This window comes from Chiloscyllium plagiosum, unplaced genomic scaffold, assembly GCF_037043375.1.
Source record: "Chiloscyllium plagiosum isolate Xiang-an unplaced genomic scaffold, Cpla_swu_hap1 HiC_scaffold_9, whole genome shotgun sequence".
In the NCBI taxonomy this organism is placed as follows: domain Eukaryota; kingdom Metazoa; phylum Chordata; class Chondrichthyes; order Orectolobiformes; family Hemiscylliidae; genus Chiloscyllium; species Chiloscyllium plagiosum.
The window spans coordinates 23918037-24047056 of NW_028270147.1; the positions used below are offsets into that span (position 1 = coordinate 23918037).

General features: G+C 43.1%; 1 protein-coding gene and 1 long non-coding RNA gene across 2 annotated transcripts; one reads left to right on the top strand and one right to left on the bottom strand.

Annotated features, from left to right (window-relative positions):
- Positions 1–345: 345 nt before the first annotated feature.
- On the bottom strand, positions 346–109921 carry alg14 (ALG14 UDP-N-acetylglucosaminyltransferase subunit). Its single transcript, XM_043698853.2, has 4 exons — positions 109707–109921; positions 103828–103979; positions 66278–66400; positions 346–3508 (listed from the first exon to the last, which is right to left on the bottom strand). Exons 1-4 carry the CDS (start codon positions 109849–109851, stop codon positions 3278–3280), a joined length of 651 nt encoding a protein of 216 aa, XP_043554788.2. The 5' UTR covers positions 109852–109921; the 3' UTR covers positions 346–3277.
- On the top strand, positions 25777–39675 carry LOC122554203 (uncharacterized). Its single transcript, XR_015758114.1, has 3 exons — positions 25777–25877; positions 28667–28869; positions 39344–39675. It is a non-coding gene; the product is annotated as an uncharacterized LOC122554203 (long non-coding RNA).
- Positions 109922–129020: the final 19099 nt, after the last annotated feature.

Here is a 129020-nt window from a genome sequence, read left to right on the forward strand (position 1 = left end):
AAACGGATGCTACTTCACGGAACACTGCTTTGTAGGCATGACAGAGTACAAGATGTCATATTTTCCAATCAGCAAAGTTCTCACGATTACCTAATGCGTTCATATTTCAGTACCCTCTGCTATTTTTAAGTAGGCGTTGATGTATTCAATAGAATCTCACAGCCAAGTGTTGCACTTTTACAGAAATTTTGCTGATCAGAGAATTTGTTCTGAAACATTAATACAAACTACATAATTATTTTCAACAGAATTAACTTTTCAACAGGTGCTCCCTTGCAGTTTTTCCCTTCTTCACTCTGGTCAGTCATACAATTTTTAAGGTATAAATTCCAATCATTCACCATGGAATCACAAACAATTTATTGAAGGCATTATTACTGTTGCAACTTCACAATGGAGCTATTATTTCAACATCAATCAAATGCTTTTTCTCCATCTTTCTCAATATTTCTTCTTCTCATTATCTGTTTTTTTTCTTCATCTCGAATGGCCCACTGTGGTTTCACCTTGCCTTCAAAGTAAGCTTTTCCACCTGGCATAGTGGGAAGATTTATAACCTCATACTCAATGTTTATGCAATGTTACAAATGGATCCTCTCTTGCTAAGACGTCCTGGTGTGCGACTCAAGTCCAGATTTTCAGATGCCACCATTGTGACACAAGATTTAATAACTCAGGAAGCCCACCTCGGAAGGAACATTATTTATTGTTGAACACCAAAATAGAGCTGCTACTCATGGCACACTCAAACTGGTCTCAGCCCAGGACAGACAGATCTGCAGGCACATCCTGGACTCTGCTTTATAGTCGTTTTTTAAAATCTGTATTTCTAATCATCCAGTTGAGGCTTTGTTAACACCTCTGAAGTACGTGGGACTTGAACCTGGGCCTCCTGGTCCAGGAGAAAGTGAGGAGTGCAGATGCTGGAGATCAGAGCTGAAAATGTGTTGCTGGAAAAGCACAGCAGGTCAGGGAGCATCCAAGGAGCAGGAGAATCGACGTTTCGGGCATGAGCCTGAAGGCGGCTGAAGAAGAAGGACTCATGCCCGAAACGTCGATTCTCCTGCTGCTTGGATGCTGCCTGACCTGCTCCTGGTCCAGGGATAGGGACATGCCGACTGAGTTACAAATGGGCCCCTAAAGGATCTAGGTGATCAGTTCGAGTTGGATAGGCGATTTCCTGTTACAAGGGAACTCATAATAAACAAGCTTGACAGGTAGATTAATTCGTGATTCCCATAAGCCTTATAGGTGTTATCACATCCCTTCCTTTCAAAGTCCAAGAAGCTCCCCCTCGCTCTGTAATGATGGGGGCCTCCTGTGTTAGCTAGTACATGGACCCATTCTTGGCGCTTTCCAAATCTGGTTAATGGGCATATAATAAATAGGCAAATGTCTCTTCAGTGAAGACTGAAGAGTCACTGCAGGGGGTTTGTCCTTGGTGGCGTGTGTATCGAAACAATTGCTTCTGTGGAGGGTAGATTGCAGATGCAATGGGCATAAATCAGGATTCATGAGACAAATTGCTTTTGCAATGTTCCAGCTCAAAGGACCCATCCTTATATTCTCATCCGAGGTAAAATCAATTCAGAATGCAAATAAATGCAATGTATATTTTACAGAAAGTAAACATGACACATTGAGGTCAGGGTAGGAATCTACACATCAATTAATTTAAAAAACCATTACAGTAACTAGACAGCAATATAAAAGAGACTGGCCTGCATTGGAATTATTGTTGCATTTCTACACATTGACATTTTGGTATTTGACTTGCTGCCAAGTCTTAGACAAATTTCTTAACCAAGAGAACTGTAGTATGTTGGTTAGTCTAGCTTTGGAATAAATGAGTTGTTGGTATGTTCAAGCAACAACTAGTTTATTATAAATTGTAGGAACTGTATACAGTTCACATGAATAGGTTTTACACTGTTGAAACCTGAGCATTCTTCCTCTAAGTCTTCCATTCATCAGTTCTCTTACATCATCCTTATAACAGGTACTATTTACACAGTTCCAAGTATTAACTCTCAAATTTTAATGCTACGGAATCTGAATTAACTTTAGCACTAGACTTTGTTTTATATTTCATATTTTTAAAGAAAGAACAATTCTCTCCTTGAAGTGGCTTCCTATTCTTTCTCCCAGATTACTAAGCTGCAGTCTGAATCAGAGACAATCAAATATTCGATCACCCAGGACTGATTCCTTGCTTTCCTGACTACATTTGAAAAGTAGTTCATTGGTGACAAAGCATACTATATTAACAGAATCCTTTCACTCTTTTGACACCAGAACTTCAATTATTTGCCATTACAGGGACTTGTCCCCACATTGTCAAACTAGTGTTCAATAATTGGGAATTAACCTATTGTCTTTTAACAGGTGCAGTGGCAGAAATGAGGATCAAAAGCACGAGTAGATGACAATTATAAAGCTCAGGAGGAAACAAAGGAGTAGGAAAGAAGGAAGGAAATACAGGAATGGCCAGAATCCATAAAAGGAAACTAATGAAGATTAAGAAATAATGGCAGAGTAAACAATTCTAAATATCATTATAATACTTCAAATAAAATTGATGTATGTATGCCAACATTTCTACTACTGTTGATTTTAATTTTAGAATTTGGAAAACATTGTAGGAAGAAAGACTACAATCATGAAAAGTGGCTCACATGAACACTTGACAACTTAAGAAGTAAAAAATGTTCTTCAAATAAGGTGAGTTCAAATGAATTCTGGCTGGGAATCAATAGCACTGCTACACTAACCTTTGATGTGCAAAATATTTGTAGGGATGAAGTATAATGTAAAGTAAATACACTTATTTTTAGTGTACAGTACCATTCAAGAACAGAGCTAAGCATAAGAAAGGAGTAATCAATTAAATTGGGGGCTAATGGCTTTCTCCTATTGTTAAAAGTTAGTTAACTGGCAAAATAGTGAAACAAAATGAGTCCAAATATGTGAGGCAGCCAACAGTTATAATAACCTTAAGATTGTTTATATAGGATTTGATTCCCTCATACTGTACATGGCTAATACTTCATTCTCTGACCTAGCAGCAGTCCCAAGATCTCAAATTTATATTCAGTAGATTATCCCCAACACCGTAAGCTAATCTAGAACTTTTCCTTTCAGTATACATGCTCCCTTACAGAGATTAAACCCAACAAACAATATCTGGAATGTATATTTATTCTGCATCACTGCTGCTTCCTGACATCTGGGCACAAATGCTCTCCACACAATCTTTGTTTCAGCCCCCACGGGATGTTCAAACTAGTCGTCCAAGGTAGATTGCTTTGGGATATTTCCTCTGTAGCACTGACCACTGAACAAAAAAGTAATCTGACAAATTGTAGAGTATCTTCCCTGAAAGAGATAAGGTTTCAACTCGGCAGATGCTCTCTACGTAGATAATCAACACTTTCTTCATTCCAAGGATTCCGAGCAGCAGAGCAGATACACAAAGGGGCACACATGTTCCTGGACCATTACACAGCACCTGCACAGGAAAAAAAAGAGAAGGAAGGTCATTTGCATGAATGACAGGTCTTTGAGAGTTTAGTGTAGCCAGTGTGCATCATTAAATCTCTGCCCTTCTCGTGTTGGTCCAGGTATGAAATATGCCTTTCAATGGTTTATCTGAAACTATGAGGGAAAGAGGGAGAGGATGTGAAAGGTGGAAAGGGAGGGGGAGGAGGAGGTGTCAAGCAAGTTGGGGGAGGGAAGGTGTCGAGCGAGGGGGTGCAGGTGACACAGTCGAGGATTTGGTGGAGAGGTGCAAGGGAGTGAGAGTTGGGAGAATCGAGAACAAGGAGTCATTGTTTAAAAATAAGATGTCACCCATTTAAAACAGAGATGAGGAAACATTTTTTTCTCTCAGTGGGTTGAGAGCCTTTAGAGTTCCTGTCCTCAAAAAGCAGTGGATGTAGAATATTTAAACATTTCTAATGTAGAGGTACTTCGATTCTTGATGACCAAGAGGTGAAAGAATATGGGGAGTATGAACTAATGTAGAGTTGAGGTCTAAATCAAACCAGCCAGGATGTTATTTAATGGGAGGGCAGGCTCAAAGGGCTGAGTGGTCTACTGTTGTTCTGTGGGGATTCACGTGTTTGAGAAAGAGATAGGAGGGAGGTGTAGCGTGACTGAGAGAGTGAGCGGAAGGAACTGTGGACTGAGACAGAGAGGAGGGAGGTGTAAAGTGAGAGCAAGCAAGGAGAGAGGTATGGAGGAAGAGCTAGAGAGGAGGGTAGTGTAGAGCAAGAGCAAAGGAGGAGAGATGTAGAGTGAGAGCATGAAAGGAGGGAGATGTAGAGCGAGATAGATAGTGAAGGGAAATCGAGAGAGGGAAAGAGAGGAGGGAGCAGTGGAATGAAAGAGCGAGAGGAGGGAGGTGTAAAGTGAGAAAAAGCAGAGCAAGAAAGAGAGGGAGGATATGTAGAGTGAGCGAAGTGTGGGTGAGAGACCGATGGAGGCAGAGAAGTAGAGGGATGGGGCATGCAAGGAGCGCCAGACAATGCAGGGGCAAGAGAGGAAAGAAAGAGAGAAGCTTAAATTTTGTGCCAATATTTTAGTACACAGAATTTAGCAGACAGTCATGATTGAAAAGATTAGCTTCACCATGACAATAAGCCACCCAGTTACTTGATGTCATCCCCAGGTCTATGCCACAATATGGTGGGACTTTAAGAAGAAAAGAAATTCTGCCAGGATTTCCACTCCAGTGATCTTTGGTGGAAGTTCACAAACGTGGAGGTCTGGAATGGGCACAAACAGCTCAGCTGTGATGCCTGCTCCAACCCACCCAACCGAAAATGCTGCTGTTTAGGCTCAGACATGAAGACAGACAGGTCTGAAATTCCAGCACTTATGAAACCACAGCCAGACACAAGTTACTGGCTTTAAGAGACGAAAAAAGCGACAGAAGATCCAAAAGATTATTAAATATTAAATTAAATTACATACTAAAATAACTTCACTAAAGCTAACAGCGTGAACATAGCAGGCAATGATCTAATTCAACTCTGCCAGCCAAGAATAAACCCCTAACTAAGGAAAACATTTTGTTACATTCCACATGCACACTGTAAATCATAAATGCTACATTGTAAAAGGCTGATTGAGTTTCATTGATGTGTTAAATGAAGTAATGGTGTGAAATTAGATATCCACAATTACTTGACATCACTCAAGATAAATAGCAGTAACAACAGCCCTCAAAATTAAAAGATTAATTATCTTTTAAATTTGAAAACAATATAGTACTAAAAATGACTGCAATTCGTATTTCTCCTCTCAGTCCAGATTATTTGTCCCCTCTCACCAGCTAGATCTTGCTCTGTTGTCCCATAAGTGCTGTCTCTCAATTTAGAAAGCATAAATAGCACTACAAATCCCCTCCTCACTTGCCCTTCCCTCAAGCTCACATATGTCAATTACAACAATGCAAAGCCTTCCTTTGCTCACTACCCCAGCTTAACATCCTCAAATTTACTCTCTAAATCTCTTCTCCCTAATCACAGTCTCATTCTCTCCTCATTAACCAAAAGTCTCAGACCCAACTTTACCTGGCGTCTTTCTCCAATCAGTGGCCCTGCTCCAACCCCCTCACTCTGCTGGTAGCTTTCGACCTCTCTGCACCTTTACCCTTATCCAGCCTGGAGCTCATCTCTTGCCTTCTCTGCTCTCCCTTCACCTTCTAGTTTCAAAAATATCCTCCCTCAATCCTGGTCTAATTATTCTCGCTGTGCATAGCTATGTTCATCCTAAAAAGCAAAGATAGTCTCCATTCCCCCAAGTGAAAAAGGAAATTACTTGGATTTATCTTGACTGTTATGATCCCTTATGGTTGCAAGATGCTTTCCAATCAACCAAGAATCTTTTGAAATAGACAATAGGGGCAGGAGTAGGCTATTCTGCCCTTCGGGCCTGCACGACCATTCAATATGATCACGGCTGATCATCCTTAATCACTATCCTGTTCCTGCCTTATCTCCATAACTCTTGATTCCACAATCCTTGTGAGCTCTATCCAACTCTTTCTTAAATGAATCCAGAGACTGGGCCTCCACTGCCCTCTGGGGCAGAGCATTCCACACACCCACCACTCTCTGGGTGAAGAAGTTTCTCCTCATCTCTGTCCTAAATGGTCTACCCCGTATTTTTAAGCTGTGTCCTCTGGTTCGGCACTCACCCATCAGCGGAAACATGTTTCCTGCTGCCAGAGTGTCCAATCCTTTGATAATCTTATAGGTCTCAATCAGATCCCCTCTCAGTCTTCTAAACTCAAGGGTATACAAGCCCAGTCGCTTCAGTCTTTCAGTGTAAGGTAATCCCGCCATTCCAGGAATTGACCTTGTGAACCTACGCTGCACTCCCTCAATAGCCAGAATGTCTTTCCTCAAATTTGGAGACCAGAACTGCACACAGTACTCCAGGTGTGGTCTCACCAGGGCCCTGTACAGCTGCAGAAGAACCTCTTTGCTTCTATACTCAATCCCTCTTGTTATGAAGGCCAGCATGCTATTAGCCTTCTTCACTACTTGCTGTACCTGCATGCTTGCCTTCATTGACTGGTGTACAAGAACACCCAGATCTCTCTGTACTGCCCCTTTACATAAATTGATTCCATTGAGGTAGTAGTCTGCCTTCCTGTTCTTGCCAGCAAAATGGATAACCATACATTTATCCACATTAAACTGCATCTGCCATGCATCTGACCACTCACCTAACTTGTCCAGGTCACCCTGTAATCTCCTAACATCCTCATCACATTTTACCCTGCCACCCAGCTTAGTATCATCAGCAAATTTGCTAATGTTATTACTAATACCATCTTTATATCATTAACATATATTGTAAAAAGCTGCGGTCCCAGTACTGATCCCTGCGGTACCCCACTGGTCACTGCCTGCCATTCTGAAATGGAGCCGTTTATCACTACCCTTTGTTTCCTATCAGCCAACCAACTTTCAATCCAAGTTAGTACTTTGCCCCCAATACCATGCGCCCTAATTTTACTCACTAACCTCCTGTGTGGGACTTCATCAAAAGCTTTCTGAAAGTCCAGGTACACTACATCTACTGGATCTCCCTCATCCATCTTCAGAGTTACATGCTCAAAAAATTCAAGAAGATTAGTCAAGCATGATTTCCCCTTCATAAATCCATGCTGACTCTGACCTATCCTGTTACTACTATCCAGATGTGTCATAATTTCATCCTTTATAATAGACTCCAGCATCTTTCCCACCACTGAGGTCAGACTAACTGGTCGAAAATTTCCTGTTTTCTCTCTCCCACCTTTCTTAAAAAGTGGTACAACATTAGCCATCCTCCAATCTGCAGGAACTGATCCTGAATCTATCGAACTCTCCTAGTTACTGTCCTAATGAACAAAATGCTACAATCAACTTACACACTTAGTTAGACACAAAATGACGTTTGGTCTTACCGATATAGAAGAGACCACCGATCTCCATCTCGCTGAATTAGTCCTCACCCTCAATAACTCTTCCCATTTCCTCCAAATCCAGTGAGTGGCCATGGACACTTGCATGGGCCCTAGCTACGTCTGCCTCTTTGTTGGCCACATCAATAAGTCCCTCTTGAGTGCAAACACAGGTACTATTCCCTAACTTGTCTGCCGTTACATCGATGACTGCGTCAGGGGTGCCTCCTGCACCCAGGCTGAACTGCAACAGTTCATCATCATTGCCAAAAACGTCCATCCTGCCCTTAAATTCACTTGGTCTATCTCAGATACCTCAATCCTCTTCCTTGACCTCTCAGTTTCCATCTCCTGCGACAATTTATGGACCAACATTTACTACAAACCTATAGACTCCCATAACTACCTGCACTACACCTTCTCCCACCCCGTATCCTGCAAACACTCCATCCCACTTTCCCAATTCCTCCATCTCAGTCATATCTCCTCTGATGAGGTGACGTTCCACTCCCAAGCATCCAGATGTTTACTTATTTTAAACAACGTGCTTTCCACACCTTTGTCATCCAGACCGCCCTCCACCATACCTCCTCCAAATTCCCCACTTCACTACTCTAAATCTTCCCCCCTCCAAACATAATAAAGGCAGGGTTCCCCTAAACATTACTTTAGGGTGGCACAGTGGCTCAGTGATTAGCACTGCTGTCTCACAGCACCAAGGACCTGGGTTCGATTCCTGCCTCAGACGACTGTCTGTGTGAAGTTTGCACATTCTCCCAATGCCTGCATGGGTTTCCTCTGGGGACTCTAGTTTCCTTCCACAATCCAAAGATTTGCAGGTCAGATGAAGTGTCCGTGATAAATTGCCTGTTGTGTTAGGTGCATTAGTCAGTGATAAATATAGGTTTGGGGAATGGGTCTGGGTGGGTTACCCTTCAGAGGGTCAGTGTGAACTTGTTGGGCCGAAGGGCCTGTTTCCATAGTGTAGGGAATCTAATCTAATCACTTTCCGCCCCACTAGCCTCCGCATCCAACACATCATCCTTAAACACTTCTGGCAACTACAACTAGATCCCACCAACAAAAGCATCTTCTCCTCCCCACCCAGCTCTGCCTTCCGCAAGGACCATTCCCTTCGCCACTCCTTGCTTTGCGCCATCCTCCTCACCCACCCTTCCCCTCCCCCAACCGTAAAAGATGCAAAACCTGCCAACACACCACCTCCCTCACCTCCATCCAGGGCCTCAAACAGTCCTTAAGGTGAGAGAGGTTTACCTGCCTCTCCTCCAACCCAGTTTACTGTACCCAGTGCTCCCAATATGGTCTTCTCTACATCGGGGAGACCAAATGTAACCTAAGGGTATGTTTTGCTGAACACCAAAGCTGGGCACGTAAGGGCGAGCCTGACCTCCCAGTCACCATCCATTTCAATTTTCCTTCCCACTCCTTCTCTGACATGACCATCCTTGGTCTCCTCCATTGCCACAATGAATCAGAGCGCAAGTTGGAGGAACAACACATCTTCTGCCTGGGCAGCCTACAGCCTGGAAGACTTAACATTGGGTTCCCCAATTTCACATAACCTTTCCACCTGTTCCCCAGAGTCCCTTTCCAGCCCCACCTCCTTCCCTCCAACCAACCCTTCCCTCCAGCTACCAACCAGGTCGTACCCACCACATGCATCCACCTATCACTACCTCACCACTCTCCCAACCCAAAACCATTTTGCTCCACCCCTCCCACACCTTTGTCTGCAGCTCCCCCTACCCTCACCCCTATTCCTTCTCCACCTCCTGATGCTGCCTGGCTTACTGTGTTCTTCCACCCTCCTGCTTGTCCAATTTGAATTCCATAATCTGCAGTTTTTTTGGTCTGCAATATGAATTGATTCTATCTGTTTATAAATAACAATTTTTTATCAATTTCAGTACAGGTCAAATCCTTAGCCTTTGCAGTGCAAAAATGCCCTGTGCATGATATGTCTTTCATACGGTGTTCAGAATTTAGCTGGCAGGAAGCAAGTGCCTGCCTAGGGAAGCACGACTATTGTGTTGAGCACTGGGGGGTGGGGGGGAGGGGGGGAAACGTATCTGGAGGGCATCCAGATCATAACACAGCCCTTCAGCTTTAAATAGCTGCATTGAGGTTTCCCCAATGTAAACCATTTTAGCCAACAAATTTGATCCAAACTGCCTTATCTTTTTTTTAAATGGCATATAATATGGAAACTGATACCAATTATAGTGGATGTAATAATTCCTCCAAAAACATCACTTAAGCAAGGATGTTATCTTCACAAGATAGGTTTGAAGATGGACTTTGGCTTACTTGATTAACATCTTCCAAAACATGGCCATTTCATACAATCCATTTCAGCTGCTGATCCCACTGTGCATAAAGCAATGCCTCTTTCTGCATTTGGAGCATACCTTTCACAACACTGATTATTGTGCTGTGCTACTGAGACATGTATTGCAACTGTATCCTGGATTGACTTTCTGTCTGCCATTAATTATGTTATAACCTTCTGTAAGAGTCACCTCTTCTCAGATTGAAGACTCTTATGCTGTTCATCTTTGCATGCTTCTGGTACCTTGCCCAAGTTACATTCTTCACACATGAGCTCATTGAAAGCAGTTTGTGCTCATTGTGAGGCTGAAATATTTATACAGATCATTTTCAACAAGTAAAGTCAAATATCTTAAAGAACTAATTTTGAATTAGGATCTTTAAAACAAAAATGAAGAGAATGATTTATATGAAACAATACAGAACTGAAACACTCCTGGTAAATGCTTAACTGTATCAAAAGTAATGCCTTCAAATGAGCCTCATGATGAAATGTTGTAAATCATCACTTGCTCCCATCTCTTGGAGGCTATCAATTCTACATGAGTGAAGAGGTACATCACCAAATCCAATGTGTTAGTTCAGCCTATGATAAATTATATCCTTGAGTTTCAGAATTGTTATATCAGACCCAACACTAAACTCAAAAGTCTATTGGGCAACGGTTCTCCCCATGCTTCTTCACTGTAAAACTTGAATAACGTGGAGATGCCATTTCAAGACCCTAGGATATCAATATCAAAGGTTATCTTAAAAGAATCATGTGGGAAGCCACCAGAACAAACATAAGTGTCCTTACGTTAAGTATAGAGATTATGATAACCTCATATTAGTGGAGAGGAACAGGACATATCGGTAGAATGCCCAACCGAATGAAATGCTCTCCTCAGAGTTGAGCCAGAGATCTATCTCACATGGAAGGCCAAAGGAAATATTCCAAAGCCGCTATGGAGAACTGCTCTGTTGTCAATGCAAATGGGAAACCCACACCCAAATGCAAGCAAAATGCCAATTTCATAATCAAAAATAGTGTCATGATCTTCCAATCAATAGAACAGTCACAGAGAGGGAACAGTGAGAAAAATGGAGGGGAGGGGGTGGTTGGGTTGGTTCTTAAAATTGTTGGTAGCTGGTCAAGCCAACAATCCACCATCACTTCTAAGGATGGCCGATCTCGTCATAGTGGAAGAGCCTGTTCAACCAGGATAGGCCCATAAACCAATTACAAAACCATGGCCAAGTGACATCTCATTCCCATCCACAGAAGAAATTACCCTCAACATGAGGATCTGCCAACAGAATGGGACAAAGATTGAAGGCTAAAATATTCATTAGTAATTCCTCTCAGAAGTACTCCCTCAATAAGGGGGAAAATATATCATCAGCAAATTTATTTCCAAATGAAGCATGTCTAGTGGAGGCCCACCCTTCCTAAATCCTTGATCTGCTCTGGTGACTATAACAGCAGCTTGGCTGACTTAAAGGGAACAGAAGTTTCAGATGGTCTAGCAGCCACTTCAAAGAATTTCAGGGGTGACAAGGTTTCACTTCATATTTTTGGGCAGATTTGGGCCACTTTCTGAACCAAACCAATTCATACTGGCTTTGGAGCCAAGGATATCCAGTATTGCAGTAAATTTTGCCAGTACCTTTCCCATCACAAATTGCAGAAGTTAGTTATTCAGAAAGTAGTTGACATTCCTTGTTCAAATTCAGCATCATAATATTTTGGAAGAGGAAGACCATTATCTTTGTCCAATGCTGCAGAATGTGGATATATACATTCACATTAAAACTACTTCTATTAATACATTGGTAATTACAGTACATTGACATCTAAGTATTACCACCAATGGAAATTTGATAAGATTGTTTTTTTAACCTATGTACAAACTTAACTACTACCCTTTTGCAAATTGCCGTTTAACACTGACCTACCTAAAGATCTTTATTGAAACTTCTATAAGGACTTTTGAAAAATCCATTCTGAAATGTAACTGGAACATTCTTGAAAGATGCAGGTCTTTTGTAGTCTTTAATCTTTAGCTTATATTTAAATTTCACTGCAATTATTCAGCCACATCTTCTGTAAATTACTCCTCATCTTACACACTCATTGCAATTAAAGGAAATTGCAGAAAGCATAAGTCACCCCTCCCCAACTTCCTGGCTCAACTTTCTGCTTGATTGACTGTGGAGATTTTCAGCAAAATATTTCCATCATTCAAAGACACGCACAGTTTTAGTCAGATAGGTGATTCTTTGAAATTAATTTCAAACCTTTTCAAATGTTTATTTTGCAAACACTACATCCCTCTTATAGATTGTTATAATAATGTAATGGATTTAGCTGCCACGGTCACTCTTGGTAAATTGTTATACTTTGATTGCCAAAATAACTGCATGCATAAATTTACTTTCTATGTCCAAGCATTATTCTGAACAAAAACAAAACACTCTTTGAAACTCAGTCTTATTTTTAAAAAATGATAATCTTAACAATCATCACAAAACACCAAAATCTTCTAGTTCCACGTCCCACCTTCACCGTGCAAATAATCTGCTGGTGAAACAATCTTTAATGCCTTTTCTGTCCCTAAAATTACCAGTAAATGATCCAATGCTTTCCTTGGCAGTGTCCAATCTTGTAGCCTCCATAAACCTGAGCTCATACAAAACTCTGAGCCATATTGGGATTCCTGGTCCATGAATCACAAAAAAAGCTGGCATCCCAAGTTCAGCGGATAATAGTAAAAGCAAATGGAATGTTGGCCTTTACCTCAAAAAAGAATGGAATCTAAAAGTAAGGAGTTTTGCTAAAACTGTACAATGCAACACAACTGAAATACAATTTGGGTCCCTTGTCAAAGGAAAGATATATTAACATAAAAGGCAGATCAGTGGAGATTCACCAGCTTGACACCGTTATGGAGGGACTGTCTGATGGGGACTGCTTCCATAAGTTGGGCCTGAACTGGTTGGAGATGACCTTATTACAATGTACAAGATTCTTAGGTTACTTGGCAGGGCAGTTGAGGAGTCTACCCTAGTAGGAGAGTCAAGGAACCAATGGGTGTAACCTCAGAATTAGGGGCCGCACATTTAAGACAAAATTGAGGAGGAATTTCTTTTCTCAGCAGGTAGTTAATCTATGGAATTATTTACCGCAGAGAGCTATTGAGGTTGGATTGCTAAGTATATTCAAATGAATCATGAGAAAAGGAAAGGCAGCAAAGTAGAGTTGAGTAGAATAGTGGACACAATTGGCTTAATGGACTATATCTGCTCCTCCATCTTATGGTCTTAAGCGCCAACCAGTTTATCCATTACCTTGATGTTCACTGACCTCATTGGCTCTGGTTCATGAAAATCTTAAATTTTAAAATTCTCATTCTGGTGTTCAAAAGTGTCATAGTCTTACTCATCTAGCTCTGTGACCTGCTGCAGGCCTACATTCCTTCAACAGCTCCAATTACGCTATCTTCATCCTATTATTTGTGGCCATGCCTACAGCCATCATTACATGTTTTTAAGTCTCATAGACCAGCAGAACTATCATTAGAAAGCAGTGTTTCCACTGGTTTGTCATTTAGCAACACATTAGTAGTTAAAAGTCCCTCTGAAAACATTTTGTTCAGTTACTATGATTACTTGATGTGGCGTAGTACTTTCAAGGGGCTCAGTGATACATGACCTCCACTCACTTTTTAAAATAAAGCTATTGTTGTTACAATCTATGGCAAACCATTTGATAACACACCACAGATCCTCCTGAATGTGGACCTCTGGAGCTAAACTACCTAACAATCACAGAAACCAAAAGTTATTGGGTGGAAGCATTTCCTTATTTGACTTCATAAAAAGTAATACAGATTCAGTTATGGAAAACTGAATTGAAAGCTCTGGCCCCGTAGAATCAGATGGGCGAGCAGATTGTACTTTCATGTACTGGGAATAGTTACAAATTAACATGCTTGGCTCTGGCCAAACTTTGATGCAATACAAAATGCAACATTCATATCTCCAAAGCCAAGTCTACATCCTTTAGCAGATAATGCTGAAGTGGGTTGTTTTATTTAGATGCAGTGGTTAGTAGCTCAGTGAAACGCTGCTTCAACAGATGCAATTTGGTTTGCACGAACAAGTTAAAGGAAGAGATTTTCATGGATCATCTAGTGAAAAATGAAGCAGTGTCACGGGAGACTGAAGTAGTCAGGGGATGCGTCCTGGAATAAGAGAAACTACCAAATCCTTTGGTACAGTGTATGACCTGCCAATTACTACAGAGCAAACACAGACATTAATGCACTTACCACACTAAGTTTTTATAAAATTTAATGGGGAACCTGTCTGTCACTGATTCATAAACAGCTCTAGAAGTGGCAATGCCAAATTCTTGAAGGACAGATAAAGAGTTGAACTGAACTTGCCCTTTTAATTAACAAGGCAGGACTGTAATTCTGTGTAAAACAAGCAAAGGCTTGGCTGAACTATCACTGCACTTAGGATAGTGTCCTTGGTATCTAAACAATTTAGACAAAGCATTCATTTTGTTGTTTCCATAAAGGATATCCCCCTTTATTTGTGTTAATTATAAACTGAGGCTGTGTTTCAATAAATCTGCTATTTCGTGATTAATCTGTTTACTCAGCAAGAACAAGAAATCAAGGCTGTTGTAGAAATAGGTGCAATCTGAGCTCTGCCAAATTATGACCCACCCATTTGATTCAGACTCAAATCAATTTAAATTAAGAATAAGGATTGAGAGAAGTGTCTGTATGGACAGAAAAGGCATTGCAAGGTATACACGAGGGAAGCTACATAGATAAACAAGGAAATAGTACAGGTTAGCACTACAAGTAATAGTGATCAGAATGTGAAAGGAAGAGACAAGCCACATAAGCAAAGAATGCACCCCAGCAAATTTGGTCAGGGCAGGGACGAATGTCTCTAAGGAGAGCCAGTGGACATAATCTATTTAGATTTCCAAAGGGCTATAACAAGGTGCCACACAGGAGGTTGTTCAATAAAATAAGAGGGGCAAGATATTGTCATAGACAGAGGATTGGTTGACTGGCAGAAGGCAGAGAGTAGGGATATAGGGGTCTTTTCCACACGGGTCAGTTTTGGGACCACAACCATTCATGTTATACATTAACAATCTGGATGAAGGAACTGAGGGCACTGTTGCTAAGTTTTCAGAAGACACAAAGATAGGTAGAAGAACAGGTAGTGTTGGCAAAGTCAGGAGGCTGCAGAAGGATTTGGACAGGCTAGGAGAGCAGGCAAAGAGATGGAATACAATGTGGGAAAGTGAGTGGTTATGTAGATTAGATTAGATTCCCTACAGTGTGGAAACAGGCCCATCGGCCCAACAAATCCACACCGACCCGCTGAAGAGTAACCTATCCAGATCCATTTCCTCCTGACTAATGCACCTAACACTGTGGGAAATTTAGCATGGCCAATTCACGTGACTTGCAAATCTTTGGACAAGTCTGGGAGGAATCCAGAGCACCCGGTGGAAACCCAGGGAAACACAGGGAGAATGTGCAAACTCCACACAGACAGTCGCCCGAGGCTGGAATTGAACCTGGGTCCCTGACATTGTGAGGCAACAGTGCTAACCACTGAGCCACCGTGCTGCTGTGAAACTTATAGCACTTTAATAGAAATAATAAGCTACTTTCTAAATGGGAAAAGCTTTGGAAATCTGAAGCACTTGGGAGTCCTAGTTAACATTCAAGTTCAGTTGGTTGTTAGGAAGGCAAATGCAATGTTAGCATTCACTTTGAGAGGTCTAGACGATAAAAGCAGGGATGTGCCACTGAGGCTGTACAAGGTTCTGGTCAGACTACACTTGAAATATCGAGAGTAGTTTTGGGTCTCTTATCTGAGGAAGGGCATGCTGGCCTTGGACCGGATCCAGTGGAAGTTTACAAGCGTGATCCCGGGAATGAATGGCTTGTCAAATGAGTCGTCGTTGAAGGCTTTGGGTCTGTACTCAATGGAGTTTAAGAAGATGAGGGGAGGACCTTACTGAAACTTATAGAATACTGAAAGGCCTAGATAGGGTGGACGTGGAGATGATGTTTAGTAGGAAAAAGGAAGGGCACAGCCTCAGAGTTCTAAAGGGTTGTCCCTTCACTGAGATGAAGAAGAATTTCTTCAGGTAGAGGGTGGCTAATCTGTGGAACTCATTACCATAAGAGGTTATGGAGGCAAAGCCATTGAGTGTATTTAAGAGAGAGATCCATAAGGTTCTTGATCAGTAAGGGAGTCAAGAGTTTATGGGGAAAAGGCAGGAGAATGGGTTGGAGGAACACATCAGCCATGACTGAATGGCACAACAGACCCGCTGGGCCGAGTGGCCTAATTCTGTTCCTGTATATTACAGTCTTAAACTAACAGAGGGGGAGGAAGAGTTTGGTGAAAATAAGACTAATTTACTATGTGAAGAAAGTGCATCTGCAATAAGATAAATGAATCTGTGACACAGAAATAAATGGTTTAGATTGAATCATAATCATAGGAGATGGTTACAATGTGACTAAGATTGATAACTAAATATTCCAGGGTATGCATGGTGGCTCAGTGGTTAGCACTGCTGCCTCATAGCACCGCTGCCTCACAGCACCTGGGACCTGGGTTCAATTCCAGCCTCGGGCGACTGTCTATGTGGAGTTTGTACGTTCTCCCAGTGTCTGCATAGGTTTCCTCCAGGTGCTCTGGTTTCCTCCCACAGTCCAAAGATGAGCAGGTTAGGTTAATTGACTGTGCTAAGTTGCCCATAGTGTTCAGAGATGTGTAGGTTAGGTGCATTAGTCAGGAATAAATATAGGGTAGGGAAATAGGTCTGGGTGAGTTATTCTTCAGAGGCTTAGTCTGGATTTGTTGGGCTGAATGGCCTGTCTCTGTACTGTAGGGATTCTCTTTCAAAAAGATGGCCAGAATGGAGAATTGGTAAAGATAATCTCAGAGAATAGGTAGTCTTTCAAGATCTCTTAGGGGTCATTTAAAAAAAAAAATCAGGGGTGTTTTTAAAACAGATTAGACAATAGCATCTCTTTTTGAGGGTCGTGTTGTTGAAATTCTTCCTGAAAAGGTGGTGGAAGCAGAAATATTTTTCAGACTGAGATAAATAAATTCTTCTTAAGCAGGGGGTGAAAGGTTATGAGGGATAGGCAGGAATTTGAGGTCACAATCAGATCAGCCACAATCTTATTGAATGGCAGAGTTAGCTCGCTAATGGAATGACCTATACCTGCCCTTTTTCACATGTTTGTACGTAACTACAGCCCAGTTAATGACATTAGCCAACAGGAATATGCTAGAATCTATTGTTAAATCCTAACAACACATTTAAGTATAGTATGGTTAGAACAAGTCAACATTGTTTTAAGAAGTAGAAATCCTGTTAGACAGTTTGATTTTTCTGATGATGTAACTAGTAGGTTAGTAAAAGAGGAAGCTGTACAGGCTAGGTTTATAGATAGGCTAAAGACCTGGTGGAGAGACAGCAGATAGAATTTAATCTGGACAAAACGCGAGGTGATGAGTTTTGGAAGGTCTAATGCAGAAGTGAAATATACAGTAAATTGCAGAATTCTTAGAAGCATTAAATAAAAGAGGATCTAATTGTACAGGTCCACAGTTCCCCAAAAATGGCAACATAAGTGGATAAGGTGGTCAAGAAAATATACGGCAAGCTTGCCTTCATTGGTCAGGGCATGAAGTGTAAAAACTGGCAAGTTATGTTGCAGCTGTACAGTACTATAGTAAGGCTTCATTTGAAATACTGTATACAATCCTGGTTACCACTCTACCAGAGGGATGGGGAGACTTTGGTGAGGATACAGAACTGATTTATCAGGACATTTCCTAGTTTCGAGGGTATTAGCTCTGAGGACAGATTGGAAAAACTTGGTTTGTTTTCACTTGACCATCAGAGGCTGGGGGGCAACCTGATAGAAGCTTACAAAATTATGTGAGACATGAATAGAATGGAAAAGCAGAGTCTTTACCCAGGGTAGCAATGTCAATTACTAGGGACATTGGTTTAAGGTAAAAAGGTAAAGTTTAAAAGGAGAATACACAAGGGTGTTTAAACAAAGGGGTGGCAGATACTTAAGAGGCATCTTGACAGATACATGAATAGGCAGGGTATACAGTGATACAGACTGCATAGAGGCACAAGGTTTTTAGTTTCGAAAGGTGTCATGTGTCAGGCTGCAGTCTTGGTGGGCTGAAGGACCTGTTCCTGTTTTGTATATCTGCTGGAGTTTAAAAGAATGATAGGCAATTTGATTGAGACAAGTGATGTAAGTGGAAACTTCCTTTTAACATCCTGGAGAATCAAAAAAATCAGGGTTAATGTTTACAAATTAAGGGATCACCAATTTAATACTGAGATTGAGTGAAATGTTCCATCAGATCATAAGTAATTCTCTTCATGAAAAGTTGGTGGATTTTCTTTAAAGGCAGAATGGACAGATTCTTGCGAAGTAGCCTCATCGAGATGTACAGCATGGAAACAGACACTCTTGTCCAACTCATCCATGCTGACCAGATATCCCAAATTAATCTTGTCCCATTTGCCAGCATTTGGCCCAATTCTCCCTAACATAAAGAGTTCTCAGTGTACGTGGAAATGTTGATTTGACTTTACAATCAGATCAGGCACGTTCCTATTGAATGGCACAGCAGGCTTGAGAAACCAAATGGCCTACTCCTTGTTTGTAAATTTGGGAATTCCAAAAGGAATTCAATAAGGTGCCAATTCAAGTTCTGGAAGTCATTACCACACACAGACCTTGGAGGCCCGTGCAGCTGTAAAGAAAATTAGTGGGAATGCTGAGTAAATCGAAGCATTAGACATAAGATGGATGAGCTTGAGGCTCTTTTGGAAATTGGCAGATACGATATTGTGGGGATAACTGAGACGTGGCTTCAAGTGGACAGGGGCTGGGAAATGAATATTCAAGGATACACGTGCTATCATAAGGACAGACTGACGGGCAGAGGGGGTAGGGTGCCTTGTTGGTAAGGGACGATATTCAGTCCCTTGCGCGGGGGGACCTAGAGTCAGGGGATGTAGAGTCAGTGTGGATAGAGCTGAGAAATACTAAGGGTAAAAAGACCCTCTTGGGAGTCATCTACAGGCCCCCAAACAGTAGTCTGGATGTCGGATGTAAGTTAAATCAGGAGCTGAAATTGGCCTGTCGCAAAGATGTCACTACAGTTGTTATGGGGGATTTTAACATGCAGGTAGACTGGGAGAATCAGGATGGTATTGGACCTCAAGAAAGAGACTTTGTGGAGTGCCTCAGAGATGGATTCTTAGAGCAGCTGGTGCTGGAGCCGACCAGGGAGAAGGCAATTCTGGATCTGGTATTGTGTAACGAACCAGAATTGGTCAGAGACCTCGAAGTGAAGGAGCCATTGGGAAGTAGTGACCATAATACATTAAGCTTCAATCTGCAAATTGAGAGGGAGAGGGTACAGTCGGAAGTGACAGTACTTCTGTTGAATAAAGGGAACTATGGAGCTATGAGGGAGGAGCTGGCCAAAGTTCAATGGTGCAATACCTTAGCAGGGATGACCGTGGAGGAACAATGGTGGATATTTCTATGTAAAATGCAGAAGTTGCAGAATCAGTTCATTCCTAAAAGGAAGAAAGATCCCAGGAGGAGGCATGGGCGGCCGTGGCTGACGAGGGAAGTAAAGAAACATATAAAGTTAAAAGTGAAAAAGTATAACATAGCTAAGATAAGTGGGAAAACTGAGGACTGGGAAGCTTTTAAAGAGCAACAGAGGATTACTAAGAAGGAAATACGCAGAGGAAAAATGAGGTACGAAGGTAAACTGGCCAAGAATATTAAGGAGTATAGTAAAAGCTTTTTCAGGTATGTGCAAGGCAAAAAAATGGTTAGGACAAAAATTGGGTCCTTGAAGACAGAAACAGGGGAATATATTACTAGGAACAAAGAAATGGCAGAGGAATTAAATGGGTACTTCAGATCTGTGTTCACTGGGGAAGACACAAGCAATCTCCCTGAGGTAACAGTGGCTGAAGGACCTGAACTTAAGGGAATTTATATTTGCTAGGATTTGGTGTTGGAGAGACTGTTAGGTCTGAAGGTTGATAAGTCTCCGGGGCCTGATGGTCTGCATCCCAGGGTACTGAAGGAGGTGGCTAGGGAAATCGTGGATGCTTTGGTGATTATTTTCCAGAGTTCAAAAGATTCGGGGTCGGTTCCTGAGGATTGGAGGGTGGCTAATGTTATACCACTTTTTAAGAAAGGTGGGTGAGAGAAAACAGGAAATTATAGACCAGTTAGTCTGACCTCAGTGGTGGAAAAGATGCTGGAGTCTATTATAAAGGATGAAATTACTGCACATCTGGATAGTAGTAACAGGATAAGAGAGAGTCAGCATGGATTTATGAAGGGGAAATCATGCTTGACTAATCTTCTTGAATTTTTTGAGGATGTAACTATGAAGTTGGACGAGGGAAATCCAGTAGATGTAGTGTACCTGGACTTTCAGAAAGCTTTTGATAAAGTCCCACATAGGAGGTTAGTGAGTAAAATTAGGGTGCATGGTATTGGGGGCAAAGTACTAGATTGGATTGAAAATTGGTTGGCTAATAGGAAACAAAGGGTAGTGATAAACGGCTCCATTTCGGAATGGCAGGCAGTGACCAGTGGAGTACCGCAGGGATCCGTGCTGGGACCACAGCTTTTTACAATATATGTTAATGATATAGAAGATGGTATCAGCAATAACATTAGCAAATTTGCTGATGATACTAAGCTGGGTGGCAGGGTGAAATGTGATGAGGATGTTAGGAGATTACAGGGTGACCTGGACAAGTTAGGTGAGTGGGCAGATGCATGGCAGATGCAGTTTAATGTGGATAAATGTATGGTTATCCACTTTGGTAGCAAGAACAGGAAGGCAGACTACTACCTCAATGGAATCAATTTATGTAAAGGGGCAGTACAGAGAGATCTGGGTGTTCTTGTACACCAGTCAATGAAGGCAAGCATGCAGGTACAGCAGGTAAAGAAGGCTAATAGCATGCTGGCTTTCATAACAAGAGGAATTGAGTATAGAAACAAAGAGGTGCTTCTGTAGCTGTACAGGGCCCTGGTGAGACCACACCTGGAGTACTGTGTGCAGTTCTGGTCTCCAAATTTGAGAAAAGACATTCTGGCTATTGAGGGAGTGCAGCGTAGGTTCACGAGGTCAATTCCTGGAATGGCAGGATTACCTTACACTGAAAGACTGAAGCGACTGGGCTTGTATACCCTTGAGTTTTGAAGATTGAGAGGGGATCTGATTGAGACGTATAAGATTATGAAAGGATTGGACACTCTGGCAGTAGGAAACATATTTCCACTGATGGGTGAGTGCCGAACCAGAGGACACAGCTTAAAAATACGGGGTAGACCATTTAGGACAGAGATGAGGAGAAACTTCTTCACCCAGAGAGTGGTGGCTGTGTGGAATGCTCTGCCCCAGAGGGCAGTGGAGGCCCACTCTCTGGATTCATTTAAGAAAGAGTTGGATAGAGCTCTCAAAGATAGTGGAATCAAGGGTTATGGAGATAAGGCAGGAACAGGATCCTGATTAGGAATGATCAGCCATGATTATATTGAATGGCGGTGCAGGCTTTAAAGGCTGAATGGCCTACTCCTGCACCTATTGTCTATTGTCTAAATCAGCTCTATCCCTCTCGAAGTTAGAAGAATGAAATGTGATGTTACTGAAAAAGGCAAGGTTATGGCAGGGCTCTGCAGGTTAAACTTGAGAGGTTGTTTTCCCTGGCTGGAGAATCTAGTGCATGGGACTGATCATTTAGGATTCAGATGAGGAGAAACATCTTCACTCAGAAGGATGTGAATTTTTGAAATTCCCTCCCCAAAGAGGGCTGTGAATACTCCATCACTGAAAATGTTTAACACTGGGATCAAGAGATATTTGGTATCTCAGGGGATTAAGGGATACAGGGAACAGATAGGGAAGTGGGACTGAAGCCCAAGACCAGCCATGGTTACATAAAATGGTGGGGCAGGCACAAAGTACAGAGTCTTCTCTTGTTATCGTTTCTCATGTTCTTAAACTCAGTGATTGGCTGCCAACAAACTTTGATCACTGTAAACGAGACAATAAAACGACTGTTTTTCACTGCCACCTTTTAAAATCCTATTTATGAGTGCAATTTTGTTTTCCCACAGAATTATGGAAATTACAGGTCAGAAGGAGAATAATTGATTCTGTCACCTCTGGAGTTAAGAACTCTCCAGCTGCAGCTAAGAACTCTCCAGCTGCAGCTATTTTCTCTAATCCAATTCCCCTGTATATTTCTAATTTTGTTCTTTTCAAATTCTCATGCGGGTCCTTTCTAATTAATGTTCGTGTCTGCCTTAATAACCACTTTAAAGCATAAATAGCTCATTCCACTTCCCTACTGTGATCCTTCATATTATGCCCCTTGCTACTGAATTATTGATCAGCAAAAGCAACCTATTATTTAAGAGTATTAACTCATACTTAAAATTTCCATTAGCTTTATCTAGATGTCTTTTTTTTTCCATGGGGAAGGGCAACAAAAAAAAACATTTTCCCAACCTTTCTTCATACTATCTGTACTTTTCTCTCGAGCCCTACAACCCTTGGATATAGCTACACTTCTCCAATTCTGGCCTCTTCACCATACCTGGTTTTAATAGTTCCACTAATGGTGGTTATGCTTTCAGATAATTAGACCCTAACCTCAGATACCCTGCCTCAACATCTCTGCCTCTTTACCTCATTTTCCTTCCTTTAAAAGGTATTTCTTAGAATCTATCCCATTGATCAAGCTTTTGGTTATCAGTAGCTTTATGTGGTTCAGTATCAAATTTATAACTATCTTGTGAGGTACCTCAAGACATTTTAAGATTTTTAAAAAGTGCAATCCTAATATACATACATTTTTTGATGGGTTTAAATCTCAACTTACAAGTTGGACCTGGTCCAACACCCTGACATTTGACATGAGCCCACATGCAGCAAACGGTATGTAGAAAAACTGGGATGGGCAGAAACTGCTGTGTCATGCATGCTGCGTAAGTGTGAGATTTATAGCTATTGGACATTGTGGTATGACTATTTGCATATCCTCTTTTTTGTTTCAATCACTAGTCCTAGCTTCTGACCATTTGCAGTCCTACCTTCAATCTGCCACATCTTGGACTTTTAGCCTCAATGTTCTAGTTTTCTGCCCATTCCAAACTCATGATAACATCACAGCCCTGTGAACTTATTGCTTTAGTTTTGATCATCTTGTGTTAATTGAGGGAAGGATGAAAGAAGCAGGATGACAGCCCAGGGCATGTGTGTCTGGTGATGGGGTGGGGACTGGAGATTGGACGGCTACTGTTGTATCACAAAGTTTAAAAGGTACAATTCACATCCCACACCAAGGCATCTAACAGCGTCTAGCTCAGCACAGTGGATGAATTAAACTATATGAAGGGCAAAATCTAGTGCAAGGGAAATCCAGTTAACATCTCTGACTGGTCAATCTTTTCATGGCTTTAATTTCCTAATTTATATATTTGCTCAGGGGTTTTTTCCCCCTATGAACTCTAACTATCTTTGGGGAAATGTGCTATCACACATCATGTGGCTAGAAATATAATTTATTTTTCTAATGTGAAAATCCAATCTTTTGGTCAAAAATGGAGATAGAGGTTGCAGGAGGAAGATCAAATTACTTCAAATCACACATGCAAGTTTGCTTGAAACAACCAATAACCAGACAGTGCTCAAGACAGCAATGCAGTTTGTTCTTCAAAATGCCCCAATCATCCGATATCCTTCAGAGAAAGAAAACTGCTGTTCATACCTGGCTTGTCTGCAAATGAAATGTGGTTGACTCTTAACTACTCTCTGAAATGGAATAAGCAAGTCACTTAATTCAAGGGCAAGTAGACACGAGCAACTAATGCTGGCCTTGCCAGTGATTTCCATATCTCACTAAAGAAAGTAGGACAGATAGCACAGGGAAATTGAAATATTGTACCTTTCTCATGTCACAAGATTAGTCCTTTTGTTTCTAAAAGCTGTTCCTTGGCTCAAGAATACTGTCCTTGATTTTTTTCAGAGGGGCAATAAACCAGGCCAAGCTCTGGTCAGACTGACTTGGCAAAGAGATTAATGGGTATTGAGAGCCCTTTTTGTTGATAGGTAAACAGATGAGACTTCAAACTAAAGTGGTCATGCTTTAGAAGTGACCTGTATAAAGAAAAGGGAGTGGTCAGCTCTCTAGCTGAGCTGAGTAGTTTAGTTCAGTCCAGAACCGGTTGGGAGTTCAACAGTGAGCTGTGTGGAAACTCTCTCTTCTGTCCTTCTAACTTCAACCTGTAAGCATCTGCCCCTTTTTTGTACTGTGTTTTATAGGGGGTTTGCTTATTGGGAATGTTGTGTATATTCGGAACAGCATACTTAAGTCTAGTTTGAATTGACTGAGTTCTGTAGGGGTTCCTTATGCTGTTCCTCATGTTTCATTGTGTAATTTTGTGAATAAATGTTTGCCCCTTTTAAACCCGAGAGTCAAGCTCGCTAACTTAATCCTGATAATTTTCACTGTACACTTACTGAAACAAATTGCAAACTAATGGTCTGGGCTGCCTGCTTAAGAATGTTATGAGTGGTCTGGCCTAGTCCATAACACTGAAATATTCTCATCATGTGAGCAAAGCGCTGGATGTCAAAAGTTTGTAGCCTTCTTGATCCACTCAAATCAAGGTCACAGGAAAGAACTGCACTTACTCATGGGAAAATTGTTGCACCCAGGCACATCTAACCTTAACAGAGCATTGGGAGATTCTATTCTAATGGAAGGTCAAATTATATTTATAATGATTGCCTTTTAAAAAGGAACAGTTCACAAAAGCTAAGAGAGAAAAATACTGTATATTACTCAAAAGAAAAAAGATGAGGTGAGTGGGCAGAGGTGGGATTTAAGTGCAAGCTTTGAAAAGGAGAGCAAAATGTTTCAGGGAGGTCACTCCTAAATGAAGTAGCTGCATTAGTAGTGGAGCAAATGGCTGGATTCAAAGAAACAGCGAGTCCAGCAGACCATGCTTTTCAGGAGAAGATTCAGGATAGGGAGAGGCAAAGATACTATTTTTTTAGAAACTTCAGAATTCTTCCCATAACAATGGTGACTGTATTTCCAAAGTACATGATAGATGATTGAGCAATTCAGGGCATCCTGTGACTATACAAGGCTACTGTTGCGATTCCAGCTAATGGTACTACTGGACAAGTCAGACAAGTTAGAATGCAACCTGATTTGATAGAAAATTAAAATATGATCTTTGTTTACTGTGTTAGTCAATCATGGAAACATATTCATTCACACGAGGCTGCGGGTTTTCTTTAACATCATTACAGAGTCATAGGGTTGTATAGCACGGAAACAGACTCTTCAGAACAACTCATCCATGCCGACGAGATATCCTAAATTAATCTAGTCCCACTTGCCAGCATTTGACCCATATCCCTATAAACCCTTCCCATTCATATACCTATCCAATGTAATGGTGCAATTACATTGTAATGTTGTAATTGTACTAGCCTCCACCACTTCATCTGGCAGCTCATTGCATACACACACCACCCTGTGTGAAAACGTTGTCCATTAAGTCCCTTTTTTATCCTACCCCTATCACCTTAAACCTATGCCCTCTAGTTTTGGAATCCCCCACATACTGGGGAAAAGACTTTGTCTATTTAGCCTATCCATGCCCCCTCATGATTTTAGAGATCTCCATTAGGTCACCCGTCAGCCTCAGATGCCCCAAGGAAAATAGCCCCAACCTATTCAGCCTCTCCCTGTAGCTTAAATTGTCCAACACTGGCAATATTCTTGTAAGTCTTCTCTGAAATCTTTTCATACCATCCTTCCGACAGCAGGGAGACCAGAGTTGCACAAAGTATTCCAAAACTGGGCTACCCGATGTCCTGTCACATGACCTCCCAATGTCTATACTCAACGCACTGACCAATAAAGGTAAGCATACATTATTACACAAATTAAATAATAAAGCTAAATGTATAGTATAGAAAAATATCTAGCATAAACAAAGTTGGCAAGTTATTTTCCAATACCAATTTATAGAAATTCAAATTTAGAATGATTACCCTTGGTATGAAATCTTGAAGTTCTACTTAACTGATTCTTCTCAGTTTCTTTCCTGTGAATGATGGGGTGTTTTTGCATTGAAACAAAAAACAAACTGAACTTAAATTTTATCAGCTTCTAACGTCTTGCAGATTTCTTACCAAACTCTCAGTTTGCAAACAATACAAACTAAACTCTGGCTTATAAAGATAACATTCCCTGAACTGCTCTGAAAAACACCAACTTGCTTCTGACCCTAGTCTAGTTGATTCCAAAAATCTCAAAACTTTTTCATTTTTGGGTTTTCTAAGCTAAAAAAATCAAGCTTCCACATTTACACGATTTACCATTAAACTCCACAATATAAACATCTTTGTGTATACTGTTGCCTGCTTTCTGAAATACACTGGATTGGGTCACTGTTCCAGAAGACCACACTGACCTCTTTAAAAAATATCAAACTGCATTTATGCAATACTTTCTTTGTTTCCAGTAGTTTTGAAAAGTTTCTTGGCGACAAATGTTTGGCTGGTCCAGAAATAAATGTAACAAAATGACTGCCTGTTACTCCAGTTTATTGTGTTCTGCTTTGCTCCCGTTTTCATTACAGCTTCCTTTTTTTCCCAAACAAATCGGTAAAGATGGAACAAAAACAGAAATTGCTAGAGAAATGCAGCATTTGTGGAGAGAAAACAGAGTTAACGTTTCAGGTCCAGTGACCCTTCTCCAGAACAGTTTGGTATCTGATTTCCAGCATTCACAGTTCTTTGATTTTTTTTCGCAGGAAAGACGGAACTGGTAATAAAACAATATCAAGCTCACTGATATGAATTGTGCACTGATAAGGTCAATGTCAGCTCTGGCTTATTTAAAAGCACTTATCTCCAATCAGGATGCTGCATACAAGTTGTTACTCCAATGATGGGTCACTAATTAATGGTTGAAATTCCAGTACAATCCCAAAGGAGTGCTGCACCAGAGGTTCTATCTTTTGAGCCTGCATCTGCTCTCAGGTGGAAATAGAGGATAATGTGGCATTATTTTGAAGAGCAGAGGAATTCTGCTCAGTGCCCTGGCTAATATTTATCTTACATAAAAAAGCACATTAAATGTGCAGTCTCATGTAGACAGGGTGGTGAAGGCGGCATTTGATATACTTGCCTTTATTGCTCAATACATCAAGTATAGGAGTTGGGATGTCATGTTGCAACTGTACAGGACATTGGTTAGGCCACATTTGGAATACTACATTCAATTCTGGTCTCCCTGCTACAGGAAAGTTCGTTGTGAAACTTGAAAAGATTTACAAGGATATTGCCAGGGTTGGAGGGTTTGAGCTCTAAGGAGAGGCTGAATAGGGTGGGACCGTTTTCCCTGGAGCATCTGAAGCTGAGGAGTGACCTTATAGAGGTTTATAAAATCATGAGGGGCATGAATAGAGTGAATAGGATTTTGGTTCAAGATGATTGACACATGTTGGGGGAAAGATTTAAAAAGGGACATAAGGGACAACATTTTCCCCACAGAGGATGGTATGTGAATGGAATGAATTGACAGAGGAATTGGTGAAGGCTGGTACAATTACAACATTTAGAAGGCACCTGGATACATAAATTGGAAAGGTTTGGCGGGATATGGGCCAAATGCTGGCAGTTATGACTAGCTTAATTTAGGATATCTGGTCAGTATGGGCGAGTTGGAATCACTATTTTTGGGAGTTTATTGGAAACAAATTGACTGTAAAACTACTTCAGGGCATCTTGAAGTTGTGAAGGAGGTGATGTAAATAAAAGATGACTTACTATTTTTCTTGAATTTAAATACTCTTGTCCTTGTATCTGGAATCAATCACTCCTTCAATATATTAACACGTGTATACATCAGCAAATATCTTTAACTGTAAGTAGCCCACTTAATGCCTTATACTGTCCAATAAACACTAATGGTTCCAAAACGCAGTTTAATTTGCTCTTTAGCAGCAACAGCCGCCTTCTGCAGTCAGTAGAATGTAGTTTAGAAGACATCAGTACTCTCCAGTTTTTCAGTATACAGGTATCATCTATTTCTTGGTCATCTCCTTCAAATACAAATGTATTTTGATGAAAAGTGATGACATCAGGTTTGTTCATGAAGACATGACTTTCCTACTCTAAAACAAACAGGAAGGTTGAAAGAAAAAAATGTGGCAGTGGTGCAAATTTTTACAATGGAATCAAGATTAGTGTTCACCTCCATTCAACTGCCCGCAGATTTCTGCAATTGTTACAAGGCAAATTTTGCTCTATTTTAGGATCTGATCCAGCATGGTGACCATTTCAGGAGGTCAAAACATCAGTGTTGTGATCAGATCAAGAAACAGGTGGCTCTTCAACCAGAATGAAGAACCTTCACTTAGACATCCAGAATCTAAACCAGGATTTATAAAAGGAAGAAAAGTAAATTTAGATGATGCACAGAAAACAAACTAAAGGCGAGGAAAATACAGACAGGATAAACAAAAAGAGGAAAAAAAAAAGACTGACAGAAGATATTAATTATTAACTTCTAAAGGAATGAGACTCCACATTTGAGAAATTACATTTAGAGGGCTAGAGAGATTATTTAGAAGTATTGATTATTTATTGTTCCATTTAAAAACTCACTCAATCCTAATTACTTGAATCTTAATTTTCTGCTAGCTTTCGTGGAGAACTAAGCCAGTACAACAAGTTTACATCAGTACAGTCAGTTCATTGCTGAATGCTACCAATATGGATTACACCATTGTACTGTACTTTGTGGATGAACAGAAGATTTTTAACAGTAAATTTAGGATTTCTGAGTTAAAGTACCTATCACAGATGCCTGAAGTCACTGGCTGATTTCACCTGAGTGCGTGCTGGTAAGTCACACCTTTGTCTTTATTGCTAAAACCAACCCTGTTTGGTATACTGCATTTGCTGTTAACAATGCTATCTGCTCGACAGCAAGCTAACTAAACACAGGTTAGTAGATTGTTTAGCACAACTTTGTTGAGTCCATTGGAAGGACCCCAAACTTCCAGTTACTGGACATCTTATTTCTGCCGTCCACATACCCTGACCTTCCAGCCTTCAGCCTCCTGCAGCTTTCCAATGAAGCACAGCAAGAGCTCAAGAAACCGCACCTCATCTTGCTATTAGGCATTTTACAATGATCCACACAACACAAGTTCGGATCTGCACCTTTTTTTCCCTAGACAGGGAAAAAAAGACAATATGCGTGACACAAGCAAAGAAACAGCAAAGTGTATTTCATAAGCTGCATTAAGTTTAACAAAAAGTGAGAGAAAAGGGGGAAACATGATCTACAAATGTCATCACAAAGGCTGCAAAAAGAAAATAAGTCAGTCAGCCAGCTCCAAATAGAGGCAAGCAAAGCGAGGAATGAGAGGAGGAGAATTGGCAGAAAGTCAGACAGACAGATAAAATCTGAAGGTTTTGCTTACAGATGACTAAATCCTTCAACTGATTTTATTATATTCTAAATGTTTGCATATTGTGACCATTGCCTCCTTTGCTCAATCATTTAAAGGATTTTTCCTCCCAGTACTGACTCCAGCAAAGGATTTAAATGCACAATGTCAAATTGTCCTCCCTCACTTTTGGATTCTCACAGATCTCGGTGTCCAGTTTGTTTCTGTGTTCTTTTTATGTCTCCTACATCCATATTTTAAAAATTATTTTGCATTTACTACTTTTACATTAAAAAAATGTCACTTCAAAAATACAGTCCTAACAGATTTAAAGCTAGCATCAAAAAGCTTCAACCAATCAAAATGGGGAAAATACTAATTGGAAAACACCAAACTAGAAAACGTCAAGACACAGGTGGATAACGTAAAACTGTACTAAAAGCAGAAGTGGGAGAAATTGTTAAATTTTCAATGCTGCTTCAAGTCAGTTCTGCTGAAAGTTCCAAACCCTAAAGATTCCACCATGACCTTTCGAAGGATGTTTATGTTGCATTTCTGTGATCTCAGCATATTGTAATGTTAGACACTGTCACTACCCCAAGGACAATTAAGCTCCAAGCAGGAAAGCACACACATTTTAGAAAAGTACTTACGATACTCTGAAGCCAAAAGTATTAAACTTTTAAAAACTGCTATGCAGAATTACAGTAACAGGGAACTAACAGAAAGCAACTGAGATATTTGATGTGAGCTTCTGTTCCAAAACTGTTCAGTTGTTATTTTAAGAGTGGAAATTTATTAGTAGTGTTTAAACTCCCAGCGTGTCATGAGCTTTTACTGATGTTTAAAAACATTACTATCAGTGACAAGCCCAAATGTAAAATATTACATCCAGTGTGTTGAAATAGACCAGAGACTATTTATTGTAACACACAGTTTCTATTTTAGTTAATTTGCATGCACTCTCTTTTCCATTGCTTTTTCTATTAACAACAGAGTTAGCCATCTTTTTACCAGACCACGGAGCTGCTCTCTGGGCTCTCTAAAGACAGACAACTGGTGATGGTTTAACCTGGAGGATCACCATACCTCAGGCGGGAAGAGGAGGTTGAGATGGAGAGTAGGAATCTCTTTTGATGTGGGAATTGAACCCACATTAATGGCATCACTCTGCATTACAACCAGACATCCAGCCAACTGACCCCTATCAATAACATATTACTGCAGCAACGACAATGTACCACTAGTGGGGTACACTATATCCTTTGAAACAGTATGCTCCAATATTGACTTTTCTATTGACATTCAAGGTCTTGAATTGAGGACGCATATTCTGTTTCTCACCTTTCCTACTGTCACACATACTTCACGATCATTGGGCCTGGCATTTCTGTCTTGACACGCGACCAAATTGTGTAAGTAGGGTATAAAACTTGTGAGGTAAGGAATTTGGAGGTGAGGGAATGAAGGAGTGAGAGGGTGGGGCTTAAAAATCATCTCCAGAACTGGGCATGTCTCTCAGGAAATGGCAGTGGAACTTCTAACTGTCCCCTTGTTGTAAATCAATGTTCCCAACTCTCTACCATGTCATGAAACCTTAAAACTGCCATCTAACTTCAGGCAAATTAAGGCTCTAATTCCTCTGTGCTAATAAATAAAGGACATTCTCTCATACTGCAAAAGTACATGGCCACACAGATTCAATAAGCCCCTAGGTGATCCACCCTGGTTCAACCAAGTCTAGCTCCCTCCCTTTGATAAAGGCTGTCAAAATCCAGGCCCTGAACTGACCTACAAGACCAACACACCCTACACCTAAATGGCAGCTATCCTCCAACCTGATAACATCTTGATCCTTGGACTTTCCTGTGTATCCTGCCATTTTAGAAGGAAAGATGGAATTTTTAAAAAAGTACAGTAAAGAAAAATACCAGTAATTGACAATTTCAATAATAAAATTGACGTGTAGGGAATTTGATCCTCGAATCAATCTCACACAAGCATGTAATAAAAACTCAGTATGAGTTACTGCAAATGAATATGATCTACTCAGTGTGACGTAACATGCTTATTGTTATTATAGTGTTCAGTGTAGCTCTGTTGTAGTATTTTTGCCAGTGAATCAGAAGGCTCAAGTCCCACTTCTCTTCTTGTCCAATATGTTACAGACTGATATTTCTTTTCAGCCTCCAAACGGCTTCTTCGTCCAAGTTTACTTTCCCATCTAACTTTGCACTGTCAGCAAACTTGGATACATCACACTTGGTAGCCTAATCCACTGCAACAATATTTACATAACACCAATAGAGTGTTAAAATGTCCCAGTGAATATCACAGTGTGTTATGAAGCAAAACTTGATAACAACCCATATGAGGATACGTGAGGACAGATGGCCAAAATCCAAAATAAAGTTTGAGAAGTTAAAGAAGGAAGGATGAGGAAATAGAGGGGGAAAAAAGGTTTAGTGAGGGAATTTCAGAGCTTAGGATAGAAGCAATTTGGAATGTGACCAAGAGATGAAGCAATGAAAAGCAGGCATGCAGAAGAGACGATTAGACAAAGAAATCTTGGATGGTTAATGGGGTAAAGGAGATTATAGAGGGGGCTTGAAAATTATGGATGAGCAATTCAAAATCAAGTCATTGCTTAAAGCCAATGTAGATCATTATGCATTAGGATGATGAGTGAAAGGGACTTGATTCATGCAAGGACATGAGAGCAGAGAGTTTTGGACAACTTCTCGTTCACAGAGAGTACACATTGGGAAGACAGTCATGTGTTGTTGGAATAGTTATCAGGTAAAGAAGGAGTGGGATGAGAGTTTGAACAGATAAGCTGAGAGAGGGTGGAATCAAGATCATTATGGAGGGAGAAACAGGTAACTTTTGTGAAGGTTTAGAGGGGTGATTGGGAGCAAATATGGCAAAAGATGGTGAACATTCTGGTTTTAGTTGTTGTAAGGAATCTATACAGGAGAACAGAAAGCATTGCATTTAGATTTCCTGATAGTTATTTGATGGACATCTCTACTCATCTAATACTGGATGCTGGATAAGCAGTTTGATAATGTACAACAATGACACAGTTCAGAAAAGTGATGAAATAGAAGATCTAAATGCCCTGAGGAAATGTGAATCTGTGTCTTCTATTGCTGAAGGGCAGCATGTAGATGAGCAATAGGAAAGGATCAAGGTTAGGTCCTTGCCGAACAATGGGAGTCATGGTAAAGGAGTGTGAAGAGAAGGCATTGCTGCTAGATTGAAGAAGTTGGCACAGTTCTCCTTGGAGAGAAGGTGGCTGAGAGGAGATTTGATAAGAAGTTTTCAAAATTACAAGCAGGCTGTATAGAGTCTGTACTTGGCAAATGCGATACAATGTAGACAAATACGAGGTTATCTACTCTGGTCGCAAAAACAGGAAGGCAGCTTATTATCTGAATGGTGGCAGTTTAGGAAAAGGTGAGGTATAATGAGATCTGGGTGTCATGGTGGAACAGTCGCTGCAGGTTGGTATGTAGGTGCAGCAGGCAGTGAGGAACGCTAATGGCATGCTGGCCTTCATAGCGAGAGGATTTGAATATCGGAGGAAGGATGTCTTGCTGCAGTTATACAGGGCCTTGGTAAGGCCACACCTTGAGTACTGTGTGCAGTTTTGGTCTCCTAGTCTGAGGAAGGGCATTCTTGCTACTGAGAGAGACCAGACTGATTCCCATAATGGCAGAAGTGACATGTGAGCAAAGACTGGATCGATTGGGCTTGTACTCACTGGAATTTAGAAGATTGAGGGAGAGATCTCATTGAAACTTATAAAACTTACTAGTGGAACTGGACAGGGTAGATGTAGGAAGAATGTTCCCGATGTTGGATAAGTCCAGAAGTAGGGATCACACTCTAAGAATAAGGGGCTGGGATGAGAAAGAATTTCTTTGCTCAGAGTGTTGTGAACCTGTGGAATACTCTCCCACAGAAAGCCATTGGGGCCAGTTCATGAGATATATCCGAGAGAGAGCTGGACATGGCCCTTGCAGCTACAGGGATTAAGGGGTACGGGGAGAAAGTGTGAATGGAGTCCTGAGAATGCATGATTAGCCATGATCATATTTGAATGGTGTTGCAAACTCGAAGGGCCAAATGGCGTACTCCTGTAGCTATTTTCTATGTATCCATATTTCTACATGGAGAAGCTGCTCCCACTCATAACAAGGAAAAGAACAATAGCACATAGATTTAAAAAGTGATGTGCTGTGTAAGCAAGGGAGATGTGATTTCATGTACACATTTCTGTACTGTGGCAGGAGAGGAAAATGAATTGAAAGATTGAAACATGCAAATTAATAATCTAGATTTTAAATATCTACTGGTATGCACGGATCCCTGTAGAATTAAATGACTTTCTCAGTCATCCTCAAAATGATCTGCTTTTTTTTTGTCCATTCACCGATCCTCATTATATTACCACCAAATCAAATGAGCCCAATTATATATAACCGCTCGTCACTGCCTTCCAAAACCTCGAAACATAACAACTGATTTGCTTTCATCTAGTAGGTCAGTTACTCCCTCAAAAAGTTCCAATAGCTCTCAAACGCAATTGCATCTCTTAAAATGGTGTTGACGCTTCCTAAGTATATTAAGAATTCCCAAATACCCTGTTAGCACTTCCTTAAAATAGATTCTAGTTATCCCCAATGGCTGATGTCGGATTAATTTAACTCCCCCAGTGGATTGGCCAATATTTATCCTTTTATTGTCATCACCAATTGGTGATTGGTTGCAAAGCATTTAAGGATATTACAAAAGACAAGAGTTGTTTTGTAAAATCACTCTCCTTCGCACTGTCAAGGTAGATCTACTGGTATACATTTAAAATGTCTACTCCAGAAAGTTGCATTCCTTTATTTCCAACTGCCTGTGAATGATGGATTTAATTTTTCTGCCTTTGATGGCTGCACCTTTAGCTGACTCAACTAAAGCTCTGTATTACCCTCTTCTCACCTTTCTACTGATTTACATTGAATGCTCCTTTACAAAAGACCTACTACTTTGAACAATGTTTTGCATATCCAACTTAATTCCCCTTATATGGCTTGGTGTCATACTTTGTTTTATACTGCTTCTGTCAAACACATTAGGAAGTTTCATAAACTTTATTTGATGCAACTTTCACTAACAACTTAAGTGAACAACTCCAGATCTTCTGCAAGATTTTTTCCGGCAGGCCCTCACTCCACCTGGAATATAAATTTCATTCATGATTCATTCATTTTCATCATTGTCACTACACAACTGCATTCTGATTTCCAACAGTTAGACTCACTTAGAAAGACTGCAATTATTGGCAACGATACTAGATAGCTTCTACTGTTGGTGAAACCTTATTCCACTGTGAGACATCATAGAGTCATACAGATGTACAGCATGGAAACAGACCCTTCGGTCCAACCAGTCCATGCTGACCAGATATCCCAACCCAATCTAGTCCCACCTGCCAGCACCTGGCCCATATCCCTCCAAAACCTTCCTATTCATACACCCATCCAAATGCCTCTTAAATGTTGCAACTGTACCAGCCTCCACCACTTCCTCTGGCAGCTCATTCCATACACGTACCACCCTCTGTGTGAAAAAGTGCCCCTTAGGTCTCTTTTATATCTTTCCCCTCTCACCCCAAACCTATGCCCTCTAGTTCTGGACTCCCTAATCCCAGGGAAAAGACTTTGTCTATTTATCCTGTCCATGACCCTCATAATTTTGTAAACCTCTACAAGGTCACCCCTCAGCCTCCGACGCTCCAGGGAAAACAGCCACAGCCTGTTCAGCCTCTCCCTGTAGCTCAAATCCTCCGACCCTGGCAATATCCTTGTAAATCTTTTCTGAACCCTTCGTGGAAGGGGAGAAAAATTATGGTTTTTGTTCCACTTCAAAGCATTATAGGTTGTTAAAGATTTGGACAATAATGTAAGTCACTTTTCATCACTGCATTTACTGAAGTCATTATCAACCAACCTATAATGTCTTAGTCCTTTAGGATCTCATTTGTGAACTCGAAAAGGCTCATCACCACAAACAATGTCTTACACTATGAAATGTTACGAAGTTCTGTGCTTTGTCAAGCTGTAACTTGTCAATGTTCTCACTTTATGAGCTCCAAGAGAAAAGTAAGATCTTCATTCCATTTGGTGATCTCCCCTCCACTGCCTCCAAGCTCGCAGTCTCTCAAGACCACACAACTCATTTTTACTTCATTCCCAAAATCCACAAACAGGACTGCCTGGGCAGACCCATTGTTTCTGCTTGTTCTTGCCCCATAGAACTCATCTCTTCCCAATCAACTCGGTTTTTTTTCTCCCTTTGTCCAATCCTTTCCCGCTGACAACTGCAGCTCCTCTGACACTTTATGCTTCAGAATTTCTGCTTCAGGGGCATGAGCCGCCTCCTCTTTATCATGGAGGTGCAATCCCTTTAGCCGTCCATCCCCCCCGTCAGGATGATCTCAGGGCCCTCTGCTTCTTCCTGGAAGGCCTGAACCCATCCAGTACTACTCTCCTCTCCCGGCTGAGCTCATCTTCACCCTGAACACCAACTCTTAATTCCTCTCACTTTTTTCAGATCAGAGGGGTGGCCTGGGTATCCACACAGGTCCTAGTTATACCTGTCTCCTTGTGGTGTACGTAGTATATTCCTTCTTCCAGCCTTATTCTCGCTCCCACCCATAACTCTTTCTTTGGTACATCGATGACATCATCAGTGCTGCATCCCCCCTCTCACCTAGATTTAATTAATTTTGCTTCCAATTTCCACCCAGCTCTCACCTTCACCTGGTCCATCTTGGGCTTCTCTCCTCCCTTCCTCGACATCTCTCCTTCCATTTCTGGGGAAGTGGCCACCAATATCCACTACAAATGCACCAACTCCCACAGTTACCTTGACTATACATCCTTACACCCTGCTTCCTGTAAAGATTCTATTCCATTCTCCCAGATTTGGAGATACCGTTGTTGGACTGGGGTGTACAAAGTTAAAAATCACACAACACCAGATCACACCACAAAATTCTGTATATTCTGTATTCTTTGCAATAAATTGTGTCTCACAATTGTGCACTCCATAACCACCTGATGAAGGAGCGGCGCTCCAAAAGCTAGTGCTTCCAATTAAACCTGGTTGGACTATAATCTGGTGTTGTGTGATTTGTAACTTTATTCTACCGGATCTCTATCACATTTGTTCTGATGATGTTCGATAAAAGAGGCATCCACAGCTTCTTCCTAAACTGAGGATTTCCCAGCGCTGTGGTTGACAGGGCCCTCAGCTAAGTCTCCCACACTTGCCCTTCATCACCCCCTCTCTTCCCTCCCATGACAATGATAGGGTTTCCTTTGACCTTATCTACCATCCCACCGGTTTCCACACTCAGAGGATCAACAACTGCCACTTCTTCCACCTCCATGAGATGCCACCACTAGACACACATTCCCCTCCCCTCCCTTGTCAGCCTTCTGCAGAGACTGTTCCTCCAGGAATACTCCCAACATCCCTCCACAGCCCCATTGCAACTTCCCCTGTAATACCTCCCTGTTTACTTCCTCCCTCCTCAGTATCCAAGGGCCCAAACACTTGGTGAAGCAGTGCTTTACCTGCACTTCACTCAATCCAGTCTACGCATTCGCTGCTCACAATGTGGTCTCCTCTACTTTGTGGAAACCAAGTGTAGACTGCGGGGGCTTCATGGAACACCTACATTCTGCCGCAAAAAGAGACCCTGAGCTTACAGATTCCTGAAACTTCAATACACCACCCTGTAGCCTGGGCAACATCTCTGTCTCAGGCTTGCTGCAGTGCTCCAGTGAAGCTCAACGCAAGCTGGAAGAACAGCACCTCATTTTCCGCTTGAAAACCCTGCAGCCTTCTGGACTCAATATCGAGTTCAACAATTTTAAGGTATGAGGCACCTACTTCCATGTTCTTCTCCCAACCCCCCCCACACACCAGACCTTACTATCACTCACTACACATTGTCAGCCACTAATAGACCCCACTGGCAGCCATTCAATGTTGACTGACCTTTTACCACCTCTCTGTCTGTTCGACTGTAATTCTCTCATTTTGGGCTCTTTCTCCACCTGTCATTTACTCTCCCCTCCCCTCCCCACCTCAACTTCTGTATAAAAACTATCCTTTATTATTGTGTGTGGTGCTGGAATAGCACAGCAGGTCAGGCAGCATCCAAGGAGCAAGAGAATCGTCATTTCAAGCATAAGCCCTTCATCAGGAATGAGACTTGTGGGCTGGGGGGCCTGAAAGATAAATGGGGGGGGCGGGGGGCAACCCTTACCACCTCACACCTGGAGGAAGAATGCCTCATATTCTGTCTTGCGATCCTGTAACCACATGGGATAAATGTAGATTTTGTCAATTTCCTTATTTCCCCTCTCCCCACATTATCTCAGTCCCAGGCCTCCAACTCAGCACCATCCTCCTGACCTGTCCATCACCCTTCCCATTTATCTGCTCCACCCTCCTCTCTGACCAATCACCTTCTTCCTCACCTTCATCTACCAGTCGCTTTCTCAGCTACCTTCCCCCCTCAACCCCAGCCCCCTTCCCATTTACCTCTCAGCTCACCCCACCCCAGCCCACAAGCCTCATTCCTGATGAAGGGCTTATGCCCGGAATGTCGATTGTCCTGCTTCTCGGATGCTGCCCGACTTGCTGTGCTTTTCCAGCACCACACTCTGATCTCCAGCTTCTGCAGTCCTCATTTTCTCCCATCCTTTATCATGGCCAGTATGTGCTTTTACCTCATAAGGAAGCACAAACTGTTTTAAAAACAAAGACCCATTTACTTAGCACTAATAACATAGAAACTCTACAATTCAATGACAAGAAATAGATTCATGTCAAGAAGATATTCAGAAGAAGACTGTTAGCTTGATCATGGATGCACTTTAAAGAGAGTCTTAAAACAAAAGATTAGTGGAATAGTTGAAGTATAGGGGTCGACGTAGTTACGTGCACAGCCACCAATGAGGGAAACAAGAGGGAAGGAATGACAAGTGGGGGGTGGCACAGATAGTTATTATAATCATTTTAAATCAGGGTACTGGAGGGCAAGGATAAAACGCAGATCAGGAAGGACAAGCCTGATGGACGTAATCAACACAAGGGTAGCTGAGGTTTTGGATAAGGTGACATTTAAGGAAGGTGGAGGATGGGAGGCCATCCACAGACGTATTGAAATGGACTATTTTGGAGGAATCTAAAGCATGGATGAATTTGGCTGAGATACAGGCAGCAGTGGGTGAACTGACTGTTGTGGAGGTCTTTGTAATGGAGAGGAATGTAGAATTGCAAGCTCATTGCTGTAAGATAACATACCAAGGTGATGAACAATTGTTTTCAGTACTGAAACCAGAGGGGTCTGGTTGCGTGTCCGTGTTCATGTGACAGACACAGAGAGGGGCAAGGATGAAAAGAGGGAGAGAGTGGTGGAGACAGACAGACAATATGGATTAATCGTGGCTCAGTTAGTGGCACTCTTGCCTTAATCAGAAGGTCAAAGGTTCAAGTTCCACTCCAGGGACTTGAGAACCTAAATTTATGTCAAAACTCCAGAACTGATTCAGAGACATGCCCCTCTTTGGAATGAGACGCTAGCTTCACAGGAGCACATTAAACACCCAGTGACACCATTTCTAAGAAAAGAGAGCAAGTTCTTCACAGGGTCCTGGCCAATAATCATCCATTGACTATAATAACTAAAACAGAACTGCCACATTATAACAGCGACTGCACTTCCAATGAACTTCGCTGATTGCGAAGTGCTTTGGACCATTCTGTGGTTATGAAAGAATTTTTATGAATGCATGCTTGCTTTTTTGCTGGATGAGAAGCTAAACTGAAATTCCTTTTGCCTTTTTAGGAAATAAAGATGTATTTGCAGCGCAAGGTCTGATACTGCCGCCAAACATGTTTAATACTCTGCAACAGTGCTCCTTTTAAAAGCAGCATTCAGGCAACTCTAATTTCCCATTTCTCCAGTTAAGGGACAAAGGACAACCCTGGCACCTCCACTTTCCTTCACCCTCAAATTCCAGGAAGTAACAGTGGCCAAGAAGTACATCACTCAAAATCCCACCTGCCTTTCACTCACAGGACAATCAACCTACTCACATCATCTAAACGTTTTTAATTCTTTAAATCAAACTTGCTGTGAAATTAATTTCGAAAACAAAATCAATAAAAGCCTTTCAGGGGTCACAGGAAGTGGTTGACTGGGTTTTGGATACAGCCAATTGCAGAGATGTTGTTTCAACTGTATACTTAAACAAAAACATGAATCATAAATACAAACAACTGTGGATGTTGGAGATCTAAAAGCTGCCGGAAAAACTCAGCAATTTGGGCGGAATCTGTGGAGAGAGATCAGAGTTAATGTTTTGAGTCCAGTGATCCTTCTTCTGAAGTTGACTTGAAATATTAACACACAGACAGACTCCTACAGAATCATACACTCATGCAGACCCTCTCTCATGCACAAGCTCTCTCTCATATGCTCACACATACACTTCCACATTCTCACCCGCATAAACACCCTCTTACAGACTTATACCTCTTTACTCTCACATATACACACACTCTCTCACAGGACACTCATACTCCACCCCTACACACACACACACACACACACAGCACACACACACACGTTTGTGGGGTGAACTTGTACTTGCAGAATTACATTTTATTTTGCTCAAGAACTGCATGAATCCACGTAAGATTCTGTCAATCCCTCTTTCAGAAGTAGAATTAGTCTGAACATTGGGGCACAGACAGTCTCACACAGGGCACCTCACACCTTCAGTGCACCATCTGGGCCAACATGGCCCCTATTGTCAAAGTTCATTTGAGAATGTAACTTTAAAAAAGTTCTGGCACTTACATATGAAAGAACTAAAACCAACAGACCCATTCTAAAAGATGAGAGACTTAAACAATCCAGGTCTTTTTCAATGTATAATTTCAGTTACACCACACTGTAAACTTTTGCTATAAATTCTGTGCCTTACGATCTTATACTCCACAGCCACCTGATGAAGGAGCAGCGCTTCAAAAGCTAGTGCTTCCAAATAAACCTGTTGGACTACAACCTGGTGTTGTGTGAATTTTAACTTTCTCCACCCAATCCAACACCAGCACCTCCAAATCATGAAAGATTAATGGTTTTCTCATCACAGATACTGCCAGAACTACTGAGTTTCTTCAGCAACTTCTGTTTTTGTTTGAAGAACATGAGACATTGTTTGTAGAATTTCAGACACATGAACATACTTGTAGGTTTAAAAAAAACCTGAAAGAACTGCAAATGCTGAAAATCAGAGACAAGAATAGAAATTGCTGCAAAAGCTCAGCAGATCTGGCAGCATCTGTGGAGAGAAATCAGACTTTATATGCAGAAGGTAGGGTGGGGGGTGGCGGGGTGTGGGTAAGGAGTAAACGATAGGTGGGGAATAGACGCCAGAGAGAGAAAAGCAAATGGACACACAAAGGAGTGGATAACAATTTGGCTAGGAAGGTGAATAGCTATTAATTCAGACTGTTAATGGCTAACAATGGGTGGTGTGCAATAGCAGACTATTTGCTTGAGTGTGGGGATTGGGATAAGGATATTAGAGAGATCAAGCCTTAAAGTTATTGAACTCGATTTGGAGTCCAGAAGGCTGCAGGGTCTCCAGGCAGAAAATGAGATGCAGTTCTTCCAGCTTACACTGAGCTTCAGAAGCACTGCAATAAGCCAGAGATTGAGATGTAGGTCCTTGTAGGTTTGTCTCACGTCAATGGCGTGTGCTGCCAATTGCTGTGTTGAGGTGTTGAATAACAATTTTGTGCGGCTAAGTAGTTGTTAATCACAAGACCTTGAAGGAAGAATTTTGCTTCATTATGTTTCTGGACTGCCAGCTTCACCATGATTAACTGCTTTAACATGGAATTAAGATTTACAAGGATGCTACCAAGGTTGGAAGGTTGGAGTTAGAAGGAGAGGTTAGCTAGGTAGGCTGGGACTTTTTTTCCTGGAGCGTAGGAGGCTATAGAAATTTATAAAATCATAAGAGGCATGGATAGGATGAATAGCCAAGGTCTTTCCCCTGTGTGGGGAGTCCAAACCAAGAGGGCACAGGTTTAAGGTGAGGGGGGAAAAGATTAAAAACGGACCTAAGGAACAACTTTATCGCACAGAGGGTGGTGAGTGTACAGAATGAGTTGCCAGAGGAAGTGCTGGAGGCAAATACCATTACGACATTTAAAAGGCATCTGGTTGAGTATATGAATAGGAAGGGTTTAGATGGATATGGGCCAAGTGCTGGCAAATGGGACTAGACTAGATTAAGACTGTTTCCATGCTGTAAGACTATATGGACTTCTATTTATGGAGTACCTTTTACAATTCTGGGCACCACAAAGGGATTTCAAGTCAATAGGTATTTTCAAAACATCATCATGATTATAAGAAATGAGGCATCCAACTTTCACACAGCCATCTCCAGCAAATAGCAATGGCTAAGTAGTCTCAATGTTGATTGAGGGGCGATTCTTGGTCTCGATGCCAATAAGGAAAGAAGTCCCCTGCTCTGCTTTGAAATACCACTGTGAAATCTTCTACATCAGTTTGAGAAAGCAGACAAATGACTATTTCATTCCAAAAATTACCTCATTCCCCCTACTCAAAAATGGCGCAATCCAAGGACAGCACTGCCCTTTGCACAAACATCAATTTACAGCATCTCCTGCATTCCTCAAAACCCAGCCTCCAAGGGCAAGGAATGGATCAACCCATGTGAGGGGGAATTACACAGTGTTTTTAGTAACTCTGAACACAGGATAGAACTGGGAAGAGGATAGAAGGAAAAACTTTTGTCTACATATGCTTTGCTGTAAATATACTTAAAAGCAACAAAATGAGAAGCAACAAAAGCAACTAGAACCAAAGTAACAGAACAAGAGTAAAATCAGAGAGAAAAATACTGCTATTGAAAGATGACAGGTAAGAGAGAAATATACAACAGGAAATAAACAGATAATACTGAACTGATCAAAGGGAAAAAAATTAAATATGGCCATCAAGGTAGATAGCTAACACTACAAACCATCAAACACGGGAGCAATTTAAAAAAACAAATGGAAAGGAGGTTGGACAGAAAAGGAGGGGAAAAAACAGAGAGAGAGAGAGAGAGAGAGAGGGGTTGGAAATCAATTGTTGAGAACATTATATTCAGAGAGAAAAGGGAGGGAGGGAGAGAGAAAGGAAAAGGGGGAAGGTAGAGAGAGGAGAAAAAGAAAAAAGAGAGTACATAAGCAAAGGAAAACCAAACAAAGGAAAAGAAACCTGAGACAGCAGCTTGCCAGTCCAATAAACCTTCGTTTAGAGACTCCAATAAGCTTATCAGCAAAGGCAGTGGTGTCCTCTTACACTGTAACAACACTGCAGATTCTTTGGTTTGCTGTGTTAGATATTCATTGTCTGTATCCCCAGCTGGTTTCAAAACTCTCAAAGGTGCATCTACTCCACAGGAATGCAGTCGACTGCAGGCGTGTCGTTCTCCTGCCGTTGGCTGTGTCTTGACTATAAACAACTCGCCTCACAGGAAACTGGTGGATCGTAGACCCAAAAAAAATTACAAGCCTGCCATTGAATTTAAGGTTCCTGTTGGGGAATGTTAATCTCTGTGAGCCAGTCCCTCAGGTCTTACATCAGACAATCAGGCCTCTGGGGGTCCGTAATCAAAGGAAGGTTGTGGGGGTGGGGGTCTGTAGAGGAAGGAGATTTCCTTCAGGAGAGAAAATAGTACTAAAACCATTTTTAAACAAACTGATGCCTCTCCATCAACATTCCAAAGACCAATGACAAAGAACATACAGTTGCAATAGGTTAATTACTTACTGATAATTTCACAGAGCGCACTTAAACTGCACATGATCTCATTCTACAGAGCTTAGTTCCCCTCACAAACTCTTACAAACATATCACAGTGGATTTTTTTTAATGACAGAATTACTATGAACCAGGACACTAGTGAAATTTGACAATAAGTGCCCATTAAGTTTAAACTCTCAGTGGAAGGAACGACAGCCCTGGAGTTGCATAAAAGATTTTTTGCACCATTCCCTCACATGTACACTGCATAGACAAAGCTATGCATTTGCTGGCAACTGGGATTCTGCTTCTCAGATTATGTCTCAACAAAATTTAAGTGGTTGCAGAATGGAAAAATAGAATTCTGAGCTCAGTCTCTTGACTCAGTCCATCATCCTCCCATTGAGAGGAGAAAATCTGATCCAGTTTCTCTAAAGCTTTCAGACTGGAGACTGGCACTTGGCCAAGAGGTCTGTGAATGCTGCCTGTGAACATAGAACTTCTGTTCTGGTAAAACAGTGCAAATCACTAGGGACCAGTCACAAGCCCTGCTGCAGCTCTAATTCGTTGTCAAGGCTACAGAGAATAGCAATTTCTTTCCAATCGGCTATTGATGTTGTCATACTGAGGTGCAAGAGTCAGAGATCTACAACACAGGAAACGGTCCTTTGGCCCAACAGGCCCATACCAATGAAAAAACAAACACCTAACTGTTCTAATCCCATTTTCTAACACTTCCCATAGTTTCCATTCTGAAGATGGGTCACTGGATCCGAAACATTAACTCTGATTTCTCTCCACAGATACTGCCAGACCTGCTGTGTTTTCCCAGAGATTTCTACTGCAAAAAATACGGAGGTATGGCATTGAGGGTGAGTTGGAGGTTTGGATTAGGAATTGGCTGGCTGGAAGAAGACAGAGGGTAGTAGTTGATGGTAAAGGTTCATCGTGGAGTGCAGTTACTAGCGGTGTTCCGCAAGGATCTGTTTTGGGACCACTGCTGTTTGTCATTTTTATAAATGACCTGGAGGAGGGGCTAGAAGGTTGGGTGAGCAAGTTTGCGGATGATACGAAAGTCGGTGGAGTTGTTGACAGTGAGGAAGGATGTGTCAGGTTACAGCGGGATATAGCTAAGTTGCAGTGCTGGGCAGAAAGGTGGCAAATGGAGTTCAATGTAGGTAAGTGTGAGGTGATTCACTTTGGTAAGAGTAACAAAATGACGGGGTACTGGGCTAATGGTCGGATACTTGGTAGTGTGGATGAGCAGAGGGATCTTGGTGTCCATGTACACAGATCTCTGAAAGTTGCCACCCAGGTAAATAGTGCGGTGAAGAAGGCATATGGCGTACTGGCTTTTATTGGTAGAGGAATTGAGTTCCGGAGTCCTGAGATCATGTTGCAGTTGTATAAGACTCTGGTGCGGCCGCATCTGGAATATTGTGTGCAGTTTTAGTCGCCATACTATAGGAAGGATGTGGAGGCACTGGAACGGGTGCAGAGGAGGTTTACCAGGATGTTGCCTGGTATGGTAGGAAGATCGTATGAGGAAAGGTTGAGGCACTTGGGGTTGTTTTCATTGGAGAAAAGAAGGTTTGGGGTGACTTGATAGAGGTGTACAAGATGATTAGGGGTTTAGCTAGGGTTGACCATGAGAACCTTTTTCCACGTATGGAGTCAGCTATTACGAGGGGGCATAGCTTTAAATTAAGGGGTGGTAGGTATAGGACAGATGTTAGGGGTAGATTCTTTACTCAGCGAGTCGTGAGTTCATGGAATGCCCTGCCAGTAGCAGTGGTGGACTCTCCCTCTTTATGGGCATTTAAACAGGTATTGGACAGCCATATGGAGGATAGTGGGCTAGTGTAGGTTAGGTGGGCTTGGATCTGCGCAACTTCGAGGGCCAAAGGGCCTGTACTGCGCTGTATTCTTCTATGTTCTATTTTTGTTTCTGATTCCCAGCATCCACAGTTCATTGTTTTTTTTCCCATAGGGTTATATATCTTGGCATTGCAAGTGCACATCTAAATGCTTCTTAAATATTATGAGGGTTTCTGCATTTGTACAGATGATAGTCACTTCAAATATCTGTAGACAACCCTTTCTAAAACTGAGCAAATGAACATTTTTCCTCTTCAAATTCCCAAATCTGACTTACGTGTCAGAGATGCCATCTGTCAGAAAAGACCTGAAAGCAAGACCCCATCTGCTCTCAAGGTAGATGCAAAAGATTTGGCAGCTCAATTTCAGATCAGAATAAGGGAGTCCTCTTGGTGTCCTGGCCCAGTGTTCGTTCCTCAGCTGATATCACTGAACACCAGGTTAACAGATCATTTATCTCTCAGCTGTTCATGGGAGCTACATGTACAAATTAGTTGGCAAATTTCCTGAAATATGGCAGTGATTGCACTCCATATAGCGATGTTGTACATCAATGTGAGATGTCCTGCAATCATGGCAATCATAACTAAGTCACATCTTCATTTCTTCTGATGCTATACTTGCCATAGCAAACTTTAACTAGCTACATGGACTTAGCATGATAATACAATTCTTATTTGAAGTATATAGAATATTACAGTGCAGTGCAGGCCCTTTGGCCCTTGATGTTGTGTTGACCTGTGGAACCAATCTGAAACCCATCTAACCTACACTATTTCATTTTCGTCCATATATCCATCCAATGACCATTTAAATGCCCTTAAAAGTTGGTGAGTTTACTATTGTTGCAGGCAGTGCGTTCCACACTCCTACTACTCTGAGTAAAGAAACTACCTCAGCCATCGGTCCTATATCTATATCAAGCTGATTAAAACAGTAGCCAGATAGAATAAAATCAACTTCCAAATAATCTATTTAATGCACAATCAAATAAGATTTAGAGTGACATTAGGTATGTTTCCCCACACTTTCAAAACAAAAAGTGCTGTGTTATGTAATGCATTTCATGGAATGTGGGATCAGTGGCAAAGCCAATATTTGTTGCCGATTAATCATTCTTGAATTGAGTGACTTGCTTAGCCATTTAGAGAGCTGTTAAGAGACAACCACATTGTTATGGTCCCAGAGCCACTGTAGGTTAAACCAGGAATGACATTGATAGACTAGGTGGGCTTTTATGTCAATTTACACTTGTTACATGGTCATTGTTAGAGGCTGGCTTTAAAGTTAGAGATATTAATCAGTTTAATTTAAACTCCACCAGTTGCCAGAGTGAGATGTTACAACTGAAGCTGAAACTCTCCACTGTAGCTGTTGTCCCATTAATCCACAGGTGACAACCTAAACTAAAAATACCTTTTCTAGTTACCTCAGTAATATCTGAAAATCGGGTTGGAAAAATACACTGTGTTTTTTAAGAAACAGAATTGAATTTACTATCAAAGCAAAACAAAATCTTTTAACTTTACTGAGTAAGTTCACGTACAACTATTCAGTAATACAGAAACACAAATATGAGGAGTTTGTGCATTCTCCCAGTGTCTGCGTCGGTTTCCTCCGGATGTTCCAGTTCCCTACCACAGTCCAAAGATGTGCAGATCAGGTGAATTGGTCATGCTAAATTGCCCATAGTGTTAGGTGCATTAGTCAGAGGGAAATGGGTCTGGGTGGGTTACTCTTCAGAAGGTCAGTGTGGACTTGTTGGGCCAAAGGGCATGTTTCCATACTGTCTGGAATCTAATCTAATCTTATCCCACTCTGTCTCAAAAACCTTAATAAGCTAACAGACACATTCTCTTCAGGGCAAAAAAAAAGACATTTCTTTGCAAAGGTTAGCTTTTTGAAAAAAAAACTATCATTTTGCTTTCTAGAATAACACAATGGTCAAAGTGAGGAGATATTCTGGCATCTCTTGTTCGGACTTGTGTGGTCAAATCATGCACAGTTGTCTCAGACGTCTTGCGCATACAGCTTGCCCAGTAGAAGCAAAACCTCGAGATGGTTTTCAAACACACTTTCAAAAAAGGATAAATAGGTTTCACCCTGAACTGCACAAGAGGGTTTTCAATTCAGGCATGGGAGAGATCAGAGTAGCTTGCTCGCTGCAAGCTTTCAGCCAACTCATCTTGTTCTTAACAGGTTTTCCTCCAGCTCAGCCAGACAAAATGAGCCAGTCACCAGTCAAAAAAAAAACCAGTCCCAACATGTCCAATGCAAAGTAAAGCAGTTAGAACCAGTAAGATGATGCCTAGAATTAAACACACTGATCAGAACTTTGGATCCAGTCCTTCAGAGTTCCCTATGCGCCCTCATCCCACGTACTTCTCGTGTAGGCGACTTCTACTGCCTTCCAAAGGTACACAAAGCCAACACATCATGTCGGGCAATGGGACCCTATGTGAGAATCTCTCCGGCTATGTGGAAGGCATCTTGAAACCTATTTGTACAGGGATCTCCAGCTTCTGTCACGACACTACGGATTTCTTACAGAAACTCAGCACCCATGGACCAGTCGAAACGGGAACATTCCTCGTCACAATGGACATTTCCGCACTCTACACCAGCATCCCCCACAATGATGGCATCGCGGCAACAGCCTCAGTACTCAACACCAACAACTGCCAATCTCCAAACACCATCCTACAACTCATCCGCTTTATCCTTGATCACAATGTCTTAATCTTTGACAACCAGTTCTTCATCCAGACACACGGAACAGCCATGGGGACCAAATTTGCACCCCAATATGCCAACATTTTTATGCACAGGTTCGAACAACACTTCTTCTCTATGCAGGATCTCCAACCAACACTGTACACCAGGTACATTGACGACATTTTCTTCCTCTGGACCCATGGCGAGGAGTCACTGATAAAACTACACAGTGACATCAACAAGTTTCATCCCACCATCAAACTCACCAGGGACTACTCTCGACTATCTGTCTCATTCTTGGACACATGCGTCTCCATCAAAGATGGACACCTCAGCACCACACTCTACCGCAAACCCACAGACAACCTCACAATGCTACACTTCTCCAGCTTCCACCCAAAACATATTAAAACAGCCATCCCCTATGGACAAGCCCTACGCATACACCGGATCTGCTCAGATGAGGAGGAACATGACGGACACCTGGAAGTACTCAAGGATGCCCTCACAAGAACGGGGTATGATGCTCAACTCATCGACCGTCAGTTCCGACGTGCCACAGCAAGGAACCGTAATGACTTCCTCAGGAGACAGACACGGTACAGGTACCCTTTGTTGTCCAGTGCTTTCCAGGAGCTGAAAAATTACGCCATGTTCTTCATGACCTGCAACACATTATCAATGAGGATGAGCACTTCACCAAGACCTTCCCCACACCTCCACTACTTGCCTTTAAACAACCGCCAAACCTCAAACAGATCATTGTTCGTAGCAAACTGCCCGGCTCTCAGGACAACTCCATACAACCCTGTCATGGTGGATGCTGCAAGACATGTCAGATTGTGGTCATAGATACCACTATTACGCGTGGGAACACCTCCCACTGTGTACATGGCAGGTACTCATGTGACTCAGCCAACATTGTCTATCTTATACATTGCAGGCAGGGATGCCCGGAGGCATGGTACATTGGGGAAACCGAGCAAAGGCTATGACAACGGATGAATGGGCACTGCACAACAATCAACAGACAGGAGGGCTCCCTCCCAGTTGGGGAACACTTCAATGGTCCAGGACATTCAGCCTCAGACCTTCGGGTGACCATCTTCCAAGGTGGACTTTGGGACAGGCAGCAGAGAAAAGTGGGCGAGCAGAGGCTGATAGCTAATAGGGAGGACCTTGGGTTCATGTCACATTACAGGCGGTCACCATTGCACTACACACACACACACACACACACAGATATTCCTACACACACACACACACACGTACACACAGACACCCACACGTACCCTTTCAGACACACATACTCCCACACGCACCCCCTCAAAGACTTAAGACACTCTGCACTCACTACACACACACACACTATCACTGTATTCTAACAGATTAATTGATTGGCTTAACAGACAATCAATTTTTCAATGTATAATTTCAGTTACATCACACTAAATTTTTGCTATAAATTCTGTGTTAGGATTGAGCCCTCCACAATCACCTGCTGAAGAAGTGTCACTCCGAAAGCTAGTGCTTCCAATTAAACCTGTTGGACTATAACCTGGTGTTGTGTGATTTTTAAATTAGTTTATTACTTCATATTCCTTAACAGCTTTGACCAACGTGAACCAATCATTTTCAGTTTTAAATGTAACAATTAGTTAATGGGAATTCCATACTTTTAACATACTGAGTGTGGAAATATTTCGTAATGTCATTCCTAAAAGGTCTGCCTTTAAATTTTCCTCCTTGGTCCAAGACTTCCACATTCTTGAGACTTTATTTTTTAATTTTTTGTTTACTTACCTGCTTTGCTTACTTCATAAATTTAAAACTTGGATCAATTCTTCCTGTATCCTTCTAAATTACAGCAATACAACCCCCATAGTTCATGTCAACTTTCCTTGAAATTTAACTCCAGGTAACATTCCGGTAAACCGACCCTGCACTCCCTCCAAGGCCAGTACATCTTACCTAAAGTGCCCAGAACCGCTTTCAGTACCTCAGGGCACGCTGCAACCCAGGCCTTGTATATTTGTTGCACATCTTCTACTTCCTTGCATTCTGTTCAGCATTCCACTACTTATTGATTAAAATATTATGATATAATGCAGAAAACAGCATCTGAAATTGTACCTGAAAATCCAATTCTCTATGGAACTCCATTGTTTCTAGCTTTCCTCCCTTTATAAAATACTTGATTTACTCCTTTTTTTTAGATCCATTTGATTTTGCATTTGCTTACATTGAAATTTGTCAATTCACTATCTATTTCTACTTCCATTATCATTGCATACCATGCCTGTCCTCATGTTGTTAACAAGCGTGGATATTTGGCTAAGTTGTGGATAAATATGGCGAATTGTTCCAACACCAGTCACATCCTGTCAGTCGGAATGCCAGCTCATTATCCCCAAGTCTCCTGTCACTCAACCAATTTCCTAATGAGGTCAATAATTTGACTTCAATTCCATGAATTTCAACTTTAGCTAAAAATGTATGTGAAGGAAATTTGGCAAGTGCCTCAGGAAGTCCATATAAATAATATTTAGTCACCTCCTTTTAAAACAAATTGCTAATAATTACCCTTTTCGTCCTAAATGAATTGTAAACATGTGTTGACTTTGATATTCTGGCCAGTACATTTTGATTCTCATTTTGCTTTGTCACTTCTGATACTTTTTCCATTTTTCTCATTCTGCTGGATTTGTGCTATTTTTGACTTCTTCAATGTTTTATATTTGTTACATGTCATCTCATTTCATTAGAGCTGAAAATGTGTTGCTGGAAAAGCGCAGCAGGTCAGGCAGCATCCAAGGAACAGGGGAATCGACATTTCGGGCATGAGCCCTTCCTCATTTCATTAGCCATTCATGGCTATATAATTGCCCCTTACAGCCATAAAATAGTTCTGCATCTTATTAGACTTGAACACTTCCAATTTATCTACACACAACCAAGAAAAACAGTAGGCCACTCAGCCCTTCAAAGCTTATTCCACCATTCAGAAAGATCAAAGCTGATCGAATTTTTGTTAAAAATCACACAGCATTGGGTAATAGCTCAACAGATTTATTTGGAGGCACTAGCTTTCAGAGCGCTGCTTCTTTGTGAGGTGGTTGATGAAGAAGCAGTGCTTTGCAAGCTAGTGCCTCCAAATAAACCTGTTGGACTATAACCCAGTGTTGTGTGATTTTTCACTTTGTCCACCCCAGTCCAACACCAAATCACAATCTGATTTTAACCTGCATATCTCCTTAGTAATCAATAATCTACCTCCCTTGGCCTTAAAATATTTTAAAATTCTGCATCCACGGCCTTTGAAGAAGGGAATTCCAAAAGAATATCCACACTCAGGGGGAAAAAAGTACCTCATCTGTCTTAAATGGTTAACCCCTCATTTTTAAAACCATGACCCCTCCTTCTAGATTCTCCCATAAGAGGAAATATCCTTTCAACATTCATCCAGTCGACTCCTCTCAGGATACTATACGTTTCAATTAAGATACCCCCGTCTTTTCTGAACTCCAGAGAATACAAACCTAGCCTGTCTAGTCTTTGCTAATAAGACAATCTGCTCATACCCATTGTTAGTCTAGTACACCTTCTCTGAACTGCTTTCAACACATTAATAAAAGTGCGTACAGTGACCAATGCTGTACGCAGTACTCCAGATGCAGTCTCATCAAAGCCTGGATGTCTGAAGCATAAACTCCCTTCTCTTGCACTCAATTCCCCTAGCAATAAAACATAATATTCTTATGTTTTCCTGATTTACTGTATCTCCATACATACATCTTTCGTCAGACATCTTCAGTAAAAGATTTAATAATTTGGAAAACAGTGACAAGATTGGACAGAGTCAGAAATTTATGAAAGGAAAATCATGCTTGATAAACTTATTGGAATTTTTCAAAAACTTGTAGGGAAGAATCAGTGGATGTAATGTACTTGGACTTTCAAAAGACATTCTATAAGATCCTACAGAAGAGATTAGTGTGTAAATTAAAGAGCATGGGATGGGGGTACTCTACTTACGTGGATAGAGGTTAGAAACATAGAATCTCTACACTGTGGAAGCAGGCCTCTTAGCCCATTGAGACCACACTAACGTTCCAAAGAGCAATCCACTCAATCCCTGTAACCCTGCATTTCCCACAACCAATCCATCTAACCTGCTCATCTTAGGATTCGGGAGGAAACCCAAGCAGACTCAAGGAGATTCTGCAAACTCCACACACATTGAGGCTGGAATCAAACCCAGTTCCCGACCACCGTGAGTCACCATGCCACTAGGTTGACAGAAACGAAACAAAGTGTAAGAACAAACAGGTCATTTTCTGAGTGGCAGATGCTACCTAGTGGGGTATCACAGGGATTAGATCTTGTACCCCAGATATTCATAATAATTATTAATGATTTAGATTAGGGAACTAGATGTAATATCTCCAGGTTTGCGGACAACACAAAGCTGGGTGGGAGGGCGAACTTTGAGGAGGATGTACAGATGCTGCAGTGTGATTTGGTCATATTGAGTGAATGGACAATTGCATGGCAGATGCAGTAAAATGTGGATGAATGAGAGTTTATTCACTTTGATAGTAACAACAGGAAGGCAGATTATCTGAATAGTGATGCCATGGGAAAAGGGGAGGCACAACAAGGTCTGGATGTCCTTGTATCCAGTCGCTAAAAGTAAACATACAGGTCCAGGGGGTTGTGAAGGCAGCAAATGCTATGATGGTCTTCATAGCAAGAGAATTGGAGTACAGGAGCAGTGATGTCTTGTTGCATCATACAGGGCCTTAGTGATACCATACCAGAAAGATACTGTGGTCTCCTTATCAGAGGTAGAATGTTCTGGCTACAGCGATAATGCAATAAACGTTTACCAGACTGATTCCAGAGATGGCAGGCCTGATGTATGAAGAGAGACTGGATCAGTGTGGATTGTACTCAATGGAGTTTAAAGGAATGAGGGAGGATCTCATAGAACCTATAAAGTTCTAATAGGACTAGACAGAGTAAATGCAAGTAGGATATTCCTGGTGACCGGGAGTCCAGAACTAGGAGTCTCAGTCTCAGGATACAAGGTAGCCCATTTACGACTGAGATGAGGAGAAATTTGGGCAGCACGGTGGCACAGTGGTTAGCACTGCTGCCTCACAGCGCCAGAGACCCGGGTTCAATTCCCGCCTCAGGCGACTGACTGTGTGGAGTTTGCATGTTCTCCCCGTATCTGCGTGGCTTTCCTCCGGGTGCTCCGGTTTCCTCCCACAGTCCAAAGATGTGCAGGTCAGGTGAATTGGCCATACTAAATTGCCCGTAGAGTTAGGTAAGGGGTAAATGTAGGGGTCTGGGTGGGTTGCGCTTCGGCGGGGCGGTGTGGACTTGTTGGGCCGAAGGGCCTGTTTCCACATTGTAAGTAATCTAATATAATCTAATATAAAAAATTTCTTCATCCACACTGTGGTGAGCATGTAGAATTCTCTTCCACAGAGAGTGGTCAAGGCCAAAACATTGAATACTTTAAAAAAGGAGCAAGATATAGTTCTTAGGGCGAAAAGGATCAAAGAATATGAAGTGAAAGCAGGAATAAGAGTTGGATGATCAGCCACGATCATATTTAATGGTGGAGCAGGGGGAAAAGGGCCAAATGGCCTGCTCCTACCCTCCATGTTTCCGTGTCATTTTACCCCTTAACAGATTTCCCCAGAATACGGAGAATGGTTTCTGCCTCATCCAACTAAAGTCAGCCTTGCTTAACCGGAGGCATTTAGGAACAGGAATTGGCCATTTGGCCCTTTGAGCCTGCTCCACCAGTTAATAAGAATCATGGCTGATTGTGGTCTCAGCTCCACTTTCCTGTCTGCCCTCTCCAACCCTTGTATCCCTTGACCATTAGAACAAAATCTATCGCGAGCCTGAGAGGTATTTTATGTTTTTCCCTTTTCAAATAATGCCGAACTTGATTACAGATGATTGTTATTGCAGAAATATCTGTGCACTGTTGACCAAATCCAACTCATTGGTGCAGCTAAAATGGGATGCCAGTTGTTGGCTTTAGGGTATAATTCTGCAGACAAACTACCCCCTGGATATTCATGACCATTCAACTGGTATTGAACATGTTGCAGTGTAAGATTTTGTCTTAAAATGACGCAAGGCTTTTCCTCAATGTTCACAAATACACTTATAAAGGTTTTGTTCCAACACTATGAAGCATTGAGAGCTAACTGAACACAGACATTGTTGAAAAGTTCCATGTTCTTTGTCTTTAGAAAGAGGTCATATTCATTGCAAGAATGTCATAGATGCCAGAACATAAATGACCAAATCAAATATGACTTTGAACTTGCAAAATATCGAGAGGTCATAAACTGCCTTCCTTGAAGGAAAATAAGAGTCATGACAACACCAGGCTTTTAAAAATTAATTCCATCTCTACATGAATGCTGAGTGAGAATAGGGTTGGGCTTGGCGACAATGCTTCCCCCTGGTAACTTGCCAATACTCAATGTCACAGCTGATGCATAAATAACAGCCACCGGGTAAAGTCCAAAGAACCAATCCCCAATAAAAAGTTAGAACCCTCAGGGAATATATGAAAATTGGCAGAAGGGAATCTCAACTGACCGAATTACATGGGTGGTCCTTGATCTCACGTCATTGCTTTCTCACGATTGCTAACTGGACAACCTGGGCTATTTTTGGTGCACTTTTTTTTACAATTAATATTAACATTTCATGTGTTTGTTAAAAGAGACTTAACTTTCAACTCTGCACACTTAAAGCACTGGAATCACTTTATTACCACATGCAATGTTAACATCTTGCATTTATGTAGCACACCGAACATAAATCCCTCATGTGCCCAAACTATATTAGCTGAGGTTTCTTCAGCCTGTGAATTGTGACAAGACTGTAAATGGGTGCATAAATAGCAGTAAAAAAGAAAGCTACACTGCATCACATTTATTCCTCAGCGCATCTTACAGACGAAGTACACTGAGGACAACTAAGTAAAATGTACCAAAAACTTGGTTACTCAGGAACTCTTTCACCAGTTGTGAGAAGGGATAAGCCTTGAACACAGTGGGCATGAGACACATTGTAAGCTGGAAAATAATGAAAAAGGACTGTCAGAGGAGCCATGGGACTAATTCAGGATCAAAATGGAGATCTACTTGCAGAACAGTAAAGCTTGGTTGAGCCACTAAATAAGCCCTTTGCTGTGGCATCAAAGTAGAGGATTTTGTTAAACCTACGGTAAAAGTGGTGGTTTCTGAGATAGTGGAGGAGGTAAAAATAGATAAAGAGCAGATACTAGAAAGGCCACAATACTTCCAGCAGGTAAGTCCCTTAGCCCAGGTTATGGACAGTAGCTTGAATAGAAATGGTGGCTACAGTCTTTCAATTCATGCTAGATGTGTCACAAAAGAAATAGTATATTCTTATTAAAAAAAATAAAACTGCCAATGACAGTTTAATGTCAGGTGATGTGGAAGCTTTTAGAAGCAAATAAGATATCCTGTGGCATTATACTGAAGGAGGGAGGTTATATCCTTGGTGTATTGATCCCTTATAAACCAACAGGACAAAAACAAATTATTAGATCATTTTAATATGACTGTTTGTGGGAGCATGCTGTGTACAAATTGGCTGCCTCATTTAATACATTGCAGGAGGAACGACACTTCAGAGGCAGCTGTGAAGCACTTTGAGATACCCTGAGGTTGTGAAATGCTCAAGAAAATCCTTAACTTGCTTCTTTCATATTTTGTCAGACTCGTTACTTTGCTCTTTCCAGGCATTTTCCCAATTGAATATTAAATCGATCTTAAGCAACGCTTAAACAGATGCTGAAGAACTTCTCGCTTCAAAGGGAATTATACGCCAAGAATAATTTGTCAGCTGAGGCAGGAGAGACAAAAATATTAGAGAAGTTCAAAACATTGCTGGATGCTATAATGGGAAAAGTTGGATTGGATGAATTTCAATGAAACAAATGGCTTTCTTGTCTTCTCTTGTGCTTTTGTCTACTTTCTGAGCTTTTCTCCTGAGTTACCCCCAGTGGCCTTGATTACTTTTCCCTTTGGTTTTTAAACAAATCACTGTGCAGCAGCAACTCAGCACGGAGATCATCAATTCATCAGAATCACCCAGCTCTGGATGGCCTTCGCTCACAAGTCATTGAATTTCAGCACTTTCATTTTCCACAAGAGATGCTGCCTGACTGACTCTGGCCTTTGCATAAAAGACTGCTTTGCCCCATTCACACAGACAACATTCACCTACAAACAGCCTCTCTGCTTTTGTTCAGTCAGCCGCCAGAATGGTTAGCAATGTTTTAAATGGTCAGCAATGTTTTAAATGGTCATCGTGGTTGTGGGTATGTTCGCCGAGCTGGGAAGTTGATTTGCAGATGTTTCACCCCATGTCGAGGTGACATCTTCAGTGCTTTGGAGCCTCCTGTGAAACGCTGCTGTACTGCATCTTCTGGAATTTATTTTGTTTCATTCCCACTGCTTCCTGTTGTTCGTTGTAGTGGCTGGTATATTGGGTCTAGGTCAATGTGCTTGGTGATGGAGTCTGGGGCCGCGTGTCATGCTTCATGCCACAGACTCCATCAACAAGCACATGGACTTGGACCCAATATCCCGGCCACTACAACAAATAACCGGAACCAGCAAATGGAAGCAGCAGAAATGGGACCAAATAAATTCTGGAAGACTCAGTACAGCAGCGCTTCACAAGAGGCTCCAAATCATTGAAAATGTCACCGAGACAGGGGACAGAACATCTGTAAATCAAATTCCCATCTCGGCGAACATACCCACAACCATGACAACCGACACCTGAGCTATAGATAGAGTCATAGAGATGTACAGCACAGAAACAAACCCTTCAGTCCAACCTGTCCATGCAGACCAGATATCCTAACTCAATCTAGTCCCACCTGCCAGCACTCGACCTATATCTCTCCAAACCCTTCCTATTCATATACTCGTCCAGATGCCTTTTAAATGGTGCAACTGTACCAGCCTCTACCAGCTCATTCCATGCACATACCACCGTGTGTGTGAAAAGGTTACCCCTTAGGTCTCTTTTATATCTTTCTGCTTGGCACCCTAAATCTATGCCCTTTCATTCTGGACTCCACCACCCCAGGGAAAAGACTTTGTCTATTTATCCTACCTATGCCCCTCATGATTTTACAAATCTCTCCAAGCTCAGCCTCTGACACTCCAGGGAAAACAGCCCTAGCCTATTCAACCTCTCCTTATAGCTTAAATCCCCCAACCCTGGCAACATTCTTGTAAATCTTTTCTGAACCCTTTCAAGTTTCACAACATCTTTCCGATAGGAAGCAAACCAGAATCGCAAGCAATATTCCAAAGATGACCTAACCAATGTCCTGCAGAGCCGCAACGTGACTTCCCAACTCCTGTACTCAATACCACAAAGCATACCAAACACCTCCTTCACTATCCTATCTACCTGTAACTCCACTTTGAAGAAGTTATGAACCTGCACTCTACAGTTCCTTTGTTCAGCAACACTCCCCAGGACCTTACCATTAAGTGTATAAGTCCTGCTAAGATTTGCTTTTCCAAAATGCAGCACCTCACATTTATCTAAATTAAACTCCATCTGCCACTTCTCAACTCATTGGCCTATCTGATCAAGAGCCTGTTGTAATCTGAGGTAACCCTCTTTGCTGAGCACTACACCTCCAATTTTGGTGTCATCTGCAAATTTACTAATGATACCTCTTATGCTCGCATCCAAATCATTTATATAAATGATGAAAGGTAGTGGACTCAGTGCCAATCCTTGTGGCACTCCACTGGTCACAGGCCTCCAGTCTGAAAATCAATCCTCCACCACCACCCTCTGTCTTCCACCTTTGAGCCAGTTCTGTGTCCAAATGGCTAGTTCTCCCTGTATTCCATGAGATCTAACCTTGCTAATCAGTCTCCCATGGGAACCTTGTCAAGCGGCTTACTGAAGCCCATATAGATCACATCTACTGCTCTGTCCTCATCAATCCTCTTTGTCACTTCTTCAAAAAACTCAATCAAGTTTGTGAGACATGATTTCCCACGCACAAAGCCAAGTTGACTATCCCTAACCAGTCCCTGTCTTTCCAAATACATGTACATCCTGTCCCTCAGGATTCCCTCCAACAACTTGCCCACCACCGAGGTCAGGCTATAGTTCCCTGGCTTGTCTTTACCGCCCTTCTTAAACAGTGACACCACGTTTGCCAACCTCCAGTCTTGCGGCACCTCACCTGTGACTATCGATGATACAAATCTCACAGCAAGAGGCCCAGCAATCACTTCTCTAGCTTCCCATAGAGTTCTGGGGTACATCTGATCAGGTCCTGGGCATTTATCCATTTTTATGTATTTCAAGACATCCAGCACTTCCTCCTCTGTAATATGGACATTTTTCAAGATGTCACCATCTATTTCTCTACGTTCTATATCTTCCATGTTCTTTTCCACAGTAAATACTGATGCAAAATACTCATTTAGTATCTCCCCCATCTCCTGTGGCTCCACACAAAGGCCGCCTTGCTGATCTTTGAGGGACCCTTTTCTCTCCCTAGTTACCCTTTTGCCCTTTCTTTATACTCAGGGGTAACTCAGGAGGATGTCATTCTTATTTTTCAGAAACCCAAGTTTCTCCGGCAAAAGACATTTTACAAAATCCCCATTGGCAGTACTACGGCAAGCACCTTCTCCCCACATGATCCAGGATTGTGTTCAGCTAACGTGTTGCAAAAAACCAATTCGCAGGGTTTTAACACCATCTTCACCTGTACAGAAATCAGAATTGTTAAAAGTTAAAAATCACACAACACCAGGTTATAGTCCAACAGGTTTAATTAGAATCACTAGCTTTCGGAGCCCTGCTCATTCATATAGTGTCACAACCACCTGAAGAAGGGGCGTCACTCCGAAAGCTAGTGTTTCCAGTTAAACCTGTTGGACGATAACCTGGTGTTGTGTGATTTTTAACTTTGTACACCCCAGTCCAACACCAGCACGGTGGCTCAGTGGTTAGCACTGCTGCCTCACAGCGCCAGAGACCCGGGTTCAATTCCCACCTCAGGCAACTGTCTGTGTGGAGTTTGCACATTCTCCCCGTATCTGCGTGGGTTTCCTCCGGGTGCTCCGGTTTCCTCCCACAGTCTAAAGATGTGCAGGTCAGGTGAATTGGCCATGCTAAGTTGCCCGTAGTGTTAGGCGAAGGGGTAAATGTAGGGGAATGGGTCTGGGTGGGTTGCTTTTCGGAGGGTCGGCGTGGACTTGCTGGGCTGAAGGGCCTGTTTCCACACTAAGTAATCTAATCTAATCCCCAAATCAGAATTGTAAAGGTTCAGTTTAAAGCCAATTACTTTGGGCAGAACCTTACACTCCCACTCAAAATGGAATGAGAATCCAAGAATATTTGAGAAATTCGATTGATGGGAAACCGGATTAAAACATGAATCAAGTTAAGCTGATTTGTCAGCACTTGTTCTGCGTTGACATAGCGCTAACAGTGGGGGGTGGGGTTGTCACAGTTGCTTAGGCAGTAATCTGGCAGAGTGAATTGTTCATCTGTTGTAGAAACCTGTCCAAGTTTCATCTCAATGAAATCAAATTGAGCATAGGAACCAAGCAGGGAAAGCCAATCAACCCTATCTGATTATGGACCAGTTTCTCTGTCAAATCCACTCACCCTCTTAAGATCCATAATCCATTCATACCTTCCTGTAAATTAAATCCATCAGGGTTTAAAAAAAAAATTCAAGTATTCCAGCAGCCACAGACTGTGTGGGGGAGTGGTCCAAATTTCCTCTACCCACGTGTGGATAAAGTACTTCTGGATTTCATACCTTCATATCCTAGCTTTAATTTTTATGATTGCACGTACTTGTGGATTCTTCACCAGAAGAAATAGCATTTTCCAACTCTATTGAATTCCTTTATTGCAAAGATCTCACACTTGTTCAACCCCCAGCCTTTTAAACGCAAGTGTATACAAACTGGGATTGAACAATCTATCCCTATAACAGAATCATAGAACCTCTTGGAGGTGTGGAAGGAGGCCACTCGGCCCATCAAATCCATACGGACCCACCAAAGAGCATCTCAATCAGACTCACCCCGTTCCTGTAACCCTGCATTTCCCATGGCTAATCCACCTAGACACCGTGGGGCAATTTAGCATGGTCTATCCACCCAGCTGGCACATCCGTGGGCCCTGAGAGGAAATCAGAGCACCCAGACATGGAGAGAATGAGCAAATTCCAATTGGACAGTCACCCAAGGTTGGAATTGAATCGAGGCCCCTGGCGCAACAAGCAGCAGTATTGAGTCACCATGCCACCGTCACCTTTAAGCCCTGATTACATACTGGTTAATCCATGCTGTACACCTTACAAGTTCAGTATATCTTTGCTGAGGAAAAGGTCTGAAAGTCAACAGAGTGCTATGGATGGGAATTGACCAGAGTGTTGTACAGCAGAATTATCCTGTCCTCGCCTTTGTATTTCAATCCTGTGAATTATACAAGACCAACATCACATTAGACTTGGAATACTTTTAGCAGTTCTGCACAAGGTCACTCAAATCCTCGGCACCTCTAGTTCCTGACCTAATGTTCAGAAAATATTCTGAAATCACCTTTCTTTCCACTCATTTAACTGCACATGTCACGGTTTTGTCCAATCACTTAAACTACCTAGAACCCTTTGTAACATGCTGCTCAAAGTGCATCATTATTCCTCCAATTTAAATGTAATTTACAAACTCAAATATGCATCTAAGTTATTGATATAGAAACTTAAAACACCAATATAGATTCTTGAGAACACTCGTCACATCCTGTCCACATGGGAAGGTTCCTTTATCTCAACCGACTATCGCTTACTTTCCAAGTAATTACCACTTTATGACATGGTTAAAAAAAACTTTATTAATAATATCTAAATTTATAAATGTCTTCTGGAAAGCAATACAGGTAGCATGAACACACCACTACAGGGTAGGGTAGTGAGTCCGGGTGGAATGCCCTTCGGACTTTCAATGTGGACTCGATAGGTTGAATGGACTGCTTCCACATTGTAGGGATTTCTATGATTCTATGTTGAAAATTGGGTCAGAGGACACTGTAATGTGCTCCTGTCCAGCTGCAGTTTTAACCCTATTTCCTCAGCAGTAAATATCACAAGGCAAAAATAGTAGGCTTACCATCACCTCAGTAACTGACTGTAGGCTAGGCTCAACCAAGGATACTTTAACTCAACAATTATCAAATCATTCCATTTATTTTGAACAAAATTTCCTCTGGAGAAATGGCCACAGTTCAAAGAGAGAATAACGGTTAATTTAGGAATAGTTCCAAGTCAGTGATCCTATGAAGTGCCTCAGACCTTGTAAACCACAATAGAGTCTATCAGCATCATTTCAACTCGGACAACAAGTACACATACACATTAGGAGGAGAAGTAGACCAATTGGCCCTTTAAGCCTGATCTGCCATTCAGTAGAATTTTGGCTGATCTGTGTTACCAATTCCATAACCTCCTCTATCCCCAATCAACCTAAACTTGCTTAAGTATCTCTGTCAAACTTAAAACATGTTCAGTGCTGCTGTCTCCACTATCTACTGATGCAGAGTTCCAAAGTTTCACAATTCTGAGAGAAAGATTTCCCTCAGTTCTGTTCTAATGGAGCAACACCTAATTTTAAAACATTGTCCCCTTGTCAGGACTCATTCACAAAGGAAACATCCATTCCACATCCATTCTGTCAGGACTATTCAGAATCTAACACGACAAGATTAGAATGGTGCAGGAAAAGAACAGCAGGTCAGGCAGCATCCAAGGAGCAGGGAAATCAATGTTTCGGGCAAAAGCCCTTCATATTCCTGATGGAGGGCTTTTACCTAAAAATATCGATTTTCCTTCTCCTCAGATGCTGCCCGACCTGCTGTGCTTTTCCAGCACTACTCTAATCTTGACTCTGATCTCCAGCATCTGCAGTCCTCACTTTTGCCTAGGATCTAACACATCAGTCAAATCTCCCCTCACTATTCTGAACTCTAGTGAAAACAAGTTCAGCCTGTCTGCTTTTCCCTCATAGCAGATTCCATTCATTTAAGACACCAACTCAGTAAACCATCTCTGACCTGCCTCCAATATATTTACATCCTTCCAGAAATATGGAGATAAAAACTGCATGCAGGATGAGATATAGTCTCACCAATGTGCAAAACTGAAGCATAACATTGTTACTTTTATGTCCAGTTCTTCTCGTAATAAAGGGTAGCATGCCATCAGATTTCCCAAACACATGCTGTTCCAGCGTTTTCTGAATAACGCACTAAAACATCAAAATCTCTCAGCACTTCAGAATTCTGCAGTCCCTGTCCTTTAATACTCTCCTTTTTTTCAGTCTTCCTGCCAAAATGAACAACTTCACATCTTCCTACATTATACTCTGTCAAATCTTTGTCCAGTCATTCAATCTATAGTTGGGCGCTACCGATATGTTTCTTAGTATTTTACACTGCGTGTAGCTCCTGGAGGCTATTCTGGGTTTTTCTTCACCAGCAGTACTATACAACCGGTCAATCTGCTGTCTGGTGTGGATGAAAATTGTTGACATGCTTTCCATTTGCATGTGCTCATTGACTTCTCATTTTCAGCCCACCTTACTGGTTAACAGCAATGTAAAAGAGAGTGTCAATGTGCAGGCTGTCACTAATGGGGTGCTACAAAGATTAGTGCCAGGTCCTCATCTATTTACGATTCATATCAAGAACTTGGATGAGGGAGTGGGATATATGGGTCTGCGGGCCATCTCCAGCTGTGGTTGGAGAACATGATATCCCATTGCTCTGTGACGTTGGGACAGATAGGCACAGATTAGTGACGGTGTAACCCTCTGCAGTCCATTTGCTTCAATGGGTGTGGTTAGCAAGTGGACAGAATCCACCCTGCAATATTTCCTTCAGGGTCAATTAGTCATTCTTGGCGTTGTTAACCTGATCCTGCTCAAGCCAGTTCACCTCCAGAAGTGACAGAATGAATTTGAAGTAGGAATGGAGATTCTTATAGATGTAGAGGCCAGAGCTTTGGTGTCCATTCACCAGACAAACAAATATGGAGACAGTGCAACGCTTTGATTGCCAAAAACGAATCGTGTCTATTCTCCACGATAGAGGCACAGACCACAAGCCAGAAACCATTCTGAACGTGCTGCTACCACAAACTATTGGTAACAAACAGCTTCTTTCAGAACCAACCATGGCATAAATATTCCTGGAGACATGCAAGATCATCAGCTAGATTGTGCCATCGCTAGGATGTGACTCTGAACAGTATTCTCACCGTATGCAGTTCCCACTGCCCTGACTCTGACAGATCTGGTTCTTGAAGTAGGGCCAATCACAACACTGGAGCGCACCTAAGCACAAAGCATGAAATATATTCCAGGGGAACAAGGACGATTGGATTAGAGTGGAAAGTGCTAGCTGGAAGGCAGACAAGAATGGAAGCAGTCATGATCAGCCGCAAGAGCTCTTTAATGATCGAGTTCCTGCACAACAACCCAAGTTGCAGTGTACAAAGCCTCCTCAGTGAGGGAATGTAAAATCAGGGGCCTGGTCACGTGAAATAAAGAGGGATGTCAGTGGCCACAGACAAAGGTCAGAAAATATTTTGTCGCAAGAAGTCATCATTACAACACTTACGATCCGCAGTGAATGTGAACGCTTCCAGGCTAATTCAAAAAGGCAGAATTAATAGATTAATGGTGGATAGAAACGTTAGCTTTTTCCATTCGTTTGGCTACAATTGCCATCAGGAATGTGGGCCAGTGCACTTGTACTGAATCACTTCAGTCAGCTCAGCATTTTAGCCTTCAATGTACCTAGTGCCATATTATTATATATTGCACAGAAAGCTAATGCAGCTTTTAAAAATGGACTAGAATCATACAAGAAATCACATCACTGCTCTTGTTGATTTAATTCAGCCAAAAGCAGGCAGACTGCTCTGTTACTTTAAGAGTTGAACACAAAAGGTTATGAAGTAATGTGGAGACTCAGAAATGATCAATAGGAGACTGGAAGGGTGTGGCAGTGAATTCCAGTCTAAATGACACTGCTTTGTGCAGCAATGACTTCAAAGTTAAAACCAGCAACCATTTTGATTGGCTGTGATTGAAAACTGGCTGAAAGAGCCATTGATTGTGTGGAGCTCTCAGGAGACTGCGTGATGACAGCTCCATCCACCAGCTCCAGCTGGAGTGTCCATGGCAGTAGGTGAGAGCTGGATTTTGCTCCGATACCAGGAGCTGCAGAGAACAATGCTGCCCGAAAATCTCTCTCTTCTCTAGAGGAGTCCAATCCAATGATTGTTTTGTCAGCAGAACCAGTAACAAGAACAAACCTTTCCTGGCTCCAAAAACTGCTCCACCAACTGAGTCTAATAAAAGAAACCTTGGCGAATTCAACTACAGAAGCCATCACAGCTGCTGAAATCTAAATCCATGTTTTCACTTCAAGTATCACAACTGCAAATGATCTTACAGACAGATCTTACTTTCATAAGTAACTTTCTTTAACTTTTTGTGTCTGTATTTCAGCTCAGAACTTACTATTTTTTTTAAACTTTCAGCAATAGCTGTGCAATAAAGTTAACTTTTACCTTATTTAAAGCACATAACTGTTGTTTTATTTCTTAAATTGAAACACTTCAAAACGAAAAGCAAGCAATTAAACCAACAGTATAAATCTGCAGTTCATGGACCACTCTGGAGGACATGTCTGGTTGTGACAGGATGAAGCTCATATTAACACCAGACCATGCCCCTGCGAGACTACCTACATGTGAAGCATAACAGTGGTCATGCTTCATAAAGCATTTTCCAAAGTGACCACATTTTAACTGAAAATGACCTTTGCAAAGGCAATTAGGGAAAAGCTAAAAATGCTGGATCTTGCCTGCAATGCCCAGATCCCTTGAGTGTACAAAGAAAATTCTTGAGGTTAACATTCTCTGCAGATGCCAGCAAAAACAAAACAGTAATAAAGCAGCATGGTAACATTTAGTAAGTTAAAGTTCACATATTATAAATCAACATAGAATACTACATCATCGCATAAAGAAAAATCTGCACTTGAAACGTTTTATTATCTTATGCACTGACATCGGTCTCAGTCAAACTCTCTACATTCCCTGGTGACGAAAGACTCCGTGAAACATCGTCCAGCCCAACACATTGTAATCAGTCCCTCTTCCCACCACACCGACTCTCTCTCCAGCCCCATTCCCATAGCAGCCCCACTCCCTGAACCCCTCACTCATTCTGCAGGCCATTTCCCACTTACTCATTTAGCATCCCCTTGTTCTCACTATCAACTCTCCATCATAGCACCAGCTCCCATCACTGCCCACTGAATACTGGAACTCCACCAAGTGACCAGCAGTACCCTCCCAATGAATGAGCTCAGGACATCTCCTTTGAACCTGCGCCTGGTCTCAATATTGAGTGATTTTCCAGATGTCAAGACCCTCTCCTCTTGGAGTGGGTTGTGTTGGAGGTACCAGCAGGTGAGGGCCATTTAAAAAAAAATTAAGGATGGAATCCCATTATCCAAAAGTCAGAATTCCACCATGGGGTGGGGGAAGTTTCACATCCTCAGATAAAAATAAGCAAGGCTTACCACATTTCACTCGCTGTATACAATCGATCAACTTATCAGACAACTGCTCAACTCTATAAAAGAGTATTTCAACTAAAGCTTTGACATTAATTGTCTGATAAACTGCAGGAGTGGAGGTCTTGTGTTGGAGTGGGAACAACCCTGCCTCTGAGTTCGATTTCCCATTCCAGTGCTTGATAGTCAAGGAAGGAGTTTTCACAATGCACCCCCCCTCCCCCACCCCCACAAACAGGTTGAGTATCAATCGGCAACCCCTTTCAACGTGCACCAACACCAGGAATCTCCTGAACACCCATGAGAAGGAAAGAAACCTGGAGCCTCACACATCACAATCCATAACTCCGGACTACAACACACACGTCAAAGTTAATATTTCCTCAGCAATGTGAACTCTTATGGGGACGACACAGATGATTGGGTGCCTGACATAGGTTGGGTTGGTGCCGAGGATATAGGATTTGGGCTGGGGCAAATTTGAGCTGCCCCCTTATCTGACCTCCTGTGGACCTACTGCCTTTTGGCAGAGAACTGAACGAGAAGCAGAGCAAATATAAAGTGAAAATAGCAGTTTGTATACCCGAAAAAAGGTGGTCTCGGCTTTAACACCAGTTTGGTTGTACATACCATATCAGGTTTCAGCTGGAACACCAGTGGGATAGAATACAGCAGCGAGTACACTGTAGTTACCACTGAAGATGTCCAGGACTGACAGACCTCACGGCTACGAGGAATCCAGTGAATAGTATGCTGAAAGACAAATGGGAGTTGGAAGTCATGCTAAGGAAGATTTTTAGCAGAAGGTATTACCAGGTCCTGCCAGACGAGGCTGAACACAATTTACTTCAGTTACTCGGACAAAATTTGCATGAATTCCTGAAACAGACCAGAACGTAGTACTTTCTGGAACATTTTTAACCAATAACATTATCCCCCTCTCTCCTCAACAACATTTAGCAGGTCCCTTCAGAGAGCTTGCTCCAATTTTACCTTGTTTTCAGTTTCATATGAATCTTCAAAGCTTAGTTCATACTTTTCAGAACCTCAAGATGCCTCAAAGCCCCTTACAGCCAATTAAATACCTGATTAGTGTAGGAACATGGCGGTCGGTTCATACACAGCAAGATTCCACAGAAGCAATGGAGGATGACAACACAGTGATAAATATTGCTCAGACCATAGGGAGAACACTTCTTTGAAAATCACTGGGATCTCCTTTGTCTATTTAAGAAGGTGACACCTATTAAAAGACTTATAGGTACTGATGACATGAACATATGACAGTGCAGGAAAATTGTACCAAGGAAGATAATCAGAACATGATCTAGAATATCAGAGCAGGTTCAAGGGGCCTGTATATTTGAGAATTCACACTCAAGATTTAGGCAGTGGGTTTTGAACTAGCCTTGAGATTCAGGTGAGAGAGGATGCTACTGGAGAACAAGCCAAGTCAGAGCTGACACCAGACAACATATCTCACAGTCTGAGACACTTACTGTGATTTGATTCGGAAATACTAGCTTTCGGAGTGCTGCTCCTTCATCAGGTGGTTAGTCCACAACCACCTGATGAAAGAACAGCGCTCTGAAAGCCAGTGCTTCCAAATAAACCTGTTGGACTATAACTTAGTGTTGTGTGATTTTTAACTTTGCACACCCCAGTCCATCACCGGCATCTTCAAATTGTGATTTGATTCTTATTGTTGATCAGACTTCTGTTAAAATGAAAACTCCTCCCGTGGCTCAGGCGTGGAGGCACTGTCACTGACTAAGCTGAAGATCCTTTCTCTGTTTGGTAGGTCGATATGACACCTGTGCTCTTGACTTGCTCACTCAGCTCAGAATTTATTCAATGACCCAGCATTTGCTGCTCTCTTCGATACAGAATTCCAAAGATTCACAATCCTTGGAAGAAATTCCTCATCTCAGCCTTCAATGGGAAATCTCTCATTTTTAATCTGAGCCCCATAGTCTGGATTTACTTCCAAGGGAAAACATCTTCCAATATTCATCCTGTCAAGACTCCTCCGAGATCTGCTAAAATAATCTTGGTGTCTTATAAACTCCAATAAGTTTAGGCCCAACCTATTCAAATATTTCCTCACATAAATAACCTATTCATCCTAGGTATTAGCCAAGTGAACCTCCTCTGAACTGCATCCAACAAAAACATATCCCTTCTTATGCAAGGAGACCAAAAACATACACTGTACGCCAGATGCAGACCCAAGGTCTGCACAACTCTTGCAAGGCCTCTAAGAATGTCAGAACTAGGAGCAGGAGACGGTAATTCAGCACACCCTTACCCCGAGCCTGCTCTGCTGTGTGACACAATCCTGGCTGATCTCAGCTCTGCCTTAACTCCATTTTCCGTCTCGCTCTCCATAATCCCGCAACATTTTATTAATTAAAAAACATGCCAATTTCCTTAAATTGACTCAATATTCCTCCAACACTGTGGGACTGAATTCCACAGATTCACGACCCTTTGAGAGAAGTAATTTCTTCTCCTAGAGTCATAGAGATGTACAGCATGGAAACATACCCTTCGGTCCAACCTATCCATGCCGACCAGATATCCCAACCCAATCTAGTCCCACCTACCAGCACCTGGCCCATATCCCTCCAAACCCTTCCTATTCATATACCCATCCAAATGCCTCTTAAATGTTGCAATTGTACCAGCCTCCACCACATCCTCTGGCAGCTTATTCCATACACGTACCACCCTCTGTGAGGAAAATGTTGCCCCTTAGGTCTCTTTTATATCTTTCCCCTCTCACCCTAAACCTATGCCCTCTAGTTTTGGACTCCCCGACCCCAGGGAAAAGACTTTGCCTATTTATCCTATTCATGCCCCTCAATTTTGTAAATCTCTATAAGGTCACCCCTCAGCCTCCGACGCTCCAGGGAAAACAGCCCCAGCCTGTTCAGCCTCTCCCTGTAGCTCAGATCCTCCAACCCTGGCAACATCCTTGGAAATATTTTCTGAACCCTTTCAAGTTTCACAACATCTTTCCGATAGGAAGGAGACCAGAATTGCACGCGATATTCCAACAGTGGCCAAACCAATGTCGTGTACAGCTGCAACATGACCTCCCAACTCCTGTACTCAATACTCTGACCAATAAAGGAAAGCATACCAAACACCTTCTTCACTCTCCTATCGACCTGTGACTCCACTTTCAAGGAGCTATGAACCTGCACTCCAGGGTCTCTTTGTTCAGCAACACTCCCTAGGACCTTACCATTAAGTGTATAAGTCCTGCTAAGATTTGCTTTCCCAAAATGCAGCACCTCGCATTTATCTGAATTAAACTCCATCTGCCACTTTTCAGCCCATTGGCCCATCTGGTCAAGATCCTGTTGCAATCTGAGGTAACCCTCTTCGCTGTCCACTACACCTCCAATTTTGGTGTCATCTGCAAACTTACTAACTGTACCTCTTATGCTCGCATCCAAATCATTTATGTAAATGACAAAAGGTAGAGGGCCCAGCACCGATCCTTGTGGCACTCCACTGGTCACAGGCCTCCAGTCTGAAAAACAACCCTCCACCACCACCCTCTGTCTTCTACCTTTGAGCCAGTTCTGTATCCAAATGGCTAGTTCTCCCTGTATTCCATGAGATCTAACCTTGCTAATCAGTCTCCCATGGGGAACCTTGTCAAACGCCTTACTGAAGTCCATATAGATCACATCTACTGCTCTGCCCTCTTCTTTGTTGCTGCAATCTTCTTTGTTACTTCCTCAAAAAACTCAATCAAGTTTGTGAGACATGATTTCCCATGCACAAAGCCATGTTGACTATCCCTAATCAGTCCTTGCCTTTCCAAATACATGTACATCCTGTCCCTCAGGATTCCCTCCAACAACTTGCCCACCACCGAGGTCAGGTTCACTGGTCTATAGTTCCCTGGCTTGTCCTTACCACCCTTCTTAAACAGTGGCACCACGTTTGCCAACCTCCAGTCTTCCGGCACTTCACCTGTGACTATCGATGATACAAATATCTCAGCAAGAGGCCCAGCAATCACTTCTCTAGCTTCCCACAGATTTCTCGGGTACACCTGATCAGGTCCTGGGGTTTTATCCACCTTTAACTGTTTCAAGACATCCAGCAATTCCTCCTCTAATCTGGACATTTTGCAAGATGTCACCATCTAATTCCCTACAGTCTATATCTTCCATATCCTTTTCCACAGCAAATACTGATGCAAAATATTCATTTAGTATCTCCCCCATTTTCTGTGGCTCCACACAAAGGCCGCCTTGTTGATCTCTGAGGGGCCTTATTCTCTCCCTAGTTACCCTTTTGTCCTTGATATATTTGTAAAAACTCTTTAGATTCTCCTTAATTCTATTTGCCAAAGCTATCTCATGTCCCCGTTTTGCGTTCCTGATTTCCCTCTTAAGTATACTCCTACTTTCTTTATACTTTTCTAAGGATTCACTCGATCTATCCTGTCTGTATCTGACATATGCTTCCTTTTTTCTTAACCAAACCCTCAATTTCTTTAGTTATCCAGCATTCCCTATACCTATCAGCCTTCCCTTTCACCCTGACAGGAATATACTTTCTCTGGATTCTTGCTATCTCATTTCTGAAGACCTCCCATTTTCCAGCCGTCCCTTTACCTGCGAACATCTGCCTCCAATCAGCTTTTGAAAGTTCTTACCTAATACCATCAAAATTGGCCTTTTTCCAATTTAGAACTTCAATTTTAGATCTGGTCTATCCTTTTCCATCACTATTTTAAAACGAATAGAATTATGGTTGCTGGCCCCAAAGTGCTCCCCCACTGACACTTCAGTCATCTCGGATTTAAATCTGCTCCCCCTCATCCTAAAGCTATAACCTCTGGTTCTAGATTGCTCCACAACAGAAAATATCATCTTTATGTTGATTTTCCTTTTATATTCCAACATTCCACCTCCCATCCTATGTATTTGCCATACACGTACGCTAACCTTCCATACAAGCATATCCAGTTCCCTCCGTACCATAACATTCTGCAGTATCAATCCTTTTAGACAATCTTAAAAATCACACAACACCAGGTTATAGTCCAACAGGTTTATTTGGAAGCACTAGCTTTTGGGGCACTGCTCCTTCACCAGGTAGCTACCAAAATCTAGTGCTTCCAAATAAACCTGTTGGACTATAACCTGGTGTTGTGTGATTTTTAAGATTGTCTAAAAGGATTGATACTGCAGAATGGTATGGTATGGAGGGAGCTGGAACTGCTTGCATTGAAGGTGGTGTTATGAGACTTTCAACTTTGTACACCCAGTCCAACACCAGCACCACTAAACTTTTAGACAATGTTCTACTTTTCTATTCTTCCTACCAAAGTGGACAATCTCGCATTTTCCTACATTATACTGCAACTGCAAAATTTCCGCATACTGACAACCTTTCCACATCATTGTGGAGACATTTTGTGTCCTCTGTACAACTTGCTTTCCTTGCTGTTTTTCCCTCAGCAGCAAATGGGACTTCAATGCATCTGTCCCTTCATTGAAGTCATTGATGTAAATTGTAAGTGGTTGAGACCCCAGCACAGGTCTCTGTAGCACTCCCCCCAGTTGTAGTTTATTACCTGTTAACTAGCTGCTCTTTTGTCAACTACTGATCTCAGTTCCAGTTTGAGAAGCGTGTGTGTGTCTGTGTGCGTCTGTCAGATAAAGGATTTAGCTGTGATGCTCCCTCAATGGTCAAAGAACTGGTTGCAAACTTTTGACTGATAGAGAACAGGCATTGGGGTGAGTGTAATGCTCGCTGCCATGTTACCCTGATATCCTGCTCCAACATGAATCAGCAGAGAGGAGGGAGATGAATATTACCAGAGATTCATATAGTCTTATCCCACACAAAGCACTTCTAAAAAGAAAGAACAGTAATAGGAGGAGGATAAAATACAGACTTTCAGGTTTCATTACTGAAAGTCATGGCTAATGTTCCATTTCAGCATGAGGTTGCCAACTTGGCATCTTCCTGGTGATTTTATCACCCAACCTCCAGCCATGAGTCAGCATTTCTATCCTTGTGGTGCACCGCCTTCCCACATTAATGGAAAGTAAAATGACCCATGATCCAATTGGATGATGCTCAATTGTTGGTCAACCAACTTTTTTTTCTCCACAGCAACCCCCATTTTCATATCTGGTGAGGAGAAACATTCAAAAGAAAATTATATGTTAAAAAAGTCATTTTTAAAGTCTGTGCGATTTTTCTCCAATAGTGTCTTGGAGATTGACCTTCAAAGCCTGAGATTCCAGGCCAACCTTGGAGGGCTGGAAAAGTTACCCATCTCCAGTTTCTAGCCCATTACCCACCTCTCTCATTTCCTCCACATCCCCTCACCTACTTAAATCGCCCACCACCATCTCACCCCCACACCCCCACCTTATCTATATCTTTGAGGGATGGCTTACAAATAATAATTGCAAGGCATAATGTTGACTTTTAAATACAGGACAATAAGGGGAGGGAATGGTCAAGTGGTATTATTGCGAGACTGCTAATGTAAAGACTGTGATAATGTTCTGGGGACCAGTGGTGGGATTTGAATTCAATAATTATCTGGCATTAAGAATCTAATGATGACCATGAATCCACTGTCAATTGTTGGAAAAACCCATCTGGTTCACTAATGTCCTTCAGGGAAGGAAACTGCCATCCTTACCTGGTCTGGTCTACACATGACTCCAGACACACAGCAATGTGATTGATACTTAACTGCCCTCTAGGTAATAAATGCACCCTAGCCAGTAAGACCCTCATCCCGCAAATGTACAAAAAAAATGTTAACCACATCATGGCTTTCCTTTTACCTTGGTTCCCTTGTTTAACACATACTAGTGAGATAATCACTTGTGGTTATTCATTAAAGATGTTACAGAACTGAATGTGGGGAAGGGGGCAGCCTAATGCTTATTCCCAACTCGGAAAGTCCATTCCCAACACACTAGACGTGTGTGAGACAATCGGATTAACTAAACTGTGCAGCACAGTTGATTCCCTTTAGCAGTTATTCAAATGTAATGCTGTTTCTTACAGCCTTTTAATTGTTCTGATAGTTTACTCATGCTATGAATTTGAAGAGTTTTGCAACCTTGGACTCTCACAAGACATGGGTGTTTAATTGAATCCCTACAATGTGGAAGCAGGCTACTTGGCTCATCAAGTCCAAACTGACCCACCCAAGAGGATCCCACTCGGACCCCCACCCTATTCCTGTAACCCTGCATTTTCCATGGCCAGTCTACCTAACCTGCACATCCCTGGACACAATTTAGCATGGCTAATCCATCTGACCTGCAGATCTTTGGACAGTGGGAGGAAACCAGAGCACCCACAGGTAACCCACACAGACACAAGGAGAATGTGCAAACTCCACACAGACAGGTCCCTGGCACAGGGAGACAGCAGTGCTAACCATACAGTCAAGGATACCATTCCTCTGAATCTTAGCTAGAGATACAAAGCACTCAGTACTTAGAACTACCACAGGCATGGACATTGGGATATAGTATAATTGACCCCAGTGATTCCTGATCTCGCTGGAATTAGCTGAAAATAATTGGCTAACAGATTACCTCATTCACCCTGAAAACTTATGCACTGATAGACCGCAAGTACACAAAAATGTTAAGTGGGCACAGTAGTAAACATTTAATTTACCACTAGCACAGTACTGTAAAGTCATTTTGATGTAGAAGATGTTTTTGAAGTAACTGTTAAAACTTGGATTACACATCCCTGATCAAGGCCTTTGCATTAGCAAGGCATCTCCTTCGCAGAATTACAGTAGTCACCAGCCACTACTGTCGTTCAGCAACACCAACATGCGCTCACAATCCACTTAGATGTTCTCTCTTCCCCTTAACCCAAGCTGCTACAAAACAAAGACAGGTATATATAATTTGCCAATCAAAATAGACATTAATGTCACTAGGAATAAATTGAACAAAAACAGAGTGCTGACAACCTGGTGGCCTGTGCTGAACAGTTCCATATCTCCCAACACGCTGCGCAATTCAAAACTGCACTCAATGAACACCATATTCCTATCCAGAACAGAGAACATGGGCTCATTTCCCTGCACTGACCTCAGGAGACTGCACTCCCGGCAATGGCGAGGAATGATTTTATCCCAGTGATTTGCATCGTGTATCAGTTTTTCACTCACTGTGTGCTGCTGGGGAAATCCAGTTCTCATCAGATGTTGCAGCAGTCTGAGTGGTGAATTTTGCTAAAGGCAGCTCCTGAAGACTCTGCTATACATTGTACCATTCAAAAGATTAAATCTGATTGATGTGTGCAGGCAGCACACATGGAACTCTGTCGTTCCATTGTAATGTTTGCTTTAGAACTTTGAACGTGTTTCACTATTTTAAACAAATCAAGCTGTACAGTTAATCAGTCCCCGAGGAGTGATTGATTCTTAGACTAATATCATCAACACGATCCAGTGCCAGCAGTGGACATTGTTAGCTGTTCCAAAGTTTTGAAACAACAATGTCAAGGACCTATTTTTGTGAGGCTGTTTAAACTCAATGCTGAAAGCAGAATTGATTTGGACTCCAGAAAAGCTGCTTTAGAAGCTAAAATGAAGCAGTCAGACAGGAAAAACATTTTGGGGCCTGAAAATACATTTACTAAATGGAAATTTTAAAAAGAGACAGAAAAATCCCTTGGTAGCCATTTTGAGAAGAACAAAAAGCACAAATCCTCCATGTTGTTTTAAGTTATGGAGAAATTACAGACATTCCTCTGCTTTTTTAAATTAGAGGAGAGTAAAAGTTTCGAAAATGGCTTGGGAAAGGATTCATAAGCCTTACTGCAACAACTCTGCTATACTTGATCAGGTCTCGAGAGCTTTATTCCAGCAACATTTCTGCAGTGAAGACGTCTCTGCTTCTGAACAATTTTAAAACACAGCAGGCTCTATTTTCCCAAGAAGATAAATTTTAAAATGGAACGACAGGGAAAATAGATTAAGTGCTGAGTCAATACCAAGAAATAAAAACTCATAGGCCTTTGGTGTAGGAACACCTACAAATATTCCACAGTTTAAACTGGGACACAGCAGATTTCCTAACAAAATTTAAAATGTTCAAAAAAACTTCATTTTATTTGCAGACTTAAATGCATCAATGCAGAAAAGGTATTGAAATGTGGCTACCAATTGGGATCGAAGGTATTCACAGGTCTACTTGAATACAAAAAGAATTCATGACCAGAGGGCTAAAAGTTCCCAAAAAGATATGGGCAACATGAGAACACCCATACAGAAGCAGATTAACTTCACGTACTCCACAACTGGAATTCACCTCACGTAGACAGAAACCTAAAGAATCCTTGCAGAGAAAAGGGCTCATTGTAAGATTTTTCAGATCAGGACGTAGCCAACTGCGTTGAGTTGCTGATACATCCACCTCCGTGGAAGCTTTCCAGAAGAGATTGGCAAACTACACCAGAGACTCGAGAGCATTCAGGAGTTATAGGACAAAGGCACAAAGTGGTTCTCACAGGTCAGAAAAGCGTACGGGTCCAACACACAAACTGGACGGCTGAAACAATCACTGATACACCCAAACACAGCAAAACACGTGAAAGGTACGGCATCAAGGAAATGCCAAACTTTCAATCAAGTCTGCAAAGGCGTTAGGCAGAAAAGACTATTGGCAAAAGTCATGCACCAGACCATTTTGTAGCTGACGCAGGTACAAACAGCCCTGCAAAGATCTAAACAAGCCACTTACCAGCCATACTTTAAAGCTATTTGGGATATATGTGTGAGAAAAATAAGTGACTGATGAACCAGAGTCAGATTGACATGTGACAGTGAGCCATGAATACACATTGCATAATGTCAATCTCTGGGAAAGCTTAAATGCCATGGCAATATTGGAAAGTGGCTGCAAATTTAAATAATATGAAAACGGTCACTATTCATTATTGATTAAGATTGACATGGAGCAACTGCCAATACATTATCCTTGTACATTCTAAGATAAACACACAGCCATGCACACGGGAAACCAAAACCAAACTTAAAAACGTAAACCTTCCAGTATCTGATGGTTTATCAATTCTATGTGGTGAGGTGTGTTGTGGTGCAATTACAGACAATACACCTGGACTTTGCAGATGGTCTACATCATAGACACATCTGGATCAGCAATTGAAAGTAGACCAGCATACTGAGCCTTTACACCAGTCACAATCCATGGAATGAGTCAAATGTGTCTGTAGAATGAGCATTAAAGAAGAATGGAACACTTCACATTCTTCTGAATTAATGTAGCTGAAGTCTGAGCTCTCCTTTCGACAGAGAAAACAAAGCTCAAGCACCAAAGGCTGTACAACTGGCCCAGGATAAATCCAAATTTGAGAATACCACCTCACATGATCAAGTCTTTAAGGGAAATGCTTGGTCAGGTCACAAAGGGGAACAAAGAGCTGAAAGAGCACAAAAGCAAACAGGACGGATAACAAGTTCTGTACCAACGATTAAAAATCTTTGGGAAACCCTGAGGCAGCTCACCAAAAGACAGATCAGGCTCAGCATGAGCAGCCACAAAAACATCGGCTTGAAGTCAAAGCAACTCTGGAGGAAATAACTGACCTGCAAAAGGAGATAGAGATGCACAGCACACACAGCTAGGAACTGGAGACAGTATTCTATGAAATTTGCCAAGGCTCCTTAGACAGCACTTTCTAACCCCATGGCCACTATCACCTAGAAGGAAACGGGCAGCAGATACACTCCCAACTGCAAGTCCTCTGAGCCACTGACCATCTCGACATGGAAATATCTCACCGTTACTGCATTATCATTCGGACAAAATCCTGGAATTCCCTCCCTGATGGTTTTGTGGGTCTACCTAGAGTAGATGGACTGTACTAGTTTAAGAAGGCAGCTCACCACCACCTTCTCAAGGGTAATGAGAGATGGGCAATAAACCACTGACCCAGCCAGCGATACTCACATCCCATGACTGAACTTTAAAATCTCAATGATCTTCTGAAATAGCAGGACACAGTGGGAAAAAAAAAATCAGACAGCCCCTGAAACAGCAAGTGGAAGAGATCCAGGCTTCAGAGAAAACAGAAACAATATGAACTTGCCAAACAGGAATGACAGACGGTATCATGGATAACTATGAAAAACACTGGCACCATCACATTAAATCATTACCACAGATCTGGCACACTAGTTAACTATCCACACATTATGAAGACTCAAACTTAAAACAAATTGTTTAGAATGATACACATTGTTATCTTTAAAGTGATGATAGTCGTTGACTAAGAGTCTTTTCTAGTTAGAATTCTTTCGCCAAGCTTTCGTCTTCTTCCAACATAGAGAGGGAGTGAGGGAGACAAAGAGGAATATTTTCAGTTTGCAGATGTTTGTTTTCTGCTTCCCTGGTGCTTGCAGCTTTTTAATACTTTGCAGCTTAATCTTGAAGGGGGTAGTCATCAGGCAGAACTTTCTTGACTCAAAAAAGACTCTTGGCGTGGCTCAGTATCAAATCCTCTCCCTCCTGCTTTGAAAAGCAATACTGTTTGATACACCTGCTTTTCAGATGGTAAAACTTTGAGCGTATCAGTTATAGAACAGGACAAATTCCATTTTGGTTTAAAAATCCAAAAAAATTAAAATTGTGGTCTTTTAGTGTGCAGGCAGCATGCTTGGAACTTGATCGTCCTGTTGCAATGTTTGCCTTTAACTTAATAATGTGGTTTACTGTTTTAAATAAACTTAGCCATGCAGTTAATCAATCCCAGAGTAGTGTTTGTCTCTTAGATAATATCATTAACGTGACAGATCTTATCAAGAGAAAAGCAAAATACAGCAGATACTGGAAATTTGAAATTAAAAAAAAAACTACGCTGAGAATACTCAGCATCCAAGGAGTGAGAAGCTAAGTTAAAGTCTTGTACCTGTGACCTTGCATCAAAACTGGACGAGTTAGGAATGTATCAGGTTTTTGGGTAAATGAAACAGGTGGGTGGGAAGAAGGAAGGTAGGTGACAGAGTGGAAGGCAGGAGAGCTTAAATGGGAATTGCTTCACAGTGCAAGATACAAGGGACAGCCAATGGGAGAAGGAAAGAAATAGACAATGTGCTGAATACTGAAACCAAAACAGCAGAACTTTACAGAAGTTTATAAAATTATGAGGAGCATGGAAAGGGAGAATAGCCAAGGTCTTTTCCCCAAAAATAGGAAAACCCAGAACTAGAGGGCATGTCTGTGTGGGTTTCCTCCGGGCCTCCTCCCACAGTCCAAAGATGTACCGGTCAGGTGGGCCTTGCTAAATTGCCGACAGTGTTCAGGGATGTAGAGTTAGGTGCATTAGTCAGGGGTAAACGTAAAGTAATAAGGTAGGGTTTGGGTGGGTTACTCTTCAAAGGGTTGTGTGGACTTGTTGGGCAGAAGGGCCTGTTTCCACACCGTAGGAATTCTACTGGGGTGGCATGGTGGCTCAGTGGTTAGCACTGCTGCCTCACAGCACCAGGGTCCCAGGCTTGATTCCAGCTTTGGGCGACTGTCTGTGTGGAGTTTGCACATTCTCCCAGTGTCTGCGTGGGTTTCCTCTGGGTGCTCCAGTTTCCTCCCACAGTCCAAAGATGTGCAGGTTAGGTGAATTGGCCATGCTAGATTACCCATAGTGTTAGGTGCATTAGTCAGAGGGAAATGGGTCTGGGTGGGTTACTCTTTGGAGGGTCAGTTTGGACCTCTTGGGCTGAAGGGCCTGTTTCCACACTGTAGGGAATCTAATCTAATCTAAGTTTAAGGTGAGGGGGGAAAATTTTAAAGGGACCCGAGGAGCAACTTTTTCACACTGATGGTGGTGCATGCGTGGAATGAGCTGCCAGAGGAAGTGGTGGTGGCTGGTACAATCACAACATTTACAAGGCATCTGGATGGGTATATGAATAAGAAGGGTTTAGAGGGATATGGACCAAATGCTGGCAAATGGGACTAGGTTAGTCTCAGATATCTGGCAAGGATGAGTTGGACCAAAGAATCTGTTTCCATGCTGTACATCTCTATGACTAAGAGAACAGGAAAAAGCCCAAGCGGTAAATAAACACAGAGATTTCGATCTAACATTGTCGAACTCAATGTAAAATGCTCAGTGGAAAGAGGAGATGCTGTACCTTGATCCTCAGTGGATTACTGCAGGAGGGAGAATGTCAAAGCAGAAGCAAAGTGCAGAACTAAAATTGGTATCGACAGAGCATGCTTGCTGAGAGTGTACCCAGAGTCCATCTTCCTAGCTGACACAGTCCTGTCAATAAACACTGACAGTCAAATTGCTCACTCCCAAACGATGATAGACTGCTACCGTAATCAAGAGACAGAGATATTATGTGGTTGGATTTTGTTTAAAAAAACAAAGTTCTTTTCATACATCAACCCTGCGGGAAAATGACAGTGGCTCATGCTGCTACAGTGGTGATCTTACACATGGTTGAGGGATCACAAGCCTGGCTTATTTAGTCAAACAATCTGGATCTCACGAAGGGTTAAGACATAAACAACAGTCAGTCTGACCCACCCATCTGTCATTCCCACCCTGCCACTCAGATCATAGTGTCTTCCAGAATACGGTCTCCAAAGACTATCTTACAGCTGATGCTGTCACAGCTGTGCTGATTTCTGTGTATTTTTAAACCATGTTGATTAAAAAATATTTGCACGACCGGTTTATGGATCAGGTAGGGACAGTGAGACAGGCCACAAATTCCCCCCTCCAAACTCCAAACCACTTTCAGCCCCTCCACCCTTCCTTTCAATTTGCAAAGATGTTATTTTCCACCCATGCCTATTCTTGGGCAAAAAGGCAAACACAGTTCAAGCTCCATTTCATGAAGAATGTGCCTGTTCACAAAAGCAAGAGTTGGGAGAATTACGAATCCAACAACGTGACAGCTCGAGCAACTCACAGCCTTTTAATCTTCAAAATAGGGACAAAAACAAAACGCCCTTCTTTCGGTCAAACCTCCAGCGAATGCCCTGGAAAACTACGGCTCATTCGAAAAGAAGCCGAGTGATAGTTTTAGGAAGGGAGCAGTCATGTGCCATTTTTGCAAAACAATGTGGTCAATGTATTTAACAGGAGGCTCAGCATTGCTGTGGGGGGGGGTATTGGATCACCCATCCTGTCTCTCGGCAAAGCAGGCACCTTCCACATCAGCATGGAAAACAAAACTCCATCCGTCAGCCATCACCCAGGGACATTTTTCTGGAACACAAGCTGACTGGGTTCGAATACATCAAATGATATCAAATCCCAGCCAAGAAACATTCAGAACTTGTGTCCACTTCCGTAAATCCCGATGGGACCTCAGCATGTCCTGCCCATGAAATATAATCCAGCTCCAAATCCCCTTTCCAAGTGGTGCCTTTTCTGAACGAGAAGTGCCATCCTCTGCACCCCCTTCCCTAATCTACACCATGAATTGAAACGCAGTAGAGTCATCGAGATGTACAGCATGGAAACAGACCCTTCGGTCCAACTCATCCACACCAATAAGATATCCTAACCTAATCTAGTCCCATTTGACATGACTTGGCCCTTATCCCTCTAAACCTTTCCGAGTGCTCTGACCAATAAAGGAAAGCATGCCAAATGCCTTCTTTACTATCCTATCTGCCTGCAATGCCACTTACAAGGAACTGTGAACCTGCACCCCAAGATCTCTTTGTTCAGCAACACCAGCATCTTACCATTAAGTGTGCAAGTCCTGCTAAGATTTGCCTTTCCAAAATGCAGCACCTCACATTTATCGAAATTAAACTCCATCTGCCACTCCTCAGCCCATTGGCCAATCTGGTCAAGATTCTGTTGTAATCTGAGGTAACCTTTCTTACTGTCCACTACACATCCAATTTTGGTGTCATCTAGAAACTTACTAACTACACATTCTATGTTCACATCCAAATCATTTATGTAAATGACAAAAAGTAGTAGACCCAGCACCGATCCTTGTGGCACTCCACTGGTCACAGGCCTCCAGTCTGAAATACAACCCCCCACCACCACCCTCAGTCTTCTCCCTTTGAGCCAGTTCTGTATCCAAATGGCTAGTTCTCCCTGTGTGCCATGAGATCGAACCTTGCTAACCAGTCTTCCAGGAGGAACCTTGTCTGAAGTCCATATACCTGGAGATGACATCCACCGATCTGCCCTCATCAATCCTGTTACTTCTTGCTTTTAGCTTTTCTCTTTAGTTTCCTATTTTTGTATCTAATCCATTTTAGTGCCTAAGATTTGTACATAGATGTGTGGTAACATTGTACACTGATCACTGTATTTGTGTTTTTGTAACTGGAGTACATTTGACAATAAAACCGATTCCTAATTCTCTTCTGCCAACCTGCTCCACCCAGAACCACCTCCCACAACCCTGGGAATGGTGGCCGCTTGGGTGTGACCCTCTCAGAGATCCCATTTTTAAGCCAAACCCGGGGGCTGGAAAAGCTCCCAACTTCCAGGAAGAGTCAATCTTTCTACCACGTCACGTACCAAAAACCAATGACCTGCTCTTTCTTCCCCCCCCCCCCCCCCAAATTACTTCATCTTCACTCTTTCCTGCTGCTAGCAAGGCTGGCATTTGTTACCCGCCCCTAACTCCCCATCTGGGTATTGGCAATGAGTCCATCTTGAAATGCTACAACCCATCTGGTATGGACACACCCCAGGACTGTCTACTGTATTCTGGTTTGGCAAAACCAAGTGGTCTACCTTGTAGCCCATTTCTGAGGACGTTTATGAAGCAACCATATTGCTGTGGGTTTGGATATAGAAGCTAGATTGGGAGAAAATAGGTTTCCTGCCTCACAACAGCTGAGTTTTTATGAACTGAAAACTTTTTTTCCCCTGGAGCCCTCATTTGACAGGCACTGAGTATGCAAAATGGTTGCCTCATTTAAACTTGTGGATGTGTTTGTTCAAATCATGGCTTTAGGTGAAGTGGTTTTAAATGAATCATTGGTGCCCATCAATGCTAAAGTCAGAGGTTGGATCCTTGTAATATTATTGTGGACAGAACAAAATAATGCAGAAATTGAAATAATGTGCAGCACTGTGTATTCCTATCTGAAATACTTCTAAAATAAAACACATCACTAAATATCCTGGGGTAACCATTGACTGGAAACATAACTGGACCAGCCATGTAAATAATGTGGCTTGAACAGAAGATGAAAGGTTAGGATTTCTGTGGCAAGTAACTCACCTCCTGACTCCCCAAAGCTTGTCCATCATCTACAAATCAGGAATACTCCAAACTTATGTCATGATGGCTCAGTAGCTAGCACTGCTTTCTCACATCGCCAGGGACCTGGGTTTGATTCCGGCCTTGGGTGACTGTGCAAACTCCACACAGACATTCGCCCTGTCTCTGTGTGGGTTTCCTCCCACAGTCCAAAGATGTGCAGGTTTGGTGATTTGGCCATGCTAGATTGCCCACAGTGTTCAGGGATGTGTTGGCTAGGTGCATTAGTCAGGGGTAAATGTAGGGTAATAGGATAGGGGAATGGGTCTGGGTGGGTTACTCTTCGGAGGGCCGACGTGGACATAGTGGGCCAAATGGCCTGTTTCCACACTGTAGGGATTCTATGATTTCTAGGATTGCCTGGATGGATGCAGCACCAACTGCACTCAAGAAAATCGACACCATCCAGGTCGAAGAGAAAGTGAGGACTGCAGATGCTGGAGATCAGAGCTGAAAATGTGTTGCTGGAAAAGCACAGCAGGTCAGGCAGCATCCAAGGAGCAGGAGAATCAACGTTTCGGGCATGAGCCCTTCTTCAGGAATGAGGAAAGGGTGCAAAGCAGGCTAAGATAAAAGGTAGGGAAGAGTGACTTGGGGGAGGGGCGTTGGAAATGTGACAGGTGGAAGGAGGTTAAGGTGAGGGTGATAGGTCAGAGTTGGGGTGGGGGCAGAGAGGTCAGGAAGAAGATTGCAGGTTAGGAAGGTGGTGCTGAGTTCGAGGATTGGGACTGAGACAAAACTTGCGCCCACACCTCCCCCCTTACTTCCCTCCAAGGCCCCAAGGGATCCTTCCATATCCGCCACAAATTCACCTGCACCTCCACACAGATCATTTACTGCATCCGCTGCACTCCTCTATATTGGGGAGACAAGCCGCCTACTTGTGGAACGCTTCAGAGAACACCTCTGGGACACCCGGCCCAACCAACCCAACCACCCCGTGGCTCAACACTTCAACTCTCCCTTCCACTCCACCAAGGACATGCAGGTCCTTGGACTCCTCCATCGCCAGACCATAGCAACACGACGGCTGGAGGAAGAGTGCCTCATCTTCCGCCTAGGAACCCTCCAACCACAAGGGATGAACTCAGATTTCTCCAGTTTCCTCATTTCCCCTCCCCCCACCTTGTCTCAGTCCCAACCCTCGAACTCAGCACCACCTCCCTAACCTGCAATCTTCTTCCTGACCTCTCTGCCCCCATCCCCACTCCAACCTATCACCCTCACCTTAACCTCCTTCCACCTATCGCATTTCCAACGCCCCTCCCTCAAGTCCCTCCTCCCTACCTTTTATCTTAGCCTGCTGGGCACACTTTCCTCATTCCTGAAGAAGGGCTCATGCCCGAAACGTCGATTCTCCTGCTCCTTGGATGCTGCCTGACCTGCGGCACTTTTCCAGCAACACATTTTCAGCACCATCCAGGTCTAAGGTAGTTTAGCACCACATTATTGCCTGAAACAAATGTCTCCTTCACTGCACACAGTGGCAGCAGTGTGTGCCATCTACAAGGTCTGCTGCAACAATTTAACGAGGCTCCTTGAATTGCATCTTCCAGACCCACAACAACTACCACAGAGAAGCACAAGTGCAGCGCATACAGAACAACCTCGATTATCTGAATTTTGGATTATCCAAACAATAGCTTCAGACCTCTTGCTCTGACCAACTTCCACCAATAGATGGAAGCATTCAGTAAAGTTTTGAACCACCTTCATGAGCAGCCTGTGGCTTCGCTGCTTTGGAGGGGCTGGGGAGACACAGTGTAAGCCAGAGGAGGGTCATTCTGGGAGGTCAAGTCATGGGTAGGTCTCCGGGGTTTGGTGAAGCAACAAGATCAAACTGGGACTGTGAATGCAATGCGAGGAAATGGGCCTCAGCTATAAACAATGTTAAAGCGAAATGACACTGAGCAGGGTGACTTGAAACAAGGACTGTCTACGATTAAATTCTCACTCTGGTACTGCAGCCCCATCACTGGCAAAAAGAAGCAATTACAGCACAGGTATTTACAATTTAAATGTCAAATGAATAATTTGTCATAACAATAGCAGGACTTATACACTCAATGGTAAGGTCCTAGGGAGTGTTCAAAATCAACGAGGTAAAAACAATGACTGCAGATGCTGGAAAGCAGATTCTGGATCAGTGGTGCTGGAAGAGCACAGCAGTTCAGGCAGCATCCGAGGAGCTTCAAAATCGACGTTTCGGGCAAAAGCCCTTCATCAGGAATAAAGACAGTGAGCCTGAAGCGTGGAGAGATAAGCTAGGGGAGGGTGGGGGTGGGGAGAAAGTAGCATAGAGTACAATGGGTGAGGGGGGAGGGGATGAAGGTGATAGGTCAGGGAGGAGAGGGTGGAGTGGGTAGGTGGAAAAGGAGATAGGCAGGTAGGACAAGTCCGGACAAGTCATGGGGACAGTGCTGAGCTGGAAGTTTGGAACTAGGGTGAGGTGGGGGAAGGTGAAATGAGGAAACTGTTGAAGTCCACATTGATGCCCTGGGGTTGAAGTGTTCCGAGGCGGAAGATGAGGCGTTCTTCCTCCAGGCGTCTGGTGGTGAGGGAGCGGCGGTGAAGGAGGCCCAGGACCTACATGTCCTCGGCAGAGTGGGAGGGGGAGTTGAAATGTTGGGCCATGGGGCGGTGTGGTTGATTGGTGCGGGTGTCCCAGAGATGTTCCCTAAAGCGCTCTGCTAGGAGGCGCCCAATTTCCCCAATGTAGAGGAGACCGCATCGGGAGCAACGTATACAATAAATGATATTAGTGGATGTGCAAGTAAAACTTTGATGGATGTGGAAGGCTCCTTTAGGGCCTTGGATAGAGGTGAGGGAGGAGGTGTGGGCGCAGGCTTTACAGTTCCTGCGGTAGCAGGGGAAGGTACCAGGATGGGAGGGTGGGTTGTAGGGGAGCGTGGACCTGACCAGGTAGTCACGGAGGGAACGGTCTTTGCGGAAGGCAGAGAGGGGTGGGAAGGGAAATATATCCCTGGTGGTGGGGTCTGTTTGGAGGTGGCGGAAATGTCGGCGGATGATTTGGTCTGACTGACCCCATCCCTCAGGTATTTATCCTGCTGTTCATCCCCAGGTTCACTCTGACTGTCCCCTCTCCTCAGGTATTTATCCTGCTGTTCACTCCCCGGTTCACTCTGACTGACCCCATTCCTCAGGTATTTACCCTGCTGTTACACTCCTAGGGAGTGTTGCTGAACAAAGAGACCTTGGAGTGCAGGTTCAAAGCTCCTTGAAAGTGGAGTTGCAGGTAGATAGGATAGTGAAGGCGACGTTTGGTATGCTTTCCTTTATTGGTCAGAGTATTGAGTACAGGAGTTGGGAGGTCATGTTGCGGCTGTACAGGACATTGGTTAGGCCACTGTTGGAATATTGCGTGCAGTTCTGGTCTCCTTCCTATCGGAAAGGTATTGTGAAACTTGAAAGGGTTCAGAAGAGATTTACAAGGATATTGCCAGGGTTGGAGGATTTGAGCTATAGGGAGAGGCTGAACAGGCTGGGACTGTTTTCCCTGGATCGTCGGAGACTGATGGGTGACCTTATAGAGGTTTACAAAATTATGAGGGGCATGGATAGGGTTAATAGGCAAATTCTTTTCCCTGGGGTCGGGGAGTCCAAAACTAGAGGGCATAGGTTTAGGGTGAGAGGGGAAAGATATAAAAGAGACCTAAGGGGCAACATTTTCCTCACAGAGGGTGGTACGTGTATTGCAACATTTCAGAGGCATTTGGATGGGTATAAGAATAGGAAGGGTTTGGAGGGATATGGGCCGGGTGCTGGCAGGTGGAACTAGATTAGGTTGGGATATCTGGTCGGCATGGACGGGTTGAACCGAATGGTCTGTTTCAATGCTGTACATCACTATGACTTTAAGTGCACAAATACAGAAGAGATGTACAAGTTTATAATAGGGACTGTTACATCTCTATGCTCTGATCCCTTTATACAATGCTTCTAAGCCTACTTTATTTTCACTCTGAGTGTATGGAAGTAAACCTATAACATATAGGTGTAAGCATACTTTCAGAATCCATTTTTTATGTAAAATGCAACATGGGAGATAAAGCAACCTGAATACATGAAGGGATTATAGTGACACAGCATGACTTGATTGCTTTTGACGGGCAAATTCAACACGGTTTGCTTTAAACAAAGTATTCCAGGAGTGATACCGTGTACTTCTGACCTGCCCACAGTTCGTTAACAGAGCAAAGTTCAGAAATAATTTGGCTCCATCAGAAAAATGTGCATCAGAAGCAGTAAAATGCAATGCCATTTCAGTGTGTGGCTGATTAAACTGCAACCAAACAGTTAAAGAGAGAAACTTCCTCCTTATACACTGGCCCAAGAAATTAGAATTAGGTTTATTATCACACGTACTCCAGTACAGGGATACATGAGTACACCGAAAAGTGGGTAAAGTCGCCAATTCCGGTGCCATCTTAGGGTATGAAGATACCTAGGGACGTAACCTCAGGTCTAAATTAGAAAAATAAAGAAATAAAAGGCAAAGGTTTAGCATTGCAGTGCTTCTAAAACAGGGAGTCCCTACTGGGCTACATTAAGGCTGCATGTCCACTGAGTCTGTGCTGGCTCAACTCTCCACCACCATAGCTGTCTGAGGAATGGAGTAAGTCGAGAGGAAAAAAAATAGAAAAGAAAACAACAAAAAAAAGGATAAAGAAGAAAAGAAACAGACGGAGCAGATATACTCTGGCTCAGGGGCCTATTCCATTGTTGTCTTGAATTTGGAGATGAAAGGTTTACTCATGGATAGTTTATATATCATGGTTTGGGAAATCAACTCAAAGATTAGACTACATGTAGTTTTCAGGTGAAGGGAGATTAAAAGGTGAGCACGAGTGAGTCAGTGCACATGCTTGTTACCAGTCCTTGCTTTAATATTGTACAGGAGAAAGTGAGGACTGCAGATGCTGGAGATCAGAGCTGAAAATGTGTTGCTGGAAAAGCGCAGCAGGTCAGGCAGCATCCAAGGAGCAGGAGAATCGACGTTTCGGGCATGAGCCCTTCTTCAGGAAGAAGGGCTCATGCCCGAAACGTCGATTCTCCTGCTCCTTGGATGCTGCCTGACCTGCTGCGCTTTTCCAGCAACACATTTTCAGCTTTAATATTGTACATTCTATTCCAAAACACAGTAAGTGAAGAGTAGAACCCGAGTGAATCTTTTATACTTTTATCAAGAGTGACATATTAAAGGTATGCACCTCCTAACTTGACGCACAAAGTTGTAGTCTGCTTTCAGTGTTAAAAAAAGTAATTCCACATCAACCTGCTCAGACTTGATACAACCCATTTCTGGCAGGTGAGACTTGAACTCAGGCCTTCTGGTCCAGAGGTAATAGCATTGCCGGTGCTTCCACAAGACCTCAATCTGTTTTCATTCATGGGGTTTTCTTCATCGACCTGCTGGGATCTGTTGTAACACACCTGCAGCAAAGCCATGACTTGAACATGGGCTTTCTGGCCCAGAGGTAGGGACACTACCCCGGTGCCATGACAGCTTTTTTTTTAATGTATCTGGACTCAAGCAAATTCCCAGTGAATGGCCGAATTAGGATTAATGTGCAATTTACATTTATCTGCAGTCCTGCAGTTGACAGGAAAAGGGATTGGTAATGATTTTCAGGCTGGTTTCTGCTTGGCACTGCTTGAAGCAATTCATGGTTTCACATTGTGGCCAAGGGACACACAGACATACTTGAAATCCCAGTTCCCCCGACCACATGCTTCACCTTGGCTGATCTTGCATTCCTTCTTTCTAGCTGCATAGCACTGGAATGACCATAATGCCTTCATCTCACAGATATTCCCTTACAGCTAACCAAATTTGTAGATGATTTATGGGCACAAAAGAAGCTAACCTGCTGCCGAGACAAACAAACATTCTCATAAGGAAATGCCTTGGGTACTTTTTTTTTGTGGGGTAAAGATTTTGGTACCACTCAAGTCTGTTGATTAGACTGACACCAAATGTCAAACCTTGATCCAGTTAAGACTCTTTCCCAATATACTTTACTGGCGTCCACAGACACAAGATAACCCCAAAGACCGACACTGAATTGCCTGGGAGCTGAAATATGCTCTGTCTGGAAAGCTGGAATGAACGGGGCACTGTCTAACAGATTTAACATCTCCTCTTTCCGAACACACCTTGCAGGGCTTTCCCAGTGATATTTTTGTTCCCCTATCAGAACTAGGAGCAGGAGTAGGCCTTTCAGCCCCTCGAGCCTGCTCCGTCACTTGACACGATCCTGGCTGATCTCATCTCGGCCTCAACTCCACTTTCCTGTCTGCTCTCCATGACCCTTCAACCTGTTATTAACTAAAAATCTCTCTATCGCCTCTTTAAACTTCTCAATGTGCCAGCATCCCCACACGCCCCTCTGAGAGACGTAATTTCTCACATTTTAAATGTGCTACCCCTTATTCGGAAACTGACATCTCATTCTAGATTGTCGCATGTAGAGAGGATGGTTCCTCATATGTACTTTGTCAATCCCTTTTAGTACAGAACATAGAACATTACAGCGCAGAACAGGCCCTTCGGCCCTCCATGTTGCACCGACCTGTGGAACCAATCTGAAGTCCATCCAACCTGCACTATTCCATTTTCATCCATATGCCTATCTATTGACCATTTAAATGCCCTTAAAGTTGGCGAATCTACCACTCTTAGAGGCAGTGTGCTCCACGTCCCTACTACTCTGAGTAAAGAAACTGCTTCTGACATCTGTCCTATATCATCCCTCAGTTTAAAGTTATGTTCCCTTGTGCTAGCCATCATCATCCGAGGAAAAAGGCTCTCACTATGCCACCTAACCCTCTGATTATATGTCTCAATTAAGTCAACCTTCTCTCTAATAAAAACAGCCTCAAGTACCTCAGCCTTTCTTCATAAGACCTTCCCTCCATACCAGGCAACTTCCCAGTAAATCTCCTCTGAACCCTTTCCAAAGCTTCCACGTCCTTCCTACAATGTGGTGACCAGAACTGCACGCAGTACTCCAAATGTGGGTGCACCAGAGTTTTGTACAGCTGTAGCATGACCTCATGGTTCCGACACTCAATCCCTCTACCAATAAAAGCTAACACACCATATGCCTTCTTAACAACCCTATCAACCTGGGTGGCAACTTTCAGGGATCTATGTACATGGACACTGAGATCTCTCTGCTCATCTATGCTACCAAGAACCTTACCATTAGCCTAGTACTCTGCATTCTTGTTGGTCCTTCCAAAATGAATTATCTCACACCTTTCCACACTAAACTCCATTTGCCACCTCAGCACCCAGCTCTGCAGCTTACTAATGTCCCTCTGTAACCTGCAACACCCCTCAGCACTATTCACAACTCCACCGACCTTAGTGCAGTCTGCAAATGTACTAACCGAACCTTCTACATCTCCACCAGGTCTTTTGTAAAAATGACAAACAGCAGTGGCCCCAAAACAGATCCTAGTGGTACACCACTAGTAACTGAACACCAACATGGATCTTTCCCAACAACCATCACCTTGTCTTCTTTCAGCTGGCCAATTTCTGTACAGGGCAAAAGTGAGGACTGCAGATGCTGGAAACCAGAAGTCTAGTTTAGAGCGGTGCTGGAAAAGCACAGCAGGTCAGGTAGCATCCGAGAAGCAGGAAAATTGACATTTTGGACAAAAGCCCATTCCTGATGAAGGGCTTTTGCCCGAACGTCAATTTTCCTGCTCCTCTGATGCTGCCTGACCTGCTGTGCTTTTCCAGCACCACTCTAATCTGGCCAATTTCTGATCCAAACCCTGAAATCACTTTCAATCCCATGCCTCCGTATTTTGTGCAATAGCCTACCGTGGGGAACGTTATCAAATGCCTTACTGAAATCCATATACAACACATTAACTGCTTTATCCTCACCCATCTGCTTGGTGACTTTCTCAAATAACTCGGTAAGGTTTGTGAGGCTCGACCTACCCTTCACAAAACCGTGTCGACTATCCCTAATCAACTTATTCCTCTCCAGATGATTATAAACCCTATCTCTTATAACCTTCTCCAACATCTTATATCCGCCAATTACATCCTCTCTCATTCTTCTAAAATCCAGAGAGAGTGTAGGACGAAATTGCTCAGTTTGTCTTCAGAAGATGAACCCTTCATTTCTGCAATCAATCTAGTGAACCACCTCTTAGCTGCCTCCAATGCAATTACCTCCCTCCTCAGGGAAAGAAGCAAACATTTTACACAGTACTCCATGTGCGGTCTCACTAATGTCAGCTTCAGCAACGCAAACACTTATACTCTATATCTTTACCAATAAATGCAGTTCACAATGTACAGGCTAAACTCAATCAAATTTATTTGCAAGGAAACAAACCATAAAGAGAAATTAATACAGTCAATCAGCCTTCAATGTGAGATTTGATTTATGGAATAGTTAAACTGCTCTCAAACAAACTTAGTTCTGTCTTCACAACTTAAACCAAGTATCTGACATTCCTTAGCTTAAAACCTGTCATTCTACAACTTCTTAATGTGGCTTCTTCCTCACAATTGTGACTTGGAAACTGGCAATCAAACACGAAACTGGAGATGTAGGGAAATTCCATACCTATTGTACAGGTCCTGCCAACTCGGAGGCAATTTACAACATACAAGATGAAAGAAACACTGCTAAAAAACAGGCAATTATGTTATCAATCATTCGAATCCAGAGAGAGGGCAAAGCAGTTATTAAGGGGCCTTTGTTTGCTTTTACCACCTGGTTTCAACATCAAATTTGTTCTCATTGCCAGGATCCAACTCATCTTTATCAGCTCACACCTCAGAGAGAAGTGAAGCAATTCACCAGTGAATAAACAGCTCACTGCAGGATAGAGTGAATGAGAGTGATTTAAAAACATCAATATCCCTGCTAACGAGTTTCACACTGGATGTTTGAACACCCCCAGCCAGAGGGTAAAATAAACAGGGGTATCGAAAGCCTTCACTCAAGAAACAGATCATCGAAGCTTCCTTTAAATTCAGAATATTTAAGTACACGCTTGGCAATGGTCAACTGGAGAAATATAGATTCTGGATTAGTGGTGCTGGAAGAGCACAACAGTTCAGGCAGCATCCGAGGAGCAGTAAAATCGACGTTACGGGCAAAAGCCCTTCATCGGAAACATAGGTTAATAACTGAGGTGTATTATTCTACCGATATAGGTTGATAACGTCAGGGCAGAGAAGATGGGCACATCAAATACAAACTCCGTAAATTTATTGTCCAGGACAATATTCTGCAGGCTAGGTGCGTTAGCCGTGGGAAATCAGGGTTATAGGGATTGGTTGGGGGGGGGGGGTGGGGGTGAGGTAAGTCTGGGTGGGATGCTCTTCGGAGAGTCAGTGTGGACTCAATGGGCCGAATGGCCTGCTTCCACACTGTAGGGATTCTGTGATGATCTGATTGAAAACGCAACCTTTGTTATTCTCAGCACAGAAAATTGGGTTTTTCCAGCAATTTGTTTTTGCTTCAGATTTCCAGCAGCTGCAATTCTTTGTTTTATTTCTTTCACTAAAGTCATTGCCGATCTTTTTTTCTAAAACAAAAAGATCAACAAATATGTCTTATGGTTCAGCCAGTTAAATCGCTACTTTTAAGCTCCCTTCCCTGGGAAAATGAGTTTTCTATTCCTGTAATCTTTTCACATCAGATTTCCGGCTTTGATGACTTTCGTCAACAACAAAAAAAATCTTGCACTTCCATTGGATTGGTGGCTCAGTGGTTAGCACTGCTGCCTTGCAGCACCAGGGACCCAGGTTCAATTCCAGCCTTGGGTGACTGTCTGTGTGCAGTTTGCACATTCTCCCAGTGTCTGCGTGGGTTTCCTCCGGACCTCCTCCCACAATCCAAAGATGTGCAGGTCAGGTGAATGCTAAATTGCCCATGGTGTTCAGGAATACGTGAGTTAGGTGCATTAGTTAGGGCTAAGTGTAGAGTAATAGGGTAGGGGAATGGGTCTGGGTGGGTTACTCTTCAAGGGTCAGTGTGGACTTGTTGGGCTGAAGGGCCTGTTTCCACACTGTAGGGATTCTATTCTAAGTGTGGTCAATGCTTTCCCTGTTTGTGTCTGATACACAGTTCCTGGCTCCTGGCGATCATATTTCAAGGTGGGACTTGAACACAGCTTCTAGGCAAACATGCTCAGACGATCACTGCATCACAAGATGTTATTGTAAATAGGCAAATTACAATGGATGTCCCCAAGGGGAATTAAAAGTATAAAATATCATTTTTGCAGGATGATAAAACCGCCAGCCCCTGCGATGTCCACATGATATTCCAATGACGGAATATCTGAAGTATTCCCAGCAGGCATTGCTTGCTCCCATCCCAAGAGCACCTGGACATGGACATAACCATGAAAACTGGGCAGGATTGGGAATCAGGAGCCCCTCCACAGCCCTCTGCTTGGATCTGTTAATGGCCACATTGATCAGGCCCAGGAGCAGAGCCACACCGCATCTGCCTGCCTGCTCCTCTCTGCTACGGGGATCCAAAGATCACAGGCAGAAACCTGAAGTGTAACCAAATATTCATCACTCACTGCTTTACAAAACAAGACAGGCGCTGAAGCTCACAGCCGTCTACATAAACGTGTCCATAAACTCCTCAAGGGTAAAAAGAAATGCAGATGACCTGGGATCCGTGAACTTACATCATCTCAAAGTGCAGGTTGGAAGGTGGATGCAACACCATTCCATTCAGCTCCATGAGAGAAAGGGGGAGGGACTTTGCCTGGAGAGCCCTGTACTCGGTTTCTCAGTCACGACCGGACAGTGAGTTGGGATCTCCCCCAGGGGAGGGCCTGACAGTGAATGAAGGAAATGACAGATGTGCAGCCATAACCCCTACAAGAATCCTCTTCATACCCACCATAAGGGAAGAAGTGCGGGGGGGGGGGGGGGGGAGATCTTCCCTGAGGGAGGCTGTGGTGTCAGTGTGAACACTGAATCGTGCGCAGTCGATCAGGTAGAGAGCTACCTACGTCGGTAACAGACACAACAACAGAGAGGTACAAAGCAGCCCATCTTGAAGGGCAGCACTCAACTCAATACAAAACAGCAAACTGTGTACCAACATGCACATAAAATGGGCAATAAGCATGATGGGGACCAGGCTGATAACCTAGCCAAAGCAATAATTGGTTACAGTGACACTGACTGTTAATGACTTTCAAAGTCAATAATGCCAACTCACCCAGTTTCTGACCTCTCAAAACATGTCAACATTTGCAGCATATCTCCAACTGGATAGGTTCGCAGTTTGGTGCTCCTTAAAGACAGTACGTTTCCATTGGAAACTGGATGACCCATTTAGCTGCAGGAGAATGACCTTGGGTCAACACATATTTTAAGTTGCTCGTCATGGCTGTTATCCCCACCTCAGGGTGAACAGGTGCCCCAGTGCAGCATGACAGACCAACCTGGCCACGTTCTGTTGGACCCTTCTGTCAGACTGGGTCTGCAGTAGATGATGAGGGAACCACCTTGAACACAAAATGTACTTGGGCTTTGCCCTCACCAATCTACTTGGCATGGTTATATCCACCCTTGCTGATTTAGGGATTATCACCTCGCAGTCGTCATTAAAATGAAGTCCCCTCTGCACACCAGCAAACCTCCCACTGCTTCCTGTGGCCTTACCACCAGGTAAAACTGGAAAGACTCAGAGCAGACCAAGTATTCCAAAACAGGGCATCCATGAAGCACCTGTGGGCCATCAACCAAAGGCTATCATCTCATGCTAAATCCTCAATCTACCATTCCTCCAAACCAGCAAACCAACCCCGATTCAATAAAAAATGAAGGACAGCCATATTAGCAGCTGTGGGCACACCTAAACAAAAAATATTGCCAGTCCGGTGGGCCAGACTGACTTAAGCGAGTCCATGACTCAAGCATCAGATCTGAGTACTGCAGTCCAGCTACATTAATTTTAAATGGTGGTGGACCACAAAACAACTAACCAGAACAGCAGGCTCTACAAATAGCACCATTCTCAACGAGACTGCCCCGGATGTGATATACTTAAAGGAATTAGTATCAGCAGACAGGACTTTGAGTGGTCTGTCAGGCTTAAAAGTAAGTAATTCTCCAGGGCCGGATGAGACGTATCGGAGGTTGTTGAGTGAGGTGAAGGAGGAAACAGCAAGGGGCATTGGCAATAATTTTCAAATTCACCCCCAGCCACAGGAGAGGTGTCAGAGGACTGGAGGACAGCTAATGTGGCACTATTATTAAAGAAGGGAGCAAGGGATAAACCAGAAAACTACAGGCCAGTCAGTGTAACCTCAGTGGTGGGGAGACTATTGGAAGCAATTCTAAGCAGCAGATTTATCTGCACTTTGACAGGCAGGGACTAATCACGGGCAGCCAGCATGGTTTCGTTAAGGGGAGGTCAGGTCTGAGCAACTTGATTGAAAAATTCAAAGAGATGATCAAATGTGCAGATGAGGGCAATACACTGACATAGTCGACTTGGACTTCAGCACGGATTTTGTTAGGAGCATCAGAACCAGGAGAAGGAGTAGGCCATCTGGCACACTCCGGCACAGTGGCACAGTGGCTAGCGCTGCTGCCTCACAGCGCTAGAGACCCAGGTTCAATTCCTGCCTCAGGCAACTGTCTGTGTGGAGTTTGCATATTCTCCCGGTGTCTGCGTGGGTTTCCTCCGGGTGCTCCGGTTTCCTCCACAATCCAAAGACGTGCAGGTTAGGTGAATTGGCCATGCTAAATTGCCCGTACTGTTAGGTGAAGGGGTAAAATGTATGGGAATGGGTCTGGGTGGGTTGCTGTTCGGAGGGTCGGTGTGGACTTGTTGGGCCGAAGGGCCTGTTTCCACGCCGTAAGTAATCTAATCTAAATAAGATCATGGCTGATTTTTTTTGTGAGCTCTCACCGTATCCCTTAATTCATTTATTGTTCAAAAAAAAAAATCTTAGCTTTAAAAAACATTTACTGAAGTAGTGTCAACTACTTCAATGGGCAGAGAATTCCATCGATTCACAACACTCTAGTGAAGAAGTTCCTTCTCAATTCAGTCCTAACTCTGCTCCGCCTCATTTTGAGGCTATGTCTTCTTATCCTAGTTTCACCTGCCAGTGGAAACATCCCCTCGACTTCTAGTTTATCTATTCCCTTCATAATTTTTTTATGTTTCTTTAAGATCCACCCTCATTTTTCTGAATTCCAATGAATGTAATCCCAGTCTGCTCTGTCTCCCTTCATAAGCCAAACCCAGTCAACTCCAGGATCAACTTAGTGAACCACACAGGAGATCCCAGAGAGGATACTGACCATGAAGGTTAACAGCCCATTGGATCCAAAAAAACTTGACTAATTGGATCCAAAATTGGCTGAGTGTCAGGAAGTAGAGATTGAGGGTCAAGGGATGTTTTTGTGACTGGACCAGTATCCCATAGGGGTCAGTGTTGGGGCTATCAGGCCATTGTGGAGACACAGAGTTTAAGTGCAGGGAGACGACACTGGAACTGTATAGCATGTTGGTTAGGTCATAGCTAAAGTATTGTATGCGGGTCTGGAATCCACACTGTACGATGGATGGATTGCATTGAAGGGTGCAGAGGAGATTTACCAGGATGCTGCCAGGACTCGAGTGCTTGCATTTACAAAGAGAAATTAGAGTGGAGAACTTTTCCTTAGTGTATCGGAGACTGAGTGGGTCATAACTGAGATGTATAAAATCATGAGGGACATAGACAGGAAGGAAGCTCTCCCCTTAGTGGAGGGATCAATCACCAGGGGCATCAACTGAAGGTAAAGCGCAGGTGGTTTAGAGAGATGAGGAAAACAATTTTCACCCAGAGAGTAGTGGGAATCTGGAACACTCAGCCTGCAAGGGTGATTGAGGCAGAATTCTGACAACTGACAATGGTCATCAGTGGACTCTTCACTGTAGACATTTTTTCAAAATCAATTCAAATTCCACCATTTGCCATGGCGGGATTTGAACCTGGGTCCCTAGAACATTAGCCGGATCTCTGGATTAATAGTCCAGTGAAAATTCCACTAGGCCACTGCCTCCCCAAATCAAGAATGTGATGGAATACCCCCCCTCTTTCCTAGAGGAGTGCACCTTCAGCTCGCTTCTACCTGGGAAAAAGCAGCCCACTTGATTGGCATCCTATCATCTGAAAAAATTGACTTCCCTCACTACCATAGACGCATGGTAACAATGGTGAGCTGTAACAATTTGTCCAGTCTCCCTTTTGTCCGTTTAGAAGGACAAGTGCAGCAGATGCATGGGAACACAGTCAGGTGAAAGGTCCCTTCCAGACACATACCATCCTGACCCAGAACTAGATCTCCATTCGTTCACCATCATTGCATTAAAATCCTCAAACCCCTTCACCAACAGAATTGAGGGTGTGCCTGTACCAGGGCACTGCAGCTGTTCCAAGGCGGCTCCTCACCATCACCTTCTGGAATTACAGATGGACCATCAATGGTCAGCGACATTCACACCCCAGTGAAAGAATTTAAAAGATAGTGATCAGAAATGTTTGTGCCTTTTATGTTTACTAAGTTGCCAGGTTACGGAGAGATCCCATGCATTCTTTACCTTGTGATCTAGAGACTGGCTGTTCTAATCAGTGAACCCAGTCACAGGGTGAATTTAATAAGTTAAACACTATTCAAGCAGGGGCAACTCCTGCTTCAAGCTTTGAACCACAGTATTGTCAACTCTGCTGCCATCTCGTGGTAATTCACTGAATTATCCCGGAGCATCCAAAATAGAAACACCAAAACTGGAAAAAGGATCAAAAACAGAAATTGCTGGGAAAACTCAGCACGTCTGGCAGCACCTGTGCAGCGAAAGCAGAGTTAATGTTTCAGATCGACTGATCCTTTTTCAGAACTGTTTGTTTTTGTTTCTGTTTCTGATTTCCATTATCTACTATTCTGTAGATTTGTTTGGACTGGAAAAGGATAGTGTGCTATTCCAAACATTTCACATTAGTTACAGCACAAGGGGTTATAGAGTTCTACAGCACAGAATTAATCATGTCAGTCATCAAGCACCTACTTCGTATCATCCCATTTTTCAGCACTTGGCCCATTGTCTTGTGCTCTGTGGCGTTTCAAGGGTTCAGCTAAATTGTTTGTAAATGATGTGATAGTTCCTGCTTCTAAAATCTTTTCAGGCCTGGAGTTCTAGATAAGCAGCATGCATTGGATGAAAATCTTTAATTCTGCTTTAAACCTCCTGCCCTTGCCACAAGCAAAACCAGACATTGCTAGAAAAGCTCAGCAAGTCGGGCGGCATTTATGGACAGAAATCAGAGTTAACGTTTCAGGTCCAGTGACCCTTCCTCTGAACTGATGGTAGCTAGGAAAATGTTTTTTTGTTCAGCAGAAAGGGTGAGGGGAGGGGGTAAGGAGTAAATGACAGGTGAGGATAGAGCCCCAAGAGACAGAAGAACAGTTGGACAGACAAAGGAATGAATAATGATCAGCGTAGGAGAATGAGTAGCTACTAACTGGGACTAATGGTTGTGTAATAGCAGACCGTGTGATAACAAGAGCTGGGGTTTGGAATGAGTGGAGGTAAGGACATGGGAGAAGTTCAATCCCTAAAATTGTAGAACTCGATATAGAGTCCCAAAGGCTGCAGGATCCCCAAGCTGAAAATGAGTTGCTGTTCTTCCAGCTTGCACTGAGCTTCACTGGAGCACTGCAGCAAGCCTGAGACAGAGATGTTGGCCAGGGAACAGGGTGGTGTGTTGGAGTGACAGGCAACTGGAAGCTCAGGGTCTTTTTTGCGGACAGAATGCAGATTTTCGCCAAAGCGGTCACCCAGTCTGCGTTTCACATCCTTCCTTGAGTGTGGCGACCAGGACTGCACAAAGTACACCAACTGTGGCTGAGTTAACATCTCATACAGCGGTCGTGTTTCTACCCCTGAGTCAGGAAGCCTGGGGTTCAAGTCCCACGTACTCCAACAACACTTCTGAACAAGTTAATTAAAAAACATTGACAGTACCATCAATGCCTTGACTAGTAAAGACAAGGATCCCACAGTGGTGCTGGAAAAGCACAGCTGGTCAGGCAGAATACAAGGAGGAGAGTCAATAGACAAAAGTTGCAGGAATAGGCCATTCTGCCCTTCGAGCCTGCACCACCATTCAATATGATCATGGCTGATCATCCTTAATCAGTATCCTGTTCCTGCCTTAACAGAGTCGATGTTTCAGGCATAAGTTCTTCATCAGAAATGAGGCCTGTGGGCCAAGGAGGCTGAGGGATAAATGATCGGGATTAGGCAGCTGGGAGTGTGATAGGTAGATGAAAGTTGGGGTGAAAGTGATAGGTTGGAGAGGAGGGTGGAGCATATAGTTGGGAAGGAAGATGGACAGGTTGGAACTGGGATAAGGGGAAGTGAGGAAACTGGTGAAATCCCCTGTGGTTGGAGGATCCTAAGGCGGAAGGTGAGGCGTTCTTCCTCCAGCTGTTGGGTGATTAGGTTTGACGATGGAGGAGGCCCAGGACTTGCATGTCCTTGTCGGAGTGGAAGGGGAGTTAAAGGGCTCAGCTGCAGGGCCGTGGGATTGGTTGGTGTGGATGTTGCAGAGATGTTCTCTGAATCACTGTGGATTTAACCAGGTTCCCAATTTCCCCTCCCCCCACCTTATCCCAGTCCCAACCTTCCAACTCGACACCGCCTTCTTGAACTGTACTACATGTCCATCCTCCTTCCCACTGATCCACTCTACCCTCCACTCCAACCCATCACCATCACTCCCTAATTCGTCTACCTATCGCATTCCCAGCCCCACCCCCCTCACACTTACCTCTCAGCCCCCTTGGCCCACAAGCCTCATTCCTGATGAAGGCATTATGCCTGAAACACAACTCTCCTGCTCCTCGGATGCTGCCTGACCTGCTGTGCTTTTCCAGCATCACACTCTTCGACTCTGATCTCCAGCATCTGCAGTCCTCACTTTCTCCTAGTTTGTGAATTTGTATTTGCAGATATATTCCATTTTGTTCAAAAACTGCACAATCTGCAGGCAGTCAATGCAAACAGTCAATACATGTAACATTTTGTAAATTCCACTTTGGAAATAGAACCAGTCTGACTCAAGATTGGGATACAGACAGACTCTGACCTCACACCTTTAATGCATTGTCTGAGCTGAGATGTCACCTTTTGTTATAAAACCTTAGGTTATCTTGAGAATGTGACTTAAAAGTAGTTCTGGGAATGCAGGAGACTAGAGAGACTGGTTAGCAAGATTAGATCTCACGGAGTACAGGGAGAACATTTAAAAGGATTTGGATGTGTATATGAGAACTGGCTCAAGAGTAGAAGACGGAGGGTGGTGGTGGTGGATTGTTTTTCAGACTGGAGGCCTGTGACCAGTGGAGTGCCACAAGGATAATAGAACATAGAACATTACAGCATAGTACAGGTCCTTCGGCCCTCGATGTTGCGCTGCCCTATCATACTAATCTGAAGCCCATCCCACCGACACTATTCCACGTACATCCATATGCATGTCCAATGACGACTTAAATGCACTTAAACTTGTCGAATCTACTACCGTCGCAGGCAAAGCATTCCATACCCTTACTACTCTGAGTAAAGAAACTACCTCTGACATCTGTCTTATACCTATCTCTCCTCACTTTAAAGTTGTGTCCCCTCGTGTTTGCCGTTCCCATACTTAGAAAAAGACTCTCCCTGTCCACCCTATCAAACCCTCTGATTATCTTATATGTCTCTATTAAATCACCTCTCAATCTTCTTCTCTCTAACAAGAACAGCGTCAAGGCCCTCAGCCTTTCCTCGTAAGACATTCCCTCCATACCAGGCAACATCCCAGTAAATCCCCTCTACACCCTTTCCAAAGCTTCCACATCCTTCTTATAATGCGGTGACCAGAACTGTACACAATACTCCAAGTGTGGCCATACCAGAGCTTTGTACAGCTGCAGCATAACCTCCCGGTTCCGGAACTCAATCCCTCTATTAATAAAGGCCAAACACTGTATGCCTTAACAACCCTGTCAATCTGGGTGGCAACTTTCAGGGATCTGTGTACATGGACACCGAGATCTCTCTGCTCATCTGCACTCCCAAGAATCTTACCATTAGCCCAGTACTTTGTATTCCGGTTACTCCGACCAAAGTGTATCACCTCACACTGGTCCACAATAAACTCAATGTGCTGGGTCCATTATGTTTTAATTTATATAAATGATTTGGATGTGAGCATAAAAGGTATAGTTAGTAAGTTTGCAGATGACATCAGAATTGGAGGTGTAGTGGACAGTGAAGAAGGTTACCTCAGATTACAATGGGATCTTGACCAGATGAGCCAATGGGCTAAGAAGTGGCAGATGGACTCAGATAAATGCGAGGTGCTGCATTTTGGGAAAGCAAATCTTAGCAGGACTTATACACTTAATGGTAAGGTCCTAGGGAGCGTTGCTGAACAAAGAGACCTTGGAGTGCAGGTTCATAGCTCCTTGAAAGTGGAGTCGCAGGTAGATAAGATAGTGAAGGCGGCGTTTGGTATGCTTTCCTTTATTGGTCAGAGTATTGAGTACAGGAGTTAGGAGGTCATGTTGTGGCTGTACAGGACATTGGTTAGGCCACTGTTGGAATATTGCGTGCAATTCTGGTCTCCTTCCTATCGGAAAGATGTTGTGAAACTTGAAAGGGTTCAGAAAAGATTTACAAGGATGTTGTCAGGGTTGGAGGATTTGAGCTTTAGGGAGAGGCTGAACAGGCTGGGGCTGTTTTCCCTGGAGTGTCAGACGCTGAGGGGTGACCTTATAGAGGTTTACAAAATTATGAGAGGCATGAATAGGATAAACAGACAAAGTCTTTTCCCTGGGGCTGGGGAGTCTAGAACTAGAGGGCATAGGTTTAGGGTGAGAGGGGAAAGGTATAAAAGAGACCTAAGGGGCAACCTTTTCATGCAGAGGGTGGTACATGTATGGAATGAGCTGCCAGAGGATGTGGTGGAGGCTGGTACAATTTCAACATTTAAGAGGCATTTGGATAGGTATATGAATAGGAAGGGTTTGGAGGGATATCGGCCGGGTGCCGGCAGGTGGGACTAGATTGGGTTGGGATATCTGGTCGGCATGGACGGGTTTGACCGAAGGGTCTGTTTCCATGCTGTACATCTCTATAACTGTAGAGTGAGTGAAGTGCAGGTAAAGCACTGCTTCACCAGGAAGGTGTGTTTGGGCCCTTGGATAGTGAGGAGGAAGGAAGCAAACTGACTGACAGGTTTTACACCTTCAGCAGTAGTAGCAGGGGGAGGTGCCGTTAGAGAGTGGATCAGAGAGTCCCGCAGGGAACGGTCCTTATGTTCCTGGTTATGGATCCCTTTACTAAGGGGAAAGTCTATATGCCCCAATCAGATCCCCCTTTGCCCTCTTGGGAAAACAAGCACAGCCTAGCCAGTCTCTCTCGTTAGCCGATCTACTCCAGCCCAGGCAAAATCCCGGAGATCCGCCTCGGCTCCCTCACCAGTGCAATCACATCCTCCCTCGAGTGTAGCGATCAGAACTGCACACAGTACTCCAACTGTGGCCGAGTTAACATCTCATACAGTGGTAGGGTTTCTACCCTGAGTCAGGAAGCCCAGGTTCAAGTCCCATGTACTCCAACAACACTTAATTCGAAAATGTTGACAGCACCATTAAGCACTGGTGAAGACAAGGATCCCACAGATCTTCTTAACCATCTGATCAACTTCTCCTGCTGTTTTCAATAATCCGTGGAACTGCACACCAAGGTTCCTGATTCCCTGTACTTGCAGTGGGGCTACCATTCAACATGTACTCCCTTGCCTCATCAGCCTAAATATTTAAACACAAAGCAAAGCAGGTTAGACCCATAGAAAACAAATTAAAATATATGCCTTAGCTGCAGGGAGATGGGTTAATACCACTAACGTACTAATAATGGAAGAGTATTATAAGGAGGAGGAAGGCTGGAAGAAAGTGGAAGTTCTAATCTCGAGTTAAGAGGTACTGTCTACATAGATCTTGCTGAAACTGAACAGTTGTGTCCACACTGAAGAGTTGTGTCCTCGTTTCAATCAGATCCTGGGAGATAAAGTTCTGATTGGCTTGAGAGAGAAATATCCAGGAGCAGAAAATCTGTGTGTTTGCTCTAAAAATGCTCAAGTCAGTAAGAAGAAAGTTCCAGAAACCAATTATGGCCATGCCATAGAGTAATAGAGTCATAAAGATGTGCAGCACGGAATCAGACCCTTCGGTCCAACTTGTCCCTGCCGACCAGATATCCCAACCCAATCTCGTCCCACCTGCCAGAACTTGGCATATATACCTCGAAACCCTTCCTATTCATGTACCCATCCAGATGCCTTTTAAATGCTGTAATTGTACCAGCCTCAACCACTTCCTCTGACAGCTCATTCCATACACGCACAATCCCCTGTGTGAAAAGATTTCCCCTTGGGTCCCTTTCTAATTCTCCATCTGCCTACCCATTCACAGCAGGCAAGGAAGCTAACATCAATTGAGTCTCCAGCAAAGAGCCCACATGCCAGTTTTTTGTTGGAACTTCAAGAGAGAAACATTCTGACTATCTCTTACCACCACAGCATGAACATGCCTATTCTCTCCACAGATCGAGTGTAGAGATGTACAGCATGGAAACAGACCAACTTGTCCATGCTGACCAGATGTCCCAATCCAATCTACTCCCATTTATTTGCCAGCACCCGGCCCATATCCCTCCTAACCCTTCCACTCCAGGGAAAACAACCCCAGGCCTATTCAGCGTCTCCCTATAGCTCAACTCCTCCAATCCTGGCAACATCCTTGTAAATCTTTTCTGAACCCTTTCAAGTTTCACAACAAGTTTCCGATAGGAAGGAGACCAGAATTGCACACAATATTCCAACAGTGGCCTAACCAATGTCCTGTACAGCCGCAACATGACCTCCCAACTCCTGTACTCAATACTCTGACCAATAAAGGAAAGCATACCAAACACCTCCTTCACTATCCTATCTACCTGCGACTCCACCTTCAAGGAGCTATGAATCTGCACTCCAAGGTCTCTTTGTTCAGCAACACTCCCTAGGACCTTACCATTAAGTTTATAAGTCCTGCCAAGATTTGCTTTCCCAAAATGCAGCACCTCACATTTATCTAATAAACTCCAACTGCCACTCCTCTGCCCATTGATACATCTGATCAAGATACTGTTGTAATCCGAGGTAACCTTCTTCACTGTCCACTACACCTCCAATTTTGGTGTCATCTGCTGACAGACCAGCTGCCAACTGCCACCCTTTCCTGTTCCAACATCCATTCTTGTAAACAACCAATTAATCTTTCCAGAGACAATGAACTCCCTCACAACTGGAGAGGTCTCATCAGTATGCTTAAAGAAAAACTGCAAAATAAGTCGCCGGAACTGTTGACAATGATATCGCCAACAAATCATAGAATCACCACAGAATCGCTACAGTGCAGAGGCAAGCCATTTAGCCCGTCGAGTCCACATTGACCCTCCAAAGAGCATCCCACCTGAACACACCATGTATTGGTAACCTTGTATTTCCCATGGCTAACCCACCTAGCCTGCACAACCCTGGACACTATGGCAAATTAGCATGACTAATCCACCTAAACTGCACATCTTTGGACTGTGGGAGGAAACTGGAACACCCGGAGGAAACCTATGCGGACACAGGGAGAATGTGCGAACTGCACACAGTCGCCTGAGGCTGGTCACTGACACTGTGAGGCATCAGTGCTAACCACTGAGGCACTGTACCCCCCCTCCCATCAATTGTTAACACTTACCTGAGGGTCAGTATTTCCTTTGGTTCTGGATGCCTCAAGGATGCGAACTTTCTCTTCACTTATCTTGTCCGTGTTAGCAATGACATAATGTCTGGGTACATATGAAGCAGAGAGGCTGTCCATCAGCCTGAGAATTTCTGTTGTGTGCCCCCCTGAGTGGAGAGAAAGCAGGCATGAAACACATTTCCAGGTCAAACTAGTTCATAATCAATTAGTTTTGCCATTGTTCAATCATAAGGCCATCGGAGCAGGTGGAGGCCAATCAGCCCATCAAATCTGCTCTGTCATTAAATGATACCATGGCTGATATGACAATGCTCAATTCCATTTTGCTGCTAATTCCCCCCAGGAACCATAGATTCCAGTTCTGGTGTCTCACACCTGCACACACACACCATGGGTGCTGGGGATAAAATAAGCACTACCGCACTTAGGTGGTAGTGTGGGGGTTAAAGAAAAAAAAAAAAAAAAAAAAAATAGAAAGAAAAAAAAAAAAAAAGAAAATAGATTCCAGTTCTGATTCAAAACCTGTCCACATCAGCATTGAATTATATTTAACAATCCAGCGTCAACAGCCATCTGTGGTAAAGAATTCACAGATTCACAACCCTCAAAAATATTTCTCCTCATCTATGTTCTAAGCCCTTAGGGGTTGTTCTGTTACAACAAGCGTTTCGTTAACGTGAATTTGCTATAACATGATTAGAAATAGTGTGGCAATTTGTCAAAGTGCAAACTTTTAAAACATGCGCTGGGTGTAACGCAATTACATTGCCAACACTCTAAACACCGTTTCTAAAGTGGGATTTTTCTAGAACGCACAGTTGCACAAGAATGCAACCATCGTGTTATAGAAGAACTACCTGTACTCTGGAATTATGCCCCTTGGCTCTAGACTCTCTAATAAGGAAAAAAAACTACCTCTCAGCATCAACTCTGTCAAGCCCGCCCAAGAGAACCTCTGCTTCCATAAGGTGACCACAGATTCGTCTAAACACAATGAGTGTTCAGCCTACTCAATCTCTCCTTCGAAGAAAAACCCTCCCACCCAGGAATAAACCTAGTGAAGCTACAAGGGCGGGTTCAAGGGCAGAGGTGCAGGAAGTAGAGGAGATGCGCTGGAGGACATTGTGGCATCACCATCATGCCCCTCCATCTACCTAATGTATTCCTTGCTACCTCCCCTCAGCCTTGCTCCCCTTCTATTTATCTCTTAGTTCCCTTGGGCCCCCCAGCACATTCCTGATGAAGAGCTTATGCTCGAAACGTCAACTCTCCTGCTCCATTTTTTTGTCATTGAGTATAGGAGTTGGGATGTCATGTTGTTGGCTGCACAGAACACTGGTTAGGTCACTTTTAGAATACTGTCTCCCTGCTATAGGAAAAATGTTGCTAAACTTCAAAGGGTTCAGAAAAGATTTACAAGGATGTTGCTGCTGTTGGAAGGTTTGAGCTGTCCCTGTCAGTGGGCACAAAAGACCCCCTGTCACTATTTCAAGAAAAGAGCAAGCAGGAGTCATCTCCCAAGTTTATCCCTCAATCAACAGATCATCATGTTATTCATATCACCCTCTTGTGGAAGCTTGCATTACACTCATCAGCTGCTGGGATTCTTGTATTAGAACGTGACTGAGTCAAAGAGATGTACAGCATGGAAACAGACCCTTTGGTCCAACCCGTCCATGCCAACCAGATATCCCAACCCAATCTAGTCCCACCTGCCAGTACCCGGCCCATATCCCGCCAAACCCTTCCTATTCATATACCCATCCAAATGCCTCTTAAATGTTGCAATTGTACCAGCCTCCACCACTTCCTCTGGCAGCTCATTCCATACCCATACCACCCTCTGTGTGAAAAAGTTGCCCCTTAGGTCCCTTTTATATCTTTCCCCTCTCACCCTAAACCTATGCCTTCAAGCTCTGGACTCCCCAACCCCAGGGAAAAGACTTTGTCTATTTATCCTATCCATGCCCCTCATAATCTTGTAAACCTCCATAAGGTCACTCCTCAGCCTCTGACACTCCAGGGAAAACAGCCCCAGCCTGTTCAGCCTCTCCCTAAAGCTCAAATCCTCCAACCCTGGCAACATCCTTGTAAATCTTGTCTGAACCCTTTCAAGTTTTACAACATCTCAAACCTTCCAACATTTGGGATTTTGATGGCTCAGTGGTTAGCACTTTTGCCTCACAGCGCCAGGGACCCGGGTTCAATTCCAGCCTCAGGCAACTGTCTCTGTGGGGTTTGCACATTCTTCGAGTTTGTGTGGGTTTCCTCCGGGTGCTCTGGTTTCCTCCCACAGACCAAAGATGTGCAGTTTAAAAATAAGGCAGCACAGTGGCTCAGTGGTTAGCACTGCTGCCTCACAGCACTAGGGACCCAGGTTCGATTCCAGCCTCGGGTGACCGTCTGTGTGGAGTTTGCACATTCTCCCCATGTCTGCGTGGGTTTCCTCCCACAATCCAAAGATGTGCGAGTCAGGTGAATTGGCCATGCTAAATTGCTCATAGTGTTAGGTGCATTGTAAATGTGGGGAATGGGTCTGGGAGGGTTACTCTTCGGAGGGTCGGTGTGGACTTGTTGGGTCGAAGGGCCTGTTTCCATACTGTAGGGAATCTAATCTAATCTTTCCGATAGGAAGGAGACCAGAATTACATGCAATATTCCAATGGTGGCCTAACCAATGTCCTCTACAGGCACAACATGACCCCCAACTCCTGTACTCAATACTCTGACCAATAAAGGAAAGCATATCAAATGCCTTCTTCACTATCCTGGACTTCATTGGCTACAAAATGATTTGGTGAATAATTCTTTGGCAAAAATGGCACTATACAAAACATGCTTATTACTTTTATTTCAAAGGTAGACAGAGTAGAGTGGTTTGAACTACCAAAGATGAAGATTAAAGCACAATCAATGATGGAAGTGAGATTAAAGTAAGGGATGTCCTAGAGAATAAAGAGATAATGGAGGAATGCAGAGCTTGTCGAGGCGACAGTGATCACTTGGAATGAAGGCATTAGGGAGATGGAGAAAATCTGCTCTCATTCAGGAAGTTGGGGATACTATTTCATTCAAGTTCAGTCAGATCTCAGGGAGAGGGCAGGAGTTGATAGCAAGGGAAAGACTCTTCCTAATGTTGAACTAGAGGAATATCTTTGCTCAGTCCTAGATGCAAGACAAGCTGCAAGGCAACTTGCAGACAGCAGAAAGGTCAAGGTGGTGAGTTACAGCTGGATGATGCCAGGACACATTTGGGAATATTGTTTTCAGGGACAGACCCTAGTTAAGAAATGGGACATTAATGCATGGAGGGCGATGCGTCAGAGTGAGGGCTGTTTATTCAAGATTTCGCCACTTATGCTTATAGTTGGCATGCCAGGGTTCCGACCAGGGACGATGGACTCAGGGTTCAAACTATGGGCAGCAAGAAGAGTTTCTAGTTTGGGAGACTTGTTTGAGGGGGAGGTTATGATGTCTTTTGAGCAACTGAGCCTCAAATACGGGATACCCAGCAGAGACCTTTCTGTTTTTTTCAGGTTAGGGATTTCATCCAGAAGACGACGACGCTTCTCACTACGCCCTAAAGCCCGATACAGAGAGGTTGTTGCTACGTTCCACAAGCACCCTTTCGGTTAGTGCCCTCTATCGCCTGCTGGCTGGCAGGGCCTGGCAGGATATTAACCGGTTATGAGGGGTCTGGGAGCGGAGATCTCCTCTGAAACATGGGAGAACACTCAAAAGATCTCAATCTGTAATAGGACATGCGCTACGCAGTTAAAAGTTCTGCACAGGGCTCATCTGGCACCAGACCGTCTGGCGAAGTTTAGAAAAGGGGCATCTTCAGTGTGCCCCAAATGTAAAATAAGTGTAGGTACTCGTACCCATTCCTTCTGGACATGCCACAGGCTCCGTGTTTATTGGAGCACTCTGGTGGGAGAGATAGGGAGGGTATTGAGGACTGAAGTCAAAATAAACCCGATATCTCTCTTCTTAGGTCTACCAAATTTACCATCTTTAGACGGGCATGGGAAGAAACTATTTAATATTCTTGCATACTGTGCATGGAAGAATATTATGATGAATTGGGTGTCTGAGAACCCGCTGGGCTTGCTGGGATGGCAGAAATTAATTATGGAGCACATTCCCTTGGACTTTTTCACAAACATGGTGCACCACACAACAGGCTATTTTTATAAGACATGGCAGCCCTACTTGAGTTATTTGGATATAGATTTGTCAGTAATCTTAACTATGGCATTGGTTTAACCAGGATGATTAGATTTGTCAAGCCCTGGGCCCTGGAAGGGGTCTCCTGAGTTAATGTGAGTATATATACACAATGCTCCCGTTCCTTTGTTTGGGAGCTTTTCGCCGAGCATAGCTGTTCTGTATTTTGTGGGGTTTTTTTGCTTTTTTTTGGTGTTGCTTTGCACAGTGTTAGGGTTTGCTTTGTATTATAGAGTAGGTTAGTAGTTAGTAGTTGTATTGTAATGTGTTTTTCTTTCTTTTTATTATGCTGACATGTTATTGATTTTTTTCCAATAATTTTATGTTTGTAAAGTTAAAAAAAAAATTTACAAAAAAAAGGGACATTAAATTATAAAACATATGTTAAAACAGAGTGAGTGAATGAGAGCAACATACTGTTTAAATCTGAAGAATTACACATGGCAGAAGATTAAAATCTTCTAAAATACTAATCGTGACTAGGATAAAGGTTATGGTTTGACATTTGTTTTGGGGAATGCTACAATGATGTCCTAAAATTCTTCATCAGTTTCATTATTCTTTTGGTGTCCAATAAGTCTACAGAAATAAAAAGCTCATTTACTTTCATTTAAAACTGAGTCATGGGAGAGGAGAAGAGGAACATGATGCATTGAATTTAGAGAGCTGCAATAAGAATGGGGACACGTTATGATCTGAACCATAAAAGTTGATTATTACCCACAAGTAAAATTTGTCAAAGTTTGGGAAACAAAGATGCAGAATGGAGAAAGGGAGTTATATTAATACTTCATTATTTGTCTTCAAATAGCTGTCTATTTAACAGTGATACACATAGTACTTACATGCAATTTAACCTAACTATAGCAATGAAAACCTATACCGAAGATAATTTGTTAGCTAAACAATTAACATTTGTAAATGTAGTTTCTGGATTAGTGGTGCTGGAAGAGCACAGCAGTTCAGGCAGCATCCAAGGAGCTTCGGGATGCTGCCTGAACTGCTGTGCTCTTCCAGCACCACTAATCCAGAATCTGGTTTCCAGCATCTGCAGTCATTGTTTTTACCTCGTTGATTTGTAAATGTGGTATCAATATAGTCTGATACTCTGTTCGTTAGTTCCCAGTATCTATCTAGGCAAAAACAATGACTGCAGATGCTGGAAACCAGATTCTGGATTAGTGGTGCCGGAAGAGCACAGCAGTTCAGGCAGCATTCAATGAGCAGTAAAATTGACGCTTCATTCCTGATGAAGGGCTTTTGCCCGAAACGTCGATTTTACTGCTCCTCGGATGCTGCCTGAACTGCTGTGCTCTTCCAGCACCACTAATCCAGAACCCAGTATCTATCTGCAGAAGTGTCAAAATCCCTGGCCATCTCTATGCAATACCCAAGATTATGCTGCACACTCATTTCAGAAATTAATTGCAAGTAACAATAGCATATTCCAACAATACGAAGACTAAATATCTTTTGCAGCATGTCACATGTCAGTTTCGTTGGCATGCAACTATCTGCATGTTCCACATTTGATGTGATGTTTTCTTCTGCAGAAACTTAACTCACTTCCGGGGTCCCCTTATCCTTTACAAACACGGAGAGGCACAGCCGCCACTGGTCTTACCCTGCCTCCGAAATTAACTTACCGGAACCGAGCACCACCAGCACACTGGCGGAGCCGCGCCTGCCCACTTTGGGAGCTCCATTTCTCCCGAGTACCAGGAAAATCCTGGCAATAAGAATACAGCCGAGAGCAAATACTACCACAGCAACTCCGCAGCACAAACCCATTGAGCCCAGGATTGACTGTCAATCAAACCCGACGCAGCCGCACTCGGCAGCTCGATCACCACTGTCAATCAAACCCGACGCAGCCGCACTCGGCAGCTCGATCACCACTGTCAATCAAACCCGACGCAGCCGCACTCGGCAGCTCGATCACCACTGTCAATCAAACCCGACGCAGCCGCACTCGGCAGCTCGATCACCACTGTCAATCAAACCCGACGCAGCCGCACTCGGCAGCTCGATCACCACTGTCAATCAAACCCGACGCAGCCGCACTCGGCAGCTCGATCACCACTGTCAATCAAGTCCTGCGCAGCCGCACTCGGCAGCTCGATCACCGTCAATCAAGTCCCGCGCAGCCGCACTCGGCAGCTCGATCACCACTGTCAATCAAGTCCCGCGCAGCCGCACTCGGCAGCTCGAGCACCACGGTCAATCAAGACCCGCGCAGCCGCACTCGGCAGCTCGAGCATCACGGTCAATCAAGTCCCGCGCAGCCGCACTCGGCAGGTCGGCATTGATCAAGCCTTGCGCAGCCGCACCCGGTATCTCAACCACGGCTATCAGCAGGACGGTCACTTCGACCAATCAAATCCCGCGCAGCCGCACTGGGCAGCCCCAACACCGCTGTCAATCAAAATCTGCGCAGCCGCACTCGGCAGCCCGAACACCGCTGTCAATCAAAATCTGCGCAGCCGCACTCGGCAGCCCGAACACCGCTGTCAATCAAAATCTGTGCAGCCGCACCTTGTATCTCAATCACAGCCGGCTATCGAATCCCGCGCAGCCGCATTCGGCACCTCCCCTGCACAGTTTGAAATTCCGAATCAATTCACAAGGTTGATTGGCGCAATGTTCTGCTGTCTTTGGTGGTAAAAAGGACCTGAATCGGGGCAGGGATGTTGGCGTTCCTTTCTCCGCATGGAAACCTGAAAGTGCCAATGAATGACTCACTTTCTGGTCCTGATGTTGCTGAGGGTAACCCAGCTCTCTCTCTCTGTTACCAAGTGACGTTCGCGCCAGCTGAAACCATGTGACCCAAATGGTGACCCTTTAAGACACTCAGTTCCAGATGGAGGGGTTGGATGGCACAGTTCCATAGTGAGTTCATCTCTGCACCCAGCAGGAAGGGAGTGCAACAGATGGGGAGGTGCTCACATTCTAACCATGACTCACCTTCACCTGGCCCATCTCTGACTTTTCTCTGACCTCTCTGTTTCTATTTCTGGGGATAGTCTATCCTCTCAGCCAGCAGGACTACCCTTCCTCATACCCTGCTTCCTGCAAGGAATCCTGTCTATTCTCCCAGTTTCTCCATACGTGTCACATCTATTCTAATGCTGTCCCTTCAGCAGATATGCCTCCAACATGTTCCCCGTCTTGCTCAGAATTGGCCTTCCACGATGCTTGACTGGGCCCTCAGCCATGTTCAACCCTTTCCTACACTCTGCCCTTACTCCTTCCTCCCAAGGCAAAAAGCTACTCCTTGATGTCACTTTCCACCCAGCCAGTCATTGCATTCAAACGATCATTCTCTGCCACTGCTAGCAGGAGGCTGGAAGAGCACAGCAAGCCAGGTAGCATCAGGAGGTGGAGAGATTGATGTGTCAGGTATAACCTTCAGGAATGGAGGCGGGGTAGAGGGAGCTACAGATTAAGGCAGGGTGGGTTAATGGTGGACAGAGGGAGAAAATGGTGAGGTGGTGCTCGGTGAATGCAGTTGGTTGGTATGACCTGGTTAGTCAATAGGAGGAATGAATCTGGTTGGCAGCTGGAAGGAGGGGTTGGTCGGAGGGATGGAAGGGAGGAGGTGGGGCTGGAAAAGGAGTCAGGGAATGGGTGGAAAGGTTATTTGAAATTGGAGAAACTCTATGTTGAGCCCTCCAGTACGTAGGCTGCCCAGGCAGAAGGTGAGATGTTCCACCAATTTGCGATCTGATTCACTGCAGTGGAGGAAACCAAGGATGGTCATGTCAAAGAGGGAGTGGGAAGGGAAATTGAAATGCACTGGGAGGGCAGGCTTGCCTTTAAGGACCTGGCTGAGATGCTTGGTGAGACATGCCCTTAATTTACATTTGGTCTCACTGATGTAGACAAGACCACATCAGGAGCACTGGATACAGTAAACTAGGATTGTTTGGGGCCCTGGATGGAAGTGAGGGAGGTGGTGTGCTGGCGGGTTTTGCATATTTTAGAGTTGGGCATAGGGTGGCGCAAACCCTATGGAGTGGTAAAGGGAATGGCCCTTATGGAAGGCAGAGTGGGGTGGGGAGGGAAAGATGCTATTGGTGGTGGGGTCTAGTTGGAGTTGGCGAAAGTGTTTGTGGATGATACACTGGATGTGTAGACTGGTGGAATGGCAAGGGGGTCCTTGTCTTTATTATGTTTGAACAGGATGGGGTTTAGAGCAGTGGAGTAGGGAATGGAGGAGGTGCAGTAAAGGGCTGTCTGGATGACAGAGGGAGGAAAAGCACGGTGTTTAAAGTAGGTGGACATCTGGGATGCTTGGGAATGGACCGTCTCCTCATCAGCAATTATGATAGAGATGAAGGAATTTGGAAAACGGGATGGAGTTTTTTCAGGATATGGGGTGGGAGGAGGTGTCATCCAGATAGTTATGGGAGTCTGCGAATTTGTAGTAAATGTCAGTCCGTAAGCTGTTGCTGGAGATGGTTACCACCACCAAACACATCTTCCCCTTCCATTCAGTTCCTGAATGTCCAAGGCCCCAAGCACACATTCCAGGTGAAACAGCAATTTTCTTGTATTTCTTTCAATCTAATCTCCTGGATTTTCTGCTTCCCAAGCTGTCTCCTTTACAGTGCTGAGACTAAATTCATATTTGTGTGACCACTTTGCAGAACACCTCTGTTTTGTTCACTGGAGTGACCACACCCTTCCAGTTGCTTGCCATTTCAAATGAACCATCTTACCCCCATGCTTACACTTATGTTCTTCACCAGCTGCAATGTTCCAACAAAGCTCAAATTAAATTGGAGAAAGAGTACTCATTTTCCATTTAGGCGCTGCACAGCCTCGAGCACTCAGCATTGAATTCAACAACTTCAGAGCATGACCTCTGACTTCCATTTTGATTTGCACTCCCCACTATCTCTTGTTTCTGTCTTGTTGGCTTTGCTCTCGGCAGAGTGGACCCATTTCTCCTATACACACATAATTTGCAACTATTTGACATTTCTATCATTGAATTTATCATCATTAGCTTTCCCTTTATCTACTCTGGGCTGCCTTACAATCTGTTCCACTTGCTCCTCTTTCCCCTCTGTCTGCAGCAAAAACCAACACCATTTTCTATCCCTTTCCAGTGCTGTAGAAGAGTCATATCAAACTTGAAATCTTAACTCCTATTTTTCTCTCTCCACAAATGAAGCCAGACCTGCTGAATTTCTCCAGCATTTTCTACTTTTGTTCTCCACGTTATGGTGCAGTTGGACCTGGACTGCTGTAGTATCTGAGGAGTCCTGGATGGTGCTAAACATTGTGCAATCATCAACAGATATCCCACGTCTGACCTTACGGCAGAGGGAAGATTATTGATGAAACAGCTGAAGATGGCTGGGCTGAGGACACTACCCTGAGGAACTCCTGCGGAAGTGTCCTGGAGCTGAGATGATGGACCTGGAACAATCAACCATCTTCACTTGTGTCACTAGAGAGTTTTTTTCTCTGATTCCCATTGATTCAAGTTTCCCTCAAGCTCCTTGATGCTGTTCTCAGTCGAATGTGGCCTTGATATAAAGATCAGTCACGTTCACCACTGCTCTGGTGTTTGGTTCTTTAGTCCATTTTTGAACCAAGGTATTAATGAGGTCCATGGCCTGTCAGTGAGCTGGTTATTGCTCAGCATGGTAAATGACCCATTTTATCACCATACTGAAGATCAAGAGTAGATTAGAGTGGTGCTGGAAAAGGCAGCATCCGAGGAGCAGGAAAATCAACGTTTCATACAAAAGCCCTTCATCAGGAATGAGGCTAGGAGCCTCATTGTGACTTCACCAGTTTCCTTATTTCCCCTCCCCCCACCTTACCCTAGTTCCAACCTGCCTGCTCAGCACCATCCACATGATCTATCCTACCTGCCAATCTTCCTTCCTTCCACCCTCCTCTCCGACCTATCATCTTCATCCGCACCTCCATCCACCTATTGTAACTCTTAGCTACCTTCTCCCCAGCCCCACCCCCCTCCCATTTATCTCTCCACCCCAAGGCTCCCTGCCCCATTCGTGATGAAGGGCTTTTGCCTGAAATGTCGACTTTCCTGCTCCTCAGATGCTGCCTGACCTGCTGTGCTTTTCCAGCACCGCTCTAACCTAGACTCTCCAGCATCTGCAGTACTCACTTTCACCCTGAAGGTGAAGAGAAAACTAGTGGGGTAAAGGGCAGTTATGGTGCAATGGTAGTGGCCCAACCTCTGAGCCAGGAGGCCTGGGTTCACATTTTCACCTGCTCTTGAAGTGTGCAATAACATCCTTGATTAGATTGATTTGAAAATATCAAGATTGATGGGTTGAATTTGTGTATAAGGGACACGTGGGCAATTTTCCACATTGCCAGATAGATGTCAGTGGTTTAGCTGGAACTAGAACAGCATTTTTTAATTCATGGGGTGTGGACGTCACTGGTTAGGCCAGCATTTATTGCCCATCCCTTATTGCTCAGAGAGTTGTTAAAGTCAATCGCATTGCTGTTTATCTGAAGTTACACATAGGCCAGACCTGATAATGATGGCAGATGTCCTTCCCAATAGGATATTTGTGAACCAGATGGGTTTTTTTCCAACAATCAGTGATTACATAGTCACTATTACTCCAGCATTTTGTTCTAGATAGTTATTGAATTAAAATTTCACTATCTGCTCTGATGGGATTCAAATCATGTCCCCACCAGATTACCCTTCGGTAATGGATTACTAGTTCAGGGATCTGATCCATTGATTGTCGAATTGCTCAGCTCTGTCTATCACTTGTCCATTACAGTGTTTGGTCCTGTGTCTTTGCCTCACTAGGTGAAACTTCATTTTTAGGTATGCCTGGTGCTGGTCCAACTTGAATTGTACCAAGGAACAGCCACATTTCTGTGGGGTAAACAACATCTTAATTCTCATCTTTCTTGATGTAAGATAGATTTAATCAGGTGTGTGTAGGAAAGGAGAACCTTTCGTGGGTGGCATCGTGCCTCAGTGCACTACAGGGATTCTGGGATTTGCTCCTCACAGTCCATTCGGTGGAAAGCACGAGCAAGGCACTGCCTGCTTTAAGCTTTTGGTTCGGGCGGGGGGAGAGAGAGAGACAGGAGGAGGAGGAAAGGACGGAGGAGGAGGAAAGGACAGAGAAGTCGGAAGGTCAGGGGAGAAAATGCATAGCAAACACCACACAAAAATAATATTGTTCAAGGATATTACTGGGTCCAGTTTTATTGTGGACAGGAGATCCTTGTGTTTTAGCTCGACCTGATATATTACAAAAATTCTGTTGTTTGATCTTCACTGCTGCAATCTTGTCTCATTATTAATGCATTTATTCAGTAGCTCATAGTCATAAGTCATGACCTGATGCATTATTTATTGTACTGCTTTCCAAAGCCAAGGAGATCAGATGAACGTATGTGGTACATCTAATTTACTGAATAAACTGCTATACATTTGTGTCTGTCCCCGTCCTCAATTTTCAAGACATGGGCTTTTCAGATTGATTTAAAAAAAAAACACCTTAAGTTTATGACATCGTCTGCATTTCATTTCACTGAACTACAAACTGAACTCACTGAATCCCAGAATGGAGATTAAAGATCTTCTTCACAAACAGGGTTTCACTGGCGTACTTGAAGGTGTGTTGCCTTACAGTCACCTGTCAATTTTCCAATTGATCAAAGCAATACTTCTTGATCAAAGCAACGTTTTCTTTCTTACACAGCCTTCTGATTAGAAATCAGGTGCAGAAAGAAATCTGTCTTCATTTCTTTAGTCTACTCTCTTACAAAGTTTAACCATAACGTAGGAGTTTAGTTATTATGCAGTAACAACAGTAGTTGTATTAGTTTTAAATATTGTTCGTGGGTCATTAACTTTGAACAATTAGCGGATGATTAGCTCAAGAACAATGTGAACTTCATCAGTCATGACTATTACCAATAGAACGTGTAAGAATATTTTATCTAGCCTACCTTGTTGTCTGCTGCTTTGTTAGCTACAGATCTACATGCTCACAAAGGTCTGATTCAGATTCCAGCTTTATTTTTTTCCCTTTTGAGTTGCCTGGTCTGTCTCAGTAAACATTCCATGGTCCCGTCTGTTGCATAGGAATGGTTTCTGTAACTTTGTTATCCTTAGGAAGTCCATGCACCAAATGAGGACTGAGTGTAAATGCTCAAGGTTGCTATCCATTTATGTTACACATTGTACAACTTTTAAAGTATTATTCTGTGAGGTCCTCTGCAAAAGGTTGTATTGTTTCATTTAAAGTTATTAAATGCCTTTACAACCAATTTGTTGCAGTAAAATAACATGCCAAACACAATAGCCACATTAAAACATATCACTATTGCCAGCTCTCCAAAAAAGCAGTCATTTAAAAACAAGCATCTCATCAACAACACACAAACTCAGTAAAAGCAGTGTTTGATTTAATTTGGAAATAAATTAGCAAACTCTGAGACAAGAGATTAATCGTGCTTCCTCTCCAGAGGGAAACACCCATATAGATTGGATTACTTACAGTGTGGAAACAGGCCCTTCGGCCCAACAAGTCCACACCGACCCGCCGCAGGGTAACCCACCCAGACCCATTCCCCTATATTTACCCCTTCATCTAACACTACGGGCAATTTAGCATGGCCAATTCGCCTAACCTGCACATGTTTGGACTGTGGGAGGAAACCGGAGCACCCGGAGGAAACCCACGCAGACACGGGGAGAATGTGCAAACTCCACACAGAGAGTCGCCTGAGGTAGGAATTGAACCCGGGTCTCTGGCACTGAGAGGCAGCAGTGCTAACCACTGTGCCACCGTGCCGCCCATCAGGAAGGGTGAAGGGCTTTTGCCCGAAACATTGATTTTCCTGCTCCTCAGATGCTGCCTGACCTACTGTGCTTTTCCAGCACAACTCTGATCTAAACTCTGGTTTCCAACATCTGCAGTCCTCACTTTTGCCTACATGAATCAGAGCTCAGGGATACTATTGGTCAGGCTGTTGTTGTGATTTGGAAAAGGATTAATAAAGTCTGCTATTCAGTCTGGAGAAAGAAGAATTTCAGAAGACGCGGCGCCCTACCTAATTGGTTCATGGCCTTTTTAAATGTCACTTCTGTTGTGCTTGTTCGAAGACAGTGTGATTTTATCACACATGACAAATTTGTGAACCTTGTCTAAAAGCATTCATGCCAGCAGTGGTATCGTATTTGGTCAGACCCTGAGTGTGACAATTAAAGTGACATTGGATTTCTACACTAATAGTTAGAAGCTAGCTGACATAAGTTGACATAGGAGCAGTCTATAGGAGGTTAGATAGTTTTAAGTCTGAAATATGAAAACAAATTGAGGCTTAAAATAGCATAGAAAAGCAAAGCATTCTGGAAACACCAGTGTTTATTTATTTTTCATTATATTTCATATTGTTGTTCAATGTACATGTTATGACAATAATATATATTCCATAATGTGAGATTATTTCAAATTCTGCTTTAAGCACAGCACTTTAAAGAGACTAAGTTAAACAGAATGCAAAAATCATTTTCAAGCATTTGATACAATGCAAGTTGGTTTACAAGTACACAACAGGTACCTGGAGAATAGGGAAATAGTTAAATTTTTTTATCCACAAGCCTTTCCAAATCCAGAAAACACGCACAATAGGATAAATACTCAGTTAATTTGTTTTTGTTGGTGTCAGTTGAAGGAGCAATTTCAGCCATTACAATGCATGAACATAAAGACACCAGCGGCTCATTAAAATCAGCAATCCCTCAGGTACCTAGCCAACTCCCAAACAGTGGAAAATTGTGAAATGGGAGCTGAGGTGGAAATGTTAGATGAGTAGTGAGCATCAAGTACAAATAAAATCCAATGAAATTAATACCAGCCGAACAAGTCAAAACAGAACAAAAAAACAAACACAACAGGAAGGAAATATTCACAAATCTATCACATAAATTGAAGTGGTTCAAAAGAAAACATGGAGTGGAAAATCTGTGACCCTCCATACAATTTCACCTGCTACCTTAATGTCACATGATTTTATATCATCATAGAGTTTATTTTTCAACATATGAGATGCAGTTGTGCTGCAAAATATTAGAATGCAAAAGTATTAATGCATTGTATGAAACACCTTTGCTCTTTTAAGAAAGGTGAAAAATAGATGCTGGGTGGTGGGAGGGACAATGATTAAAATAAAAGCCACAGCAATTTCTTATCATTTGTTTTATTTGTCCTACGATCTGCTCCCAAAGACAAAAGTGACAAATGTAGTCTCTGAAACACAAGTGAGATTCAAGAATCTGATTTCAGACCCAACAGTGGATACAGAGTCATGGAGATGTGCAGCCTGGAAACAGACCCTTCAGTCCAACCCATCCATGCCAACCTGATATCCAAAATTAGTCTTGTCCCATTTGTCAACACTTGGCCCATATCCCTCCAAACCCTTCCTATTCATACACATGCCTTTTAATTGTACCCAGCCTCCCCTACTTCCTCTGGCAGTTCATTCCGTACACGCACCACCCTCTGCATGAAAAAGTTACCCCTTAGGTCCCTTTTAAATCTTTCACCTCTACGCCCTCTAGTTTTGGACTTGCATAACTTGGGGAAAAGACATTGATTATTGACCCTATCCATGCTCCTCATGATTTTATCAACTTATATATAAGGTCACCCCTCAGCCTCCAAGACTCTGGGGAAAATAGCCCCAGCCTCCTCAGCCTCTGCCCATAGCTCAAACTTTCCAATCCTGGAAACGTTCTTGTAAATCTTTTCTGAACCCTTCACATATCTTTCCTATAGCCGGGAGAGCAGAATTGAATGCAGCATTCCAAAAGTGGCCTAACCATCATTTGGAATGCTTCAGTAAGATATGAAATGGTACAGCAACATTGCAAATCTTTTGTCTTTACAGCAACCTTCAAATATTGACAGATTTGTTTGTTAATTTCCTATGACAGTTTCAGCCGTTCATATGAAACTTATTATTGAAGAGAGCAATAACCAGAATCATGAACTGACATAATCATTGAATACCAAAATCAAATGATAAACGGAAAAGAATTAATGACTGTAGATTTTGAATCTCCACATAGGATTTCTTAATTCTGGGGACTCAAGTTTGAAAATTTATGGCTTATTTCCAAATGTGTTCTTTCCTACTTTTCTTGCAGCTTATTTGGGAACTGCGGTTTTCCCTTTGCAATGGCTGTACCACTTCAATACACCGAATATAACATTTCAAAACCAGATAACCAATCCATATTGATAAATTCAGAGTCAAGGAAATGTACGCAAATATCAGGGATATGAATTCATCTGCTCTCCTAACAGGCTTAGGCAGTGCGCACCTTCTATAGGGTTGCTGAATGTGCATTAGGGTAGATTTTCAATAAGTATTGTTGAATTTTGCTGTTTTCAAGTTTACAGTGGTGCTGAGTTGTTATTTAGTACAGCATAGGTTCTCAAGAAGTCAAATCTCTTGCTTGCACAGTTTATTCTTGAGTAATAGTCGATCTCATGTAAAAGTCAAACCCCTATTCTGGAATTTTCCATATATCTCATGTAAAAGCCAACCTTATGGGCGGCACGGTGGCACAGTGGTTAGCACTGCTGCCTCACAGCGCCAGAGACCTGGGTTCAATTCCCGACTCAGGCGACTGACTGTGTGGAGTTTGCACATTCTCCCCGTGTCTGCGTGGGTTTCCTCCGGGTGCTCCGGTTTCCTCCCACAGTCCAAAGATATGCGGGTCAGGTGAATTGGCCATGCTAAATTGCCCGTAGTGTTAGGTTAAAGGGGTAATTGTAGGGGTATGGGTGGGTTGTGCTTCGGCCGGTCGGTGTGGACTTGTTGGGCCGAAGGGCCTGTTTCCACACTGTAAGTAATCTAATCTAATCTAATCTAATCTAATCTTAGTTCTTCACAGAAAAGGGGTGGCATGGTGGCTCAGTGGTTAGCATTGCTGCCCCAGAGAACCAGGTTCAATTCCACCCTTGGGTGACTGGCTGTGTGGAGTTTGCACATTCTCCCTGTATCTGCTTGGCTTTCCTCCCACAGTCCAAAGATGTGCAGGTTAGGTGGACTGGCTCTGCTAAATTACCCATAGTGTCCAGGGATGTGTAGGCTAGGTGGATTAGCCTTGGGAGGTGTAGGGTTACAGGAATAGGGTGGGATGCTCTTTAGAAGTTTGGTATGGGCTGAATGGCCTGTTTCCACACTGTAGGGATTCTATGAGATAACAGATCAACATTCGTGAGTAAAGGTATTATCCTCTACATAAATGTTATGATGAGGAAATGAATATTTTATTCTTGCTATTATGTGATTTGCTGTACAATTCACACCAGTTTTTTTAGATTAGATTAGATTAGATTAGATTACAGTGTGGAAACAGGCCCTTCGGCCCAACAAGTCCACACCGACCCGCCGAAGCGAAACCCACCCATACCCCTACATTTACCCCTTACCTAACACTATGGGCAATTTAGCATGGCCAATTCACCTGACCCTGCACATCTTTGGACTGTGGGAGGAAACCGGAGCACCCGGAGGAAACCCACGCAGACACGGGGAGAACGTGCAAACTCCACACAGTCAGTCGCCTGAGGCGGGAATTGAACCCGGGTCTCTGGCGCTGTGAGGCAGCAGTGCTAACCACTGTGCCACCGTGCCGCCCACAAAGTTCAGTGTGAAAGATTCCAACTTCAAGTATACAGTCATATACCTAGTTGAGGTTTTGAAATTTCTTCATTATTTTGTGTAAAAATGCCCTCCAGAAAAAAACAAAAAATATACAGTAAAGTTTAAGCTGAGAGATATTGAAGTTGCAGAGAAGACAAATATCTCTATAGCAACAAGAGAATTTTGTGTTTCGGAGAAACTTGTGAGAGACTGGAGGGAGATACTGAACCAACTGCAGACAATGCTAAAATGAAAGTGTGCCAGCAGGGACAAACCCAGCAAGTGGCCACAATTGGAAAAAAAAGTTGACGAGTGGGTACTTGAAAATCATCAAAATGGAAAATGTGTTAGTCGTGAAGTCGTTCAAATTCATGCACGAAATGAATCAAAGGATGGAATTTCGGATTTTAAGCCAAGTGCTAGATAATGCACAAGGTTCATGAGTAAGCATGACATCGTACTTGGGCAGAGAACTAAGATTGAATAAAAGTTACCTGCTGAACTAGAAGATAAGGTATTACGGCTTCACCAGTTTGTAATCAGAAATTGGCAGAAGGAAGGCTACAAGTTATCTGCATTGGCAACATGGAGGAAATGTCTATTGCTCTCAACATGCTAGAGAATCGGACTGTGAACCAAAGAGGAGAGAAAACAGTATTGGTGAGAATAAACGGCCCTGAGAAAAGTAGGTTTACTTTAATTCTTTCTTGAATGGCTGGTAGCACTAAATTAAACCAATGGCTGTTTTTAAGGTAAAAACTTTGTCAAAGGAGAAATTTTCAAAAAGGAATTGACTTCCATGTGCATCGACAAGGCTGGATGGATGAAGGTGGATGTAGAAAATAGATAAAGGAAGTTTGGAATTTACAACCTGGTGGACTATGCAAGGAAAATAATTTGCTCATCTCGGATCAGTTTAAATAAATCTAGTGAAGGATGTTGTTGATAACATTCGATCACATAACACTAAAGTGACTGTAATTCATGGTGGACTTACAAATGTTTTGCAACCAATCGATGTTGATATCAATAGGCCATTTAAGGACATGATGAAGAGGAAGTGGAATAACCGGATGCGTGATGGAGAAAAAACAAATACAAAAGGAGGCAGAATGTGGGCTCCATTACTGTCACTGATCTCTGACTGGATCGTTGATTCATGGAAGGAAACAAAAGCTGACACTACTGTCAGATCATTCAAAAAATGTGGAATTTTGAATGCATTGGATGGTACAGAGGACGAATATCTATGGGATCATAGAGATTAATAAGAAACAGATGCTGTATTACAACTAACTGTGGACAGAAAAGGTTAAGAGGATCCATACGACAACGTCATTCATCCTGATGGTTTATGAAGCTTCATTCGGTGTTGAAGATGTTGAAGAGTGTAGTTTTGCAGGATTTTAATTAACGTTTGTAGTTGACATGTTTAAGATGTAACATGTCCTGGTAATTGTGATTTAAAGAAATATTATATCTCTACCTCAATATTTGTATGTGTAAATAAAAGCTTGCTACCGTTAATTCATTTTTGTTTCTATTGTCTTTATCCAGTAATTTGTTGCTTTTTTTTCCTTTATTCGTTTAGAGATCAATTGGGCTTCTACTAATGTTATGTTGGACTGTAGCATGAATTTCAGCCCCTCAAAAGTAGTATCTGCATACTAGTCAACCCCATAAATTTAACTTTAAAAAGTAGTCTGAATAATTCCAGTATATATGGTTATAACAATATACTCAACCAAGCAATTATTACATGTTGCTGCTGGATTCTTTCTTTTCCCTTCATCAAGTTTTAATATTGTAAATATTCTAAATCACGTCCCAAGTCATGATCTGGGGAAGCTCTTCTGGCATCACTTGCCTATGCAAGCATTTATTATTTCACAGGGCAGTGGGACTCATTTAGTTTGAACGGATGTCTATTTACAAAAAAAAATTACAGGGCTGTCTGAAGCTTACCAGGTTTTGGCTCAGTATCAGTTTAACCCAGTTTCGTGGAATGGTTTCCTTTGCGAGACAGGCTGTCTGTGGAGTCAGCACTTACCCAGGTAAGCAAAGTCTGGTATCATAGCCTCCATTGCCAGAACCTACAGGCCCCGATAACAGAGCTCCAGTTTCCTCTTGTCTGTCATTGTATCATAGAATCTCTACAGAGTGAAAGCAGGCCTTACCGACCCTCTAAAGAGCATCCCACCCAGACCCACCTTCAGTTTGGTGAGTGGCTTGCAGGGGAACTTGTAGGTGATGGTGTTTCAATATACCTGCTGCCCCTGTCCTTTCAGGAGGAAGTGGCCATGGGTTTGGAAGGCGCTGTCTAAACAGCATTGGTGAATTTCTCCAAGTATCTTGTAGGTGGTACACATTACTGCCACTGAGTGTCTGTGGCGGAGAGAGTGGATGTTTGTGACTGTGATGCCAATCATATGACCTGCTTTGATGTAATCAAGCTTCTTTAGCATTATTGGAGCTTCACTCATCCACTCATCCATCACTTGAGCCTTGTAAATGGTGGACAGGCTTTGGGGAGTCAGAAAGTGAGTTACTCGCTGTAGGAGTCTCTGCCTTTGACTTGATCTTTAGCCACTCCATTTATAAGGCTAATCCAGTTAGTTCCTGGTCAACGGTAATCCCCAGTATGTTGAATCCTTTGGCTTTAGTGATGGTGACGCTATTGGTTACGTTGTCTCTTATGGTCATTGCTGTTCACTCTGTACTTTTCAGTTCAAGTCTGGATATTGTGCAAGTCGTGCTGCATTAGACAGGGACTGCTTCAGTATCTGAGGAGTAGTGAACAGTAGTGAACATTGTGCAGTCATCAGTGAAAATCACCACTTTGGACCTTATGATAGAGTGAAAGTCATTGATGAAGCAGCTGAAGATAGTTGGACCCAGGAATACTATCCTGAAAAGCTCTGCAGAGATGTCCTGGAGCTGAGATGACTGACTTCCAACAACCACAACTGTCTTCCTATGTCGATGTATAACTCCAGTGGACATGTTCCCCTGCCACGATTCCAATTTGGTCCAGTTTTGCTTGGGCTTCTTGATGAGTCACACTTGAGCTAGAGGGAGGCTATTCAGTAAAGAAGACCTCACCCTAAAAGACAGTCTAACTTTGCAAGTTACCAGACTGCAAAAGAAAGGAATAGGAAAAAAAAACACTTAAGAGCTAAGAATCATTTTGAATTGATTCTGGTAACATTGAATGTTTATGTTAAGAACAATGTAAAGTATAATTGTGAAGTGTATTTGAACAGCTAAGAATAAGAAGAGTCACTCCATTATAGAGTGTAAAATATAATTTCTCTGCATTAATCGTGTTTAGTTAACAGTGTTTGCTATAATTTATTAACGTAAACATGGAACTATATTTCATGATTTAATATCATTCTTTTGGCTATTAACTGGAAATTCTAAATTTCTTTTGTTTTTAAAGTTATTCGTCTCTATGGGGAACATAACAAATGCTTTTACAAATTATGTAACCTGTTGATGATGCAGTTAAACATTGACTAGTTTGTGCATCTGAAAGGAAGAGCAACATTATGTTTGTGAGCAAAAAAGTATAGAATTTGAAACAGGAGGCATAAAAATCACTGTGCATGAAGATTTGACATTTATTAATCAGAAATGTTAATTTTGCTGTCACTTTATATATAAGTATGTCAAATAAACAGTGATAATAGTGAAAAAGTATATGTGCTTAATAGCTTCATGGCAATCATGCAATGGTATACCCAAAGCTATTTATATCCTGTACATGTAATCTGCTTCTGTTCATCTCCAGATTCAAATCTATAAATAAGTAAGGGGCCATATTTCAGGAAATGTTATTGATTCGATGTTACACTCCTATACTTATATTCGTCCAATTTCTGATACGTAAGGGTACATAATAAATATTAATAGAACTTCAACTTGGGTTGTGCATAGATCAAGCAACAGGTTGAGACAAAACATAATTAATGGCAATTGATTGTGCCGAGTGATGCTACTCAAAAACATGTAACTCATTTGTGCTCTTAGATTTTTGATTGACAAAAGAATCAAGGGTAAACAGGAAAGCAGAGCTGTGGTTACAATGAGATAAGCTATGGTCATATCAAGTGGCAACCCAGGCTTGAGAATTCAAATGGCTGACTCCTGCTGTTAATTCTTATGCTGAACAGGCTTTAAAGGGAATGAAGCATTGCTGCATTATAGGATATAATGAGTCATTGGAAACACAGCACACAGGCCCTATACTGAGTCCCATAATGTGTGTTGCTATGATTAGCAAATATTTATTCCCAATGTATTCCCAAAATCTGTAAACCAGAATTCAAAAATTGTTGAATGTTTGTGCAACATTTTATAACTTGCTAAACCTTAAAGAAACATTTAGGAATTTTAATTCATAAAATGACACAAGTTTAACAATAAGACGTAATGCTGTCTTCTAGCTGGGAAGCTGCCCTGCTTGGTCACAAAGGAGGTCAAAGAGCAACAGACACAGAACAGCTTTCTATTCCCTTGAAGTCTCTATGAGAAGTCAAGGACTTTGACGGTCCCTGCCCAGTGATGCATTTTTCAGTACAGCAGTGAGTTGCCATCTGATGTGCCATGGATCTGCCAGGGTGAAGACAGAAAACATCTGGCACTCTCCTTTCCTGGAGCATTAATAGCCAGCAAATGAGCAGATATTAGAAGGGTGGTGGGCTATATCTCTAGTCTGTGGCGGATCTCCTATTGCTACCACAATGGTGCAGTAGGCTAGTACTTCTATCACCATCTGTTCATGTGGAGTTAGAGAGGGGAGGCTTGGTCTCACTCCCCACCCCATCTACACCACTGCACCTTGCACTCACTTGGAATGTCTTCATGTTCAACCAAGTCAAGGGAAAAGATTGGACTTGTTCTTCAGTTTAAAGGAGTTAGCTACCATGCATTTAGCAGGGCTGAGAGGTGCTGTTCAATATGTTACTCATCAGATTTTTCCAAATGAATATAATGGAAGGTTTCAGCATTCGTGTTATCAAGCAGTACCTGCTCACTGAAGGCCCATTTTGTGTTCTACCAGGGTCCCTCAGCTCCTGACCTCATTACAGCCTTCGTTCAAACATGGTCAAAAGAGCTAAATTCCAGATGTGAGGTGGGAGTGACTGTCATCAAAATTGCATTTGACTGAGTGTGGATCAAGGAGACTTAGCAAAACTGGAATCAATGGAAATCAGGGGAAATGTTTCCATAGATTGGAGTCATACCTGGCACATAGAAAGATGGTTGTGAGTTTTGGAGGTCAGTCATCTCAGCTCGAGGACATCTCTGCAGGAATTCCTCAGGGTAGTGTCCTCGGCCCAACTGTCTTCAGCTGCTTCATCAATGACCTTCTCTTCATCATAAGGTCAAGAGTAGAGCTAATTATTCCACAATGTTCAGCACCATTCATAACTCCTCAGGTACTGAAGCAGTCCAAATCCAAATGCAGCAAAATCTTGACAATATCCAGGCTTGTGCTGAAAACTGGCAAGCCATGCCACACTAATGTCTGGCAATGACCATCCCCAGTAAGACATCCTCAAACTATTGCCCCTTGACATCCAATGGTGTTACAATCACTGAATTCCCCAATATCAACAACCAAGCAGTTACCATTGATCATTGAAATACAGTGGCTACAATAATAGATCAGAGGTTCAGAATCCTGCAATGGGTAACTCACCTCCTGACTCATCAAAATCTGTTGACTATCTACAAGTGAGGAGGGTGTGATGGAATACAAAGATCTTTAGACTCCAAACTCCCAACTACCACCATTAGAAGGATAAGGACAGCAGATATATGGTAACATCATCACCTGCAAGGTCCTCCCCAGGCGACTCACCATCCTGACGTGGAAATATATCTCTGTTGCTTTACTGTTGTTGGGTCAAATTCCTGTAGTTACCTTGCTAAAAGCATTGTGGGTTTACCTACAACACATGGACTGCAGCATTCAAGAAGATAGCTCACCACCATCTTCTCAAGGGCAACTAGGGACAGGCAATAAATGCTGGCCTAGCCAGCAATGTCTATGTCCCATCAGTGAATAAAAAACATTTGTTTAACTCCCCATGAGTGTGGTCTTTTTAATCAGAGTGCAAACCTCCACATGCATTACCACCCAGTGAAGCCAAGAGTCTTTTAAACTCCTATTTTTTATTCTCTGCTAGATTCAGGCAGTCTCAAAATCTCAATATTCTAGGAAAGCCAATAATCAGATCTTCAGAATGATTTCCTCTGCATCCTTCCCCTTGTGAACGTGAATCCCATGTGCCCATACCCCATCACAAAATTGGGAATTAGCTATCCATCAATGTCAAGCTGCCTTTCATCTTGGAAATAAATAATCAGTTTAAAGTGCAACAGTTTACAACCTGACCTTGTCAACTCTTCTCTGGGACTCAGAGACTCCTGTCTTGACTGTTAGCACATGGCCTACTGCAATTGCCTCCAAGCAATTGCCCCTCATTCTGATAAAGCAATATGAACGTTCCTTTTATCTTTAGCACTTGTTGGAAAAGTACAAGCCTTTGCATCCAGAACAATCTCAACTCGACCAACAATTGAATCATTTCCTGATGAAGGGCTTTTGCCCGAAATGTCGATTTTCCTGCTCCTCGGATGCTGCATGACCTGCTGTGCCTTTCCAGCACCACACTCTTGACTCTAACCTCCAGCATCTGCAGAACTTACTTTCGCCTCAGATCTGAGAAGCACAGCAGTCTGATGAAGAATATGCTCAGGTCAGAGAGTTCTGAATCAAAGGAGGCGAACATACATGCCACACAGTCCCATTCTTAGACAGTACCTACCAAGAGTATAGTGGTTGATTTATTCATCTATGACAGCAAGGTGGTGTTTTGAAGAGTTATGAGACCTGATAAATACAATGATTGCACCAATGACATTTTGGCATGACAAATTGTCAAGCCAAGGCAAGATTTTCCAATAGGTGGCTTGGTGTTTTAAAGCCACTGGAAGAGATGATGTTATATTACTTCGTCAATTTATCTCAGATGGCCAGAGAATCCTTGATGCCATCTTCTTGTAGTAATGTCTTAGTATGGACCTTATTGAACCTGGAGGTAAGATGTTGTGGATGAGAGTAGACAATGATACCAGACAGGAAACTGGCAGCAAAATGGAGGCAGAGTAGGATGCTCAAGCTGCAGCTCCTCTCCTCTACCTGTTCTTCATCTATCGTTTTCCCTCTTTTTTCCCTCTTTTTTCCTTTCCCTCTCCCCTTAGCCCCAGAGGTGAATCCTAGAGCAGCAGCAGGTAGCCGATATCCCCAAAATACAGCATAGGGAGAGAGCCCCGGAGTAGCGCACAGGTATCGGGCCCCAGGAATAGGGTGTGGGCGGAAGCCCCTGGAATAGGGTGTGGGTGATGGGCCCCTGGAACAGGGTGTGGGCAGCGAGCACTTGGAACAGGGTGTGGGCAGTGTGCCCCGGAACAGGATGTGAGCGATGGGCCCTGGAACAGGGTGTGGGCAGCGAGCCCCTGGAACAGGGTGTGGACAGAGGGCCCCTGGAACAGGGTGTGGGCAGAGGGGCCCTGGAACAGGGTGTGAGCAGTGGGCCCCTGGAACAGGGTGTAGGCAGTGGGCCCTTGGAACAGGGTGTGGGCAGCGGGCCCCTGGAACAGGTGTGAGCAGCGGGCCCCTGCAACAGTGTGTGGGCAGAGAGCCCCTGGAACAGGGTGTGGGCAGTGGGCCCCTGGAACAGGGTGTAGGCAGTGGGGCCCTGGAACAGGCTGTGAGCAGTGGGCCCCAGGAAGAGGTGTGAGCAGCGGGCCCATGGAACAGGGTGTGAGCAGTGGGCCCCTGGAACAGGTGTGAGCAGCGGGCCCCTGCAACAGGGTGTGGGCGACGGGCCCCTGGAACAGGGTGTGAGCAGAGAGCCCCTGGAACAGGGTGTGAGCAGTGGGCCCCTGGAACAGGGTGTGAGCAGCGGGCCCCTGGGACAGGGTGTGGGCGACGGGCCCCTGGAACAGGGTGTGAGCAGAGAGCCCCTGGAACAGGGTGTGAGCAGTGGGCCCCTGGAACAGGGTGTGAGCAGCGGGCCCCTGGGACAGGGTGTGAGCAGAGTGCCCCTGGAACAGGGTGTGGGCAACGGGCCCCTGGAACAGGGTGTGAGCAGCGAGCCCCTGGAACAGGGTGTGAGCAGAGGGCCCCTGGAACAGGGTGTGGGCGACGGGCCCCTGGAACAGGGTGTGAGCAGAGAGCCCCTGGAACAGGGTGTGAG

Excerpts from the sequence above, each read along its gene's own strand:
- alg14 (XM_043698853.2), bottom strand. The coding sequence starts at position 109,851 with ATGGGTTTGTGCTGCGGAGTTGCTGTGGTAGTATTTGCTCTCGGCTGT. Across the intron at positions 103,980-109,706 it reads GCTGGTGGTGCTCGGTTCCG|GGGGGCACACAACAGAAATT; the intron begins GTAAGTTAATTT and ends CTCTCCACTCAG. Across the intron at positions 66,401-103,827 it reads AAGGAAATACTGACCCTCAG|CATACTATTCACTGGATTCC; the intron begins GTAAGTGTTAAC and ends TTTGTCTTTCAG.